The sequence below is a fragment of the Erythrolamprus reginae genome, chromosome 2, assembly GCF_031021105.1.
Source record: "Erythrolamprus reginae isolate rEryReg1 chromosome 2, rEryReg1.hap1, whole genome shotgun sequence".
Classification (NCBI taxonomy): domain Eukaryota; kingdom Metazoa; phylum Chordata; class Lepidosauria; order Squamata; family Dipsadidae; genus Erythrolamprus; species Erythrolamprus reginae.
Window position 1 is genome coordinate 123,805,394 of NC_091951.1, and position 144,179 is coordinate 123,949,572.

The 144,179-nt window shown below is 38.4% G+C and overlaps 1 protein-coding gene and 1 long non-coding RNA gene across 3 annotated transcripts; one reads left to right on the forward strand and one right to left on the reverse strand.

Moving 5' to 3' along the window:
- Positions 1-18,695: 18,695 nt before the first annotated feature.
- CPEB4 (cytoplasmic polyadenylation element binding protein 4) lies at positions 18,696-91,244 on the reverse strand. The gene is made up of 9 exons (XM_070739394.1): positions 90,759-91,244; positions 88,331-90,380; positions 75,078-75,159; positions 32,856-33,029; positions 31,137-31,226; positions 28,279-28,397; positions 26,854-26,968; positions 26,465-26,646; positions 18,696-23,214 (listed from the first exon to the last, which is right to left on the reverse strand). The coding sequence occupies exons 2-9, from the start codon at positions 89,450-89,452 to the stop codon at positions 22,987-22,989; spliced, it is 2,112 nt and encodes a 703-aa protein (XP_070595495.1). The 5' UTR covers positions 89,453-90,380; positions 90,759-91,244; the 3' UTR covers positions 18,696-22,986.
- LOC139160919 (uncharacterized) lies at positions 90,582-116,848 on the forward strand. 2 transcript variants are annotated; one of them, XR_011558037.1, is made up of 3 exons: positions 90,582-90,688; positions 102,198-102,270; positions 116,750-116,848. It is a non-coding gene; the product is annotated as an uncharacterized lncRNA (long non-coding RNA). The 2 variants fall into 2 exon arrangements; XR_011558036.1 differs by lacking the exon at positions 90,582-90,688 and adding an exon at positions 90,779-91,275.
- Positions 116,849-144,179: the final 27,331 nt, after the last annotated feature.

Consider the following 144,179-nt stretch of genomic DNA (forward strand, 5'->3'; position numbering starts at 1 on the left):
AGCAATGGATGGAAACTGAACAAAGAGAGAAGCTTCCTGAGAGTGAGAACCAATATAGGTGCAGAAATATTTGAGTCATAATTTCAGATATAAAATAGCCAGTCATGTAATATAACCTGCATATTGTTCAAAACAGTAATTAGTATTATGGCTGATGTTTGACAGCAAGCCTAAAACTCGAAGATCACGAGTGCTTCTTTTTCTGCATGCATACAAAATATCACATACCAGGAATAGCATATTAAGATGGGCTTATGCAACCTGATGTACAAAATAAACACACACATATTTATGCTCGGAACTATAGACATTGAATGCATGTAAATCCCTGAAAAATATGTGGTAACCCTGGGCAAAAGAAGGCAGTAAATTCACTCTAGGTGCAGGGACAGTATAAAATATTAACACATGATAAATAATAGAACAATAGCACAGAGTTCTCTCTCTCTCTCTCTCTCTCTCTCTCTCTCTCTGTGTGTGTGTGTGTGTGTGTGTGTGCCCATCCTCTTTCTTTCTCTTCTCTCTCTCCTTTCCTCTTTCTTTCTTTCTTTTCTCTCTCTTCTTTCCCCCTTTCTTTCTCTTCTTCTTTTCTCTCCCTCTCTCTGTCTTTCTTTTTCTTTCTTTCTCTCTCTTTCTTTTCTTTTTTTCTCATTCTAAGGTTTGATTAAAGCAGTCACAAACTTAGGGTGAATTAAGTCTTTCTCCAAAACTTAAATCAGGATTCCAACAAAAACCTCTAGGTCAGCATCAAACAAAGGATGGAAGGCAAGCCAGACTAGGTGGCATTAAAATAATTTCAGGCTCTCTTTGTAATTCTTCTTCTAGAGATTTAAGATTTAAGATTTAATTGGATTTGTATGCCGCCTAGCCTGGCTTGCCTTCCATCCTTTGTTTGATGCTGACCTAGAGGACTTGGGGCGGCTCACAGCATTAAAAAACAATACTTAAAATTCTGGTTTTAAAAACCCTATTATTTACAATTCATTCGACAATCATACTAAAAAACATTCATTGGTCTGGGGGGAAGATCTAAAAACCCCAGGCCTGGGAGCAAAGATGAGTTTTTAAACTCTTTCGGAAGGCGAAGAGGGTGGGGGCAGTGCGAATCTCCAGAGGGAGCTGATTCCAGAGGGCCGGGGCCTCCACAGAGAAGGCTCTTCCCAGCCAGAATTGTTTGGTCGATGGAACCCTAAGGAGACCAACTCTGTGGAACCTCACCAGATGCTGGGATTCGTGCAGCAGAAGGCAGTCTCAGAGGTAGTCTGGTCCTATGCCAGGTAGGGCTTTATAGGTCATAACCAACACGTTGAATTGTGTCCAGAAACAGATTGGCAGCCAATATAGTCTGTGGAGTGATGATGATATATGGGCATGTCTTGGAAGGCCCAATGCTGCTGGCGTGGCTGCATTTTGGACAATCTGAAGTTTCCGAACATTCTCAAAGGTAGCCCCATGTAGAGAGATATTTCTTGGTGGTAAATGGGTTAATGGGAAAATAGATATAGGATTAGATATATAAATAAGATCAATGTATATGACTGGTCTACAATAAATAAGTAAAAATAGTTGTGTAATAGGTTGTGAGCACAATAAGAATTGTAACACAGATTTACTACACAAATGTCCAATGTTTTTAAATGTCTTTGTTTTGTGTGTCATGTATACATATTTATAAACAAAACTTTAATTTAAAAAAAGAATAATTTCAGAAAAATTCAAGCCTCTATTAATATCTGTGTTCGCTCTCTCCTTTTCTTCCTCTTTCTCTTTCTTTCTCTTTCCCTCTCTCTCTCGCTCGTTCACTCGCTTTCTTTCTCCTTCTTTTTCTCCTTTCTCCCTTTTTCCCTTCCTGTGAAGGACCCCAGGTCTTTGGTAGGAGGAAGAAAATCCAGATACTTTGAAACTGAGAACATGCCCATTGATCATCTGGCATTTTTAGGGCTCCATTGTTGATTAGCTTTGCCTGAGCTAGCAGTGTTATCTTCTGAGAAGCTGGGAAGTTTTCACTCCGCTCTGACAAGGAAGTGGAGCAGGAAGATTCTGATTGGCTCCTTCCCAAAAGGGCTCCCTATTTAAACCCCTGCCAACAGGGGCTGATGTTTGCTCACCATAACCAATAAAGAGCTGAAATCTCACTGCCTCTTCAGTATCTGAACACAACAAACAGCACTTTCAATGGGCCCAACAAGCCTCCCCGCAGCCCCCTGGGAGCAAAAACAAGCTGCAGGGGACTCCTGGAAGGGGCGGGAGAAGGTAAGATTGTGAGCCTGGTGGGGATGGTGGGGGAGACGCAGCAAGCTTGGAGGGCTAGCACGACTTGCCTGTAGGCAGGAGGAGGCAGCTCAGTTGGGGCACAGGGCAGACAGCATGTGGGAAGGCAGTTTAGGCAGGCAAAGTGCCCATGAGGTGAGGAGGAAATAGAAGTGACTGGATAAGGCATTAGTACTTTTAAAAAGCTTCTGCACATGCATAAAAGCTAAAAACAAGATGGCAGCCCCTATGGCGCCACAGGGAGAACCTGCTCAGATTGTGGCAGGTTGGAGTCACTGCTGGTTCTAGTGACCTAGGCCACCAAGTTACTACTAGTTCTAGACAACTGTTCTGGACCAGGAGGAACCCACCTATGGCGTGAATCATACCAAGGCTCAAGTTAATGGTTGAAAGATTCCAGTCTAATTCTTTTTCCATTCCTTTGAATGAAATGTAGAGAATATAAACAAGAATCTCTTATCCAAAATAAAGCTTCATCTAACTTTCCTCTTCTCAGAGGGAACATGAAGGTATAAATTCTGAATTATGTTTCTGGCTCACTTAGAAATGTGCGTTTTACAAGGCTATCATTTCCTGTAATATAATAAAGATATTCTAGCCACATTTATTCTGGTCTCAATGGGAATCTGACAACTTGGCAATATATCCCTTAGTTTCTGAGAACTATTCAATCACCCATGTAATGATTAGAAAAATCTGAATCATCCATGGCTTATATTCTAGATGCTAGCAAGTGTCAATCAGCCTTGCTATATCAATAAGAAATTATAACATGTTTGTTTGAATTTTGTTTGTTTGTTTGTTAATGTTTGTTTGACTTCTATGCTGCCCAGTCCCATGGGACTCAGGGCAACTTACAATATAAAAACACAATATAATATAATAGAAGTCAATATTAATACTAAACATATTAAAATAATGACGATAAAATCCTATTAAACCCACAACAATCCAATCAACAAAACATACATACCTAACCTATCAACGCAATTCGGCCTTAACAGATGGTAGTATTCATGGCCCCCAGATCTGCAGGCAAAGTCAGGTCTTAACTGCCTTTCAAAAGGCCAGTAGGGTGGGAGCAGTACGGACATGCGGGGAGGAGTTGGTTCCATGGAGCCAGGGCAGCCACAGAGAAGGCCCTCCCCCATGGTCCTGCCAATCTTCATTGCTTAGTCGACGGGGCCTGGAGAAGGCCAACCCTGTGAGATCTTATTGGACTTATTGGGAGGTATGTGGCAGGAGATGGTTCTGGAGATCGTCTGGTCCTAAGCCATGTAGGGCTTTATATGTGTTAACCAACACCTTGAATTGTGACTGGAGACCAATTGGTAACTAGTGTAACTCGCAAAGCTTTGGTGTTATATGTGTACACCCATAATGTCTTGCGTGACTGCATTCTGGACTATCTGCATAACATAGATAGATCTCCTCATTTTACATTTAATTTGAAACAAAATTCTCCACCTATGCTATTTGACCCAACATCACTGTGCCAGGTTTCTCCCTTTAAGAAGCCAACTACCATATTTATTGGTTCTTTTAACTACCTTCAATCTGATACGTTCCATTTCAATTTCATACCACATTAAATATCTATTTACTATTTTCCTCCATTATTCATCGCGAAGCAACTGCCCAGCTTTTGGTATATCTCTAGTCCAGAGGTGGGTTCCTCCCAGTTTAGACCAGTCTTGAAATGTCTATCGAAATTCTTTAATATATATATATATATATATATATATATATATATATATATATATATAATTAATTTTTAACAAGTTTAATATACACACAACATAAAACAGTGCATAGTGAAATGTGCCCACCACCCCGACACACACACATACCCCACCACCAATCGGGGGTATTTCTTATATAATCCACTTTGACCCAAGAGCAATATATCTATTTACATATTATAAAGTGATTCCAATTTATTTCTTATAGCTTGGTCTCGGATTCTACTCATCATATATCATCTTACCTTGTCCCACCGTCCCATCAGCGAATGCTGGCTGGGGAATTCTGGGAGTTGAAGTCCAGATATCTTCAAGTTGCCAAGGTTGGGAAACATTGATCTAGGTCATAGCTCAGAGCTGAAGAAGCTTCTTGGATGAGAAGCAAAACGTCTTCAAACAAAAATCAGAAAGTCCAGCTGCCTCTTGAAAAAGCAGCTTTGGGTAGTCTTGAAATATTTCCTTGGGGTTATTTATTTATTTGCTTACTTTTATCCCACCTTAATTATTTTTGTAAATAAGCTCCTCCTACTTTGCTTCACAATAATAACCTTGTTGGGTGGATTGTGTTGAGAGAAAATAGCTGGTCTGAAGTGACCCAGCTGGCTTTTAAGCCTAAGGACAGTTTCCTGGTTTCTAGCCTGGAGTCTTGACCATCAGTTTTGCTGATGGTGAAAAGCACAAAGGTGAAAAAGACATCATGACTTATAGAATATGCCATGATGGGGGGAGGGGAACATTAGGATTAATGTCCATCAGGTCTGCTTTCAGAAAGAAAGAAAACAAGAAAATACCCCATAAGGTGAAATAAGGAACAAAACTGTCCTTCTCAGCTTCATACATTGTTTTGTGTTATTTCCAATTCCCTTAGAAATCAATATTTAATCAATATTCACATAGGAGAATATTTTCAGATTCCAAAATATGGGATTTAATCCTACCTTTAATATATGTCTGGAGAAAAAATATTTCATAGTGGAATTGTATAGTAAATCCAGCAGAGGGAGTATAATGCCATTAATTCCATATACTCAGAAGGGCTGGTTCCTTTTGAATATTTAAAAAAAACAGATTTTTTTTGAAAAATTCACATCTCCCCTTAAAAGCAACAACATTTTGATTATGCAGAGATCCATTATATCACATTGTGGAAATACATGATGAATGGTATTTCCTTAATCCATTTATATGCTGGGATTACTTAATGTCATTTTATGCCTTTAAAGGCAGCTGAATACACAGCCTCATCCCAGGCCCTCTTTTTCATAAAGACAAACTGAATTGGCTTATTTTTCTCTGAAGAAAAGAAGGCAATGTTTTCTGGTTGGCTCTCTTTTTCTGCGGCCATTATTTGTCTCAGATTTCCTGTAGGCAGGCAATGGGCCTTTGGGACTGTTGTCAGAGTTGGCTTTCAGGATGCTGAATAAAGAGCAGCTAAGGAATTGCTTCATAAGCATTTATTGGCCAGCAATTCCTTCTGAGCAATCTGGTCTAAAGCAATGAGAAGAGATACTATTTTGTGGAGATCTACTCCCATTTCACTTGGGAAAGGAGGTATCTGTGTGGGTATGAGTGTGTATGTTTGCACTGATATGGATGAGGAAAATCAAAGAAAATGGATGGTTTTCAAGTGCAGTAACAACTAGCACAAAATGGCATTTTAAAGGGGAAGGCTCCATTGGAGGGGAGGAGGAATACAAATAACCTAAAAGTTTAGCTAGTGCAGTATCCCTTGCAAATAATATTCACTGCATTTTCAGACACTTCCTCGTCAAAGCAGTAACCAAGGAATGCAGATATGTTAGCTCTCTAGATGTATTGAACTACACTTCCCAGCATTCCTTGCCAATGACCATGCCGATCTCTTATACCTGCACCAATCAGAGCAAGCCTATTTCAATTAAATATAATGACCACATCCACTACCTTGGGTGTATATCACAGAAATCATATCCATGTTTTGGACAATTTCCAAATAGCTGTCTACTTCATATTTGCATGTATTTGCATATTACAGCATTTACATAATGTCTTGTCTCTGATAAGTTCAGTTATAGAATGATTACTATGATTTTGAGGGTGGGTGGGAATAAAGAAGAAACCTTAAAAAGGGACAAATCTGAAAGAGGTTCATAGAAAAAAATGTGTTTAGCTTTGCTTTACAAAAGTAAATTTAACAACAAAACCAAGGTAAACTTTATAAAATAAATATTTTAATAATTACACACACACACACACACGCGTGTGTGTGTGTATGTGTGTGTAACTATAATCTATACTATTATTTGGTATGATTATAGTTACACACACACACATATATGTATGTGTGTGTAACTATAATCTATAATACATGTGTATGTATGTGTGTGTGTGTATATATATATACACATACACATACACATTATATACATACATGATAGATAGATAGATAGATAGATAGATAGATAGATAGATAGATAGATAGATAGATAGATAGATAGATAGATAGATAGATGTAGAGAGAGAGATATGGGTGGGTGGGTGGGTTGGGTATGTAGATAGATAGATAGATAGATAGATAGATAGAGAGAGAGAGAGAGAGAGAGAGAGAGAGAGATAGGAAGACCTTCTGAAATCAAGGAGTGCCCTTGCAGTAAAGGATGTATGATCACTGAAGTTGGGGTCTTTTATAGTTTGAGATAGATTTTAAGAGATGGATGAACCCAGATGATTGGGGGAATTTGTGAAGAATGTAGTCCTAATAAAAAGGGATAGCCTTAACCAGAGAGCCTGCTTGCATAGTTCAGATGCACACCACACTGTGAAACAGCTGCTGCAGATAATGGGAGCAACCCTATAACAAAACAGTGCTACAAAAATGGCACTACTATGACAAACAAATGTAACCTTTGGAGGGATGTTCAATTTGCTCAGAAGTGTATAAGTGATCAAAGATCTCACCATCTGAAATTCCTACTGTGAACTTAACTATATAAGTGTTACATTCAATTTGGACCCAAATGTAGTGCCAATTTGGCTTAAAATCCAGAGGCCTCCTCTCGCCCTCCAATCAAAAATAGATGTAGAATTGGACAAGCTAATTGTCCAAGGCATCCTAGACCCCATTGACCATGCACACTGGGAAACCCCTACAGTGATCCTGGTCAAGCTGGACAGGTCAATTCACCTCTGCTCTGACTATTAAGTGCACACTTAGTAAGGCACTTCAGCAGAGGGCCTATCCAGTTTCTGTACTCCAGCATCTACTGCACTTCCTGGGCCCAGAAAAGATTTTTGCAAAACTCGATCTTTCACAGGCCTGCCCGCAGCTGTCTGTAGATGGTACCACTGCAGAGGTCCAGATTATTGTGATGTTGTGAGGGGTGTGTTTAAATGTACATTGCTCCAATTCAGAGTTAGTGTAGCACCCAGACTAGTACAAAATCTTATGGAATGCCTGTTAGTAGGAATTCTGGGGGTAGTGCCATATTTTGATGATATTCTAATTTTGGCCAAAGACAAAAAAACAATTATTTCAAAGACTGAGTGCTGACCCAAATTCGTGACAATGGTCTGCGGCTTAAAAGGGAGAAATGCCAAATTGGACAAGGGTAGAGTTCCTAGGGTACACGATTGACAGCTCTGGGATCTACCCCACAAATTCAAAAATTAAGGCAATTCATGACGCCCCTACCCCTCGGAACCAGACTGAACTAAGAATGTTTCTTAGGTGCCTTACGTTCTATAGCATTTTCCTCAAATGGAAGGCTACGGTGACTGAGCTGCTCTACAAGTTGTTTAGGAGAAAGGTGAAATGGGCCTGGAGAAGGACTGAGGCAGCCACTTTCACAGCTGTCAAAAGCCTACTTTCTGTGGACAGCCTCCTGGTCCAGTATAATCAGACCTTGCCACTTGTGTTGACCTGTGACACTTCACCCTTTGGCTTTGGGGCTGTCTTCAGCCATCACCTATCCGATTGCACTGAGGAACCCATTGCTTTCTATTATAGGAATCTGTCCACCATGGAGCGCAATTACAGTCAGTTGGACAGAGAAGCAGTAGCTGCAGTGACTGAAGTCAAGTGCTTTCATGACTTTGTATAGGTTGCAATTTGACTTGATCACTGACCACAAGCCGCTTTTGGAACTTATCGCAGGCGACTGCCTCACGCCTGCCTCACTATCACCCAGGATGATTAGGTGGGTAATAGTCAAGGGGAGAGAATGGTGAGATCAACCAAAGAAGCCATTTCATGCATGGGCCCAGGCAATTAGCAAACCCGAATTGATAATTTTTTATTAGTGCAGCATATCACTCCTAGTGCCATCACTGGTAGTAGTCCTTCCAAACTTCTAAGGGATCACCAACCATGATCCCATCTAGATGGGCTACACCCTAACTACTTTGCCGAGGCCCCAGTAGACTCCCATTCTCAGATCCGGTACTTTAGCATAGGGGCTCAAGTATATACCCACAACTGTGTTGGGGGCCCTCTCTGGGTCTCTGCCACGGTCACAGAGCTCACCAGCCCTCACTCTTACTGAGTAGAGCTCGAGGACTGTAGAAGCTGGAGGCAGCATGCTGACCAATTCTGAGGCTGACTCAGACACTCCATTCTTAGACTACCAGAACTAACTTCTGAGCCAATACCTAACCAACAGAAGCAATCACTAACTCCAACAGAGAGAACTCAAGCCAACCAAGAAGACTTACCTAGTGACGGTCATGCAAGGGGGCAAGCTCCAAGCGAGCCAGTCTCTGAAGCTCCAGCCACGCCCCAGGCCAAAATCCAGGAACTTCTATTGGTCAAGGCTAGGAGCAACAGAAATCCAGGAACTTCTATTGGTCAAGGCTAGGAGCAACAGAAATCCAGGCATTTCTATTGGTCAAGGCTAGGAGTAACCTGACCGCTCACCCAGCTCCAACTGAGCTGCGTAGGTCTAAAAGACCAAGTAAACATCCTGCCTATCTGCATGACTACATCACACATTGGGTTAGCCCAACTAAGAGAAGAGGGGTGTTACATTCTCAGACTGAAGCCCATAGGCTTCAGTCAGGCCCTCCATTCTGGAGAGAAAATACTGATTGCTGATTGGCTAGACTGTCTGGCAGCTCTCTATAAAAGGGCTGACTGCCAGACAGAGCCTTTACTGGATTGTAAATAGTTGCCAAATAAAGAGCTGTTCTTTGGAAGCCACTTCTGTCTGTCTCTTCCATTCACCCTATTCAACAATAAGCTTGCTTACTGTAGTACGTTCACCTAAGAACATGAGTTAATGGGTCCTTGTATATACAGTATCTGACAAAGACTCTGTAGACCAGGGGTCCCCAAACTTGGGAACTTTAAGACCTGTGGACTTCAACTCCCAGAATTCTCTAGCCAGCCATACTGGCTGGAGAATTCTGGGAGTTGAAGTCCATAAGTCTTAACATTGCCAAGTTTGAAGACCTCTGCTGTAAGCTCTTAATAAGATTTTGGAGAGTTTTACATTTAAAATTAAATCTGAATCAGGACTGAGTAGAAGTACAGACTTGAACTTTCCGACCTTCCCAGAAGGAAGAGAAGGGTACACATATTCCAAATCTTAAAATGAGCTCCTGTCCTACACTTGAATCACTGTGTTGAAAGAATATATTTAATAAAGTTATAAAACAAGAACGAGCTGCAATGGATGTCTATGAAATTAATTTGAAGAGTGGTTTAAATGTAATACAAGTTTGTTTGATGGATGTCTTATTCCCTAAAGGAGATGAACAGATATTCAAACAGGAAACTGATTTGGATTTTTTCTTTTTCTGTATATACAAAAGAACTCTGCTAAAATTTGGAAGGGCTTTTTTTAGAAGTAATAAAGAAAAGGATTATTTTTATAATTGATAATAAAACACAAATAATTAACAAACTACAGTATCTCTGAGTCTGTTTTTTGAAGGGGCTAAATAATTATTTTAAAAAGTCAGAGAAAGTTTATTAAACTGGCTTCTTCAACCGGGGTAAAAGAAGAAAATAATTATATTTGGTTGCCTGGGCTTTTGCTAACAAAAATGGTTTGATGTAGCATTTGGATTTTGTTTTCTTTACCTAAGACAGGAGTTATGGAGAAAAAAGAGATTATGTTTTATTTAGAGATAGTAATAAACTGAACTTATTTTTAACCTTCTTGGATTGAAGGGGAAAATTACTTCTGTTTTCTTTTATTTCTTTTTTCCCACTCTCTCTTCCCACTACTCCCTTTTCTGCTTTTTTATTTTTCAATTGGTATTTTTTCTAGTTTGTACTGACTTTTATTCATTTCATTTAAAATTCTAAATAACAATATGTGGAAAAAAATGAATATATTTTAATTATTTATAAGCTGGTTAATTTTTTAAAATAAATCCTATATGTAGATATACCTATTTGACCATATCAGTTCACAGTAACCAAGGAGGAGATTTGTTAAAGAACTCTTTTGTTCAAACGTATTACAGCTAGTCTTCAACTTACAACTACAACTGAGCCCAAAATTTATGTTAAGTAAGATACAGTAGGTTTAAGTGAATTCCCTTTTTACTACCTTTCTTCCCACAGTTGTTAAGTGAATCACTGCAGTTGATGAGCTAGTAACCCATTTGTTAAGTGAATCTGGCTTCCCCATTGACTTTCCTTGTCAAAAGTTTGCAAAAGGTGATCACATGACCTTGGGACATAGCAATGGTCATAAATGTGAACCAGTTGCCAAGCATGTGCATTTTTATCACATGATCATGGGGTTGCTGCAAAGCATAACTGTGAAAACTGATCATAAGTCACATTTTTCAGTGCTGTTGTAACTTTGAACAGTCACTAAATTAACTGATGTAAGTTGAGGACAGAGCGAAGAAGCAATGAGATCAGATGAAAACACCTCTGTATTGTAACATCAGCTTTCCAGCTGAATTTTTTAAGGAAATTAAGCAACAACCTTGAGGTCTCTATTAAGTCTTAATAGAGGAATGTTAACACTTGAGGTAAACAAGCTCCACAAATTGATTATACCTTTAAACTACTAGTATTTTCAAAGAAAGCGTGAACTTTGGCCATGATCATTTTCCCCATATGGAAACATAGAAACATAGAAGTCTGACGGCAGAAAAAGACCTCATGGTCCATCTAGTCTGCCCTTATACTATTTTCTGTATTTTATCTTAGGATGGATATATGTTTATCCCAGGCATGTTTAAATTCAGTTACTGTGGATTTATCTACCACATCTGCTGGAAGTTTGTTCCAAGGATCTACTACTCTTTCAGTAAAATAATATTTTCTCATGTTGCTTTTGATCTTTCCCCCAACTAACTTCAGATTGTGTCCCCTTGTTCTTGTGTTCACTTTCCTATTAAAAACACTTCCCTCCTGGACCTTATTTAACCCTTTAATATATTTAAATGTTTCGATCATGTCCCCCCTTTTCCTTCTGTCCTCCAGACTATACAGATTGAGTTCATTAAGTCTTTCCTGATACGTTTTATGCTTAAGACCTTCCACCATTCTTGTAGCCCGTCTTTGGACCCGTTCAATTTTGTCAATATCTTTTTGTAGGTGAGGTCTCCAGAACTGAACACAGTATTCCAAATGTGGTCTCACCAGCATTCTATATAGTGGGATCATAATCTCCCTCTTCCTGCTTGTTATACCTCTAGCTATGCAGCCAAGCATCCTACTTGCTTTCCCTACCGCCTGACTGCACTGTTCACCCATTTTGAGACTGTCAGAAATCACTACCCCTAAATCCTTTTCTTTTGAAGTATTTGCCAACACTGAACTGCCAATACAATACTCAGATTGAGGATTCCTTTTCCCCAAGTGCATTATTTTACATTTGGAAACATTAAACTGCAGTTTCCATTGCTTAGACCATTTATCTAGTAAAGCTAAATCATTTACCATATTACAGACGCCTCCAGGAATATCAACCCTATTGCACACTTTAGAGTCATCGGCAAATAGGCAAACCTTCCCTACCAAACCTTCCCCTATGTCACTCACAATTATATTAAAAAGAATAGGACCCAGAACAGATCCTTGTGGCACACCGCTTGTAACCTGACTCTGCTCAGAATACTCGCCATTAACAATAACTCTCTGATGTCTATGCTTCAGCCAGCTGCAAATCCATTGAACTATCCAGGGATTAAGTCCAATCTTCACTAATTTATCTATCAGCTCTTTATGTGGAACCGTATCAAAGGCTTTGCTGAAGTCCAGGTAGGCAATATCCACGGCACCACCTTCATCCAACACCTTTGTGACATAGTCAAAGAAATCAATGAGATTAGTCTGACATGATTTGCCTTCAGTAAAGTCATGCTGATTTGGGTCTAATAAGTTATTGTTTTTTAGGTGCTGATTTATCCTCTTTTTGAGTAGAGTCTCCATCATTTTAACTACAACTGATGTCAAGCTAACTGGCCTGTAGTTACCAGCTTCTTCCCTACTGCCCTTCTTGTGAATAGGCACAACACTGGCCATTCTCCAATCCTCAGGAACTTCTCCTGTTAACAAGGATTGGTTAAACAAATCAGTCAGGGGGGTAGCAATGACAGATCTGAGTTCTTTAAGAACTCTGGGGTGGATGCCATCTGGACCCACTGCCTTATTTATCTTTAATCGTTCAAGTTCAAGTTCTATGTTTTATTATTGGAATATAGTAGCTGTGCTTTCAAAAATAACCAAGATTTTTTTATAGAGACATTACCAGAAAATTATCATATTAAATAAATGGTGTATACAAATTATGTGTTGCATATTTTAGATAGCATCTCTAGATAGGTTTCCAAAAGCCACTCTTGTTATAAAGTTTTCAAGAAAGTTAAAAGATTACCAGAGCATCTGTAATCTTTCTACCATGCATTTATTTAAAACCACCTTTAAAAAGAAATTCAGGGGGTGTATAGAGAAACCTGCAATTGCTTTTAGTTCAGCTTTGTTATTATTTCATTGTATAATAATAAGTTGTAATATTTGTTTATATTTTCTTAAGAAAAATTTATATAACTACTCAACTAACTCACATTGACTCTAGACAGCTTACAGAAAGATATAATTTGAAAACATCTATGTGCTTAATCAAAATATACCTAAACTCCAATGTGATAGCAAATAAAATATCAGTTAAAAAAACAAGAATAATCAAAATAGCAAATAAAAAACCCTACAGTGGTACCTCTACTTAAGAACACCTCTACATATGAACTTTTCTAAATAAGAACCAGGTGTTCAAGATTTTTTTGCCTCGTCTCAAGAACCATTTTCCACTTACAAACCCAAGCCTCTGAAACTGTAACTGGAAAAGACAGGGAGAAACCTCCGTGGGGCCTCTCTAGGAATCTCCTGGGGTGGGGAACAGGGCAAGAAAAGGTGTGGAGAAGCCTCCATGGGGCCTCTCTTGGAATCTCCTGGGAGGAAACAGGGCCTCCACCCTCCCTGTGGTTTCCCCAATCACACACATTATTTGCTTTTACATTGATTCCTATGGGAAAAATGGCTTCTTGCAAACTTTTCTACTTAAGAACCTGATCACAGAATGAATTAAGTTCGTAAGTAGAGGTACCACTGTAAATGGAAAAAGGTAAAACATTAGATGATAACCTGGCTTCCTATAGAGATATTGTTTTTGGTCTTTTGTCTCCAAGACTCTTTGTTTATACCACCAGTTGTATTTCCAAAGGCCTTAGAATGAATGTACGTAAAGATCTTGTCTGATATTTTAAGCCAGAGGTCTCCAAACCCCACATCATGGACCAGTAATGGTCCATAGCATACCATAAATTTGGCCATGCTAATGAGTGAAGCCCCCATCCACCTGTGTGTGGAATACCAGCAGCATGTGAAACCCCTCCAATCCATGGAAAAGTCTCTCTCCAGAGAACCGTTCCCTGACACTCAAAAGATTTGAACTTTAAGGCCAGCTTAAACTGGAAAAGCAGCCTTTCCCAGTGAGTCTTTTTTCTTATCTGCTGTAGCAAAAATTAGAAGACTGAGAAGAAAACCAGGAGAAATGTCAGTGCCTCATTCTTTTCCCCACATTAAAGACATGTCTGATATCCAGGTGGCAAGAATTACTTTTTGACTAAAATGTGAGATCTGGGTAATCGAGTAGACTGAATATCACAAGATGGCAACCTTTCAGTAAGTTGCTATGAGTCATTTTGTAGGAAGCTGAAAATTGTTGGTATTGTCTTCAGAGAGGGGTGGCATACAAATCTAATAAATAATGCTTGGCTGCATAGCTAGAGGTATAACAAGCAGGAAGAGGGAGATTGTGATCCCCTTATATAGAGCGCTGGTGAGACCACATTTGGAGTACTGTGTTCAGTTCTGGAGACCTCACCTACAAAAAGATATTGACAAAATTGAACGGGTCCAAAGATGGGCTACAAGAATGGTGGAAGGTCTTAAGCATAAAACGTATCAGGAAAGACTTAATGAACTCAATCTGTATAGTCTGGAGGACAGAAGAAAAAGGGGGGACATGATCGAAACATTTAAATATGTTAAAGGGTTAAATAAGGTTCAGGAGGGAAGTGTTTTTAATAGGAAAGTGAACACAAGAACAAGGGGACACAATCTGAAGTTAGTTGGGGGAATGATCAAAGGCAACATGAGAAAATATTATTTTACTGAAAGAGTAGTAGATCCTTGAAACAAACTTCCAGCAGACGTGGTTGGTAAATCCACAGTAACTGAATTTAAACATGCCTGGGATAAACATATATCCATTGTAAGATAAAATACAGGAAATAGTATAAGGGCAGACTAGATGGACCATGAGGTCTTTTTCTGCCGTCAGTCTTCTATGTTTCTATGTTAATAATAATAATAATAATAATAATAATAATAATAATAATAATAATAATAATAATAAATAAATAAATTATTATTATTATTATTATTATTATTATTATTATTATTATTATTATTATTGCAAAGTTTTGAAAGGTAAACAAAATGTCAAGTGTGTCCCAGCACTGCCTTTCATCTTAATTATATTTGCAGAATGGAAAGAGCGGGATATATCTTAAAAGAATAATGGGTTGCTATAATATCAAAATTGACCCCTTCATTTACAGAATAAAGGCCATGTTACTTTTATAGTTGTATGTAGATCTCATAGAAATGTAAAGTGCATATGCGAGGCAAATATTTATGTCATACTTAAGCTGTTATTTGGGAAAAGAGAGAGATGAAAAAACGAAGAGAGAAAATTTTGGTGCCCAATATGTTTGTATTATTTAAACTGTGTGTCTGCAGGTAAACTCCAAAACATTGATTGGATGGAATATTGTTACTGACAGAACAGTGATGAAATAGATCCCACTGAGTAGCTCAAGGCCTCAGCTGTGAGCATTCCATTCCCTTTTCCCCAGAGTGTTTTCCGAGGGTTACAACGATGGAGATATCCATAAGAATCCTGGTGTGGGCCTGGCAGGCCTGGCAAAGCCTTTACTCCACTGTGCCAAGCAGCTGTTTCCCAATGCTTTGCATTCTTTCCCCCTGGGTGCATTGCCATCTCAATAGACTTATTCGTTTCCCAACCTGCCATTATTTGAGCATCTTTCCCAACCTGCCATTGTTTAACCCCAAAGGTTTAAGCAGAAGAAGAACACTAAGTGGAAGCAGGTGACTGAACACTTGGCTCCTTGTTGTTGACCCAGTTGACATACTCAGGGCTGTACGTTTAAAAATAAATGCTAGGATGCTGAGCTTGCTGAATATTCATGCCAAAGTCACGAGATTCCAGCCAGAGACATCAATGTATATCTGAGTACCACATTTACAAAATATAAATAGCATTTGGCTCTCCTCCCCTCTTCAGTTGACATGTGAACAGACAGCTGAAGGCTTATCCTCAGTGCACTGATGTCTACTTTAGGACTTTCTCCTATTGTTGGGCCTGTGATATTAACCCTGATGTTACAAGGGTTCTGACATGAGTGAAGTTACTAGGGCTTAGGTACAAATTGATGTCTATCCCATGCAGGTTACAAGTCAGTCAAAGAGCCAGAGGCAAATGACTAAATATTATAGAATACAACAATGAAATGAACACATGGCACTGAAAAACTGGTGTTGTGTTGGTTTTTAACCAGCATTCCTAAAGAAGTCATAATCTTTAAACCCATTGACCAAACCAGACATCTTTTAGGTTTGGTCCTACTATTCATTCTTCCTATTTTTTTTAATATATCCAAAACTACAATCTTTTGTATGTCGGTATTCCAGTTTAAATGATTCTTGACAAATGTATCTTTTTCTTTTATGTACGCTGAGCATCTGCACCAAGACAAATTCCTTGTATGTCCAATCACACTTGGCCAATAAAATTCTATTCTATTCTATTCTATGCTATTCTATTCTAAATACATACACAGGAATTCCAACTCCATAAAATTCCTTCCCTCATTTTTTAGGATTTTTAAAGATAGCTCTAATGCACTGATCCTTTAAACCTAGCTAAGTTTTATTGGCATCAATCTTAGGAGAGGATTAATTAATTAGTATAATTTTTATTCATGTTGATTTATTTCTATTATTTCATTACCAGGCAACCTGTGATTTGTTGGATCACTCTTTCAGATATTTGCAAGCAGTTTTTGTGTGGTGACTGGAGATTTACCCGAGGAACTGGCAACCTTCCCTACAAAACAACCCAGAAAGGAAGTTGCGAGTCCAAATCTGCTATTGTGATCCCACCATCACCCAAGTGATCCGCATTGACTTTCTCCTGAAAGCTTCCCGAATGACTTGTGTGGAGGTGTTAGTAAACGCCTAGAGCAGTGATGGTGAACCTATGGCACGGGTGCCAGAAGTGGCACGCGGAGCCAAATCTCCCAGCACGCGAGCCGTTGCTCTATCTCAGCTCCGGCATACATGTGCATACCGGCCAGCTGATGTTTGGCTCGCACAGAAGTTCTGGGAGGACATTATTGGCTTCTGGAGGGTCCCCAGGCTCCAAGGAAGCCTCTGGAGCCTAGGGAAGGTGAAAAATGGGCCTATTGTGCCCACCTGGAATTGGAAAATGGGTTGTTTCAGGCAATTTTCACCCTCCCCAGGCTTTGAATTATGGATGTGGACACTCACACAGGTGAGACAGTGTGTGCGCACATGCTTTTGGCACCCAAAGGAAAAAAAGGTTTGCCTTCACTGGCCTAGTCACCCTAATCTGTGAAATTGATGGAATATAAATTTAATAATGTTGTAAATGAGGATCACGTGACCATGGCAGCATAGTGGTGACGTTGAACAGCAACCTCACAAGAGTATTGAAACAACTGCTTTTTCAACAATGAAGTGATTACAGCTGCCCACCCAACCCCAACTGAATGGCTCATGGGCTGCCCTGAAGCACAGCTCCCCAAGTCATCCTGAACACTGCTGCTGTATAGAGGATCTTGTGGACGATTCTAGGATTTTCCCCAACCCAGGAGTGTCAGATAAACTAAGGGAGCAGAGTTTCCTTGCTAATAAATTGGAACACCTTCAGTCCAGAGACAACTCCCTTTCATGGAGCTTTCCCCCAGACTGGTCTGTTGATCATCTTCACTCAAAACCCTCTGACTGGAAGCCCCCTCTTGTAACCAAGTTTTGGAATTGGGCAAGACATAGAAACCCTTATAAAAATAGTTGCTACTTAGTGCTACTCAGAAGCTAAGGGACATATCTAGTATGCCTCCTTCTATTTTTCCCTATGGCAACAATCCTGTGTGGTAGTTGAAAGTGTTAAGACCAAAGTTGCTCATGCATCTGCTGCAGCTCAGGTAAACTAGAATATATTTACACCTGCTCCCAATCCACCAGCTTAACTACCAGCTCACAGATATGAAGTAATTTCCATAACATATTATATATACTGTTGTACAGGTTTTATCAGTAACAGCAGTATTAAAAAGGTGAATCATACTGAGCAATGATTATAATCAAGTGTTACACTTAAGGGATGAACAGGGATTAAAATCTGAGAGTGCAATGCTTACGTACTTTAATTATTTCTCTTCCAACCTACCAAACATTGATAAACCATGAACCTGGGATCACGGACAGTGATGTAATATTACCAGAGGGTGTGGTGGTGGGGAAAGGTAAAATAGGTGCATTTTTTTCTCTTCTGGTGAGAAAAATCCTTCAGGGTATTTTCACTTTTTTAATGGTCTCTTTAACCTTTGCAAGCTTTTATTATTTATTTTATTTATTACTTAGATTTGTATGCCGCCCCTCTCCGAAGACTCGGGGCGGCTCACAACATGTAGAAACAAATCATAAGCAATCAGACAAATTTAAAATATTTAACTATTTAAAAACCCCGTATGCTAACAGACACACACACAGACATACCATGCATTTTGTCCAGTAATGTGTTTCACTTACCTTTGCTACCAGATTGGAGATGTGCGAATGTGTGTACTTGCTTTGCTTGTTTGCTGCTTCTATGCATGCACAGATCATCCATGATGATGTGCGGGTGGGTGGAGTCTCCTGCCGCTACCAGTTCTCCTGAACTGGTGCGAACTGGTAGCAACCCACCGATTTTGTCCCTTATCCTAATTAGCCTTTAAAAATGCCCCCCCTCCCGTAACAGTTTTTGTTTATACAATCTAGAAGCTATGGAGGGCATAAATGGAGTACCTAATTAGAGTACCAGTTATATTCTGACCCTGAAGAGTTCAAAATAAAAGACCAAGCAACTATTGAGTTAAAAGTTTTATTCATTCAACATCTCACATTACAAATATTTAAAAATTATATGCATACTGCTATAAATAGTCATTTGCAAACTATTTAATAACATTAATTTTCCACTAGCACTTCAACAAATGAACTCTCTTAAAAAAAGAAACTTGTGTTATAACTTAGAATAGAACATACAAAAATATGAACTTAAATTGTGAAAATGACTTTAATAAAAAATGAATTACCCTTATTTAAAATGCTATAATAAATACTACAACCTCCCCATACACAGTAAAAACTATATGGAAATTCAGCCAAGTAGTACAAGTAACTGACATACTTAAATAACTTTTCCTTCTGATAATATGAGCATTACATTGGGGAAAACATATTAGGGATTAGTAAAAACTAGACACCCACTTGCTAAAAGTTTCACTTCCAAAAAATATAACAAAAGAATCTGATGAAAATTATAAAAACTAATTATACTTTAAATTTTAAAAATATAAAAAATAAAACAGTTGAATACAATATTGTCCCAATTCTTACAATGCTATCAATCACAGTAGCTTTAAAATAAGATAATAAAATAAAGCAAATGACCAAAACCTCTTTTATTCCTTTTTTTAAAAAATAATCTCAAATTTACATTAGTAGAAAGATTGATTTCTGATTCTTTTCTTTAGAAACACCAGCAAGAAAGAGGATTTACTAGAACAGTAGAAAATGACATTTTTAAATGTCTGCAATTAAAAACAAAGAATTACACTGCAAAGATCTTCCAGAAGTCTGAAATAAGTATTGCACATAACTTGAAGTTAACTTGCCACAATTCATCACATTCAAGTTTTAAATCACCTTTTAAAACAGAAGGCTTTAACTCTTCAAGAAACAAAAAGGGGTGAATTATCAAGTCTTTCCAACAGCATCCTTATAAAACACTAAAGTCATTCACTGCAAGTTTTAGATTTGCGTTCTGCAGAGGTCTGTGTATGGAGAAGTAGATACTATATACCAAAAAAGCACGGGGCAGTGGGGTTCTTTTACATATAAAATAAATCAGAAACACTTTATTTTACATTGCAAAAATAACCATGTAATTACTCTGTAACTACATTGTAAGTACATGGCCAGTGCCATGCTTCTGAAAGAAAATGACATGCTTGTTTACACCCCTTTAAAATAAAGTGATACCCTAGGATTTTTAAACTAATTACATGTTAGTTATGCTTGGAGTGACATGGCAACTCCACTTTCCATGTAATCTGAAGGACATATTATATTAGCACTATTTCGAGTACAGAGTAATAGAGATAATCATTTATGCCCTGTAAATTGAAGTGTAACCAAATAATCTGTAAACACGCTTTTCACACAATCACCACAAGTGAATATTAGTAGAATAACATTTTTTTTTAATATTAGTCATGCATACTAACATTACATGCCCACCATTGGGCAGGCTTGAGTTTATTTCCTTAAATATGATTTAAAAGCGCAGACACATCTCTGCAAACACCTAACATCAATTTGTTAAGATTAAAAATGGCTAAACATTCACCAAAAACATCTGCATTTGTGTATTATTTTTAAAAATCTATTAAGAAGCAGTAGACAATTTGGGATGTTACTGTTAAACTTCTACTCTATGTTTATGCATTAAATTTCAAGAGTCTAAAGACAAACTCTCATTTGTCACTTTCATGCTTTTTAAAAATTTCTTTTTATGTCTGAACTTTACATATAAGTATTTCTTAAATTATATGTACACCAAATACCTGGTGCTGGGCTAAAGATGTTTAAGCAACATGCTTTCTTTTCTCTGCAAATTCTAAAATAGCATTGCCAGTGCACAACATCCATAATTCAAAATGTATGCAGAGCACTGAAATGTATAAAAAGCAGAATATAAGAAAATAAAATTTATTAAAATTATTTATATTAAAAAATGAAGTATATGAAGATCTCTCAGTAATAAAAGTACAAAAAGCTACTCTTTGCAATATGAAAAATTGAGGTATTGCATAAAGAGATATCCCGTCAGTGAAAAGTGTGCCTAAAAATGCTCACTGTTGGAAAAACAAGATATACAAAAGTAGTGCATAACAAATATACATTATGTGCATGACAAAATAAGTTAGCTACAAAAACACTGTACCGAAATTCAGCAGGTCATGTACAAAGGGAAAAAATTATTATTCAAAGCTACTTCTCAAACAGTGTTATTTCTTGTAATGGTAACCCATCTCACCTGTTCACTGGATAGGATCGGCACAATAAGACACCCCAAGCCACCTACAAGCATTTTTTTAAAAAAATTAAAAGGAATATTCCAACTATAATTATGTACTTCAGAGAAAAAGGTCCCTGACAGTCTACAAAAGAGCACTCTCCATTTGCATTTCCTGTTGTCAATATTTGCAGGGATTCATTAAAAGGAACTCCCTTTCTCTACTTGACAAGTAGACAGCAAATGTCTCCATTTTGACCTTTGGAAATTAACAAGGGTATGTATCATGTACTGAAAACCAAACTGCCTCTGATAGGTAACTGGCGATGGAGGAAAGGGGTGGGGAGGAAGAGAGCTTACAAAGGGGATGCTTTTTCTCTGTAGCTGTGCTTAAGCAAGTCTTTGGTTTAAGAGTCTATGGTGGTATCATGCCAGTTTCAGATTCCAACTGGCTTTTTCTACACACTGCTACAACCCCGTTACTGTGGTTAAGAGATGGATACATTCCCTCCTATCGATTTTCTCCAGATTTACAGAGCATCAAGTGTATTTCAATCTAATCAACACCACGCTGTGCCTTAGCTTTAACATATGTTCCCTACTTACATGTTTATAACACTTCATGCATTACTCAGCAAGTTGGAGTCCTGCGATGGTTTATGTTCTGTGCTAAGTCCCAAATATATCTATGTAATTTTGATCAGGATTCCTTTTACTCACTTGCCCTCTGTTGAAAGACAAGCACGTCCTTTGCAGACGGGCATGCCTATTCATTCAACCAACGTCCCTGGAAACAAACTTTACTTTGCCCTCTTATAAATTGCTAGGTTACAACTTGGTTAGGAGGTTAGAACTGATTTCACATCCCAGAGTAAGCCCAAGAAGCAGACAAAATTTGATGCGTACTGGAAGAGTGGATTAATAGAATGGGGGTGGGTGGGAATAGGGGTGGGGTGGGATTAAAATGTACTCTTGAGGTATATCTTTAGGTACTTGTATTTCATGTCAAAATGGAGAGCAAAGGCTGGCCTCTGATTTACATTAGTAAATTAGGATATAGAGTTCTATATAGCCATCAAAAATAAAATCTATACATTTGTTCTTCAGGAGAGGACATGCCAGTTCACTAGTTGTCATTACTTTAGCTTTGGTAGGATTTGTAGGGCTGTATTCTGATAATGAAATTTCTTTCAAAACAACAACAACAACCACAATAATAAAGAATAAGTGCACTCCCCGCCCACCCACCCCAGTTATAAACTGACCCAGGATTTACATTCGGGAACTTTAAAAATGTGATTGCTTGGATGAAGAACACAGATCTAAGCTCTGCCTACTCAATTGGTAAAAATTTGAATGTGGTGGGAAGTTGGAGGCACGGTGAGACACAATACTGTGCTAAAGATTTAGCTTCAGAACCCTTACATCAAACAAAAAGAAAAAAAAAGAAACTTAATGCTGCTTTAAACCTTGCTCATGCATTTTTGTTGCTTTAAACATGCTCTTTTCTGTTACTAATTTAACAGCTAACTGTTTCCTTTGCTATAAAATCATCGGTGGCAAGAAAACAGGCTTCCCAGAGGCTTGGCTAGGGAAGGGGGCAAGGAGAAGGAAAGGGCGGGTCGGTTGGACAAAGTGTCAGATAAGATTCATAGTGTTCCTATCTCATGGTTACTTTAATAAAAGTAGTCTATTGATTTTTGTTATTAGCAATAATTTAATTAAAAAACAAAATACTCTATTGTTTCATTTCTCTTAATATTGTTCTTTCTTCCTTCAAGAAAAGATAGCAGGAAAGCAGTGTCCTCTGGGGAACCAGGCAGGTAAGAGAACCTGGCTTCCATGCACTGTGTTATCCATAGGAAATAGTTCCCCATAAAGTTTAATGACAAGATTCTACAAAATACCTATAGGATTATAGGCCATCCTTTTGTTACACTATTTTTAAGTTACAGACTACAACAGCAGGACATGCTATCTTGAGTAAGAGGGAATAGGAAGGGAGGGCAAAGGAATCGGGAGAACAGAAGAGTGCACTTATTTTGAGGGCCTGCATATGAACACACTGCAGTAATCACTTAGTTCCAGCGGAATGAAATATGTCTTGGGCGATCTCCTCCCTCTTTCACCAGGGGCTTGTGGAATTCCCTGCCAGCGCGTGAATGGATAGCAGCCCAGCAATATTCACAGTAATACTGCAGACAGGTCACATTAGCACAGAAAAATGGAGCAAACTTTCCACCACAACGGGCCCCCTGACATTCATCACACAGCTGATCATCCAAGACATATGGCTTAACTTCCACCTGTGATGAAAGAAGGAGAGAAAATGTACACAGTTCTTAAGTTTGGCCTCGTTAGACAAAAGCATAGCCCAGGTGTGTGTGTTTTTTCTCTTCATATATTTCTACCATCCAACAACAGATACTACAGATATCTTAGTGAACACCCTCCTGCGCAGTAAAAAGACCCCCACCCCCCTAGGACTGACTGAATAAGGAAAGCAGTAGCTTTCCCCTGTTGTATGGTTTCCATCAAAAGATGTAGCAAATACTGCACTAAACCCTGACAGGCTGGCTTCACTTTTCAGGGGGGTCCACCTCACCTCACCCTTCAGCCATTGTCACTCAAATGTGAGAACAATAAAATTGGGGTCTGGACTCTATCTCATGTTCTGAATTTGTGTGGAGAATGCAAGAAATAAAAACCCCAGGTAATTATATTTCCTTTGGCGAGTTATATTGCATAAAGCTACCCTCTCTATGGATTTACCTAACCCTCTTTTAAAACCATCCCAGCTTGTGGCCATTACCACATTCTGTTTAAGATGGCATAATATCTACCTACAAAAGACACTTCCCCATTATTTAAGATGCCTATCAAATTAACTTCAGGCTTCACAATATATACTTTCTACTGAGGCAGGTGCTTATCTGATAAAACAGCTAAAGACCTTTCCCAAATGTGTTGGGTTTTACTCTGATTATGCCCATTATTTAAACACTTCACTGGGGGAATCTGATTAAATTAATAATTGTACTAAATGGACATTAGTTAAATTCCGATCACGTTGAATCACTCTGAAGTACAATGAGACATTCCCTGGGAATTAGAGATTTACAATGTTTTGGTGAAATTAAATATCTACCCCTATTCTTGATTTAAAATTCATCCATAGGAATTTTCTACATAAACAGCTTCACAATTTGGAGGATCTACAAATGGATGCCCTTGAATTTTTTAAAAAAAGATAAACACTGAGTTATCTAAGGATCTTAGCATTGTTTTGTAACTTTGGCAATGAGCAGATAGGGGGAATCAATTTCCAGAATTCTCCAACCATCATAACTATTGCTGAGAATTCCAGATATGAAAGTCGAAACACCTCGATATTGCCAAGGTTGGAAATATTGAATTATAGTGCAAAGGAGGTGGTCCGATCAATATGGAAATTATCTATCTATCTATCTATCTATCTATCTATCTATCTATCTATCTATCTATCTATCTATCTATCTATCTATCTTCTATCTCATTTGTCTATCACTTCTACAGAACAAAACATAAATTTACCATATTTGAAGATATCACAGTTCCAGAGGGACATGTGGACCACAGAATCACAAAAATGACCCAAATCAGAACAATTGAAAAGTGCAACTTATTCCTACCATTTCCACCATTAGAAGGTAGGAGACTTGAACCAAATTCATTTGCTATTTGAAATAAATTTCAAAAGACATACTGTATCAAATAATTAAAATTTAACTGCCAATGTAAAAATAAACCAATTAATTAATCCTGACTCCATTTACACACCATTTGAATAAATGCTTTGGCTATAAATGACAAGATTGTCTGTGACGGCCCCGACCATTGGGAACCAGTTCCCCCCGGAGATTAGGATTGCCCCCATCCTCCTTGCCTTTCATAAACTTCTTAAAACCCAGCTCTGCCATCAGGCATGGAGGAATTGAGACATCTCCCCTGGCCTATATATTTTATGCATGGTATGTTTGTGTGTATGTTTTATTTTTAAATAAGTTTTTTTTAGTTTTTTAATTATTACATTTGTTACTGTATGTATGAAAACATATGTATGTATGTATGTATGTATGTATGTATGTATATTTACTATTGCTGTGAGCCGCCCCGAGTCTACGGAAAGCGGCGGCATACAAATCTAATTAATAATAATAATAATAATAATAATAATAATAATAATAATAATAATAATAATTATTATTATTATTATTATTATTATTATAAATGTGATTTAACAACTGTGTATATATGTTTATTTATTTATTTATTCAATTTTTTTAATGCCGCCCTTCTCCTTAGACTCAGGGCGGCTTACAACATGGTAGCAGAGCCAGCATATTGTGTATATATGTATGTATATATAAAATATCTGTAATTGTTAAAGTATGGAAGTATGGAGGTACATTCTGAATTTTAAGAAGAAGCATTTAAGGAATCCTTGATCATATATCAAAATCTAAAATGCAGAAACAGGAGATAAATTTCTCTACATGTATATGTGCCAAACAAAGCTGCAATAGCTTTAACAATAGCAAGATTTCCCTACTGGTATGAATCAATTCACCTTACTAAAAGCTATGGCAGAAATATTTTAATTTCATGCTTAGATGTTTAGACTCTATTAGCATTAGTAACATATTACATATCCAGAGATAGAACATTACGTGCCTTCCAAAATGGGAGGACAAGCCACACAAATCAATATTCTTTTTATTTTATTCTATCTAAGAATGGCATCATTTTAAATTGCTGGGTTAGAATAATTTAGTTGCCAGAAAAACACTGTAGCAAAAATTGAAATGGTTCATAACTTCTTACACCAATTTTCCTTACCCTGAATATAACTTCCAGTCAGCTTTTAGCTTGGAATCCTGGGAGTTAAAAATCTCAGCACATATGGAGGGCATAAGGTTGGGGAAGGCTGTCTTATACAGTGTCAAAACAACATGTTTCTTTCCAGCATATATGTCAATATGATAAAGGAGAAATGAACTTATGTTGCAAAGACAGTCTTAGTGATGCTGACTTGGACTGTGAAAATATGCTGAACATTAATAGAGATGGATGCTTAAGTAATGGACTATTGTTGTTGTACAGATTATACTGAATTAAAATAGAATGTGTGCAAGGAAACTTACAAATCCAGCAGAAACATACTGGAGCTGCATAACTTTAGCATTGATAAAAGCAGCTGCCCCTTCTACTACAAAGCATTCGGGCAGGGTGAAAGAAAGGCTAATAGTAAGCAAGTCATGCAGATGTAAAAGGATAACACTAAAAGTACAGGCTTATTTTCTGTGCCGCTGGAAATGGCTCTAAAGGGAACAACTGGTTTTGGAGTCAAAAGGCAGTTTAAAAAAAAATCAATTATTTGATATTTTGGATGACTGGGAAGGGGAGCATTCCATTTAAACAGTTGTTTTTGTTGTTCCTGTCATGAACTGGCACTTATATGGACATAAGCCAACAAAAGAATGCTGTGTAATAAATAGAATATGCTCTAGTACTTACCCGTTTATCTATCTCTCCATGTTGCAGCTGAACAAAGCGGGCACTGATAGCAGCTATATAACTCTGTTGATTGGAAAATGCAACACGCCCAGCTCCTTTTGGGTACTTCAGTTCAGGGTCAGTATCAATTCCAGCATAGCAAACTCCTCCATACAGCCGATCCATTATCATTGCAAGCTCCACTAAAATATAGTAACAACAAATATGCATATGAATCCCCATTTTTTTCCTAGGCTCTGGGCAATGGAGTTTCTACTCTTCTATCTAAATGCTGTTCTTCTATATGACAATAATGAGAATGTCAGCAAAAGTTAGTTAGCAAATTTCCACATCAGAAATTCCCAACAGCAAGGTCACTTGGACAAAGTCAACAAACCATTTTTCCATACCTGCTCGCAAGGGTCGTGGGACTCCGCCTACAAAAATGGTTTTACGTGGATCCAGAGGTTGTGAGCCATCCATCACAAAATCACTGTCGCTAAGATTCCAAGGTCGGATCTGAACCTGCAAGTAGAAAACAAGATTTTATATACAGTTCCAATTAAGAGTCAGAATGGATTTTTTTCCATAGCACTAACGCATTATTATTTTCTGTCTGAGCATGTATACCAAGCAATGAACATACCTAATACATTACTCCTGCCTCCTATTTTCCCTGCAAAATCAACCCTGTGAAGTCACCCAGCTGGTTTACATGCCTAAGTGAGGCCTACAACCCATAGTAATACAGTCACATCCCAGAAATAAAGAGAACAGAGTAATTCCATATTCCTCTGCTGTTATTTAGCCATTTGCTTCAACTAACCCATTAACAGAAGTGTCATCTGTGCATGCACATGCTTGGTCAAATGATAGGAAATCCTCAAAGAGGCCTTGCCAGCTTCTAAGAGGGGATAGCACCTCAACTTTACAATCAAGGCATTCAGAGGGGACTTCAGTCGCTTCACAAAGCTTCCCTTTGAATGAATCCCAGACCTTATTAAATAACCATGAAGGTACTGAAAGGAACCGCTGAGAAGAGGAATTGATTTAAGGAGCTGTTCACAAGTCCTGGTCATGTTTCTATTGCATTATTTTTCCCTCAGATTTATTTATTTATTTATTATTTAGATTTGTATGCCGCCCCTCTCCGCGGACTCGGGGCGGCTCACAGCATTGAGGTGTGCTGAAGGGATTTATCTTTTAAGTTACTACAAAGTTGAAAAGCTGCTCAGATTAATGTCACACGGTACCAGTAGAACTGGAATGATAAAGTGGACTTGAAATATACTGCTTTAAAAAAAAAAAAAGATTCAAAGAGCTGCAGAGGCCTAGTATTTAGTCTGCAGGTTGGAGATGCCCAACACCTGCTTGACCATCAAAATAACCATGTAAGTATTCTACAAAGCCTCAACAGCTTCTAATAGATAGAATTAACATTCCCTCCCAAAAAGAATTCTCCCAAAATTCTTCCCTTTATGCTTCTCCCTTTCATTTGTCTAGTTTTTGGCTTGAAGTGAGCGCCAAATGTGCATGAAAGAATTTGAAAAATAATCCACACTGAGGGAGAGGGCAGGTTCTCATTTTGAGACCCAATGGTAAATTATAGTGCAGGGAGGAATTAGGACCTTGAACTTGCAGTTTGATAAGCAACAATTAGCCATTAGTTGTGTAATGCCTGAGACTCATTTGTTCAAGGAGAAAGAAAAGGCAAATTCTGTGCCTCCTAAGTGAAAAACCACTTGCGCATACATGCTTCTCTAGTATATGAATAAAATTTACACACATAATTTGTAGTTCATTTTGTAAACTTCATATATATCAAAGCCACATACTGGTTTATCTTTAATCGTGGGGCTGGAAACACACAGGTAGAGTTTTCCGTCCTCTTCAATACATGCATCAATCAAAGCCTGTACAGAACTTTCATCTTGGAACAACAAAAAGGCATATCCTAGACAGATAAGAAACATGATTTGTTTGCTATGCACTGTATATGATGTACTGAAATTTTGTGTGTACTTAGATGTGATAACCATGGGGGGGGGGTAGAGGGGAGGAAAATCATGGACCCATACTTTTTAAAAAAGGGAATCATTTTTTCAAAATAGGAGGAGTAGCTATAGGTCTACTATACTAAAATGCTATTATTAAAGAGATAAAAAATAAATTACAAAACTTCACCCGCTTCTTCTTTAGAATGAAATTTAATATGAATGTCACTGCTTTACTCTACAGAGAAAAAATAAAAGGGGGATTAAAGAAACTAAAAAATTACAGGGGGAAGAACAGAAAGGGAAGCATGTTGAACAGTAGATAAAAAGTTTAAAGTTTAAAAAAGGTAAAAAAAAAAAATAGACAAACAGTGCCAACTGGAAGATGAAAACTAAAATGAAGTCAAAACAGGAAAGACAAAATCCTTCCAATAAGAAAAAGGTGGACTAATGAACACTTCATGTTACTTTATGGTTAGCAGTAATATTGAAATATGATTTTGTGATTGTGGTATGTAATAGAAAATGTATTGAAGAAACAACATCCATGTTAAAATCTCAAATGATAAAATTCACTCCTTGAATCATAGAATTGCAAGGTTCATACTATCACATCCAATTCTATGTTCCATGCAAGAATCCAGACTTAAAGCATCTATGGCAGATGGCTATCCAGCCCCTATTTGAACAGATCCAATAATGAGCCCATTGCTCTTCCTATTAAAACCCTGCTGTTCTGTTCGGGTCGTATGCGACCCGAAGCCAAGTTTGAGTCCCTGTAAAAAATTTTCCCTGCATATCTGAAACTTGAAATTTCATGCTGGTTCATCATTTCAGGGGTTCTCTCTATGATAATTTTTTTGGGGGGGTGGGGGGCTTAGTTTTTGCTGAGCAAAAAAAGTTACAAATCTTATGTTCGGGTCACATACGACCCGGACCGAAAACACTTCATTTGAAGTGCTTATGTTTGGTCAATTTGAAAACTTTTTTCACTTGGAAAGTAGTCTGAACATTTCTGCACACAATGATATGAAAATTGAAATGAAAAAATTAATCCTTATTGGTTTATTTTGCACATAAATGTGCCCCCCCCCCGTTTTTGTGATTTTTTTTCAATTTATGGATAGTTTTGCTTGCAAAATCCATTCTATTTTACTGGAGTTGGTGTGGGATTGGTAGCTTGAACATTTCTGAATATAAGAAAAATATAAAGGAACTGAACAAAATGATTCTTACTGGTTTTTTAACATCAGAAATAAGGCCTCCCCTCCCCCCTCAGCTGCTTGCAACCATTTTCACTTTTTATTTTTTTATGCTCCAAATCCGAAATATTCTTTAAAATCTTAGGCATTCATTTACTCAATTTAACAATGCTGACCATCAAAAAAATATTTGTGGGGGTGGGGGAAAATTTTTTTTTCTGGGCAAAAAAAAAGTCACACTTAGTCTGTTCGGGTCATATAGACCCGGACCAAAATGATTTTTTTTAGGCACTTGAATTTGGTCTTTTTGAAAACCTTTTCAACTAGAAAACTAGTTTGAACATTTATGAACATAATGATATGAAAATTGAACTGGAAAAATTGAGACTTATATTTTTATTTTGATCAAAAAGCCCCTCCCCCCATCCTTTTTTAATTTTGTGTCAATTTCTATTTTTTAAGGCTACAAATCCCTAAGGAATTTTCCCCAAAAAGGTTTGATATACTAAATTGAACATTTCTGAATATAAGAAAAATATAAATGAACTGAACAAAATGGTTCTTATTGGTTTATTTTTGCCACAAAAGGGCCACCCCCCCTCGGCCTTGCTGTGTGCCATTATTGTCACTGTTTATACATATTTGTCTAGAAATATTTGGAATATCCTTTTGAAAATCAACCACATTGTAGCCAGAGAACTAATTTTATGAAACAAATCCATTTTACTAAAAAAAAGTATGTAAGTTTGAAATTAACAGCATAATTTTTATATAAATTGAAATAATTGAGGCATACTTTATGTGCAAAATAAACCAATATGCATCAATTTTTCCAGTTCAATTTTCATATCATTATGTTCAGAAATGTTCAAGCTACCAATCCCACACCAACTTTAGTAAAATAGAATGTATTTTGCTAGCAAAACTATCCATAAAGTGAAGACTATTTAAAAAAACGGGGGGGCGTGCATTTCATCAACAAAATAAACCAATATGCATCAATTTTTCCAGTTCAATTTTCATATCATTATGTTCAGAAATGTTCAAGCTACCAATCCCATACCAACTTTAGTAAAATAGAATGCATTTTGCAAGCAAAACTATCCATAAATTGAAAAAAATTTCACAAAAACAGGGGGGGCGTGCATTATATCCGCAAAATAAACCAATAAGATTTACTTTTTTCATTTCAATTTTCATATCATTGTGTGCAGAAATGTTCAGACTACTTTCCAAGTGAAAAAAGCTTTCAAAAAGACCAAACATAAGCACTGCAAATGAAGAGTTTTCGGTCCGGGTCAGGGTGACCCGGGAACATAAGATTTGTTACTTTTCTTAAACAGAACAGCAGGGTTAAGAAAATGTCCTCTACCACTAAGAAAATATTTTCATGAGGAGGGATAATACCATCTTTCAACTAACATAGCTTTTATAGAAATGGTTACTGTTCTGAATAATTTTAGAGAAGGACAGGATACACAAATTAACAAAAGTTACCTTTAGGAGGAAAATACGATTTACTTTCAGCTTTATGAGGCCAATCTACAATCAGTGGGCCAAAACGACGAAAGCTGGCTGTGATCTCATCTGCAAAACAAAGACGGAGGGAAAAAAATTACTTGTTTTAAAGGGGAAGTGTCTTAAATAAAACAGTTTAAGCAATTTGATGATAACACTCAGGTTATAACTAGGCAACCCAAATACGCAGAGATAGCAAGTATTTTCAAAAAGAAAAAAAATCTGTGAGTCCAAGTACCGTACATATTTAATAAAAAAGCAAACAGTTTAAATATCAAAGCTGTGGTTTTAAGGTTACAAATAAAGATTTGCAGCAGCCCACTTAAAGTAATTAAATGACTGAATTTGAGCAGTTTTTACTGCCAAGCTCCAGGCATTCTCCCACAGCTAACATGCAGAGTTTGCATCAAGAGCAAGTTGCTCAGCACAGACTTGCGAAAGATGGGGAGAAAGGGAAAATAATGTAGCAGAGCCTAGCCATGCCCACTGCTGACGTCATAGGCTTAAACTATCTGTGCACATCATCTGAGCTTGACCTCAGACTATCTTCGGCAGCACTTGCTGGAAGCGATTATGTAACTGCTGCAGAGACCAGAATGCAGATCTTGTTAGCAGAAAGAAAATGCTTCAAAGCCTTTCTTCAATTTCTAAATTCAACTCAGGTGATCTGCACACTACTTAATATTACCCACAAGGACAATTCTTTTTAAAATGCACCATGGAATTGTTTCACTCAGTTTAATTTCAAAATAAGCTGGGGATCTAAAGCTATTTCGGGAACAGACTGAAATGCTATTTATACACAACACAGAACCTGAAAAATTATTTGATCTGCCCTCCCATATGCATTTTCTATTTTACTTAAATTTTTCCCCAGACATTTGGGGGGAGGTGTTCTATAAGCTTGTGCCAGAGTTTATATCTTCATAATCTGATGTTTTTATCATGATGAAAATAACAAAAATATTTATCTTGGGGAAAAGGAAATGTCATAGATTTTTTTTAATGCATACAGCTAAAATTTATAGTTATTGCCAAAAATACAGGATTAAAAAATTGAGATAGAAATCCCTAAGTATTTATTTACATTTCTTTTCTTTTACATTTCTTTTCTTCAGTCTGTTATTTTAATTAGCCTAAAAATTAAAATAAAATAAGGAGATTCCCTTTGTCTAGTAGACTTTTAAATCAAGGCAAATATTGCCATCAGTTACAGTTAATGTTCATATGCCCAGCATGTTCCTTATGCTTAAATGGTTTTTTTTTCCAGCAGTAATTCATCCCTCTGGTGAAATATATGGTGATAGCAAAGAAATAATGCATTATATATTGTTCCCTTAAACAGATGAAGCACTGCACAGTATTTTAAATCAGATACTGACTAAAATGTGTGCCTATTATCATCTTCAAAATAAAAGACTTTCATAAAGAGTTTTATGATGTCATAATATCTAACTAAATGAAGCAAATGTATAAAACATCTCATAAACTGCAACCCACGCCTCCTTATCATTGCAATTCATAACCTAAAAGCTTGGATATTTGGCAGCTCATAGATTTATACAATGTATGCTGCCTGAAAAACTGCCCAAAGTTAGCTCCTGAGAATGCTACAATCTGGCACGATTATCCTCTTTTCCATAGGGCTGTACGTGGTCATGGATGTGCATTTTTGGCAAGATTAATATCCAAATATACCTTCGTCGATATCAGGTGGCAGACCACCCACAAACACCTTGCGGGAGTACCGTTCAACTCGCTCTCCATTCTGATGAGAGAAGCAGTGGGGTGATCCTAAGCCGCTATGGAGAGTCTGATCCCCACGTCCATCATCCAGAAACCCATCTTCCATTGGGAACAGGGAGGACTGACCTATAGTTGGAAAGACAAAATGTGTCTGTGTATGTGTATGCATAATATACATATATGTATGTCTCAAAACACACCAGCAGAATAATAGCTGCCTCTTTTCTTATTCCTACTCCTGTCACAAAGACCCATTATTAATTATACAGATATTACCTGAATGACATTGTACAGAAAAGCTGAATCTTGGTATCATTAAATGATGCACTATGCCAAACATGTCATAGAGAAATGTCAGTAGTTTTATTCCAAACACAGATAATATTCCTCCCCACCCCCCAAAGTATATGCTTCAGAAATTTTCTACATCAAGTAATTGTTGATCACACCCAATGATCTTGTGACATTGCAAGTACAAGATTTTAGTCACATCCATACTATCACACAGTTCAAGTAAAATATTCCACATCTATCTTATATTTAGATCTCACAATTCTTTGTCTTCATTGACAAAACAAGTAATAAAAAGGCAAAGAAAAATGTAGGAGAAAGACGGGATCCTCCTATCATTTTACCTATATTCTCACTGAGGTGGCATACTAATAGCGTCACCATACTTATATTCTCGAGAAGAATAAGAATGGCAGGTGTAATAAAACTGGACAATCAGTGCAAAAGAACAATTATTAGTGCTGAGGAAAACCAAGTTCCATCCCTCTTGGCCATGAAATTTGGTCACTATCCTCATATTGGTCTTGATTGATTGATTGATTGATTGATTGAATGAATGAATACTCTAAATTTTGTAGAAAATAGCTAGGAAAGAAATGTAATATATGTTCCAATGGTAAAGAAAGCAGTATTATAAGTCAGTTAATAGTTCCTAGTCCACAACTACCCGCAGATAAATTATTTATCAAAGTCTATTAAAACTGTCCTTTTTCAGGAGCTTATTAAATGTGATCAGAATACTGTGTGAATTTTTTTTTAAAGGAGAACAGGAATAGGTTCGCCTGGTGCACCAGTTGAGGCCCTATTTGGACAGGGAGTCATTGCTCACAGTCACTCATGCCCTTATCACCTCGAGGTTCGATTACTGCAACGCTCTCTACATGGGGCTACCTCTGAAAAGTGTTCGGAAACTCCAGATCGTGCAGAACGCAGCCGCGAGAGCCATCTTGGGGCTTCCCAGATTCGCCCACGTTTCTACAACACTCCGTGGCCTGCATTGGCTGCCGATCAGTTTCCGGTCACAATTCAAAGTGTTGGTCATGACCTTTAAAGCCCTACATGGCATTGGACCAGAATACCTCTGGAACCGCCTGCTACCGCACGAATCCCAGCGGCCGATAAGGTCCCACAGAGTTGGCCTTCTCCGGGTCCCATCGACTAAACAATGTCATCTGGCGAGCCCCAGGGGAAGAGCCTTCTCTGTGGCGGCCCCGGCCCTCTGGAATCAACTCCCCCCGGAGATTAGAACTGCTCCCACCCTCCTTGTCTTCCGTAAACTACTTAAGACCCATCTATACCGCCAGGCATAGGGGATTTGAGACACCTTTCCCCCAGGCTTATTATGATTTATGTTTGGTATGTATGTGCTGTTTGTTTTTTTAAAATTGATAGGGTTTTTAGTTTTTTCTTAATATTAGATTTGTGCCTGTACAATATTGTTTTATCGCTTGTTGTGAGCCGCCCCGAGTCTTCGGAGAGGGGCGGCATACAAATCTAATAAATTATTATTATTATTATTATTATTATTATTATTATTATTATTATTATTATTATTTTACAATTACAAGAGCATGCTCACAACTGAAACTCTGGCAGTTAAAAAAAAGTTTATAGTTAAGAATTCAAAAGTGGGGCAGTAGCTTCTTACTTTATAACCTGCCAAAACTATAAATAGGGCTTGAATACTGAAGACAGTTCTTTAAAAAGATGGTTCTAGTAAGAATCATATGTTACCACCAGGAGGTAGGCAGACCTTAATGACTTTTTTTCTTGGCAGATCAAAGCAGATTAGTTAGTGCCTCATCTAGGAACATTACAGCATTATTTTTGCTATTCGTTTTTTTACTATTATTGTTACTGTATTAGTGTTAAGTATTGATCCCACAACATATCTTAGAATAAAAGTGATTCCATTACAAGTGGTTTTGTGTTCCTCTCTAGTTTTCTAGTTCATATAGGATTAACATTTATATGAAATGTATACAGACATCCCTTCCTTTATCTTTTACCTCCCTGAAAGATGCCATGTTATTTAGTACGCAGTACATCATGTCTGTTGAAATTAGAACAATATAAAAGCGGTAGAAGTCATTATTTTGATATGCATTCTAAAATGCTAAACATACACCGCCGGTCAATAGTGAAATCCAGATGCACCAAATGGAATTGTGATGTTTCCATCTTCCAAACACCAGTGTGCATGCACACCAAGAGCATTGAACAAGTGCAGTGCAGGGAAAGTGACAGTCCCAGGCAACCAATCCTGGAGCCACTGTCCTTAGTTGAAGTACAAAGAAGTAAAAATCTCCATCTCCCTTCCCCATCTCTTAATGTCTTTGATAAAGTAGCCCTGACACTGGCTTCAGGAAAGGGTTGAGGCACAGAAACCATAGACATGCACACGGTGACAACATTTTGATCACTAATGAAGTCATAAGTTTACCAGTTTGCCATAACCTACCAAAACTGAAAAAAACAAACAAACAAGCTCTATTTAGAGAAAAAAGCACTGTGCCAATCAAGTTTTATGATCTGCATTCTTCTGAAAAACTGAATCCTCTCAAATGAATAATTTGAATTCAATAGTGCTGCAGAGCCTCTTTTTAGCATTAATTCTCCAACCGCTGACCCGTTTTGGGGAGAGATTTCTTACAGTGATTTACACATCAACAACTCAGTCCAGGCAGCACTGAGGAAGCTAACAAAGTGGCATCTTTCTAAGATTGTTAGGTCAGCATGCACGGTTCAAAGATGTAACTGTAGCACCATGGTTCTCATCCCACAGATTTTTGAAAAGCACCTATGTGACTTAATTGCCAGGCTTTCTTTTCACAAGTGATATAAAATCTCCCCAAACTGTATATTGTGGTCCTGCTAGTCCCTGCAAGCCAGTTATTTTGCTATTGAAGACCCCTCAAAACAAAGCCATAGCTCAGACCAGAGAATTTCAGTTTGATCACAGAGGTGAGATAAGAGAAAAGCAGCATGAAACTACCTCTATCACAGTGCTCAACATCTTGAGGGGCATGCAAATCATTACCTAAGTATTAAAAATGTTTGGAAAAATGCCAGTGCTAACAGCCACAATAAATTATGGTGACAATTAATGATGTCTGGGGAAGAGACCTGGAAATTCAAGTCATTTAGGTGCTTCCAGAAGTAAGAAACCCTCTTTTCCCACCAGCACCTAGCTGAAGTGATCATTTATGTGTATTTTAATTTCAGACGTTCTTGCTAAAAAATACTGTTAGATACCCGCTCACTCTGTATTTAATATATTATGTTACTTCTGCCTTGAGCATCATGTTCTGGGATATGCTACTTTCAGTAAGTAAAGTTACCACAGCATGCACATTGAAGAAGACTGCCCCTGCCCCATCCACCCAGCCCCTTTAAAAACTTCTGATCTTTCAGAAACAGCTGGTGCATTAGTGATGCCATAAGACATTTTAAACATCAGAAAATTAAAGAGGAATGTTGTTACCTCGCCTTCTCCCATATGTCCTTGCTGCATGTCAAATGAGAAGAAAAACAGCCTTTCAAACATTGTTAAATAAAAATGAAAGAGAGATAGAGAAAAAAGATATGCTATTTCACCTCCATATAATCTCAGTGGTTCTCAAGCATTAGTGCAGTGCAGACCACATAAAATATTTTTTTTTAATCTCAAACACATCAGAACTGCTAACAAAGAGATCTAATTTTAAAAATGCTACCTTTAGCTGCTTTGGGCTTACTAGAGCATCCAGTGGATTGCAATGTGATTAGCGTATCTGGTATTTCTAAGAGGCTGCAACCTTGGATTTTGATCAGTCTATCAGTTCCTTAACAATCATATTTTGTTTTCAGTGAGCCAATATCTTCAATTAAGGTTTACAAGGGAAGCAATTGACTATGTGATTACCATGAATCCAGAGTTAGGAATGTTAATGTCTGTGAAACATTAACATATTTATCCCACCCTTTAGCAAGCTGGTTTTAAAGAATGTTAGCCACTGGGCTAAATAACTGAAATGCTCTGTAGACTAGAAAACAAACATTACAATGGATTGCTTTCTATGGACAACATTGGGACTCCTTCTACAGTACTTGATTGTTCTTTAGCTTTCCTGTGTAAAAATAGTATCAATGCTTGAGGTCAGAGGTGGGAAAGGGTTTTTTTTCTTTAATTTAAGAACTGCACTGAACATTTGGGAGAAAGTAGCTGGGGCAATGATACAAAGTAGTCACAGAAATGTTATTTATGTATGTGGCCAAAGCCAAATAGAGCTAAAAAGGGGGAAAGGGGCTTGTGAAAAGTCTTCAGGTTTTAACTGTTAACTATGTTAAGCTTACTTTTAATGCTCCCACTGTTCTAGAGTTTCACAGCATGTCAGGGAACAACACAGCTGATTTTTTGATAACTAAAGCCTGAGATGCCTGGAGAGGGTGAGGTCAAAAAAATTAAGGGCGATGTACAACCTTACATTTTATGTTTCTCACCCCTATTCTAGTTTGCAATGCTTTACTACCAGCCATATCCTAATGATATTGAAAAGAAAAGAAAACAATTTTACAATCTGGTTATATCCGTCCAAGTATCAATTGATATATCATGCTAAAAATAACAATGAGTTGTCTTCAATGTATGAAATCCTCAGAGTTTTTCTTTTAAGTAATTTCCAGAATTCTCAAGGACCGAGATAGTCTATGCATCATAATGTCTTTAATAGAGTATCGAACTGTAGAAAATATACAGTGGTCCCTCGATTTTCACGGGTTCGAACTTCGTGAAATGGCTATACCACGGTTTTTCAAAAATACAGTATTAATTAAAAAATACTTCGCTGTTTTTTTCCCTATACCACGGTTTTTCCCGCCCAATGATGTCATACGTCCTCGCCAAACTTTCATCCGCCTTTAATAAATATTTTTTTTAATAAACTTTAATAAATAAACATGGTGAGTAATGATCTAAATGGTTGCTAAGGGAATGAGAAATAGCAGTTTAGGGGTTTAAAGTGTTAAGGGAAGGCTTGTGATACTGTTCATAGCCAAAAATAGTGTATTTACTTCCGCATCTCTACTTCGCGGAAATTCGACTTTCGCGGGCGGTCTCGGAACGCATCCCCCATGAAAATCGAGGGAACACTGTAATCCCAATCTGCTATTTAAGAATCGCTTGCATTAACTCTGAGAAGAGGAGGAAGAAGAGGAGAGAAAAAAATGACTCTTCGCAAACATCTGCTGACTTTCTTTTTAACATGCCCAGCTCATTTGTATTTATTGTCCCTCGCATTACTAAACTTGGCATCAGTTCTCTCTTTCTTTCATCTCCTAAAGTCTTTAGACAAACTAGAATACCCTTCAGAAAGAGTCAAAGCCCAATGAAAGAAAATTAACAGCTTGTTCAGAGAAGTGGAACTAAGAAAAACTGTTAACTGTTTAGGTGATAAAAGTTTAAATCTCAGTACTGACCTTTTTGGACAATTATTTCTGTTTCACATCAAGTATTCCATTGTTTACAGATGCAGAAAGGTCTAACTCTTAAAATAAAAACATAGCTACAATAGGCCACCTTGTGTGTGCTCAGAGAAGCTCAAGTGCCTTTGTAGTATTCTCTACCTAAAAAGCCATAAATTCATGTTTGTGGTCTATAGCTGAGCAACAAAACTAAATGTACAATACAGCTTTCCTTGCTTGATGCACTAACAGGCTGGTCAACATAGCTGCAATTCCTACTGAGTCCCACAACAGTGTTGTTAAAAATGCCAGACTATGTCACTTGTGTGCAATAAACACATTGTGACAGAAACCACACCCAAAAATCTAAGAGAGGGCTGGAAGAAATTTTGCTACTACAGATTCTAAAAATTCCTGAATCAAAACACAACTTAACATATTAATCATTTGCATCTATTTTTTTAAAATTTACTGATAAATCTACACTGTCCATACCTCTATCATCTATATGATTTTAGAAGCAATGTTTCCAAACATGTCTGTGATTAGACTAAACATGCTATTCCTATTAGAAATATTCCATAAATTTCTCCAACTAAAAATACTTTCACAAAAAAAAGTAGATATATCCAGATTTTAAAATAGAATTTTAGAATCTGGGTATACAATATAATTTGGGGACAAAAAGATGATCCTAGCAATATATATATTTTGGGGATTTCACTTTTAAATGTTCAGAGAAAAACAACAAGCGTAATATTCAGAACACTAGAAATGAAGTCCTACATAGAGATATTAAAAGAACTGAGAATGGTAAGCAATGAGGAAAAAAATACGGATGGATATTATGACAGCACTCTTCAAATTCCTGTTCTCCATTGACCCCAGAATGCAGGACATAACCATGGATTCCAACTGAATGTCAGGAAAAACTTGTGAGTGCATACATGTTGTTAAGCAATCTTAACACTGAAAAATATTTTTATACAATCCTGTTTTTCAAATAACTCTTCCAATCCATTGTTCAAAATACTGCATAAGCACATCCATAAATGCAAGCTAAGGTAGTTATTACTCCCAAAGAAAAATGTCTTATGCACACACAAACACACACACACACACACACAAGAAACTAGAATGATTGGATATAAATATGAAATCTAATTTAGAATCAATGCAGGAAGGCCATTCAAACGGCACTGAACTATCTATAATACGTAAGTTAAGGTATTGGCTGAAATAGAGCTTAAAGATTAATTAATTTTTATAGGACATATTATGATGATAATATCCAATTTATCTTGTAGTTTACCTACCTATTTAGGACCAACAATTACAGTATTTTTGGTGTATAAGACGCACCTTTTCCCTCCCTAAAAGAGGCTGATAATTAGGGTGCCTCTTATACTCTGAATGTAACTTCACCCTCCACCTCCCACTAACTAGGTGCTAACAATCTTCCCAGTTCTTACCTTGCAGGCTCTTTCATTGTTTCTCTCTGTGAAGAATGTTTTCCATGCCCTAAGTCTTTGCAGGGGTTTTTTCATTGCTCTAACTTGCTCCGAGTAAGTTTCTTTCCAACCCTAACCAGGGGCTAATGATGTTCCCAGCTTTTATCGGCTTGGAAGCTCTTTCATTGTTACCCTCTGCCAATAATGTTATCTAAACCCTGTCTTTGTAGGGGGTTTTTTCATTGCTTTACTTGCTCCTGAGGTTTCTTTCCAGCCCTAACCAGGTGCTATTAATGTTCCCAAGCTCTTTCATTGTTACTCTCTACAAAGAAGAATGTTTTCTAAGCCCTATGTCTTTGCAGATTTTTTCCATTGCTCTACTCGCTCCGACTGTTTCTTTCCACGTGCTAATGATATTCCCAGCTCTAACTGGTTTGCAAGCTCTTTCGTTTTTACTCTCTCAGAATAAAGGTTTTTTTAAGCCCTTAACCAGTGGATAACATAATGTGCCGAAGGTGACCAGACTAAGGACGCTAGACAGGTGAATACCTGGTAAGCAGATTCTTTTCCCTATTTTCCTCCCCAAAAACTAAGGTGCGTCTTATACTCCAAAAATACGGTATATATTATAGAAAGAAATGTTAGCAGGACTTATAGTTTGAATATTAATTAAAATAGGTACAGAAGAATTTAATTGATAACTAAATATAAATGAAGAAATGCCATGAGATAGTCAATATAAGAGAAATCATAATGGTTTCTCATAGAGTTTTTACAACAGAAATCTATATGGAAGAGAAGAGTTCTCGACTAGAACAGAGCATTGTACCAAACAACTGAAACACTTTCCTCTCAATACATTATGTAATACTGCAACTAGTTAAACCTTTGGGTAAATTGAAATATTTAACACCACCTTGTTTCCCAGGAATACCCCGTTATCTTTTTTGACAGCAACTCATAAATTGTGAATGATAGAAATGGATCATGAAATATCTTCTGCCAAAAAGATATACTTCTCAAACCTCTGCCAAAAAGGTTGAAATCAACTAGCTATTTACAATGCTACATATTTTGCTTGCTGAAATTTTCAAGTTTAGACCCAAGTATGCCCAATTAAAGAATCTCAGATAGCAGAGGTGCATGATTTTTTTTCTGGCCCTCAGGCAAGTGTTGTCATGGTGGTATGTATCAAAAAAGATTGATCAACAATTTGCATTAGTTTATTAGAAAGCATTTAAGTGCGTTTGTAAGTTATTTATAGCTTACATTTTTACTGTGGGAAACAGAGTCAATTCCATTAATAAACATGGCTGCCACATAGTAGGTGTAGCCATTTGGCTTGATAAGTTACTTAAGTACATACCTAAGAATTCAATCAACTGAATAGGCCACTATTCTTCCCATCCTGCACAAACACACACACACACACACATTCACAACATTCTATCAATCTTACACGGGAAAAGACCCAAATATGCCAAGACACACACACACACACACACACACACACACACATGTCTTGGCATATTTGGGTCTTTTCCCGTGTAAAATTGATAGAATCTTGGTGACATTTCGACGAGGTTCCACTAGTCATCTTCAGGCTGGTGCTTTTGGCTTCATACTAGGGTGAACTAGTATATATATATTTCTTTGTTTTCGTAGATTTTCACAAGTACAGGTATGAAGGTCTTGGCATATTTGGGTTTCTTCTCATGTACGTTTCAGAGATTCCTGATGACATTTCGACAAGGTCCCACTCGTCATCTTCAGGCTGGTGCTTTTGGCTTTGTGCTAGGGTGTTGTTCACCCTAGCACAAGGCCAAAAGTACCAGCCTGAAGATGCCTGTATATACTGTATACTGTATATATATTGTATATAATGTATATACTGTATATATGTACATATCTACTGTATTTTCTACAGGTTTTTGACTTAATGACATTGTTAATTTTCAGATTTACAAATTATTTGTAAACACCTCCTTTCTAAAACAGAAACTTGTGGAAGCAAACCTGTCCCAACGCATGTTAACTGGATAATGATATCTAACCAGAAATCCATCAAACCAAGACTATAGAAAATTCACAAAGAGGAGATGATGAAACAAGTGTGCACTCCCCAAATAAATGGCAATTAATTACATTAGATATAAGGTATTCTAACACTGAAGTTTGTAAAGTGTGGTGCTTGAGAGTTTGAATTGTGAATCAAGATGTCTGCAATGTATTATGCATTAACCAGGAACTCTGACTCCTTTCTCTTCTAACAAACCATAACCAAGTTCAACAAACTCCATTGGAAGAGGAGTCAGACAGATCAGTCAGCAAGCAAGAGTACACTGTTTGTTCACACAAAAGTGATATTAAATGCACTGAAATGATTACAAAACATAATGTTTACAATAAATGTATCTGATGTTTCTTCCATAGAAAATCAAGAGGAGAAACCAGAGGAGGGGAAAAAGAAGGAGGGGCTGCATCAGTATTAAATACAGGCATTTGTTGTCCAGTTTGGATCTTAGATTTAATCCAGGATTTATCTTTAGTCAGAGGATGGTACTCATCTATTTTATCAGATTATCTTTTTACTAAAACATGTATATTCTGCCAGATGATTCAAAAACATGGTAGACCGTAGATGACAGTTTAACTTTTTAAGGAGCGGTAAACAACAATACAACTTAAAAGAAATTTTAAAAATTTCAGAGGGCACAAAAAAGAAAAAAAAGAAAATTATTTCTCTAGCATGCACAATCTAGCAAACAGATGGAAGAGTGTGTTGCCATTTTTATCCTGCTTTTTTCAGATTACATTTCTGTGATCAGGAGCCAATCTTATAGAAAGATCTTAAAATACTGGAAGCATCTATTTCTTCAGTATTGAAGAAGGAAGCTATAAAAATATCCCAGATCCTGACAGTTTGGGTTTTTAATTTTTAACGCCAGCACTTTTAATTAGTTCTCAAAGCTACTGAAAATCCCTGTATCTTTAAAAACTGGCACTCTCTATTCCCTCTTACAGATTTTGTCTTTTTCTCACAGCATGGTATATTGAACTGACATTTTCAATAACCATCTATTGAAGAAAGCTCTTATTATCAGGGCATTCAACATAACCAACTTATTATTAGAATCTATTGCAAATACTGGGGGAAAACTGATTATTGTAAACTAAACCAGTATCTCAATTATTTTTGTAGTCTATTTGCAAAATATTTATTATTAAAGTTAATGAATATTAACTCCAGCAATGAGTTACATGTTGTTAGCACCATTGTTCTTTTCTCATCAATGTGTTAATTGTAAGAGAAACAAAGCACTGTCTTAAGAAACAGGAAGGATTCCAATTTTGCCTCGTCTAGAGCACACATTTGAAAATTTGAAAACATGTTGTAAATGCTCTTGCAGAATGACTGCTTTCGGAAGCTTTGCAAAATGGCTACCACAGAGAAGATTGCCAGTTATACCGCCAGTGCTGACCTGAATGTTCTGCCACCTTTACCTGCACCACTATTAACTCTTCTTATACTTTTCTTCCATTTTCTAAACTAGCGCTAAGCTGCTGTCATCCATTATTTTTATTTTTCAATATAGGTAAATAGATGGAGCTCTATCTGCAGCTCAAAAGTAATCCTGAAAGCTAACTCTGAGTCTGGAGGCTGATATTTTGCTTTGAAGCATTCCAGCTTTTTTTTGTTTGTTTGTTTGAAAATCAAAGAATGTTTTTAAAAATGTAAAAATTTGGGTGGGATAGAAAATCTTGCAAGTACTATGGCACCACACTGAGTCCCCAAACAATGAAGTATTTGCTCCAACTATAAATAACAGCTATAAAATCCGTACCTTACACACATACACATACACACACACACACACACAAACACACCTACTCCAATCTAGGAGTTATTACCAGAAACAGAATACAAGAAGAAAATTATATACATATTATAATTATAAACAAGGAATTATTTTTTCAGCGTAAAAAAGTAACCAAAGTAATTCGTTTAATATAATAGGTGATATTTTTATAGAGAAAACTATTTCTCTTTTAATCATGTCTTTCTGTCTTTCTACATATGAAAAGAGACCTTGTGAGCAGATATTGATAAGTCCCTCATAAAGCACACCGAGAATGCCAATCATAAGAACATAAGAACATAAGAAGAGTCATGCTGAATCAGGCCAAAGCCCATCGAGTCCAGCATTCTGAGTCACACAGTGGCCCACCAATTGTACATGGTGATCTTGAGAAGAAAGAAAAGACAAAACCCTCCCTTTTCCCCTGACCCTCAACAAATGGTACTCAAGGGAATCCTGCCGGCTTCAACCAACATAGAGGGGGGCATATGGACATCCATTTCAATGACCACCGATACACTTGGCATCCATGAATCTGTCTAATCCTGCCTTGAAGCTATCCAGGCTGACAGCTGTCACAACCTCTTCTGGAAGTGAATTCCATAAACCAATGACCCTCTGGGTGAAGAAATATTTCCCTTTATTTGTCCTCGCTTTCTTACCTATGAGCTTTAAGGAGTGCCCCCTCGTCCTAGTATTGTGTAATAGAGAAAATAATTTTTCTCTATTCACCTTTTCTATCCCATGCATGATTTTATACACTTTGATCAAGTCACCCCACAAACGCCGTCTTTCAAGGCTGAAGAGACCAAGGCGTTGCAACCTGGTTTCATAAGGGAGGTGGCTCCATTTCTTTGATCATACTTGTTGCCCTTTTTTGCACCTTTTCCAGTTCCATTATATCCTTCTTGAGGTGCAGTGACCAGAACTGTACACAGTACTCCAAGTGTGGTCTCACCATTGATTTGTACAGAGGCAATACAGCACTTACTGACTTATTTTCGATTCCCTTCCTAATCATGCCAAGCATGCAATTTGCTCTTTTTACTGCTGCTATGTGCATCTTCATTGAGCTGTACACCAAAACCCCAAGATCCCTTTCAGAAACTCTGGTCCCCATCAGTTGGTAGGTATAACTGGGGTTCTTTGCCCTGATATGCATAACTTTGCACTTGTTTAGGTTAAAATGCATTTGCCACTTTGTTGTCCACTCACTCAATTTCGAGAGATCCTTCTGGAGCTCCCGACAATCAGTTTCACTTTTCACTACCCGGAACAATTTAGTGTCATCATCAAACTTTGCTACCTCACTGTTTACTTCTACATCCAGATCATTAATGACTAAATTAAAAGGTAAAGGTCCCAAAACTGAACCTTGGGGTACACCACTTCTCACTTCTTTCCATCCAGAGAATTGTCCATTTATTGCCACCCTTTGCTTTTTACAATTTAGCCAGTTACCAATCCAGGACAAGACCTGTCCTCTAATTCCATGGCTGAAGAGCTTTTTTAGGAGCCTTTGGTGAGGGACTTTGTCAAAAGCCTTTTGAAAGTCAAGATATACAATATCAACTGGTCCCCTTTATCAATGTGTTTATTTACACCCTCAAAGAATTCTAACAAGTTGGGTGTTGTGGTTGGCTCTGGCCCAGCTCCTATCCCAAGGAATGTGGAGGTGGATGTGGGGAAAACATCCACATGCCACTGGCCTGTTTGTTCCGGATAGAATCTCCCGACGAAGGCTCCTCTGATGAAGAAAGCGTGAGTAGCAGGGAAGAGGGGAGTTTGGCAGACAACCCAGGAGGAGATCAATCATCCTTATCATCCCTGGATTCTGAACAAGAACGTATGACGGACCCCCGCATGCGTAGATTGATGCATAGGAGAGAACGACTGAAAGATTTTTTTTCTTGTGGGTGATTCGACTGTTAGAGGTGTTGATTTGGGACAGAGTAAGGACGTGGTGAAGGTGCTGAGGTGTCTCCCAGGGGCCACTGCCAGCAGGGACAGGAGGAGGATTACAAACATTGTCAAGGCTGTGAGTAAAGGTAATAACATTGATGTGGTGGTGCATCTTGGCACAAATGATTTGTCCCAGAGAAATGTCAATGTAGTAAAAAGAGATTTTCAATGTCTAAGTGTGGAGCTGGGTAAAATAGCAGATTCAGTGACTTTCTCAGAGGTGTTACCGGTTTGTGGCCAAGAGGATAAAACAACGTGTATCATAGAGTTTAATGTGTGGTTAAAGCAGTGGTGTAAAGCTGAAGGTTTTGGCTATGTAAGTCATGATGTCAGTAGGTGGTCTAATAGGGAGTTGTTTAAGAGGGATGGTTTGCATCCATCATACAGAGGTACCCAGGTACTCGGTGAGGAATTCAGAACTTTTTTGGACAGGCATTTAAACTAGGTAAAGGGGACAGAGATGTAACTGATGTGGGTGATTTCTGTCCCCGACCAATGAGGATAAAGCAGTTTTTGGAAGCTTATGAAAAGGGAGCTGCAAATAAAATAGATGTAGTTGTTGATGATAAGGGGCAAACTAATAATGAAAATAATGTTCTTCGTGTAATGTGCACGAATGCTCGAAGCTTGAGCAACAAGCTCTGTGAATTAATGGCCATAATATCTAGAGATAATTTGGACCTGGTTGCCATAACTGAGACATGGTTTAAGGATTCTAATGAATGGGAAATATCCATACCAGGATATACACTGTATAGGAAGGATAGAATAGAGAGAAGGGGAGGTGGAGTAGCCATTTATGTTAAAGAAACTCTAAAAACAACACTAATTCAAAATACATGTCAAGATCTAGAGACCCTCTGGATTTGCATGCAAAATAAAGACGGTTCTGTCATTAGAATTGGGGTGATCTATAGGCCTCCAGGGCAATCTGAGGAATATGACAACAAGATGGTGGATGAAATTACCCAAATGGCAGTAAAGGGAGATATTGTGGCTATGGGTGATTTCAACATGCCTGATGTTGACTGGAATATCCCCAGTGCCCTTACATGCAAAAGTAAGAATATAGTAGAGGCCTTTACAGGAGCAGCTCTGGCACAGCTGGGTAAGACACCAACTAGAGGGGAGAATATTCTAGATTTAGTTTTTACGAATGGGAATTGGGTTTCAGATGTCAAGGTGGGAGAAAATTTAGGTTGCAGTGACCATCTATGTTTGTGGTTTGATGTAAAAACTCATTGTGAGCAATCCTATAATGCAACCAAAGTATTGGATTTCAGAAAAACAAATTTTAATGCAATGGGGGAATATTTAGATAATGAATTAAAGGGGAGGGATAAAATGGCAGGAGCGAGCACCCAGTGGACTGTATTTAAAAAGGCCATCTTAAAAGCCACTGGACTGTATGTAAGACAAATAACTAAAGGTAAAAGGAAGAAGAAACCGCTATGGTTTAGCAATGATGTAAGGACTATAGTCAATGAAAAAAAGGCTGCCTATAGGAGGTATAAAGAGTCTGGAAGTATAGCTGATAGGGAGGTGTATAAAATGAGACAGAAGGAGGCGAAACAGATAATATATGCTGCTAAAGCCTCAAAAGAGGAAGAAATTGCCAAATCTCTAAAGAAGGGGGATAAAACCTTCTTCAGATATATTAGTGATAAGAAGAAGAAAAACTGCGGCATCACGAAGCTTAGTACCGGGAAAAATACATGCATTAATGGGAATAAGGAGATCGCTGACCATTTCAATAGCTACTTCTGTGCAGTTTTCTCAAAAGACACCTTACAAAATAATACTATAGAGGGATATAGCATTGCCTCCAACTGTACGGATTCAGCTCCAGTGATCTTAGAAGCCGATGTCTTAGAAGAACTTGAACGATTAAAGATAAATAAGGCAATGGGTCCAGATGGCATCCACCCCAGAGTTCTTAAAGAACTCAGATCTGTCATTGCTACCCCCCTGACTGATTTGTTTAACCAATCCTTGTTAACAGGAGATGTTCCTGAGGATTGGAGAATGGCAAGTGTTGTGCCTATCCACAAGAAGGGCAGTAGAGAAGAAGCTGGTAACTACAGGCCAGTTAGCTTGACATCAGTTGTCGTTAAAATGATGGAGACTCTACTGAAAAAGAGGATAAATCAGCACCTAAAAAACAATAAATTATTGGACCCAAATCAGCATGGCTTTACTGAAGGCAAATCATGTCAGACTAATCTCATTGATTTCTTTGACTATGTCACAAAGGTGTTGGATGAAGGTGGTGCCGTGGATATTGCCTACCTGGACTTCAGCAAAGCCTTTGATACGGTTCCACATAAAGAGCTGATAGATAAATTAGTGAAGATTGGACTTAATCCCTGGATAGTTCAATGGATTTGCAGCTGGCTGAAGCATAGACACCAGAGGGTTGTTGTGAATGGTGAGTATTCTGAGCAGAGTCAGGTTACAAGCGGTGTGCCACAAGGGTCTGTTCTGGGTCCTATTCTTTTTAATATGTTTGTGAGTGACATAGGGGAAGGTCTGGTAGGGAAGGTTTGCCTATTTGCCGATGACTCTAAAGTGTGCAATAGGGTTGATATTCCTGGAGGCGTCGGCAATATGGTAAATGATTTAGCTTTACTAGATAAATGGTCAAAGCAATGGAAACTGCAGTTTAATGTTTCCAAATGTAAAATAATGCACTTGGGGAAAAGGAATCCTCAATCTGACTATTGTATTGGCAGTTCTGTGTTAGCAAATACTTCAAAAGAAAAGGATTTAGGCGTAGTGATTTCTGACAGTCTCAAAATGGGTGAACAGTGCAGTCAGGCAGTAGGGAAAGCAAGTAGGATGCTTGGCTGCATAGCTAGAGGTATAACAAGCAGGAAGAGGGAGATTATGATCCCGCTATATAGAATGCTGGTGAGACCACATTTGGAATACTGTGTTCAGTTCAGTTCTGGAGACCTCACCTACAAAAAGATATTGACAAAATTGAACGGGTCCAAAGACGGGCTACAAGAATGGTGGAAGGTCTTAAGTATAAAACGTATCAGGAAAGACTTAATGAACTCAATCTGTATAGTCTGGAGGACAGAAGGAAAAGGGGGGACATGATCGAAACATTTAAATATATTAAAGGGTTAAATAAGGTCCAGGAGGGAAGTGTTTTTAATAGGAAAGTGAACACAAGAACAAGGGGACACAATCTGAGGTTAGTTGGGGGAAAGATCAAAAGCAACATGAGAAAATATTATTTTACTGAAAGAGTAGTAGATCCTTGGAACAAACTTCCAGCAGACGTGGTAGATAAATCCACAGTAACTGAATTTAAACATGCCTGGGATAAACATATATCCATCCTAAGATAAAATACAGAAAATAGTATAAGGGCAGACTAGATGGACCATGGGGTCTTTTTCTGCCGTCAGACTTCTATGTTTCTATGTTTCTATGTTTCTAAGATTATTACAGGAGATAAGTGAGGCCACCTGTGGTTGGGTGGGGCTGCTGTAATTAGTGCTACAGATAAAAAGAGAAACATGCTGGTTTAGCCTTGTGGAAGTTTATCTGATTCATAGTTTCGTCAAGATCGTGGTTTTGCTGTTTCCCTGTTCAAGACTATGTGTGGACTTTCTGGACTTGGAATTGGACTCAATTTCCCAGTTACTGGGTGAGAAATTGGGTTGCATTTAACCTGTGACTTGTGTGTACCAGAAAATCCCTTTGACATTTAAAAAGGGAGTTTTTTCTGCTTTTCTGTTGATAAAGACTTTTGGTTTTCCTTATATCATGTGGTGTGTGTCTTTTTGGACAAATTACCCTGTAATTACGAGCAGTTGGGACAAGCCGGCAGAACATTGGTAAGACATGATTTGCCTTTGCAGAAACCATCTTGATTTTCTTTCAGCAATGCCTGTTTTTTTATGTGCCCAGTAATTTTATCTTTAATAATGGTTTCCATCACTTTGCCTGGAACTGAGGTTAAACTGACTGGTCTATAGTTTCCTGGATCACCTCTGAATCCTTTCTTGAAGATCGGGGTTACATTTGCCTCCCTCCAATCCTCTGGTACAGTGCCTGATCTTAGAGAAAGTTTATATATTTTAGCTAGATGTTCAGCAATTTCACACTTGAGTTCCTTCAGAACTCTAGGGTGGATGCCATCTGGATCCGGCAATCAATAGGGAGATTCCTAATTTAAAGTAGTTGAGCCATTTTACTAAACACACCAATTCTGTGCCCTTAGAAAGCTGCGATATGCAACTTCCCTATTAGTATCGCAGCTTTCTAAGGGCACCATTTTGACATTACTAGTAGTAATGTTTGGATTAATAAAGGTTACCCAAGTTTTCTTTGGAAACTGTTTTAGCCTGCAACTAAATGAGCTGCCAAGTATGGTAGTCAATAATATTTTGACTATAGCAAGCAAGAAATTTTCTTTATCATATAAAGCTGAAGAGAAATGTAATAAATAAATGGTTAAATTAATTGGGCACCTTAGCTTTATGTATTTTGCTGCTTTTATCATTTGACTTGCACAAGCCCTTAATTAGCTGCCATATTACAGCAGTCGATAATATTTAGGGAAGACTTATGAGGTGAAGGTCACAAGATCTCTTGCAAAACTTTTAACAGGGCTGTCAGAGAGTTGTTTTCTTTCACCTGTGGGGAATGTTATAGGTCTGGTGGGGAACAGAGGTTTTTCAAATCTCTCATTGGTGCAGCTTGTTATTATGATTCAGTGTCACTCTTTTTAGTGAAACAGTTTCTTCCGTAAAGTTGGTTTGCTTCCCAGTATTCTCTGTCACTTTCAAAATCCAATCTTCAACCAAGTTCTGTCAACACAGGGAGGGGAGGATAGGCAAAGAATCAAAGACCTGGGAACGCCCTGCCAGTGCTGAAACAAAACCAAGAAGAATGTGGTACTGCAGCCGCCCCAATCCATGATCCTCAGAAGATCTGTTCCCTCCCAGTATTTTTCAATAGGCAAACTTCTACCACTCCATTTCATCAGGCCATGTGCTCTGTGAACTGATTTACCATGTGACATAAATCTCGTACCTGCATTTTATTTCTCCCAGCATCGCTATTCTGCAATCTTTTCCCATTTCCCATGCCGATTTTAAGCTGGTTTCTTTGTCACTTTGGCTTTATTGAATCACGATGTGATCAGACAAGCAATTTTCATACATTTGGAAGAACAGTGTGAAATGCTCCCTAAAAGAATCGTGTAACTTTTAAAATTGTGTTTGCATTTAAGAGCTATGTTTTTTTTTTAAAAGAAAAGCCTACCCACCTTATCATTAACCTTTGTATTATTTTTAATGTCTTATCAAATCATTTGTTTCATCTTTTAAGTCTCCAGGAAATGTCACAAATTAAAATCCATATGTTGTAAACCAATTATGGAAATAGGCTTTAATTCCCACTCAATGCAGTTTATATTACTAGCAAGTATTCATTTGCTCCATTTGTATAAAATTATCCTTTATACCAGAGCTGGCAAGTTTCAGAAGTAAAATAAATATATCTTCACTAACATGTGACTCATTTCGTAAATAACATGCCTCTTGGTTTAATTACAGGAACTAAGAGTTCTATGCTGATTTTGCAAATATTACCGAATAATTGCAAAATCTGTAACACTTTAAATAGGGTATCCTAAACTCTATTTCTGTTTTTTCTAAGTTCTCTAGAGATAGCTCTAGGAAAGACATCTGCACTTATTTTTTTTAAAAATTGGAACACTATTTTTTTTAAAAAATTGCAAAATAGGTTGAAAATGGTGTCCCATAATACATATTTTCATCTGCTGCTCTTTATCAATATAAACAGAGAAAATTCATATACATGTCTCCTTAAAAAGAAGATTCATCACTCTTCCAGTTAAGCATGTACAGTATATTACACTTTAAGAATGCAATGACATGGAATCAAAACTATGATAGCAATAGCACTTATATACTGCTTCATAGTGCTTTTACAGCCCTCTCTAAGTGGTTTACAGACTCTGCATATTGTCCCAACAATCTGGGTCCTGATATGTAAATACAAGCAGAACTCTTCCAAACTGTGTTGTATCCCTTTTCCACTACAGATACCCCCATGCTCCAACCCATCCTGGTTGAAGCAGAAGCAGGAGCAGGGATGGGCTATAGGCCAGAATGGTGGAAATGCCGTTCTGGTGGCGGCAATGGAGCGTGTAGGTTTGCTCCATAGCCGCCGGGTGTGCACGCAGCATGCATGCCCAACCGGCGCAATTCTAGTAAAAAATACAATTTTTTTGTTTCCACACATATGCAGAAGCAAGGAAACCAGCAATTTTTGCTGCCGGAAGGGCATCTGCGCATGAGATTTCAGCTGCTGCCTATGCACAGCAGCTGAATCTCACTGCGGCGCCTAGAGCAGCAGCTGGGCCCAGCGGCAAAAGAGGTCTGCCTGAGTGCTGGCCGCGTTGCCTGCTCTCTGCTCTCCTGTGGTGCAGGAGAGAGATGCCTGCGGCATGGGAGAGCACAGTAGAGGCCACATGGCTGGAGCTCGGGGCCACCTGGCCTGCTCCCCATGCCATGGCCCATCTTTTCCTTGCCCCTACAGAGGTCACGCACTGGAGCAAGGTAAGGGCCAGGCGGGGTGATAGAGCAGGCGGTGAGTGGACCGCTCATGGCAGAGCTGCCACTTGCGGTGGGACAAGCAGCAGGACAAGCGGTGGCAAGTGGGACGAGCATTGGCAAGTGGGGGGAGCAGCAGGGGCAGTGGGGTGAGCGTGAGCGAGCAGGGGGAGCAATGGGGGCAGTGGGGGGAGCGGCGGCAAGTGGGGCAAATAGGGGGAGCAGCAGGGGCAGCGGCAGTCACCTACCTTATTTTGGCCTATTTCCAGGTCTTTTTGCTTCTGCACATGTGCGGAAGCTAAAAAACCTAGAAATCCTGTGCTGGACGCGCACGCACACACTCCCAGCCTGTTCCGGTAGTGCTGGGAAAGGTGGCTCTCCACTGAGCAGAAGATATTGCAGCATGAAGATGCCAGTGTGGCAAAACCAGGCTGCATGAGCAGAGTTACATTTGCTTTTTCCTGGATCAAATCATTATGACTTTTTCTGAACTTTGCATGCCAGAGGCCAAAGGAATTGATAGATGGAATCTCAAAACCACTGACTGCTATCTTTGAGGACTTCTAGAATGGGCAGGGGGTAATGCAGAAGAGCTAACCTTGCTCTAATCTTTGTAAAAGGATTAAAAGTTCAAGTGGGAAATATCGAAAAAACATTTTAATTGGAATATTTGGGAAAATCCCAGAAAAGCCCACCAAGCAGCACTTTGCAACCCCTTAGAAACAAATAATATCATTACTATAAGCCAGCATCAGAAATTATTTTTTGGGAGAGGAGAGGGTCAAAGTGATTAGACCAGTGGATCAAAGGAATATTGCATCTCTAAAAGTTCAGCAAGGCTGAATATTTGTTGAGTGGTTGTATTTTGAAGAATTAAAGCAGGCCGTTAAGACGGCATTTCCTCCATAAAAAGATTTTTTTTAAAGTTCAGCAAGATTTTGATGCACATACAGTATAAAAAGTAGACAGCAGTTGACTCAGCAGTAATATTGTGAGAAAGGGATTGGTACACTGGTAGACAACAAATTAAGCAAGAACCAGTAGTATGTGCTGCTGCCAAAAAACCCAAAGCAATCTTGAACAGTAGACGAACAGCATAGCGATAGATGAACAGTATAGAGATTAGACGAAATGACAGCACCCATTTCATGCTGCACTGGGCACCTAGAATATTATGTCCAATTCTCCAACTCTGATCACAGTATTAAAAGGATGCAGATGAACCAGAAATAAGGCAGATAATACCAATAATGGCAATGAGGCTCTTGGAGACTAACTCTTATACTGAAAGTTTAAAATAATTGGATATACAGCGGTACCACTACTTACAAACTTAATTCGTTCCGTGACCAGGTTCTTAAGTAGAAATGTTTGTAAGAAGAAGCAATTTTTCCCATTGGAATCAATGCAAATGCAAATAATGCGTGCAATTGGAGTAACCACAGGGAGGGTGGAGGTCCTGTTTCCTCCCAGGAGATTCCTAGAGAAGCCCTACGGAGGCTTCTCCCTGCCTTTTCCAGTTACAGTTTCGGAGGCTCAGGTGTGTAAGTAGAAAATGGTTCTTCTGAAGAGGCAAAAAAATCTTGAACACCCGGTTCTTATTTACAAAAGTTCGTAACTAGAGGCATTCTTAGGTAGAGGTACCACTGTAATTATCCCAAAAAAAAGAAGCCGAGGGAGAGACACAATGTAATAGCAGTCTTCCAACATGTGAAGAGCTGTCACAGGAAAAAGATATAGATTTTTCCTCCATAGCATCTCAGCAACCAAGAGCAAGTTTAGGAAGGAAGTTTATCAGAAAGAAATCTGAAAAAATGAAGAATGTATTGGTCTGAAGATCTCCAATAACTTTTCCTTTTTGGGGGGAGGGGGAGATCTGCTGTGTTGTTGCCTGGTTCCTAGGGCTGAGAGAAAATGACTGGTCTAAGGTTATTCAATTAGCCCAGGGGTGGGGAGCAGCCGGAACTGGGTGGGGTGGGGTGGTTATGCCATTCCAATATCGGAAATGGATCTGTGTGTGTAGCTCCATTGCCACCGGCCATGCACACGCTGTGCACATGCGCAACCAGTGAGATTCTGGTGAAAATCACTAGTTTTTTGCTTCCGCGCATGCGCAGAAGCAAAGAAATAGGCGATTTTCACCGTAATCTCGCTGTGCGAGAGACATTCATGTGAGATTTTGGTTGCTGTCCAGTTCCGGTAGCATCGGGAAATGGTGGCCCATTGCTGAATTAGCCTCATGCATAAGGCAGGCCTAGAACTCACAGTCACCCATTTTCTAGCCTGATGTCTTAACCACTACGCCAAACCGATTATGCTTTTACAAAAACCCTCTTAAAAATGGGTAATATATTTTCTATCTAATCTCTTTTGAAAGTATCAATGGTACTTAATGTAAGCATAAGATATAAAGATTTACGTTTTTTAAAATGGAAATATTTGCAAGATTAATATCTACATTTCACAGGCCTATTCAAAGTCAAGGATTTCTTCTTCTTTAGGCCTAACCAAACTTATTTTTTCTCATTTTCTCTTTCTTAGGGTCTTAGTCTTAAATATACAGCACATATTGGAATCAAATTTACTGCTTATAATACATGTTGCTACAAGTTTGGAGCAGTTAATATTGAGCTTGAATCTGTTATGTGCTCTTGTGTTGTTGTGGTTGAAGCTGAAGTAGTCGTTGACAGGCAAGACATTGCAGCATATAATCTTGTGGGCAATACTTAGATCATGTTTAAGGCGTCTTAGTTCTAAGCTTTCTAGGCCCAGGATTGAAAGTCTAGTTTCATACAGTATTCTCAGGGATATTTTAAAATGAAAGATATTGCTACATTCATTTTTATTTCAAGGAGAACATTTCTTCAAACTTCTTTATTGATAAGACAACATACACCCGAATTATCATCAATCATTGGTGCTTACAGCATGTATGTCAAAATAGGCAGGACGGTAGACATGGCATCACAATACAAGTCTCAACACTTTTGTATATGCGCACAACATTATCACAAGCAGAAAGAGATGCAGCTTGCAATCTAATACCATGTCTGCTGTCTGGCCCATTTTTACCTCCCCTATAGAGGATTATGTCATTGTAATTATTAAAACATTACCCTGTTATTACTCTGGAGTTATCTGAGAGAAATGAATAGTAATTAACTACTACTCTTTCTACAGTATGGAATAAGGAATTAAGAAATAAAATGAAAATATATCACAATTAGAGATACAGAAAGATCAACATCAACACATTTATGATGGATATTTGACTATACCTAGGAAAGTGTTGTACTGCATGCTAAGACTTCCATATTTGACTTAAGGAGGCCCAGGCAGAAGCCGCTCCTCAAAAGACTAATGATACCCCTGTCCTTTTCCTTATGCAGAAAGAATGATGAAGGAAGAAGGAAGAAATTGCTCATTTCCTTCTGTGCATGGAAAAAGATAATTCCTTTCTGTTTATACTGGATATGATGGATAATACTCACTCTCCTAGTGGCAATGCTAAGAACAGATGTTAGAAAATGTTAAGGGATTCATTCATGGTGAGAAATTCTAAATGATGTTTAAAAATTAATTTTAACTTGTATTTGTGCCATAATTTAGGGAATCTTATTTATGTTGAATTAGAGCCTGTGTGGTACCTAATCATTCCACTGAGCTCAAATGGCTTCTAGTAGAGACTGCTTTCACCAAAAATTTAGCATACAGCAAAATGCTGGACCAATCAAGGGCTCTCAATATTATTAGTTGCTGTAGTGTGTATGGTAATTATATTTGTTACTTAAACTTTCCAATAAATTATTTTTTAATTTAAGGGGGCGGGATTCGGCCCACGGGGTTCTTAGATCTGGTCCGCAGGGCCAATCTGCCAAAAGTGAAGGAATGAGCCCGTGGTGTCTCTTCTGGCAAAAACTGACCATGTGCCCCCCCCCCAAGCTCCATTTTTATTGGCAAAGAGTTACAGGAGGCCATCATGGCGGAAAACGGAGCTCACAAAGACCACAGGCACCCCTGATATTAGTGATGTCAAGCTGGCCACACCCACCATGGCCATGCTCCCACCTCACTCCTGCAGGTCAAGCACAATCCTGATTTGGCCCTCAATGAAATTGAGTTTGACACCCCTGCCCTACGCTATCCATCTCTTTCTTTGTTCACCACTACACTGTTCTTCTACAGGTTAATTCACAAAGATTTTGACATAATAAGAACAATTGGTACCTCAACTGCGCTTGGGATCTTCAACTTTTAGAAAATGTTCAAAACTAGCAATTATCACTTTTACTAATCCAAAATCAGACTTTGATCAATTTATTGCTCAACGTTCGTGATGTATCTCATTTTCTAAGGTGCAATTTTTTAAAAAATAGTAAATTCAAGAGTATTCAAGTTATCCAAGATATTTTCTTTTATTTCAAACAATTGGATAACTATCATCAATATTCTAATTAAGCAGTTTGACAACTAGTAGAAATCACATAATAATTAGGCTTCTGATCAAAAAACCTATGTATTTTATATTTTTAACCGTTGAAAGAAAGTCAGGCTTCACTTTTTGTTTTCTTTTTTTTCCCTTTTCCCTTTTATCTTTTGCCCTTTGCCCTACACTATTTTTCTTTCTTTTTTTTCTTTTAAAATATTTTATTATTTTAGAAATGTAATAAAGTACAAATAAAAAAGAATCTACAGCAATAGGTAGTCATACAAGAAGTAGCATAACATGCTACAGCTTGCTATACATAGCACTTGATATCACCCAGCTAACCATATAGTCAGCATTTTACAATTTCAATTTCAGATACCCTGGAATTCTTACAAACTTCATTATCATACCACCATCAAAGCTGTTCTTCTCTATGTAGCAGAGAAAGGTTCCGAGAAACCAAGCACAGGCATCTCAATATGTTACTGTATGCTTCAAGGGAGATACCATGTCATTTAATGTACCATCAAAAGGCAGCAAATAGACCTAGTGTTCTTTCCTCCTACTACAGTATTTTCTTCCTAACAACAACCTGTAAGGTAAGAGAGACTGAAGGAGTGACTGGTCTAAAATCGCCAAGCTGGCTTTCATGCCCAAGGCAGGCCTAGAACTCACAGTCTTCTGATTTTCTAACTGCTATACCAAACTGGCTCCCCTATATAATACATTACTTACACCCCGAGTCTTCGGAGAGGGGCGGCATACAAATCTAATAAATTGAATTAAATTGAAAAATTGAATTAAGAGTTAAATATGGAGTAGGTGATAGGGCATGAATGATATTTTTACCAAGACTACCCCAGTTGTCTAAGCATCCACCTTTAAAATGATTTTTTTGCTACCCTATAAATGTTCTATTCCACAAAAAAGACAAACCAGGAGAGGGGCATGGCCAAGTGACGTGATGTCATGGACTTCCTTGTGCTCTGCTGGGGAACTCCAATATTAGTTTGATCAGAACCGGGTCAGAACCATCATGGAAGAGTGGTGAAGAAGGGAGACATCATCGAAGTTCTGGGAGGGGATGGCAAATGCCCCACCCCAGGAGCTGATAAAGAGCTCCTGACCACCAACACTGGAAAATTGCTGGCTACAAGCCATCCAAGGCCCAGCGGCCACAAACAGACTGATCAATTGGAATTTTGGACTGGAAGTCACCTGGAATGAAAGTTAAGAAAAGTGCTGCAGAGACGAGTTGGAGAGTGTAAGTTGAGCTGGTGAGTTACTCTGCCAAAGAGAAGATTTAGGACTTTATAAAAAAGTTAAAATGGGAATAAAAAGACTGCCCCCCCCCCCCCCCCCCAAAATGGAAGCAGCTATTTAGCACAGAGAGCAATAGAATTTTTTTTTATAAAGAACGCAGTAATTAAAGCCCACCCTTTGAGAACTCTTGGAAATATTGTTATATTAAATCAATTTTAAACTATTAAACTTAGAAATGTAGAATTAATATGAACTGATTTGAAATACTTTAGTATATTAACTAACAAGAAGAATGGACTTGGGGAGCCAGTGAGGAGTGCCATCTCTTTGCTGGAGGAATTATTATTCTCAAAAATTTTGGTGGATGTTTAGACTGCTGATAACCTTGGATTGGGAACACCAGGACTATTTTAGGCTCTGAGGCAGATAATTTCTGGCAGCTGGTAGTAAAGACTGATAAACAGTAATTTTTTGGAATATGGATGTTATTTTATTATTTTATTCATTGATTTTGTCCAATACACAATGAGGGTTTTAGTGGGTATACACATAGTAAAATACATAATGAAGGTTATAGAGGATATACTCATAGTAAAATATATCTAAGAAAGAATAGAAGAGAAGATATAGGAATAAAACATATCAATGAAAGAATAGAAGAAGAGAAATAGGAATAGAAGAAAGGTATAGGAGATATAGGAGAGCAATAGGACAGGGGATGGAAGGTACTCTAGTGCACTTGTACTCGCCCCGACTGACCTCTTAGGAATCTGGATAGATCAACCGTGGATAATCTAAGGGTAAAGTGTTGGGGGTTTGGGGATGACACTATGGGGTCCGGTAATGAGTTCCATGCTTCGACAACTCGGTTACTGAAGTCATATTTTTTACAGTCAAGTTTGGAGCGGTTAATATTAAGTTTAAGTCTGTTGTGTGCTCTTGTGTTGTTGTGGTTGAAGCTGAAGTAGTTGCCGACAGGCAGGACGTTGCAGCATATGATCTTGTGGGCAATACTTAGATCATGTTTAAGGTGTCTTAGTTCTAAGCTTTCTAGGCCCAGGATTGAAAGTCTAGTCTCGTAAGGTATTCTGTTTCGAGTGTTTCTGAAGAATATTTCTGAAGAAGAGGAACTTAAAACTTTTTTAAAGGACTACCTTGAAGATTTAAAGAGATGCTTCATGGAGTGTGGACAGATTTAAAGCAGCAATTGAGAAAGCTTTGGAGTGCAGTAAGGACTTTGATAACTTGATTGTAAGAAGTAAAAAACAAAGCAGCAATGTGAAAAACTTTTTTAGGAACAATCAGTTATGAGAAAATAGGTGTTAAGAAAAATGAATGATGAGTAAGGAAGTAAGGAAATGATCAAAGCACAATGGCTTAGATTTAATTAAGGAAGAGAGAACAACCAGCATAGGAAGCACGCAATAGCATTAAAATTTAATTGGAAAATGAAACTATCTGTGTAATCCAGTTGATGAAACTAGATAAAGGAGGCAGCATGAAATTAATAACATATACCGAGAGTAATGGATAAGAAATTAAGAAGTATCAATGATTATATTTAGTAGATGATACATGCTTATTAAGTTGTATTGAGGTATATGATAGGCTATGTATTTTTTAGTGGGGAGAAAACGAATATAAAAACTTTGTAATTAGAATTATCCACTCAGGGAAGGATTAAGAGGGTGTAGGAGGAAGTAGGAGAGAAAGGAGAGAGAATAGAATGGGAAGTAGAGAAGGAAGGAGGAGGGGATGGCAGATGGAAAGGGGAGAAGAAGAGAAAGGAGAAAGAATAGAAAGGAAGGTAGAGAAGGAGGTAGGAGGAGATGGTAGCAGGAAAGGGGAGACAAAGTGTAAGAAGGTAGGTATTAGAGGTGTAATATCCACCTGAGAAAGAAAGAGGGGAGTAGAGAGAGGGATGATTGGATAGACTAAATAATAAAAATAAAAATTGGAATATAATCTATGTTATATTATTGTCTTTAAGTGATATGTATATTGATTTGTATTGAATGTATTTGCAATGTTATGTATGGGGGTTTTTTTGTTGTGGAGAAAAAAAAACTTTTATGAAAAAAAGACAAAGCAACCACCAGGTATACGGTTAATCTAAAAGGAAATGTTAATATTCTGTTGTTTGACAGCATTAATCTGGATATTTTGTCATTTTAGAGACAATTTACATTATATAACTTTAATTTTGGTTGTGTTTAACCCTTCAAGATAATCCAGACAAGAAGCCCAAACACCATTATCTTTACTGTAAGGTTACATTAACAGAATCTTGCAACACTGTAAGCATTTATCCCCTGTTCTCTTTTTAACTCCCTCAAAACTAGGGCAGGTCCCTGATGAAGTGTTTCCCATGCTTCCCCCCCCCCCAACTGAACACTGAACTACTGTGGTTTTCCTTTTGTCTCCCAAGGTCACTCCCACATATTCATGATGGCAAACCTATGACACACGTGCCACAGGTGGCACACGGAACCATATCAAAGAGCATACAAGACTTTGCCATGTTTCAGCTCCACCATGTGCGCATTGGGCAGCTGATTTTGGGTCTTGGAAAAGGCCGTTTTGCCCTCCGGACACTTCAGGGAAACTTTCCTGAGGCAAAAAACCCCGCCCAACGGACAAACCGGAAGTTTGGAAAAATACACTTCTGGTTTACCGTTGTGCTGTTTTTGCACTCCGGAGGATTCAGGAAAGCTTCCCGAAGTTCTGGAGTACAAAAAACAGGACAAAGGGCAAACTGGAAGTGTCATTTTTTTAGAATTTCCAATTTGCCTGTTTTGCTGTTTTCAGGAAGCTTCCCTAAACCCTTCAGAGTACAAAAAACAGCACAATGGCAAAACAAAGTTTTCCCAAACTTCCAGTTTGCCTGTGCCATTGTGCATGGGACAGAGTGGGATGGGTGTATGGAGGAGAGGGGGAAAGGGGGAAAGGGAAGGGGTCTGGGCACATGCACGCATGCTAGCACACCCACACACACCTCTTTTAGCGCGCAAATCAAAAAAGGTTTGCCATCACAGCCATATGCCATTACCTCCTGCCTGTCAATATAAAAGATATGAAAGATTTCTAAAGCTGAAAGTTTAATCCCAAATGCAAAGCTACAATAAAGGATACTTGATTTGGATTGTTCAAATATGTATACTATAAATTCACTGCCATATGGTAGATCTGGCTATTAGCTTAGGTAACTTTAAAGTTTACATGACATAGAATCTTATTTTATTTGTTAGCAAGAATTATTTTTTTCTGGGGGGGGGGGGAGAGTCATGTTCCAAGGCAATGTGGCACCTAACATCAGTCAGAAAGGACAAACATAACATGTATACTGTATTGTCTTGTCTAAAGATTTTCTGGAGGAATATAAGTGGCCATCAAGGGAAACCTAGGATAATATAGACAAAATAAATTATTGATAGAAACTGATGACCTAACATTCCTATTATCTTAAGTTTCCCTTGATATTTCTTCTTAATTTTTTTACTCTATCATATCTTGCTCAAATTAATTCATTTTTTCCTTATATTCCATTCATACAACTAATTTCAAAGCCATTATATCAAGAACTTTGTTACACAGAAGCAAGAAAGCTAAGGTTGGTTTATCATGATGATAATGTTCAAATTGTCATGTTAAATAAGATGAATTTGGAGGAGGTAAAGCAGATCTCCCTGTCATGTTCAATTTTTGAAAGTCAAATATCTCATAAAGGAAATGCAATCAAGTTTCTAGAGGAAGATTCTGCACTCTTGTAGATATAAATACCCGCACTGAAAATGACAGCTGCTCAAGGCAAACATGAGACAGTAGTCAGAAAGATAATAAACAAAACTACAATTATAACAATTGGCAAGGGTTTATAGTCAATATTGGAAAACAGCAGTATTCAACAAAGTAGACCACATAATATATATTAAAAACCCAAGAAACTGGCTCATTTACAATACTCAGAATACTTAAAATTGTTTATACAATAAAAAAATTATCCTGAATTGAAATTTGTCCAGCAAGATCAACAGATTTCTGGCATTCTGAGTTTATGATATTAAAAATACTAGATCTTATATCATATGAGTATAAAACTGAAGGCCTTATTATTTTTTAAAAGCTACCATAAAATACAGCCTAGATTGAGCTCTTTCTTCTGCAAACTTCACTAATGAGTTTTCTATTTGGTTATGGGAGCATTTATTCCCAAGAGTTTCAGCTGCATCCACAGCCGTTCCATATGAGACTTTTTTCCTATTTTCTCCAACGTTTGATAAATCCACTGGAAATATTTGTATATTTGAAAAACCAGCTCAAAGAGAAAGCTTATACTGCATTTAAAAGACAGCATAAGAAAATCAACCATAAGAACTCATAGCATGAGTCTACATTTCTGATTAAAAATGAGATCAGAACAGGGCCTTGTGTTTCCTGTCAAACCCTCAATTTTATTTTTTCCATCCTTCAAGTCTGAGTTATTACCATTTTGTTACCATGATTACAGATTACGATCCCAAAATTTACTATCTTTAAAGCCAGTGCTAGAATAATATGCAAAAATTCAACACTATTCCATAATTTATGTAGTCCTTAGGGTAAGAATTAGAATATCATCATCTGTTCCCATCAATTTTTCATAAACAGCTGACAGGTAGCCACCCTGCTGATCACAAAATTCATCAATAAAGTCAACAGAAAGTAGCAGATATTTTAGAGGTATTTTCTACATCATTATTATATCACTACTACCGGTACTACCATCATTCACTTCCAGTCTGCAGGAATATAATAAACCCTGAATGAGTAAAGATTATTTGCCATTGAAAAATATCCCCCTTGAAGATTTCTTCTACCCTTCATCTAATTTTGACAACCAAATATGGCCATAGGACAAAACTGATAGTAATACCATCAATGTTTCTTTCAAACAAGTGGGAGAGTGTGCAATAATAATCATATTAGAACAAGCAATGTACTGATTTCATTTTTTCCCTTTTACTGTAATGTTATATGTAGTGTTGGGCGAACTGAACCTGCAAAGTTCGGGCTTGTGCCGAACTTTGCAGTGTTCAGCATGCCGCATCCAAACCCAAACCTTTAAAAAAAGTTCGGGTAAAGTTCGGGTTCAGGAGAACACCGCGAAACACCGCCACCCAAGGAGAGTGGGGAATCCCATCGTAGGGATGCACTTTTGCCAAGAAAGATGCAGATCTATACTCATGAAGTCATCAGTAGCCAGTAGCCAACCTTAATTTAAGTATATTTTAAGGTTATTTTTAACCTTTATCTGTCTTTGTGCAAGAAAAGGAATCACAATCCATTTCTCTGTACATGGTCTCTGCCTCTCTGAAATGAGGCAGAATAAAGGTACAGGTGAGAGGTGGGAGAGCTCTGGACATCTAATTTCATTCATCCATTGTTTACGTATATTTATTTAGTTGTTGTTTAATTCCTAATCATGTTACATTCTCTTTACACCCTAAAAGACAACAGCTATTATAAGAAAGCTAAAATAAATTAAGATGGTCATGCTTCTCTGTTGTCATCACAATCCATCAATATTTATTGTAGAATTTTTGATGGCCACCATATGTCAACCACGAAGAGTATTGTGAATATAATATGTAACAAGGTGCTCACAGATGCTAACTCTGGTATCTTTAGTTGCTATGCCAATTCTGTCTCATGATATTTAGAATGTTTTTGAGGTTTACATTATGACCTTCTTAAAATTCACAAACAATAAAGCTCTCATTAAGTTCACTGGCATTACTTTAAAGAGGGCATAACCACAAATACATTTTAATATGGTGGGGGGCAGTATTTATATTTCTGCTTGTCCTAATATAATTAATTAATAAATACTGGGCTACTTCCCTATATCTACACGGGATATTTTTTTCAAAACCATGTATCTCTAAATTGTAAAAATGTTTCAACATTTGCAATGGCCAAATAGCAAAAGGATAGCTAACTGTAATATACATTTCAAACTAAATACCTAACATACCAATTTGGTTAAGATCCTTTACAGCAATTACTTCTACCGAATTTGAACCATTAACTGAGATTCCTTGTTTATGGGAAGAAAAATGCTGGTTTTCTCCAGCTCTTACTTGAAACACCTAATCCAAAAGGCATAGCCAATTAGATCTACCAGCTAGATCCCTTCTGACTAATGAAAACAACCTCTGTTATTTATCTTCCCATCCCATATAAATATCCCTTAGGGAAGTCACTGTGACTTCCCCTTTTCTCAGTACCAGAATGGAAAATATCAGCAGTAAACCACCTCCCAGCCTTATTTGCTTCTTTTCGTGCACAGTAACAACAGCTTGGCTTGCCTTCATTTTCATTCTAGAGAGCAGTAGGTAAAAGCTTATATTTTCAATTTCATCTGAACCCTCTTCCTTGATCTCAGGATCTTTTCCTTTCCAGGATTTCAGCCCATTCAGGAATATATGCACATTGCTGCTTGTGTGAGGCCAATGCATGAACATGAATGAGGCTATAATATTTAAATATAGTTGCTTTATTATTACTGTGGATTTTATAAAACCTTGCTTACCACTAGTTAGTATAGCCCAATGCTTCTCAATTATTTTCTATTACGCCCCCTCCCCCCAAGAAGAAGTAAACATTTCACGCCCTCCCCAACTCTCCAATCTGGGCCCCAATGGAATTTTAGTGTTAATATTTATTATTTTACTTTTTATAAACTGCAAGCAAACTATTGACTGGAGAAGGCTGCGCTACCCATTTACCTGGGAGTAAGTCTCACAGAGCTCAGTGGAGCCTGTTTTCGGTTAGGGGAATCAATTGAGAGGGACCACGCATATTCCCTGGAGTCACACCTGCCCCACCTGGTACCACCCTCAGGGGGCCCACCCCACTATAGCCCTGCAACCTTGGCCACTTTAAGAGTTGTGGATTCAACTCCCAAAATTTCTCAGCCAGCAAAACCTGGGAGTTGAAGTCCACAAGTCTTAAAGTGGCCAAGGTTGGAGACCCTTGGTATAGTCGGTTTGTGTAAAAAATAAGCAAGTATTTTGTATTCCTTTCTCTTTCCATTGATACTTTCCTAAAATTCCAGCCTCAACTAATCATGGTTTCCCCCCACCCCATATTCCTTTCTCTTGTTCTACTGCTATCCCTAGATAGAATATCTACTTTAGTTTTATATCAATGTAAATATATGGATTAAACTCTGGTTTTGTTGTAATTAAAACTTGTTTGCCAAATGAATTATATCCATGAAGAATCATTTCTGAAACTTAAGGTTGATGAGAGAGCAGTACCTACAATAAGTAGGAAAATTGTAAAGAAAAAAAATCTACATTCAGTACAAATGTGTTTAGACTCCTCCATATTCAAAATTCACCAAGTAATCAGTCAGATTAATGTAAATTAAAGGTCTTTCTCCCTGAATCAACAAAATACAGACCATGAATGACAAAGGCATTACATCTAAATGTGATAAATTCCAGGGGGGATTTCAAGAAACCTTTTTTGAGATAAAGGTAATATAGACATAATTAAAATGTGTATTGTTCTTTTTTTTTTTCTTCTGCATTATTGTGCTCAGTAAATTAAGTTGGAGAAATTGCATGACTTGTACTATGACCTCTACAGTTCTTGGCAGTAAATTAGCTATGGCACCTTACATTTTCTATCTTTGTCATTGTGAATCAGCATTCTCAACGTAAGCCTTTCTGGTCATTTAACTATCTACAGAGATAACATATTAGAGAAGAACATCTAATATATCTGTACTTTAAAAGCGACTGAAGTTTTAAACTTGCTATTTTCTCAAAATATTTAGCAAAGATTGTAGAGATTCTCAATCATCTGGCTCATGGTTGTCCCAAAGGTGTTTTTTTCAGAAGGCAACTAGACTTTCTGGATTATTTATCAAAGAATATGATTAAATTTTAGAATGCAAAACCATAAAAGACTCCTGAAGAAATATTATGGTTCATAACTGATTTCAGAAATGAAAATCAGTTCTAACGTCTAACATGGGCATCAGTGTTTATTTTGATTACAACTAGACAATCTGAAAACACATTTTTATTGTGTATGTTTAATTCTTTTAAAATATGACTCTCATTTAGGACTGTGGAAAGCATTCAAAAGAAGTGATTTGCAAAAGACTTTCAGTATGAATGAAGCACACTTCATAAAGGATTACACATAAATCACACACATAAACATCACCAGGAAGAAACTTCATAGCAGTTGTCCAGCAGTGGATTCCTCCTGGTTCGGACTGGTTTGCCTGAACCGGTAGCAAGCCAGTGATGACATTACAGAACCGGTTCTGTTGGTACTGGTCTGTGGATACCGCCAACTTTTTTTTGGAATTTAAAAAGGTTGAGGATTTTTTTCCTTTTTTTTTTCTTCTGCACATGTGCAGAAGTATAGTTTCCGACATTGCGCATGTGTTGCCATTTTGTTTTCGGCTTTTGGGGGAGATTTTTTTCCCCATTTTTTAGCACTGCACATGCACATGTGCGAAGCGGCCACATTGTGTGGGAGGAAGCAAACCAGCAGCGAGGTAAGTTGGAACACACCCCAGAGTTGTTTATGCCTTTCAGGGGACACAACTGTTAGACTATTCCAAGGATGGAATCTTCACTTGCTCCAAGATGCTTTGGGGGTCTCTGTTTTCAAATGCTTCCCCGTAACCCTACTTTGTCCTTGTTTATACAACCTTGAATCTAGAATTATAATACATTTTTTCTGAACAGTTAAAAGTATTGATTCACTTTCCTGTTAACATTAAAAATGTCATGAATTTTCAATCAAGTGATAGAAAAACCTTTCACTATTGACATATCAATGGATGTTTTATGTTAGATGTTATTCTAATTGCCTTGTGTGTGTGTGTGTGTGAATTCCTAGAAGAGATGGCTTAACAGCTATGCTTGCATACCCTAAGAGTCCATTTACCAAGCCCCCACTCACCTATTGGCCTGGAATTCATTTCCTTTTATCCCACATACAAGCTGTAGATCCTCACTAGGTCATGTATAACCTAAGAAATACCATTCTCCAGAAAGATAGCACAAAAAATAGTTTTCCAGTAAACATTACAAAGGCGAATAAAATAATTTCCCTAAAGAAGTTGGATTCAGCATCAGAAATACCCAGATTAAATTAAACCACAACATGCCTAGTGCTCAAGCGATAAAAGTTGCCTAGTTACAAGACTTAGTAAATTAGATGTATGCTGAATTGAACCAGCTTTCAGACAAGACTAAGGGATTTCAATTCATTCTAGAAATAGTAATACAGGAAAGAGTATCAAAGGTCATGGATGACAAGGCCAACCAATCCTGGAACAGTTTTTTTCCCCTGTGGAAAGAAAAGGCCAGCTAATCAGGTCTTGCCAGATTCTCTTACTACCTGTTTTACTTGAATACTTGATTTCATATCTTAAACATTATATTGGCTTGGTGATACCAGTCATTACTTTTCACCTCCAGAAGTGTGTAGTATCTGCCAGTCAGTGTAGCATTTAGGACTCTTTGAGTCAAGAGTAACTTAAAAAACTTAATTCCATTAACAACAACTACTGTGAAAACAGAAAACATGTACTTTTAAGGAAGATCATAAATCTGCCAAAGCACTCCTCAAAAATAACCTACTAATTAGAGCACAAGCCCTGATAAACTAAGCAAATGCAGCATCAGACACATAGGCCCCAGAAACATATAAGTTAAGATTGCTGTTAAGCACTGACTCTATACCAAGCAAGTAACTGGCATACCATTCTGTTCTGACAGAACTTTACATTAACAACTTGCAGTTCAGTTTTTATTCAAGCCATTGTTGAATCAGAAATATAGAGTTATTTAAGAGGCCTCTTTTCTTACAGATGCTGTAAATTTTTAGACATATTCTTCACTCAGTTACACCTCAGTGAGAAGGATGGGATGGAAAAGAAGAGAAAAGAAGAGAAGAGAGGAGAGGAGGAGAGGAGAGGAGGGGGAGGAGAGGAGGGGAGGGGAGGGGGAGGAGATGAGATGAGAGGAGAGGAGGGGGAGGAGATGAGATGAGAGGAGAGGAGATGAGAGGAGGGGGAGGAGATGAGATGAGAGGAGATGAGATGAGAGGAGGGGGAGGAGATGAGATGAGAGGAGGGGGAGGAGATGAGAGGAGAGGAGGGGGAGGAGATGAGATGAGAGGAGAGGAGGGGGAGGAGAGGAGGGGAGGAGAGGAGAGGAGGAGAGGAGGGGAGAGGAGAGGAGGGGGAGGAGATGAGATGAGAGGAGGGGGAGGAGATGAGATGAGAGGAGAGGAGGGGGAGGAGATGAGATGAGAGGAGATGAGATGAGATGAGAGGAGGGGGAGGAGATGAGATGAGAGGAGGGGGAGGAGATGAGATGAGAGGAGAGGAGGGGGAGGAGATGAGATGAGAGGAGATGAGATGAGATGAGAGGAAGGAGATGAGATGAGAGGAGAGGAGGGGGAGGAGATGAGATGAGAGGAGAGGAGGGGGAGGAGATGAGATGAGAGGAGGGGGAGGAGATGAGATGAGAGGAGAGGAGGGGGAGGAGATGAGATGAGAGGAGAGGAGGGGGAGGAGAGGAGAGGAGGGGAGGAGAGGAGGAGAGGAGGGGAGAGGAGAGGAGGGGGAGGAGATGAGATGAGAGGAGGGGGAGGAGATGAGATGAGAGGAGAGGAGGGGGAGGAGATGAGATGAGAGGAGAGGAGGGGAGGAGAGGAGAGGAGGAGAGGAGGGGAGAGGAGAGGAGGGGGAGGAGATGAGATGAGAGGAGGGGGAGGAGATGAGATGAGAGGAGATGAGAGGAGAGGAGAGGAGAGGAGGAGAGGAGGGGGAGGAGATGAGATGAGATAAATCAGCATCTAAAAAACAATAACTTATTGGACCCAAATCAGCATGGCTTTACTGAAGGCAAATCGTGTCAGACTAATCTCATTGAGTTCTTTGACTATGTCACAAAGGTGTTGGATCAAGGTGGTGCCGTGGATATTGCCTATCTGGACTTCAGCAAAGCCTTTGATACGGTTCCACATAAAGAGCTGATAGATAAATTAGTGAAGATTGGACTTAATCCCTGGATAGTTCAGTGGATTTCAAGCTGGCTGAAGCATAGACATCAGAGAGTTATTGTTAATGGCGAGTATTCTGAGCAGAGACAGGTTACAAGCGGTGTGCCACAAGGGTCTGTTCTGGGTCCTATTCTTTTTAATATGTTTGTGAGTGACATAGGGGAAGGTTTGGTAGGGAAGGTTTGCCTATTTGCCGATGACTCTAAAGTGTGCAATAGGGTTGATATTCCTGGAGGGGTCTGTAATATGGTAAATGATTTAGCGTTACTAGATAAATGGTCAAAGCAATGGAAACTGCAGTTTAATGTTTCCAAATGTAAAATAATGCACTTGGGGAAAAGGAATCCTAAATCTGAGTATTGCATTGGCAGTTCTGTGTTAGCAAAAACTTCAGAAGAGAAGGATTTAGGGGTAGTGATTTCTGACAGTCTCAAAATGGGTGAGCAGTGTGGTCGGGCAGTAGGAAAAGCAAGTAGGATGCTTGGCTGCATAGCTAGAGGTATAACAAGCAGGAAGAGGGAGATTGTGATCCCCTTATATAGAGCGCTGGTGAGACCACATTTGGAGTACTGTGTTCAGTTCTGGAGACCTCACCTACAAAAAGATATTGACAAAATTGAACGGGTCCAAAGACGGGCTACAAGAATGGTGGAAGGTCTGAAGTATAAAACGTATCAGGAAAGACTTAATGAACTCAATCTGTATAGTCTGGAAGACAGAAGGAAAAGGGGGGACATGATCGAAACATTTAAATATGTTAAAGGGTTAAATAGGGTTCAGGAGGGAAGTGTTTTTAACAGGAAAGTGAACACAAGAACAAGGGGACACAATCTGAAGTTAGTTGGGGGAAAGATCAAAGGCAACATGAGAAAGTATTATTTTACTGAAAGAGTAGTAGATCCTTGGAACAAACTTCCAGCAGACGTGGTTGGTAAATCCACAGTAACCGAATTTAAACATGCCTGGGATAAACATATATCCATTGTAACATAAAATACAGGAAATAGTAAAAGGGCAGACTAGATGGACCATGGGGTCTTTTTCTGCCGTCAGTCTTCTATGTTTCTATGTTTCTATGAGATGAGAAGAGAGGAGATTCTTTATTGGCCAAGTGTAATTGGACACACAAGGAATTTGTCTCCAGTGCAGAAGCGTGCAGTGCCCATGAAAAGCAACAGAGCACCGGTAATAATAATCATAATAATGACACTAATAAGACAGAATAGTGGAAGAGATGAGAAGGATAGTAATAATATTACAGCCATACAACATGCGTGGAATATACTTAGACATAAGACAGTACTATGAGGATTAGGTGTTCAATAGAATGATGGCATGAGGGGGGGGGGACACCGTCCTTGTGTATCTAGTTGGTTTGGCATGTAATAATGCCCTATTGCAGCATCCTGGGACATGATCGAAACATTTAAATATATTAAAGGGTTAAATAAGGTCCAGGAGGGAAGTATTTTTAATAGGAAAGTGAACACAAGAACAAGGGGACACAATCTGAAGTTAGTTGGGGGAAAGATCAAAAGCAACATGAGAAAATATTATTTTACTGAAAGAGTAGTAGATTCTTGGAACAAACTTCCAGCAGAAGTGGTAGATAAATCCACAGTAACTGAATTTAAACATGCCTGGGATAAACATATATCCATCCTAAGATAAAATACAGAAAATAGTATAAGGGCAGACTAGATGGACCATGAGGTCTTTTTTTGCCGTCAGACTTCTATGTTTCTATGTTTCTATCCTAAGAGGAAGAATTGGAATAGTTAATGTCCTGGATATGAGGGGTCTGTAATTATTTTCCTTCTAACAGCATAGTATTAGTTATTCAAGTCTCAGGCCACTCAGAGATTTGGGTGCTGCCTGGAAGGGTTGGAGCATGTAACATAATCAGAGATGTAAAATTTCATAGGGAGATGTTAGTACAGTCACGTATTATAGCATGCAGGAACTACACTTCTCAAAATGCCAGCAGACATGGAAAACAAATGATTTTTTTAAAAGATGTGTGTTTTATGTATTTTCTATTCTATTTAGTGACAGATTCTGCATCATGTTGTACTTCAGATGACTACCAGTATAGAAAGAAGTCATAGTATGCAGTAATCAGCCTAAACATTGATCCAAGCCTTGACGTCTTAATTTTAGATTGTGATTATCTCTCTTTATTCACAGTTCACCTGCCAATCCTTAATTACTTTCCATAAAATCAAACAAATGTTGTTGCTTTCTCATAATAATTCTGTACTAGATGTGAGCAAATTGCCCAATACTATGTAATTATTATTGGGAAAAAATATGCCAACTGATACAATTTTCCATATCAAATTCAGTTTTAAATCTCTTGTGTTCACTGGAAATCCCAAACTTCATACTTGCATTTATTTCAAGGACGGCATTAAGAATAAACAAATGCTTAGCTTCCTCTTTAGGTAAATGGAGGAGGAAAAAACTGCAGTAAGAACAAACTATCAAATAAAAGGAAGAAGCAACTGTTTTAAAATTACATATCCTTATCCCATTAGTCCCTTTGAGATTAGTAGTATTATGCAAACTGCGGAAAAGAACTTAAAATATATGAGATAAGAAAGAGAAAACATAGCTAAATCTGGTTAACAGAGGCATCATTCACTACATATAATGACTCCATATCTTTCTATTATTACAAAACATCCTTGCTCCCACACATCCATGCATCTCTTCAAACATTGCTTTGTGCCTCTCTTTTCCTAGGATCATATCAACTCTCACATGTATAACCAGTAATCACATATCATGTAACTTAGGTTCATTTACTCCTACATATCAACTGTATATAATTCCCCCTTCTTTTACACGATCTCTCCCTTCTTTTTCCCCCAAGACAGACAAGAGTTCAAGAAAAGACTGGACAACTGTTTGTCTGTGGAAACCTGTTGCGCCAGTTGCGGCCCTATTTGGACCGGGAGTCATTGTTCACAGTCACTCACGCCCTCATCACCTTGAGGTTTGACTACTGTAATGCTCTCTACATGGGGCTACCTTTGAAGAGTGTTCGGAAACTTCAGATCATGCAAAATGCAGCTGTGAGAGCAATCATGGGCTTCCCTAGGTGTGCCCATGTCACTCCAACACTCCACAGTCTGCATTGGTTGCCGATCAGTTTCCGGTCACAATTCAAAGTGTTGGTTATGACCTATAAAGCCCTTCATGGCATCGGGCCAGAATATCTCCGGGACCGCCTTCTGCCACACGAATCCCAGTGACCGGTTAATTCCCACAGAGTTGGCCTTCTCTGGGTCCTGTCGACTAAACAATGCCGTCTGGCGGGACTCAGGGGAAGAGCCTTCTCTGCGGTGGCCCCGACCCTCTGGAATCAGCTCCCCCCAGAGATTAGGATTGCCCCCACCCTCCTTGTCTTTCGCAAACTCCTTAAAACCCACCTCTACCGTCAGGCATGGGTGAATTGAGATATCTCCCCCAGGCCTATATAGTTTTATGTATGCTATGCTTGTGTTGTATGTTCTTTTAAATAATGGGTTTTTAGATTTTTAAATATTAGATTTGTTCTCTGTACATTGTTTTATTATTGTTGTGAGCCGTCCTGAGTCTGCGGAGAGGGGCGGCATACAAATCTAATAAATAATAAATAATAATAATATAAGGACCCCTGCCTTGAGCAGGCGGATTGGACTAGAAGACCTTCAAGTTCCCTTCCAGTCTTATGTTTCTATATTCTATGTTCTAACTGCATCAAAGCATGGCTTTCTCAGTCTTCTCTCTTTCAACCATTCTTTAGCTATCCCTTTTGCAACTTGATCCACAGTCATTTTAATCAGACCACCTCAACAGACTAGTTTTGTACTGGCAATTTCCTTTTGGATTTTAATCCTTAGTCATTTATCATAAATTCATCCCTGGCGCTGTCGTTTTGGGTTTATCACATATAATGCCAAAGTATTGCATTTCCACTGCATTTAACTTACTTTTAGATTCCTTTCGCAGTTCCTTTGCACTCAACTTTCTTTTAAATTTCTCCTGAAATACCCAATGCTCATTTTCTTTACTTCTTTTCACAAATGTTTATTCTTCGCAACAAACCACATATTATTTACCATCCTTCTACTAGCCTCTTAATATCTTAACATTTCTCCAATCATTCCCCTATCTTTGCAAACTATTCTACCAAGTTATACAAAATTCATCTACATTCTCTAATCTTTGCCCACTTAGATAAAATCTGATATAATTCTCTCTATTTTCCCTCTCCAATAAAAGTACTTTTGTCTTTGATACCTTAATTTCCAGATGTGTATCCCTTCAAGCCTCATATGATATACCTATTCTATTATTTGTTGCAATTTATTTGGTTTTTTAGGCAGCATAACAGCATAAGATTTCCCACAAAATTAGGTCTCCAGCTAGCATCCCTTTAATACAGTCAGTATCTTTACACATTTATTCATAAATAAACAATCAAGGGGATATTACACATCTTATTTGACATCTTGCTTAATATTATACCATTTGTTAAGTATGAGATTTATTCATCTGCATTTTCCTTCCACTATAGACCATTTTTATCAGTGATCAATCTTCATCCCTACATTCTCACAAGACATCCCATTATTCAAACCTATTCACCATACTTGCTTTCTCTATACAAAAATATATATATTTGTCACCATCATGCCTTTCTCAATAACTGCTGAAAACCAAATATCTGATTTGTATAGTTCCAATCATAATATATAATATTATGATTGGAACTATACAAATCATAATATGTACAATACCTTTCAAATTGTGGTTTGTTAGTCACTTCTATCCTTTCAATCAAAGATCTACCAAGCAACTTCTAAGGAAGTCTTAACAAATTAGTCCCCTGTAAGGTTTTTTTCTTTTGTTACCTATCTTTTTATAGATGAGAACAATATCTATATTTTCTGAAACATTTCAAACAGATGAAACTTTTAAACTATTCAGTAAGTAATATTACTTACAGCCTCAATAATTATCCTAATATTTATATTAGGAAATGTGTTTTCATAATTTTTGGGCATTAACATTTATAGCATTAAATTCAATCCTACTCTTTGAGATAACTCTATAATGTCTATACAAAATTGTATCTCCTTTGTTTTAACCACATTCATGGCTCTGTTTTAGACTTTTTCACTTTGTCATTTCAGCAAGCATGCTTTTTCATACTTTCCCTTAGTTCCACACATTTTTATTGCACTGAAATTTAATAGTAGCTTCTATATTCTCGATGTCCGCTTCCTGTTTATTCATTTGAGAGATTAATTTATCTTCTAAACCTTTTGTGTGCAAGACTCATGCTTTCTCATGCTGCACTCATGCCACTTTTAGTCTTATTTCTTTCACTTTCATTTTTTCAATATTAATACCAATTAATGACCAGATCAACATTCAGAATAATCCTATAGAGAACATGAACGAACAGGTAGTTAAGAATGAGATGAGAGAGTACAGGAAAAGTGACCGGGCCCTTTGGGGACCCAACAGAGAATAAGAATAGTGACTGTATGGTAAGTGTATGGTTAGAAAAGGGTCTGTTTGAAACAAATGGTTTAAGCACAAGTCTATTCATGCACATACATGAAAAAGGAATTATTTCAATGGTAGCTTTGATTTAATTGCTTATGATGAAAGACAGATAATTGGTGAAGGACATATGGGTGGTAAATGCTTTAACTGTACTATAAATTGAAGAACTTTCTACCATGCACTACTATATTATTCTAATTATTTAATCCCCAAAAACAGTAATCCAAGGTTACCTTTCAGAGAATCACTTTCAGCTCTCATTATGTCGATTAATGAATTCTCCAGTGAATGCATGTCAAAAGTTCTTGTACGATCCTGTAAATAAACACAAAGAACAGTTTAGAGCGGGAGCTAAGCTAAGCTAAGAACATTTTCAATTATTTTTTTTCAATGTACTAATCACTTCTAAATATAAGAACTTGAAGCATAAATTAACTAGAAAGTTATTAATGGCTTAGTAAATGTCTAAAAATGCCACATGTTGCAGAATTTGGTAAAACTGTACATACACCTGAACAATCCTTTAGAACTCTGGCCCACCTTCCATGTCAAAAATTATTCAAAGTATCATACACAATTTCAACAAACTAAAATATAATTTCAAAACATAATAGCTTGCATGTTTCAAGTAATCCTGATTGCTTATTATACCCTATGACAATCATTAAGTTTTGTACCTCATGATTCTTGACAAATGTATTTTTATGTACACTGAGAGAATATGCACCAAAGGCAAATTCCTTGTGTCTCCAATCACACTTGGCCAATAAAGAATTCTATTCTATTCTATTCTTTCTATTCCAATTATTCATATATTACAAGAAACTCATCAGCCTACAATTTAGTCTGCCAACAACAAAGCCAAATCAAGTGAAATAAAAAGTGACCCTATATTGGAATATTAAACATTACTTCTGTTGACATGAACCTTGCTTACCCTTATTTGGTTTCTATTCAAAAGGATCCCATTCAATTGAGAAATAGACATTACAATTGTTTTTCTATGATTCTTTCCAGCAACACTTCCTTGGCTGAATCACAGAGTTTTAGATGCCAAGTGACAACTTAAAGTCGAAGATACAATTCGTACGTTTCAATAAGGATGGTTCTGTTGTCAACATATAGAATTCATAGCTATTCTGAGAGTTTTCTGCTCTATATTTCATTATACAAAGAGGCAAAGAGAAGGAACAGGGGTGACATGATAGCAGTCTTCCAATACTTGAGGGGCTGCCACAGAGAGGAGGGGGTCAGACTGTTTTTCAAAGCACCAGAAGGCCAGACAAGGATAATGGATGGAAATTGACCAAGGAGAGATTCAACCTGGAAATAAGGGGAAATTTCCTGACAATAAGAGTGATCAACCAGTGGAACAGCTTGCCCATAGAAATTGTGAGAGCTCCAATACTTCAAGAGGAGATTGGACAGCCAAATAGTGCAGGGACTCCCACTTGAGCGGGGTGGGGTGGGGGTTGGATTAGATTACCTACAAGGTCCCTTCCAACTCTAATAATAATTAAGTAAGTAAGTAAGTAAGTAAGTAAGTAAATAAATAAATAAATAAATAAATAAATACTGTTGCGATGCAAATAAAATTGGAAATGCAGATTGAAATGGCTTTATACTAAATGTAATCGGTTAAATTCTCTACAATTTAATTAAAAGCTATGGTCTTCAAACTTAAGTGAAAATAATTTTATAAAGAATTATAGTTAACACAATTATTAACATAGGAATATGTAATTAAAATTCATTCCCAAATCCTACCAGTAATAAACATCAATAGAATAGTAAAATATGTCAGGGTAAAAATCATTAAAAGGTCAAAAATATTTTTAAATATTACAACAAATAATCTGATGATAGTAAGTAAAAAAGTGTCCTTTAATATCCAAAGTTCCAAAAATGTATTATTTCTAAAATAAATGAATCGGTTGAGAAAGGGCAGCATAGAAATCTAATTAATTAATTAAATAATAAATAAATCCTAATCCTGTAAGATAGCACTACATGACATTTACTATGTACTTATAATTAAGTAATGTGCTGTACAATATCCTAAAATGGTAACTATCAATAATTTCAGGATACTTCACAAAAAAGTACAAAATGCTATTTCTTAGAAATATTCGAAATTGTGTGGTACAGTATTTCAGGCCACAAGATTACTAAGCATTTAGGATAGTTAGAATTATATTATAATTTACATCAACATTTCACTGAAATTTCACTAACTAACTAACCACCATCATATATTCTCTGTAAACCTGGAACATGTATATCCAATAATTCTCCAAAGTCCTATTTTAACAAAAGCTACAGTTCCGTCTAAGCCTACAGCTATGGAAAGCTCAAATTAATGCAAAATCATAAAGTTCAATAGATGGCTTTTATCCAGTCAAATATCTAATTATACCGTATTTCTCACTTGAGAGTAGGAAGAAGACTTCTGAAGGAAAAATGGAACATAAATTGATTAATTAATATTGCTCTCTTAATTAATATTAAGCTCTTGTATTGACCCACTTTTTGATTTTTAGCTTTACTTTGTTTCACTATATTTATTAATGCATAACACTACTAATAAAAACTAACTCAAAGTAGTGGTTAAGGCATCAAGCTAGAAAGAAACTAGGAAGTCATGAGTTCTAATCCTGCCTTAGGCCCAAGGCCAGCTCAGTGACCTTGGGCCAGTCTCTTTCTCTCTGCCTTAGGAAGGCGGCAATGGCAAACCATTTCTGACAAACCTTGTCAAGTCACTGTCCAAGTAGTCTCAAAGAATTGGACACAATTAAATGGAAACATTAAAAGGTCCATCAAAAAGAAAACACTGCTTAAAGCATCTTTGAAGCAGAAATCTATGGACTGTCAAAAATCAAAATAAACTTTGCTGTGTCACATTTGAATACTATGTGTCAGTTTCACAATTATTACAGTTCTGTGAAACAATACCAACAAAAACATGATCAAAAATGATTTTTGATTTAAACATTTAGTATACTGTAGTTTGGTAACTCTTCTATAACTAAAACATCAAAATTAAGTAACAGACATGTTCGAGATACCACTTTGTATTTCAAGTTCAAAGCCAGCTCCTCTTTCATACTCATTTCCAAAAGAATACAGAGTGGCAGGTAAAATTTAAATCTACAACAATCCTGTATGTTCTTTGAAAACTGAAATGTTGAAAAGAATTTACTATATTTACTAAATAATTCTCCTCATTTCAGTATCACTATTATTTGAAAAACTGTGTATACTTAACATCTACAATGAGAGAAAAAACAGAAAGTAAAATATAAAGCAAAATTTGAAGCAAAGCTTTTCTATCATTGAACATGTCTAAAGTATGTTTAAAGTTGAAATATCAATTTTAATACTCTAAATTAGGGGTGTCAAACTGGAGGCCCACAGGTCAGATGCGTCATGCACAGGCCACGCCCATCCCAGCTCCATGAAGGAGAAAAACATCACTTATACGTCACAGAATGGCAACGTAACTGAAGGAAATTCCAGTACTGAAAAAGAAATCCATAACTGGAAATAACTCAGTATTTTATTTCTTTTAGCTAAATTGATAGAATTGAATTGTGATCAATATACTCCAGATTAAAACGTGTTATTTCACTTTTAATCCCTCCTCCAAAATTTATAAATACTGTAGTTGTGTTAGAAATACAATGTGGTAACCTAATGTAACATGTACTTTTTATTGTGTAGTTATTTTTATTAAGAATTCATCTTATTCTTGGTAAGACATCATGCATTGGTGAACAATTTATATTAATCTAATATGGCATCAAAACTCATTCTGTCTATTACCAACAGATAGTACCATTCTCTTGCGCAGCAGTGCAAGGAAGCCAATTCTCTTCAGTCTTATATAAGTTTTTAAAAATCCATTTAATTTTGGATGTATCAGAACATTAAGGAAAAGCTTGAAACATTCCTGAGTTAGTCAGTCAGTCAGCATAATTACTGAGAGGCTGGCATCAAGTCAGTGGAGTATCAGATTTTTCACCTTGATATATTTTTTAACAATGTCTGTGAAAACCATTAATAAATATACCATGAATGTACCAACTGCCACTCAAGAGTTCCATACACGGTATCATGCATCAAGTATCACAGAAAAGACACAGTGATAGAAACAAATGAACAAACAAGAAAATACTCCTGAAAATAAGAATCAAATTTAGGAAGTCAGCCATTCTAATTTTATTGCCTTGTGGTGTAAACAAAATACATTTAGCTATAAAATGACCAACTAAATACCATTGGTACACACTAGAAATACAGATAAATAATAAAGGAATTAAATCAACATCTAAAATAAAAGTAGGTTTACTTTTTAGATAATGTGGTCTTGTGTTTATCATTTTCATAAAAACTAGCTATCCTCGAGTAGCATTTGGGTAGCTTAGTTAGTACATTACAGCATGTAGTAAAAACAGGCATAAAATTTTATTTTTTCTACTTTCATTCCCTGCCTTAATATTTAAAAAGGGAAATTGTTTTTTTCCCAATAAGACAAGACCAACAACACTATTTCACTCAGAGGACTCCTAATTCTGTTCATTTTAATTCACGTCTAAATTTAAAAAAATATTGTATAGCTCTAGATGAGATCTTGGAAGACATACAAAACAGTCTTGATGGCCTGTAGATTTAACTCAACATGAATTAGCTGCAAATGTTAAGTTCATTGTGGCGTGATAAGTACAAAAGTGCTATCTTACATGATGTCAGAATGTGTTTTGGCTCTCGCATCTTTTTATCAGAAAGCACAGAATGGTCTCTCACACACAAAGCTTTAACTTCTCCAAAAGCTGAAAGAATCTGTTTTAATCTGCTACGTTACAAGATGCTAGCTGTCTGATGTGGGTATCCCAAAAGAGGACAACAAATCGACTGCCTGTCACTCTATGAAGAATGTTTGCATATTTGTTCATGAGCTTCTCCGTAAAATTTGCAGCAGTGGGCTTTCTCTAAAAATACGTATGTACAAATCCCTTTTGACATGCAGTAAATTATATCTTTTGCCAACTCCCCCGCCCCTCCTGAACTCCCATGAGGCACAACAAGCTGAACAGACACTTCCATGGCCACACATTACCTACATGAGTAAATCAATCCAGTTTGATGACTATGCTTATATAAGAACTGTGACACAAGAAAGTACATCAGATTTACCACCGCATGGTATAACACAGTTTTTAGTTAAACAGGGGTTTTTTACAACTTGTACACAAGATCCTGAACTGTGAACTCTACAAAGAACACACAAATAATTGTGCTAATAACAGCCTGACTAATCAAGGTTACAGTACTAATTTAGTACTTTATTCCCTTGAAGATAGGAGAGTGTCAGCAAATGAGGAAATACGGTAACAGCTGTTCCTTAAAGAGCTATCAGGATCTTATATTATTTTCTTCATTTAATCAGAGTACAAAAAGCATACAAGATTTTAATTAAACCTTACAGTTGTGTGGGAAGACTTGGTAAAAACGGAGCCAAATGGTATTAATAAACATTTGCTTTCTATAAAGCAAAAACCATCAATGAATATTCTTTATTATCATAATTTGTTAAAAGAAAAAGAAAATTTGTTGGCTATTTTGCTTAAAAGGTATTTTAAAATAATTCAGAGATATGAAGGGGAATAAAATATAACTTGGCTGCAACTTGTTTTACATTCATGCTTTAATCATAATGTATCAATTTAAATAAAGATTTTACACTCATTGTGACATTCAAAATGGAAAGCCATAGCTCCAATTATGTCTAGAATTCCTTGAGAAAAATAAAAATAATCTCTGCGTACACTGCATTTACTACAATCCTTTTGAACTTACTACAAATAAACACAGCAAAATATGTTTTTGAAAGCCAATGTAAATACTGACTAAAACACTTAATTCTTTTTTCTGAAGTAGCCAAATCTCTTTATTTAACAATATCCTTCCCCCAAATTCAAAATATGGAGGAGAAAGATGGGAGGCAGGAGGGGAGCTCTTTTTATTACCTACCAATCATGTTCTGTAAAATTTTAAAATAATAGCAAAAATATTGGTACATAAGGCAGATAGTATGGAAACCTGCAATTCATGCATTAGTCCTATCTTCTGCTGTAAAAATACAGTAGATAATGAAGTTAATCAAGAATATTAGTACTGGATTTTGTAATTGGAAAAGCTTCAATACGATGCAAGAAGAACAAGAATACAAAATTAGGACATCAACTATTAGTGTAACCTCTTGCACCACAATACCACAATGAGTTCCCATCTTTGTGGTTTTATACCTAGTCTCTACTTAAGTAAAGCATGCATATAGTTTAAAGCATCAAGATATGAGTCAGTTTGTGTTGCTATCATCTGAACAGTAACTGATGAAAGTCCCATGTTTGCCAAGTTGAGGCAATCTTATCCGGAACACAGCAACAAACATTATAAAATAAAAACATGTTTGGGTGTGCCAAATTCGTTTGTAACAAAGGCCTGGGTTTTTAAATAGGTCCTTTTAAAGTGAGAAATCTTTGAAGATGAAGGACTTTGTAATATAACTAGTGATGATACGATTTATCTGGGCCTCTATTCAAGAGAAATATATCCACCGACCATATATTATTCACTCTATCACATGATATTTAGTATAAAGTCAAGCTCAAGTATAAAGTCAGCCATTGAGTCAAGCTCAATGGCTCAATGGCTGATGAATCCATGGACAAATGCATGTAGTTTTCAGGGTTGATCTCCACCTTCTTCTAGGATTTTTTTTTTTAAATTTACCAAGCCCTAGATGTTTTTAGTGATCTCTGTCCAAGTACTAACTAGATCCAAACCTGCATTTGATCCAGACACACCTTCCCCCTCTTCCAGTCCCCCTTCCCAGTCCTTCTAGATTTCAACTGTCAAAATTCCTAACCTGCTAACATTCCTGAAAGGCAAGTAAATTGGGTAAAATTGCTAACATCTCCAAATTAATACAGCTGGAAAAAAATACATATTATTTATTCTTGGAAAAATAAGATATTAATCTTAGTGATCCACTCCCTTTTTCAACTATTGTATTTGGTTAGAACATAACATAACCAGCAGTCTAAACATGCTTCAGATTCAAAGGGAATAATGTACTTAGGAGGGTAGTCACATAATCCTGGGAAAAAATGCAGCTGTCTTAAGGAGCTGTTGACAGATACTAAAATGATTACCTCCATATATCCCCCAAAACACCTTGTTGCCTTCAATACTGTAGTGTAAACACTAAGTTTCTATCTAAATGTCTTAATCTTCAGCAATATCAAGTGACAGCACTTGGCTAACCTTGGCTGGGTTTAAAACTAAACAGGGTTTGGCCTGGTTAATACTTGGAGGAATACCAGGGGTGAAAGCTAGACCCAAAAAAATCCAGAAGAAATCTTTTGTCAATTTTATTTTGTTTTATTCTCAAGAAAACAAAATGGACATGTCCATAAAATCACCTGGACTTGGTTGATTTGAGAGAATCTTCAATTACCATCAAGTGGCTCCCAGCCTTTTATCATTTTGAAGCTTAACCATTTGATTCTGTCCTACCTCAACTGGTCAACAGAGAAGACTGATACATGACTACAGTTTCTTTTTTTAGGAAGGCAACCTAGCATTAGAACTTGCACAAACATATGTAATTAGAGACCAAACAGTAAACTGAATACCGTGTTTAAAAGAAATGGTGTATCTTTATATGCATTTTCATTTTTTACCTTTACAAGGGCGGTGTGTGTGTGTGTGAAAACATACTGAAAGTGGTTCTAACTACAGGTTGTCAAGTTCACATTTCCCCATGGAAAATGCTACGGTGGGGAAAGACAGCCTAAAAATGCTTGCTTCATGTGCATCAAAATTGCCTCAGATGCTTTCTCAGTCATACATGTATGATCACCCTAGTCCATATTTCTTTCTTTCTTATGCAATTCCCAGGACAACATGACTATAAATAAAAGGTTCTGATGTACATTCCAGATTGTGGTTATGTAAAAAAAAAAAGGGTGGAGAAAAATGGGACAAGCGTATATTGCCTTATATGAAGAACAGCCACTGTGAACGTAACAATACAAAATGCCGGGCTGGAGCTACAGGTTCATACAATCATGATTCAACTTTAGCAACATTTGTCAGTTGTACAGGCATGCTTTCTTTAAAACACTGAATCCAATTTCAACCTTCTTGAGCAATAAGTAAAACAAATAACGTCAAAGGCAGGCCGAAGATCAGATAAACATTTTAAAACAGTCTCACTACTTTTAATCCAGAACATCGCATTATTATTATTATCACAGCTAATGTAGATGAAACTTTAAAGAAAATAGAACAGTCTGCTGCTCTTAGTATGCTGGTCTTCATAGCAATAAACCATTCCTTATAAATTATTTTTCTAGTTTCCTTACCGGTCTCATAATTCTTTGAACACATATTTACGACAAATAGAAACAGATTTAGCAAAAGATAAAGGTAGCATATCCAATTAAAATATAATTACTTAGTGTATGAGAATCATTACAATTTTTTCAAGCAATTTATTGGAGCCAAGAATATACCACTAACCTAATTAACATCTTGCTTGCTATCAAGAAGCAAGTTAGATTCACAAAACCTTGTTTGCTTCAATGAAGCTATAGATTTTTTAAAAGCATTAGTACGTTATTATTATTATTTTTCCTGGAAACATTTCTTTAACAGCCAAATGTGGGAGAATACTCAGTATGCAGCAGTTGCATGTTTCAACTTAATAAATTCCTTCAGGGCAAGTGAAATAAGCATACAGCTATTTATTTTAGAAACTGGACTTCTGCCTAGCAGCAAGGATAAGTTTTCCTGTTTCAACCTTAACTGTCTTTAGCGCAGAACATGTCCCTGTTCTACAAGGAAGTACCCTAGCAGGAAAGACATGTTTGCATACGTGAAAGCTCAGTTGAAATCTAACTGCTACCGATAGGCCTCTACATTGTTATGATTGCAGTGAAAAATAAAGCTATGAATGTTGTTTTAAAACAGGGCCAGTATAACTTTTACAGTAATACTGACATATTTGCTTCCAAATTGCACCATCATGATGAAGTATACATTTTCACTGTGAAAAATATGTGGGCTTCTTCTTCTCTGCATTCTCAGCAGAAGTTGCTGTCCCTGTTTAAAAGGAAAAATAAAGACTGCAAAGATCTTTTCCCCTGCAAAGAAAATATTTGAAGTAAATTACAGTACAGTGGTACCTCGAGATACGAGTTTAATTCGTTCCGGACCTGGGCTCTTAAGTCGAGCAGCTCTTATCTCGAACGACTTTTCCCCATAGGAATTAATGTAAATAATTTTAATTGGTTCCAGCCCTCAAAAAACTCACAAAGTTAGTCTAAATTATGCAGAAAGACATGTTTTTAATGAAGAAATGTACATGTACATATAAATGAATAATGAAGTTTCTTTCACTTAACTTGTAAACTTTCTTAAACTTTTAAATTTACATATGTTCAACTTCTCTGCCACCCAATCCTGTAGGACAGAGGTCCCCAACCCTTTTTGCACCAGGGACCAGCTTTAAGCGATCAAGAGAGGAATGGGTGAATGAATGGACGGAGGGTGGGAAGGAAGGAAGGAAAGAGGGAAGGGACAGGAACAGAGGAAGGAAGCAAGGAAACTTATGAAAGGGGAGAGTAAGAGAGGAATGAGTGAAGGGAGGGAGGGAGGGAAGAAGGTGGGAAGGAGAAAGAAAAGAAGAAATAGAGGAAGGGAAGGTAAAAGAGAGAAAGAAAAAGAGCAAGAAAGAAAGAAAGAAAGAAAGAAAGAAAGGGGGAAGGGACAGGAACAGAGGAAGGAAGGAAGGAAACTTATGAAAGGGGAGAGTAAGAGAGGAATGAGTGAAAGGAGGGAGGGAGGGAAGAAGGTGGGAAGGAGAAAGAAAAGAAGAAATAGAGGAAGGGAAGGTAAAAGAGAGAAAGAAAAAGAGCAAGAAAGAAAGCTGCAAGCACCCCCCCGAGCCCCCCAGGCCGGCTGCAACCTTTTAAAACACGCGCGCCGCTTCGCAGCTGTCTCCTGAAGCCGAACGCGGAAGTTAGCGTTTGGCTTCAGGAGACAGCTCCTTGGCACTTGTATCTCGAATTTGGGCTTGTAAGTAGAACAAAAATATCTCTCCCCTCCCAGCTCTTATCTCGAGTTGCTCTTAAGTAGAGCAGCTCTTATGTCGGGGTTCCACTGTATATTCTTATTTATAGCTCTTTCCCACTCCGCCCAGATTTAATCAGTGCATTCAAGTGTTCAGAGCACTCTGCAAAAAGCATTAATGCATCGATACCATGTACTGTAGTACACTTTGAGAATTTTAAGCAGGTTGTATTTTAAAATGCAAAAAGAACAGAAACAAAGCATCAATGTTTCAACAATAAGCAACCTATCCTCTGGCACTCCCAGATCGAAATGTTTGAACCTGTCACATTAGATATAGTACATGCACACGCTTGCATCTTAAAAGAGGACTGGCTCTTTAAATCAAAGAGAATATGAGCCACGTGCACAATTCCTTTACTTGTGTGGTTGTGTTCCTGGTTAGGAGCTGCACTGCAGTTTTTACTCCCTCTGCATGCAGTTAGTTTTCTCATGCTAAAGTATTAAAGGGAAAAGGTGACATAGGGACACAGACAAAGCTCATATTATACTGTATCCTATTTCCTGTCAGGGAACGCAAACTGGACAATTCAAATTGCCATACCTGTCTTTAAAGAGCTGCCACTTTGGCAAATAAGCAAGAAAAACCAACAAGCATTGTGTAATTGCTGTTTACCCTTTCTCTGTGCACTAGGGGGCAACTGCTACTGACTAGCGTTGCTGCAGCTACCATCGCTTCTCTCGTTATTAATGTAGCATTAAATCTATGGATATTATTGAACATCTTCGTTAGCAGAAAATATTTTGCTGATTTTAAAACTTCAAGGAGCCGAGAGTGCAAATAAATACAATAAATATTCAGCCCATTCTATTTTCTTCCTAACAACCCAGTAAAAGATCCCTCATGCAGCACTGCAACAACATCCCAACTGGGAAAAAACAAGGGCAACAATCACGATTAAAGGCAAAACTGAGTTCTAGCCTCAAGCCAATATCCATTTTCAAGTGTCTTCTATATCGTCATAACAAAACTAAGGCACTGGGCATAATAGAATTTTTTATTTCGCCTTCCATTAAATCAGGCCTAGGCACTTACAAGCTACTGGTTTGAATTTTAGTAAAGATGCATCTTAGCATCAAATTACAATGTTTTTTAAAAACAATCATCCCAGTTTGTGCATCGTACAACACGCTAAATATTTGCATGAAAATTAGGCGATGCTCTTTAAAAAGAAAGCCAGGTCAGCAAAGGCCTTTTTGCATCAGAGTTAATCTCCGAAGGATATTCATGTCTGTATTTCCCGTGGCACGAAGATAAGGCCAGCTCCTCTACTAGGGGAGTCTGTGATTATTACATTTGCATAAACATTGCAGAATTTACTGAATTTTCATTTACTAAAGAAAAGGCAATTTCTCTATATATTTAAGCTACTGTATCTGTGTCTGTGTGGAACAAATAACGTTGCTCGAAATTAATGGTATTGTATTTGTTACTTCTAGCAAGATACCACATAGCAGTAATACTAAATATAGCTGAAAGCTGGTCTTATAAATTAAATGTATCAGAGGCAGAATTGAATTGTAGGTACAGTATTTCAAGAGCTTAATCAATGTAGAGCTTTGTAAACATATTTTTGTCCGCATTTTCATTCGAAATAAATAGTTAACTTGCACAATCATTGGGGAAGGGGGGAGACAACCATTTCATGTGAAAAAGGAGGAAGGAAAAAAAGCACTATCTGCTTCATGCTGCAAAAAGTAAATGCCAAAGATTACTGGGGAATTTTCTAGATCTGCAATACTCAGCTGTTCTTTGAAGTCCTGCACTTGCCTTCTCAGCACTGAGGCACAGGCATTTCAAATTAAAATGTACTTCATTAAAATATATTCCTTTTGCTAGATACAAAGAGGCAGGATTTGGTCCTGATGTGGCCAGTTTGTTCTTCAGAAAAAAATCTGATCACAATATTTATATATAAATATAAATAATCAAAAGGATAAAAAACACCTAATAATATTCCAGTATTCCAGAACAAAACATTCCACTTGCATCATGCCCAGGTCCGAGGCCTCAATTCATGAAGAGAAAGACAATGCTTTATCCTACCGCACTGTAGTTTCTTTATATAATCACGATTTGCAAAATGAACTATTAAAACAATGAACCAAATTTGCTGCAGTGAGGCTCAACCATTACTTCTATATTCCAGCTGATTCATGGTATTAGTGGATTTATGAACACTCATATTGCTTCCTGATTTATTATTTCATTATTTCTATTTCAGATGCATGAACTAAAAAGAAAATACAAGACATGTCCTCTGGGTAATTCTAACCCAATTACAAAATAGTTTTCTATATTTAACAAAAGTATGTCTTTTGTCTATCTACCAGTTTTCCAATTACTGTACAGTACTACAAAACTGGGTCACCTCTGATTATATATACCATGTTGAGAAATAACAAATATTTTACAATTTTATTTTTTCATCAATATATTTTAAGGGTTTTTTTCATCAATATATTTTAAGGTTTTGTTATCTCAGTAAAACATTACAGAATATTCAACTGAACCACAGCTAATAATGAAATGCAATATATTGTCAAGATTTTCACTGCATTGTTTAAATGGCGATTTCTAGTGATAATTGTTTATAAGTGGAGAAATAGGTACCACTGAAATGCTCAGCCTATTTCCTTTTAGCAAATGGCTACCCTCCAATAGAAAATGCTGTCTGAAATAGTCCACATCTATTTTTAGTAATGACTTATAATCTACTACTAAAATATATTGCCCTTCCTAGCAGAGACCAGCTCAATGTTTTAAGATTTTATTTGGACTGCATTTAAAAACCCACGTATTCTAAATTAAATCAAAATGAAAATTATGCTTATTGTACAAAGCTGTAGAGGTATTTTCTATAGTTTTAGAAACCGGTAATAATTGCATAGAATTCTATTACATTTAAAAAGGAGCACAGTTTCAACAGTTCTTGTGCTTTAGGATTTTATTCAGTTATAAGAATAATTCAAATTATTGTCCTTGTAGTTGTTTTGTTGATCAGATAATACTGATTTAACAGCAAGCTAATAAATAATAGATTTTCTATTTTGTTTTGGATATTTTTGACAAACATTATATGGAGCATCCATGATTCAGACATGAGCAACCATGGCATGAAATGTCATGGGATGAACTACACATTTAGGTGCATTTTTAAGATCAATTTTATAACTGCATTTTTAATATTTGAAGCAATGCAAAAAAAGATAAAACATTACAATTCACACAGTCTTTCCTAGATCTCTTTATATAGCCTTCTGTCTAATATTAATAAAATGATCTCACCTGAAAGGGAAAGATATTGTCAGCTCTGTTCAAACTGTCTTCCATCCAAGATTTTGGAGCAAAAACGGAACTGGGTCGTGCATACTTCGGCAATTGGATATGATTATTTGGGAAATTCTTCTTCAGGGGTGAGATGGAATTCAGGGGTGTTATTCCTCCATTCAGTCCCCTGCGGTGGTCTCGCCCTTGGGACCCACCCCACCCACCACATCCACCACCAGGACTCCATGAGGAAGATGGTGTAGGTGATGGGCTTTGGTAGCTGCTCCATGGAGAGGGTGGTTTGTTAAGATTATTAGCAAGATGAGGCAGTTGATTAAAAGCAGCATTTCTATGTGTAAATGGAGGTGGATGAGGGCTTGCAGGAGACCTCCTCTGTTGTTGATGCTGATTGTGATGATGTTGAAAATGGGGGTGATGAGGGTGGTGCTGAGAGAGGGGTCCAATCTGAGGGGAAAAACTACCCCCAAAACCAGGACTGACATGATGTGGAAAATTCTGAAACAGCAGAGCACCATTATTTGCTGAAGCAGGAGGTACCCCTCCCTGGTGGAAGAAACTCGCATCTTCATTTATTATTGTTGAAGACGAAGGAGCTATAGCTGCTGCTGACCAATTACTGAAACCAGTCAGAGAAGATGCAGTAGATGTCAGGGGCTGGCTTGAAGTACCTAGCCCTGTAGCCTCTTGATAATCAAATCCTGTTAACACTGGCGATTCTATTCTTATTTTTTCCTTCCCATTGCCACTTTCAGAAGAATTATCCCCCTGGCTTTCTTCAGATTTAGCTTTCTCAGAATCAGGCAGCATGCCTGCTTCCTGACTTTGACTAGGGGAAAGCTGCTGTTTTTCTAGGGAGTCTTGTTTTTCCTGTTGTTGACTTTTCGATTTTTCTGACCCCAGAATCTCATCCTGAATATTATGGGCAGCTGGAGCAGGAAAGAGCCAAGCTGACCCAGCACTACTGCCATTGGCAGCTGTGTTATTTATAAAAGCAGCAGGATTGGGGGCTGCATTTTGGTGGTGATGTGGAGGCTGCAGATGTGGATGAAATCTGACTGGAAAAGCTGACTTATTCCCGGTGTTGTTCTGCACTAACACGCCAAACCCGTAATCCCCCATTTATTTTATTTTAGAATCTGAATTCCTCCTGGAAAGAGAAAAAAAATCTTTAAATGGTTTTCTTCTACTAAAGCAACAGAATAGAAAATATCTTATGACAAACTTTCTTCCTACCCCCTTGAGATATCTGATTTGGATATTTTTCCTGGATTCTTGTAAGTGAGATCACTTAAAATATTGACATGGGTCAATTTGTGTTCATTTCCTTCTAATAGCCAGAAGGAATGGAAAGTAAATCTTTGGTTAACAAAATAAGAGCTTTCCTTTTTTAAAAAGGAAATACACAAGAATGAAGTGGGGATGAAAGTAAGTTCCAGGGAATTTTTTTAAAAAAAGATATATATAGATATATATAGATATAATATATATTAACTTTCTCGTCTTACCAACTGCCTCAACCTGTTCACGTACACATTAATGAAAAAAAGATACCATGACATCTGGTACTCCTCACTCCTTCACAGCTCCAAAAATATATTTAAATCTGGAATCATTTAATAAATTCTATATAATCTAATATATATCTGTGTTCTACTCTAACAGTCTCTGCTGTGGAAAATGTAAAGGTTTTAGCTCAGGATCTCTTTAGGGAAGCAAATTCTATTAGAGAAACTTCCCTCCCCCACAACCTGTGCTGCTGCTACTGCCTTTGCCTGTAGGACTATGAAATAATATGACTTATGCGGATGCCCTTCTGACAAGGCCTTTCTATCTCGAGAGGAAGGGTGTGAGGATTTGTTCCTTTTTTCTGATCTCTAAATATTGGCATTCAGTGAGTGCTGGGTGTATGTGTACAGACTGAGTTGAGCAGGCGAAGGGTGGATTCTTGCTGCTGCTGCTGCTGGCGGCTGGGTGGGTTCCTGCTTTTTGAAGCTCGCCTTCTATTATGATCCGATATTTACGTGTCCTTCAGATGAATCCTGGCTGCCTGCAGAGGAAAATTTTCACCTCAGAAAAATCAGCAGTCAAGTGTCTGGAGGGGGAGGGAGGGGGGAGGAAAAATACCCGGACAGCATACATTAAGACATTTTTTTTAAAAAAAAGCCATCAGCAGAATAATTTATTGGACAAAAAAAATAAATAAAACGAGAGAAGGGGGCTTGGGCTCAAATCCGTATAGGGAGGATATCTAAGGCAAGGGAGGGGAAGGCTTCCTTCTGGTGAGATTTCTTCGAGGGGGAAGGAAGGAAATACAGGTCTGATGCCGCCCTTGCTCGCTCTCGCTCGCTCTCTGAGGTAGGAGCTGGCACCAAAATGGGGATTTTTTTTTCACCATTCACTACCCGCGCAGAGGGGAGGACTTTACCTCTGGAGGGGAGCAGTCTCCGCCGGGGAGGGGACGACGCTGGCGGGGAGCCGGACTCCTCTCTCCCCCATGGGAGCCGGTTTCTCAAGGGAGGAGGGTCACGAGGATCACTTAGTGGCGAAGGCGCAGGGAAGGGCCGAGTCGAGGCTGGCTCTTATGGTGGCGGTGGAGGAGGAGGAGGGTGAGGAAAAGAGGGAAGCGTTGGTGGCGGCGACGGTAGCGGTTCCCAGGGGTCCTGCCTTTCCTCCCACTGCCGATCCTCGGGGGCTGCGACTGCTTCTCCGCCTCGGCTCCTCCCGGCGTCGTTCTTTGCCCCTCATGTAAAAACAATCGTCGATCGGGAAGGGGGAGGGAGGCTCCTTTAAATTAAAACGCGGAGACGCTGGGCTATTTTCTGTCAAACAACGCCCGGTGCGTCAGCCCGGCCCGGCCGCCTCAGCCACCGCCGCCGTCTCCACAGGACCGAGCCTCCGATCGAAATGACAACCAGCTGGAGAGAGGCAGCGCGACACTTCCGGTAGGGAGAAGCTCCGCCCCTGCTCTCACCCCCCATCCTCCCTCCCTTCTCTGCATGAGCCACGCCTTTCCTCCCTTCAGTCGCCAGGACGCCCTTTTCTAGCCAGAAGAGGGACTGCGAGAGTCGGCCTCCCTTTTACATAAGGGCAAATGGGGCGGCGCTGCGTCCGCCATTCTTGCTTCGGGCAGTTTTCTGAGCGAAGAAGCTGAGCGTCCATGTTGGGTTAGGTAATGAAGCCACAGAGTCTGTTAAATGTATCGTTGGGTCTGATTGAAACAGCCATTTTTGAGTATGGCAGGCGTGAGCTTTTCATTGGCTAATGGTTTCTGGAAGTCAGTTTATTTGATGGGGTCAGTTTATTTTAAGCCTCCAGAGAAGATTCTGGATATATATAAAATGTTGTGATCTGGCAGATCTCAGACAACAACGACTTAGACGAATCCTTAATTTTTAAATAAATGCTTAACTGGACTATGACTATGTAGATTCGCAAGTCATCTAGGTCACAGCTGTTACCAGAAAATCCAGTTGCCTTTTCAAATAACATCTTTGGGTTGACTGGAATATGACATTTTCCTTTGTGGTTTTATAGACCCTCTAAATAGAGTTACAGCTCCGCTTAGGAACATAATATTCACAGCTTGTTGTTTTAACCATTCAGTCTTGTCCGACTCTTGGAGACTTTACAGGTACAAGCAGTGGCCTTAAAATCTGTGAAGTCGTATGCCAAATATTTCTAGTTGGTTCGCTTTCATCAAATTTCCCCAATCTGATATTCTCCAGATAGAGTATATCTTCATACCCATCGCTTCTCAATGAAATGGAAACTGAAGTCCCAACAGATTGAGAAGGCTTCACATTGCTTTTGATTATTGAACAAACCTTAAACAAACAAAAGATATTGCTTAATATCTTTAAAAGCACTGGATTTGTCACACCAGCATAAGGCTGGCAACCATGGCATTTCCATACTATGGACTAGCCTGTTTATGTGACATCACATATATTTATTTCCTCACCGAAACACATTGTCTGTTAAGATGCCAAAATGAAGAATCACCACAGTTAATTTAATAACCATTCTATAAATATTACTCTCCTCTTTTCAAGCCATTCTCTCTTGTTATTATTAATATCTGCACTGATCATACTTTCAGAATTAACAATCACATCTGTGAAGTCATTAATTTGGCTTTTGTAATGTGGTGTTGCTCAATATATGGCTTGGATGTTACATCTGCCGATGTTCATCACTTATATTTCAGCACAGGTTTTGCAGCATGTTTAGTTATCAGGTTACAAAAGTTTTAGATTTTATTATCATTATATATAATTGTGGTGTAGCACCTCTTGTTTACAGGAAGTATTAGGCCTTTTTTAGGACAAATTATATATAAATAACCAAGGTATGCTTTTAACAAGACATATCCCAAGACAGAAGTGTCATATTTGATATGAAAAAATAGGAAGGCTTTTGGGAACAAAGGAGCTTTTAGATAAATACCCTAGTGCTTCTAATCACTATACATAGTTTTTTCCACTTTTTCTTACCACCCTGTTGTGGATTTTATGGGGAAACATATGAAGATTACAAACAGAAGAAGACTATGACAGGATCACCAACACAATTTTATTATTTATTATTTATTTATTTATTCAATTTTTATGCCGCCCTTCTCCTTAGACTCAGGGCGGCTTACAACATGTTAGCAGTAGCACTTTTTTAACAGAGCTAGGCTATTGCCCCCACAATCCGGGTCCTCATTTTACCCACCTTGGAAGGATGGAAGGCTGAGTCAACCTTGAGCCGGTGATGAGATTTGAACCGCTGACCTTCAGATCTACAAGTCAGCTTCTGTGGCCTGCAGTACAGCACTCTACCTGCTGCGCCACCCCGGCTCAATTTTGCATTGTGATTACAGTGATCCCCTGCTCGTTGCGAGGGTTGCGTTCCAGGACCCCCCGCAACGAGCGGGTTTTCGCGAAGTAGCGCTGCGGAAGTAAAAACACCATCTGCGCATGTGCAGATGGTGTTTTTAACTTCCGCAGCGCTAGCGAGGAGCCGAAGATTGGGGGCGGCGCGGCTGTTTTAAAACGTCCCCGCCGACATGGGGGGCTCGCTAGCACCCCCCCGAACCCCCAACCCGGGTTTGGGGGTGTGCTAGCGAGCCCCCCATGTCGGCGGGGACGTTTTAAAACACCCACGCGGCTTTCCAATGAGTCCCGAAGACAAATGCGGAAGTTTGACGTTTGTCTTCGGGACTCATTGGAAAGCTCCGATCGTTTTAAAACAGTTGCACTGTTCTCCGCTGACTCCTAAAGCGGGGAAGTTTGCCAGGAGTCAGCGGAGAACGGCGCAACTGTTTTAAAACGATCGGAGCTTTCCAATGAGTCCCGAAGACAAACGTCAAACTTCCGTGTTTGTCTTCGGGACTCATTGGAAAGCCGCGTGGGTGTTTTAAAACGTCCCCACCGACATGGGGGGCTCGCTAGCACCCCCCCCGAACCCCCAACCCGGGTTTGGGGGGGTGCTAGCGAGCCCCCCATGTTGGCGGGGACGTTTTAAAACACCCGCGCACCTTCCCAACTGAGCCCTCAAGCCAAGCACCAAAGGCGAACTTCTGCACTTGGCTTGAGGGCTCAGCTGGGAAGCGGCCCGAGCGAACGGCGTGGGCGGGAGAAGGGCGCGCGAGCCGCGGGCGTGCGGGCAGGCAGGCTGCGGACAAGCCGTTCGCTCGGGCCGCTTCCCAGCTGAGTACTCAGCTGGGAAGCGGCCCAAGCGAAGCGGCAGCAGCGAGGAGTTTGCGTGGGCGGTGGTGGGGAAACTCCTCGCTGATGCCAGCCAAGAGGGGGCAGACCTAGGGAAGCCGCCCAGCAGCTGATCTGCCCGGCGCCATCTACGCATGCGTGCCCATAGAAAAAAAGGGCACGCATGCGCAGATGGTGTTCTGACTTCCGGGTTCAAAAATCGCAAATTACCCTGTTCGCAATGGTCGGGGAGGCAATAACCGGGGGATCACTGTATACCAAAAAAAATCCCACTTAGAAAAATACCTGGCATATTATTTTCCTCTTGGTACATGCGTATATGCATACATATATTACACACATGATGATACAAACTCTGTATGGAGAAGATTTTAAATGTAAATCCCTATTATATTAATGAATAAGAATAATAATAATGGGAAAGAGTTTCTGTACAGTCTTTTACTCAAAGTAACCTTTGGCAGCTTCCTACACAGTCATTAAGGATTCAATATCAAAGGACACATTCTTTAGCCTTTTCCACACAGTTCAGTTGAAGTGCCATTTTCCCAATTGCTCAGTAGAAAAAAAATATTGGTATAAAATCTGCTGCCCAATTGCTGATCCCTATCCTACCTTAATTATTTCTGTTCATATTGTCAGTCAACTAATTTCCCTCCAAGATAATAGACGAAAAATACCTAACAGATTGACAAAACTTGAAATTTCCCTTGAATGGTGTTGGAAGAAAATTCTACATTAACTTCAGTATAACCCAGAGTAAATAGCTTAAGCCTGTCACCCTTGTGGTCTGGGAATGAGAAAAGGGTAATCTTATACTGGAGGGGGGGGGGAGATTGCCAAGGCATCTTTGTGCTATGGTTCAGTGAAAGGGGAAAAAATCTTGCATCGAACCAAATGAAAAATGTTACTTCAGGTGGGGAAGGTTTATTAGACTCCTGGATTATTCCCAGAGGTGAATGATGTTACTGACTTAGATTCCACCCAAAAGTCATTTTATAATGACCGCCCAGTCCTTTGGGATTGGGCAGCATAGAAGTCTAAATAAATAAATAAACACACACACACATAATCAAATCACTGTGAACTTTCTTGTGCATGAAGATCTCAGAATTCTCCCCTTCTCCTTTGGAAGATCAGTCGGACTTAGGAGGACTGGAGTTTGCAGAGGGGCTCTTTAGCTAGGCCACAGGAAGCTAAATCAAGAACCTTATATCCTACATCAAGCCTTATACAGGAAGGAGTTTCCCTCAACTCTGCCATATGTTTTCAGTGAATTGTGAAGATTTAAATACCACATGCGTATAAAAGATCATACTGAACATTTGGTTTAAAGACAGTTCTGAAAAAGTCCTCCTTTTTAAAAAATTCAAATACCACATAGTCCTGACACCAAATGTCACAATTAACCTTAAGGCTATACTGGAACGCAAAGCTGTATTGATAAACAAAATGAACATTTGCTCAGGCTCAGCAGTTTATGGCATTGGTATTTTTAAAAAACCCAATAATGAGGTATTAGGAAAATGGGTATATAGTCAGATGCATTAAAATAGTAGCTTTATACATAAAGTAGTCAGACCAATGCCCGAAATTTCACCAGAAACAAACAATTATCCTAGTAGATAATTAAGTTTTAAACAATATATTATGTAGATTTTTTTTACGAAAACATAACAAAATAATTGAACACTCCTCTAATCCAATGAGACTGGGGCAACAATCATACTTTCTTCCCAAGAAACAGTTTTGCCTTACTATCCAGTGCATGCTTACTTGGGAGTTTCTGTTATTTACTTCCAAAAAAACATATAATTATGTGGGCTGGGCGTAATTGCCATCAATTATAGTTATCTGTAGTTGTCTTGCCTAAGTAACCCCTATACTTCACATAATAGTATATGAAAGATATTATATGAAAAATTCACAGAGACCATTTCTTTTATACATTTGAAATCTACCTTCCACTAAGCAGTGTTATTCTACTGATCCTAAAAAATATTACCACTTTTCCTGTTATAATTTATGCATAATTTATTACTCTTACATTTTCTTGGAGGCCTTAACTTGTATCGTAAGTACAGTATGCTCACTCAAAAAGTCTTCAAAGCAAATGCTTGTGACTGGTTTTTAAGTATTTCCCTAGATATAATGCTGGAAAACAAGATTATGGTTGGAATTTCCAATCTTCATGTATGCTGGCCTCGTTAAGCCATTTATTTTCAAAGTCACTGTCCTGTTAGTCTTTCACAGCAAAATTAAAACACGTGTTTTGTGGCACAGGATACCAGTACAGTATATCTTATCAGAGGACTGGGTTCTTGGAAAGCAAAGCAGTAATGAATCTGTTAGGTAACTCTTTACTATTACAGTTTTATTCCTAACAGTTTTCAGATGTCTTTATCTGCCAATCATATAAGAACATGATTGGCAGATAAATACGAATCCCAGTGGCCGATTAGGTCCCACAGAGTTGGCCTTCTCCAGGTCCTGTCGACTAAACAATGTCATCTAGCGCAGTGTTTTTCAACCGGTGTGCCGCGGCACACTAGTGTGCTGCAAGATATGGTCAGGTGTGCCGCGAGGCGGTTCGCCCCCCCGCTATTGCCCGCCGCCGTTGCCGCTATTGCCACCCTCCCACGGGAGGCCGGCAAAGGTTGCTTTGAAAGTCGGCCCCCTCGCGCCCATGGCTTCTCGTCGCTTCCCCAAAGCACCGTCACTTCCCCGAAAGTGCGCTCCTCATCTCCCTGCCAGCCCGCGGGGGGGCGGGGAGGCGCCGGCAGCAGAAGGGAAGGGAGCCGCGGCCGCCCCTGCCTCCCCACGGTGCCTCCGGCCCTCTCGGCCTTTCGGCGCTGCCCCCCGCCCGCCCCCTCTCCTCCTCCTCTGTCTCCTGCCTTTCGGCGTGGCTCCTCCCGCACCCGGAACGCAGGAGACAAAAAATGGCCCAACTCTCGTTCTCTCTCCGTTCTCAGCGGAGGCCAGCGAAGGTAATATTCAATGTCGGGAGCGCGCGGGCGGTTGCGCGCGCTCCCTACCCCCCTGCTAGCCGCTCGGAATATTCAAAATAAGAAAAACCTTCGCCGGTGAAGGCTTTTCTTATTTTGAATATTCCGAGCGGCTAGCAGGGGGGTAGGGAGCACGCGCAACCGCTCGCGCGCTCCCGACATTGAATATCACCTTCGCTGGCCTCCGCTGAGAAGAACGGAGAGAGAACGAGAGTGAGTGACAGCAACAGAAAGCAAGATAGAGAGAAAGTGAGAAAGAGAGAGAGAGAAAGGGGGGAGAGAAAGAGATAGCAAGAGAGAGAACAAGAGAGAGAAAGAGTGTGAGAAAGAAAACAAGAGAGAGAGAGAAAGCAAGAGAGAGAGAGAAAACAAGAGAGAAAGTGAGAAAAAGAGAGAAAGAGGGAGGGAGAGAGAAAGAGAGAGAGAGAAAGAAAATAAGAGAGAACAAGAGAGAGAGAGAGAGAAAATAAGAGAAAAAGAGATAGCAAGAGAGAGAGAAAGCAAGAGAGACAGATAGGGAGAGGAAAGGAGAGAGAAATGAGAACAAAAAGGGGAGAAAAAAGGAGAAATGATTGAGGCAGAGAATGAGAGGAGAGAGAAACAAAAGAGAGAGGGGGGGGGTGATTCTTGAAGCATATGGTAAAAAGCACCCAAATAATAAGAAATGCCCCCCAGCCCACACCTCTTTTTGAAAAGAATAAAAGAGAAAAAACCCCAGCCCTCAACTGGTTTTGGAAATGGTTCCAGTGTGTATACACACACACACATAAGGGGGGGAGAGAGACAGGGATGGAAAAAGAGGAGAAGTGAGAGGGAAAAGGAATGAGGGAAAAAGGGAGGAAGAGAGAGAAATGACAAACATGAGAGAGAAAAGGGGGAAAGACAGGAGAAGTACCCAGAAATGAGATATAAAGTTGAGTAGGGATGATTGATGATTGACAGTATTTATAAGGGGATGTTACATGGGATTGTATATACGAGGGGGTTATGTATGTATGTATGTATGTATGTATGTATGTATGTATGTATTTATTTATTTATTTATTTATTTAATTTGTGTCATTTTGGTTGGTGGTGTGCCCCAGGATTTTGTAAATGTAAAAAATGTGCCGCGGCTCAAAAAAGGTTGAAAATCACTGATCTAGCGGGACCTAGGGGAAGAGCCTTCTCTGGCAGCCCCAACCTTCTGGAATTAACTCCCCCCCAGAAATTTGAATTGCCCCCATCTTCTGCAAGATGTTAAAGACTCACCTATTCTGACTATAGCACTTGAGAATGGTATGACTGTGTCACATTGTTTTTATTATTAAGGGGTTTTAATTCTACTTTTATTAATTGGATTTGTATTATTGTTTACTATATTTATTGTTGTTGTGAGCCGCCCAGAGTCTTCGGTGAGGGGCGGCATACAAATCTAATAAATTAAATTAATTAAATTAACTATTTTATATCCATTTATAGAATTCAGGTTGATGAATTCCCCATTAAAGATCTGTATTTTAAGAAAAATAAAGAATCATTATTTTGATTTCTATCACTATTGGATGATTTCTTCATTGATTATGTGACATCATGTCAATGCTGACTCTTAATTTCTATCCAGGATTATCTGTTCCCAACCTGATCCTCTAATTCTTCCAACATTGTGATAATTTGAGTCTATTCACCTTGCTGATGGTTATTGTCTTATTCTCTTTCCTTCCCTTTCCCCCAGCATTTGAGACCATTCCAGAGAGCCAAATATTCATATAATGTGTCCAAAATATGATAATTTGAACCTCAACATTTATGTATAACTCTGAATTGATTTGTGTGGTGGTCAGTTAGTCTGTTTTCATGGTTATCTGTGGTATTCTCAGGAATCTTCTTCAGCACCAAAATGTAAAAGTGTCAATATTATTTTTAACCTACTTTTTCCAGTCCATGTTTTGCTTCCATAGAGTATCAAAGGGAAAAAAACCACTGCCTATTCAATTCTGATATTTGTAGGTGTGTGCACATCCGGGCATGTAAAACTTTTCCAGGCCTTCATTGATTCTCTAGCAAGTGCTAGTCTGCAGTGTATTTCTTAACTGTTGGTTCCTTCGATGTTCATTGTTGAGCCTAAAAGACAAACACTAGCCACCACTTTTGTATCTTCACTGACAGTTCTGAGGCTGGTTGTCTATAGTCTGTAGTAATCTTAATCCCATTTCTCCCCACTTTGTTCTATGACTTTTCTTATCAGGTCTTGCAGATTATTTATCTATTATTATCAAAATAGTTTCATCATTATAACAGGGGTATTGGTTGTTCCTCTAGTCTTTAAAGGCATGCTTAATTTCTTCTAGTGTCTCTTCGTCGGCATATAGATTGAATAAATAAAGAGGGAGTGTACGACCTTGTCTCACTCCTATGCCAACCTGGAGCCCGTCTGTTTCACTATGGTCTTTCTGGACTGTGGCTTCTTGACCTGTATAGGTTTTGCCAATAATATACAGTATTATGGGATTGCTTTTTCCCCCTGAACACTATGATTAAGAGTCAGCATTGACATGATGTCACATAATCAATGAAGCAATCCTCCAATAGTGATAGAAATCAAAATAATGATTCTTTATTTTTCTTAAAATACAGATCTTTAATGGGGAATTCATCAACCTGAATTCAATAAATGGATATATAAAAATATTTATCTAAATTAGGTGAAGAAGTAGATGTTTTGGGCAGAATCCCAGCGACCAGTTAGGTCCCACAGAGTTGGCCTTCTACGGGTCCTGTCGACTAAACAATGTCGTTTGGCGGGACCCAGGAGAAGAGCCTTCTCTGTGGCGGCCCCGACACTCTGGAACCAGCTCCCCCCAGATATCAGAGTTGCCCCCACCCTCCTTGCCTTTCGCAAGCTCCTTAAAACCCATCTCTGCCGTCAGGCATGGGGGAATTGAAATTTTCCCTTCCCCCTAGGCTTGTAGAATTTATACATGGTATGCTTGTATGTATGATTGATTCTTTAAATTGGGGTTTTTAAGATTATTTTTAATATTAGATTTGTTCACATTGTCTTTTTATTGTTGTTAGCCGCCCCGAGTCTTCGGAGAGGGGCGGCATAAAAATCTAATAAATACATAATACAAATACATTAGCTAAACTGAAGTACAAGCTTGGTGGCTGGTACAACAACTTTTCTCTGGAAACCTGATGCAAAGGCTATAATATGTGTCTTCTGTCAGAGTAATAGACTTTTATTTACATTTATGTTTGTACATATATAAAGTAAATAGCATTAGTATGCCATTTTATCATCCAAACTGCATTTTGCAAAGGAAAATAAACTTTGTAGTATTGCTTTTAGAACTGCTCCCAGTTAGAATATATGGACATGGACAACATTATGCAAAATTCCATATATTTAAACTGGAATATATTAGGTATATCTGTAGAAATGTGGGTGTGCTTGTTGCAGAGTTTGGGGTTGTTGTTTTTTTGCCAAAGTCCATAGTGATAAAAGCAAATATAAGTTTATAATGTGGCGATTTTTAAAGCAACCATTTAAAATAAATGCACAATTGATGAGTTTCATCATATTCCCTAAAGAACTAATAAGGAGTTATGGTCCCTATTCCTGGAGATAAATATCCATAATGACTAATAGCTACTGTTCCTGTAGTCATTCCATGGTAACTAGCTTTCCTAGCACATCATCATGTGAGGAATTTCCCTTGTGTCCTGAACACACGTTTCTCCACTCTCTGGGAGATTAATGGCATTCATTATTTCAACACCTTTGCATTCCTTCCTGATTTTATTCTCCATTGGAATTAAATTTTCAGTTATATAAATATGAAGATAGCTTCATGGTGAAAACCATGGTAAACATTTGTATAGAAGGATCATAAATTCAGTTCCTGTATGCAAAGCAAATTTTGGGATTCATAAATCTTAAACATTATTGGAACCTGGTATTGTCATTACACATAATGATTTGGTTGAGGAGTCATCTGTTTTTAAGTGTTTTAGCTTTTTATGATGCACAGTTTGACTATGTCATTCTGTACCAAAAGTTTGTCTGTCTCTGAGCTATGACTTCACATTGCAACTACTGGAAAGTTAACAAAGTCTCAAAGAATGAGAAAATTGTTTGCTTGCTCCATTATAAATATGTTTTATTCATACTCTATCTCCCTCTAAGAAACCTAGTGTTTCATTAAAAGACACACAGAGACACATATGCACACCACTTCATGAGACAGGATGTGTCACAAAAGTATAAACTGCCCAAAACTATTCAACAAGCTTAGCTGCATTTGAACCTAAACTTTACCAAATTCCATTAGCATCAAACATCTGCTAACATTCCTTCTCAGGTTAAATAATTGTTTGACAACTTGACTAGCCTAACCAGTTTTATATAATGTTGTTTTTGTAGATTTTTTTAAAAAGGGAAAATGGGGTGGAGGTGGGGAGAGAGATTCTGATTTTAAAAAATAGAAGGGCATATTCTGAATCTAAGGCATCATTAATCTGTTTCAAGTATGTTTTGTTGCTTAAGAATAAAAAAAACCAAGCAATGAAACAGATGAAAAGAAAGTATCTGGCTAATCAAAAAATTATCACCACTACTGTAGCTGTGAACATATTGATTGGTTAGCAAATAGCAGTTACAATTTATATTACAAATATGAAAAATTCTGGTTTAATCATGACTAAAAGGACTCTGAATTCTGCTTAGCTTTTGCATTCAAAACAAGTTTCTAACTTTGGAATCTTCCAAGTCAGAAACAAGGATGGGTGGCATGCAGATACTATTTAGATATGTTCCTTTCATAAACCCTGATTCTTGATTATACTGGCTGAAAAATTTAAAGTAATTTTTTATCATGTTTTCATAATTTGCTCTTAATTTTCTTAGATTTGTTTTTGACAGTTTATATTTTCTTTCTAAGCATGTAGTTAATATTTTTTCTTGCTACATAGTTTATTATATAACAGTTATATTGTCTATATTAGGTATCAGTTATTATTAATATATAATACCTTTTAAACAATTTAATTAATATTTAAATTTATTTTTGAAAAGAATTGAATTCCAAAATATTTGGCACTTTTGGATGCCAAAACCCATTGATTAATTTCAGGGTTTTAATAATATTTTTAATTTTTTTCCCCCAGCACATAAGAAGACTCCAATATTAAACTTAAAGTTGCTGGATTTTGTGGCATTGCTCATAATATTAGAAGACAGGTAACTAAATACACATGATTAACTTAAGGGGAAATGGGTCATTTATAATGTAAAAGTTGTTTAAATGCTACATTCATCATGCTTTATTATTCTGTAATACTGAGATACATTTTTTTTATAAACTGGTGATATAAAGAGATGACTACATGATTATTTAACTTAAAAGTACAAACTAGATGTAATAAGCCTTGTCTACCCATAGTTTTTTTCTGAGTTCATCTTTGTGTCTGTTCCCCTGTAGATCTTCCTCTGTTTTGAAAGGTTCTTCATTCACTTTTTTAGCATTATAATTTCTTAATGTATAACACCATTAGGCAGGTTTTGTAATTATATTCTATTGAAGTTTAATGTAGAAATTATTGAAAATTAATGGGTATCGCTGCAAAGCACATATCATCCTATCAAGAAGTTTTTGAGAGTAAAATGCTGTGTGCAAAGAGTGTGTGAAGACAACTTAGTGAATTATAGTACGTTATTGTACAAAGTGTCCATCAGAATAATGGGCACAATTACCAAAATCCATCTGGGATATATGTTGGCTTCCTAATGACCATTTTTCAAGGTGAATGGAGATTGTTTCCTAGAAGGTTACTTTTTTTGTGTCTGTCACAACTAGTGGCATATAATGTGTTCACAGCATCATCTAGCCTGGGTTGCAGTGTTATAGAAACCTCATAACTATTATTCTGGCACCAGTGATGGGATGAGACTAGACTACAGGGTTAAATTGTAGTGGGAAAATGATTTCCAACAGTCAGATTATTATTTGGCCCCAGGAAACCACGAATCCTCAGCTTTGTCAATCAATACAGCAGCATTTAAAACAATAACAACCCATGATTGCTGATAATGGAATGGGAGGGAAGAGAAAGAAATACAGTACCATGTTTGAGATACTGTCTTTTTAACATTGTTTCTTTTAACTGGTCTGACTTATCTACTTTTTATTATTATTTAATACTTTTTATTATTATTTAAAAATTGATATATATGTATATATATATATTGCCTTTGTGCTTTGATGTGCTTGAATACTAATCAAGACACAGCTGCTTTTTGAGTGACATTCATTTCAATGGGCCAGGCTGCTTAAGAATGCTGGAAGTTAAAATCTAACACTTCTATTATTAGGACTAGGTTGCAGAAGGCTGATGTGGAAAAATTTAAGAGTTACAATTTAACAAATAAATACCTAAAACTGAGATATCCCTGCATCACATGCTTTCTTCTGTGTTTTGTTTTTTTTTTGCTATGTAGCACATACTTAAGAGTCCCTAAAAATTAATCACAAGGGCAAAAATGGGGGAAAGGCAGCTATGGAACACAAGTCACCCAATACAGCATTAACCAGGGTCATGGGGCCAGCCATGCTCATTCCTGATATCTCCCAACATATGGGCAAGGATTTCCATATAGGATGAAGAAAACAAAACTAATAGGAAGAAATGTTCAATATATACTATCGATCCTTCTCAGCAGATTCTGTGCCAAAGTTATTTCCAGGGAACCAAGTAGAAGCTGATATAGAACAGACCAAATTTAGAGAAAGTCTTTGCTTCAAAAACTGCACAAGAGGTGTTTTACAGAGGAATCCTATGCATATTTATTCATGAACAAATCCCACTGCTTAAGTATAGGCAAGTATATAAAAGGTTATAGCAGATTAGATCCTAGGAACATGATGTCAGCTCCTTTACACACAGACAGCTTGTCTGAATCAAAATGCAACAGCAATTTGTTTTCCTGAATTTTCCTCCTCTGTTCAGTTACTGCAGTGACAATTATTTGTATAAACCATTTACACTGTTCACAGGTACATTTATTTGTGTTAAGGTCATTTAATAAAAATGCCTTTACTTTCTTTCTGCAATTGCATTAAGATATTAGATAGTTGCACACTCTGGTGTTAAATAAGCTTTTAATAAAATTCATTGCCTTGGAGTATGCTGTCTTCCCCTTCTTCCTTTTTTGCTCCCTTTTTTTCTTAAAGCTGCCAGCACCTAAAGAAGTATTTCAGATGTAGTACTGTAATTATGTAATATTAATGAATGGTATCACATGCAGTTCTATTTGCAAGTCTTTTAATGGATGGAAGAAATTCGTTGTACACAAAGTGCTTCTTGAGAATGACCTGACTTTGCAAAACTGCCCCAGGTTTAACAGCTCATGTAATATAAAAACAGATGCATAAATAATTGAGAATCAGAAATAGGCAATGTTTTAAGGATGATAATATTCATGCAGATACTTGTTTAAAAAATCTTCTGGTTAATTCTACGGAAGCTTCCCATTTTACCAGGAAGTGCGATGCACCAACCCTATAGTCTTCACTGTGCATATTAGTTCTGGGTACAGCACAATCTTGCATGGTTCCTCAGAAATAGGACTCAGTATCAGAATTAAATTTAATGTCTACTTGTTAGTCTTTTTAATGCCATGTCTTGCCAAATGACATTAAAATATTTCAGGTGTGCCTTGGAAAAAGACATACAACTGTATTGTTGCATATGATATGTGCATAATATAATGTGAACAACTATTCTTCAATGCACTTTGCAAGGACAAAATTTAAATTTTGGGATTCACATTACAGGGCTTACTTCAGGCAATAAAGCCTAGACTGAAAAGAGTTGTTGTATATTTAATGCTCCATCTCCCCCCCCCCCACTTCATTACAATGTGGGGGGGAAAGTTGTATAGTTTAGGCATCTGCTACCCTAATAGAAAGAGCACATGGCTTGTAGTTTTCCTCCATGTTAAGAAACCAGGTTTATCTCATTACTGATGACAGCACATATTGGTAGGTCATGGAGTAAAGGGACAGCCCTGCATGGAGCAGCTGGGGCCCAGAGCCAGCAATCTCATTAAAGTAAGCCACTGCTGTTGCTGCTGCTATTTTCAGCCAATAATAGATCTTTGCAGCTTGGTTATATTCAGTGAAAGCAGGTCATTACAAATGGTGCACTTTTTTGCATATTATCTAAATTGAAAAAGTATAATTTCTTCTTTCATGTGCTATATTGATAACTTCCAGTTCAAGAATGAAACATGTTGATTAGTTAATTAAAAGGTGTTGGTTTATGCATCCAACATTAACTCTTGCTTAGCTCAAACAAATGTTGTTTTGATAATAGGTTATTTCCTTTTCAATGGAACACACAATCATCAAAATGATCCCAAGGAATAAGTTGAAATGCCACGGGATTCTCCCTTACCCAGCATTTTTTAAACTATAAGATTAACTGTATTTGCTATTTTTAGAACTTAAATAGCAAATCTACATTGTATTTAAGTTCTTTATCCTTCATTCAATAGTATAATAATATGCAAATGAAATTCAATGCAAAGCAGAGGCGGGTTTCTGCTGATTTGGACCGATTCTATAGAACTGGAAGTAGGATTTTTTTTCCTGCTCACCAAACCAGCAGTGATGCCCAGCTGGACATGCCCCGCCCAAATTTGCGCTCCCAGCAGCAGCAAAGATGCCGCCATCTTGTTTTTTGGCTTCTGTGTACACGCAGAAGCTGTTTTTTGCTTCTGTGCATGTGCAGAAGCTAGGTTTATAGCACTGTGCATGTGTGGTGCATAAATCATGTAGCATGCCCACGTGGCACATGAGGAACTGGCAGTGAGGTAGGTCAGAACCTATCCCTGGTGCAAAAGTTCAAAATAGGGTATTACGGCAAGTAGAATCTCATAAAATATTTATTTATTTGTTTATTCAAGTTTTATGCCGCCCTCCTCCTTAGACTCAGGGCAACTTACAACATGTTAGCAATAGCACTTTATTAAACGGAGCCAGCACAATCCGGGTCCTCATTTTACCCACTTCGGAAGGATGGAAGGCTGAGTCAACCTTGAGCCGGTGATGAGATTTGAACCGCAGACCTGCAGATATACAGTCAGCTTTAGTGGCCTGCAGTACTGCACTCTACCTGGTGTGCCACCTCGGCTTTATATCTTTATACTAAACCGAATGTATAGCATTCTTTAGGTGGCAGACAATGTTTTTCTATACAGTAATTGCATCTTCCTTAATGAACAGATAAACAGCCAGATTTACAGCCTTATCCAGACTTGTTATGCTAGTTTCTTCACATTTAAACTAAGGCGTTCCTATTTTTGTATTAACTATTGCAAAATTTATTGTGCAAGCCATTTTTTTCGGATTGCTAGCCCCGGTACTGGTGAAGATTCAGAATTCTAGGGGCTTTCCCAGTAAGATGAATTCTTGAAAAGTGTTTTCAAACCTATAAAACTTCAGACTGGATAACTACAAAATACCCTGCTCTTGGTGTTTACCTAAGTGCCTTTCTAGTCACTGTGAGGCATTCTGAGATGCTAGATCCTCTTAATGAATTAACCAGAATAGACACTCATAATAAAAAAATATCTTAATTATCTTGTAGAATATTAATAGTTATACAGTATATGAAGTAAATTCAATATGGCTATCCTGTGCATAAAGAAATAAGAACCTTTTAAAAAAAAGGTTACATTGACATTCATTCACTCTCTAAGTGAAAAAAAAATAAGCTGCTCATATGGCTATGTTTATAATTTATTTATTTTATTTATTTATTAATCAAATTTGTATGCAGACTTGGGGCGGCTAACAACAGTAATAAAACAATATAAACAAATCTAATATTTAAGTCAATTTTAAAAAGAAACCCCAATTTAAGAGACCAATCATACATACAGACATACCATGCATACATTTTTTATAACCCTAGGGGAAGGGAATATCTCAATTCCCCCATGCCTGACGACAGAGGTGGGTTTTAAGGAGCTTACGAAAGGCAAGGAGGGTGGGGGCAACTCCGATATCTGGGGGGAGTTGGTTCCAGAGGGCCGGGGCCACCACAGAGAAAGCTCTTCCCATGGGTCCCGCCAAACGGCATTGTTTAGTTGATGGGACCCAGAGAAGGCCAATTCTGTGGGACCTAACTGGTCGCTGGGATTCGTGCGACAGAAGGCGGTCCCGGAGGTATAATATTCAAGTGTCTTCTGATTCTAGTTAGTGGCTGAAAAACTGATGGTTTGTATTTATCTAATAGAAGTGGCCACTCCTTCATTCGTCACCCTGAAATATTTTCAAAGCCTCCACTGAGAAAGAAACCAGGTTTAAAACATTTATGTAAGTCTCAGAAGTCATTAAGACTTAAATATATGCTTAAAGTCCACTTTGTGTTTGCAATGTGACATTAAAATTATGCTTTCCTAAAGCCTCACCCTGTGTATGTTTACTCTAACCTAATTCTCACTAAGTGTAGTGGAACTGACAATTATTTTCCTCTCTGCAATCTTAAACACACAATAAGTCCCATTGCACATAATGGTTTTTATTTCCAAGGAAAAATGCTTAGCAATGTGCCATTAATTAGTTATATGGCAGTCTTCACTGCCAGTTTGTCCCCAGAGCAAGGCTGCATACTGTTGCCATAAAAAATAACTTTATGTAATGATTATTGGTAATTTCAGTTCTTTTATATATTGCAAGGTGAGAATACACAAGATAAAGAAAACTGGAAAGCCAGAGATGTTTTTGTGATAAGGAAAGATAAACTGTAATATGCAAGTATAGATGAGTTCTACCTAGTTTCCACTAATAACCTTCTGGACCATCACTGGGCTTCCTTAGTCACAGTCTCCCAATATTTATTCCTAGTAAGTTTTGTTTTGTTTTTAAGTTGTGATAGATTGACCTGCAGTCCTTGAAATGTTTTCGACCTTTTCCTCCCCTTAGCTTCAGCTAACAAAGTATACAGGAATTATTGACTATTCCTTTTTAAACTGTTGAACGTATGCAATCAGACCTGCCTTCTGGCATCAATATTAGTACAAAGCTCCTATCATCACAGAATAGATAGGAGCTATGTGAATAGAATAGACATGTGAATAGAATTAGCTTAGGAAATAGTTACTGGGGTTACTGAAATATGACAGTGTGGCCCTACCTAGATCCTTTGGTTTGGAATAAAAACACCCAGTACACCCATGTCGTTGTCTTCATCATCATCAAGTTATCAAGTTTATTTATTTATTTATTTGTTTGTTGGTTTATTTATTTATTTATTCAATTTTTATGCCGCCCTTCTCCTTAGACTCAGGGCAGCTTGCAACATGTTAGCAATAACACTTTTTAACAGAGCCAGCATATTGCCCCCACAATCCGGGTCCTCATTCTACCCAGCTTGGAAGGATGGAAGGCTGAGTCAACCTTCAAGTTATCAAAGCTTCAGTCACCCTCACTAAAAAGTTTGGGTAAAGAGCCAGGTCTTCAGGGCCCTTCAAAACAATGGTAGGTTGGGAGCTATTTGAATCTCAGAAGAATCATTCCGGAGTACCGGCATTGCTACAGAGAAGGCACGCTTCCAAATTTTTTTAATTTATTTATTTTATTTTTTTATTTTATTTATTTTATTTTTTATTTATTTAGTTTTTATTTTTTTATTCTTTGTCCAATACACAATACATATGGAAGAGAATAGACATTGGGTAGTATATATAAAGATAATATGTAATATAGAAGAGAAAGTATATGAGAGGAAGAAAATATGTATGATATATGACATAAAGGAAAGACAATTGGACAGGGGACGTTAGGCACACCAGTGCACTTATGTACGCCCCTTACTGGCCTCTTAGGAACTTGGAGAGGTTAATTGTGGATAGCCTAAGGGAGAAATGTTGGGGGTTGGGGGTTGACACGATTGAGTCCGGTAAAGAGTTCCACGCTTCGACAACTCGATTGTTAAAGTCATGTTTTTTACAGTCAAGTTTAGAGCGGTTAATATTAAGTTTGAATCCCAGCTGATGGTATTGCTTTATTGAAGGAACTGGATCAGATCAGAATAGGCAGATATTTTTGCTAGAGAAAGTATGCAACATGTATATAATAATGAACAAGAACCAAAGGAATGTGAAAATCATAATGAAAAGCTGATTTCTCAGAAGTTAAAATTTTGCTGAAATGTAGTTGTTCGCCATCGCTATATTGTATTTCCACCTGCAGTAATGGTGACTTCCAAAATATATTTAAAAGCCTTAGACCTTGATGTTTTGCTGTTCTTTTATCTCAGTTTTCTTTCATATTGTTCATTTAAAAATTAGAGGTCAGTGCATTGATCTGTTAGTTCAAAATTGTTTGTGATGATTGGCAGCAGTTCTGTAATTCTCAAACAGCAGGTTTTTTATAAAAAATAAATCAATCCTACCTAGAGATATTGGGGATTAAGCTTGAAACATTGTATGACCTTTTCTACTAAAGTACAGTGCTTCGGTTATCTATCTCATCTCCCTCCTCACTCCCTCTGTGTGTGTGCATGTATAAGAGAGAATGAGATACAATGTGTCTTTAAATAAAGAAATAGAGCTACAGTATATTAAAATAAAATTCTGCTTGATTATCCTGCCCAAATTTGGTAAATAAGGTATCAGGTCTTAAGCAAATTGAAAAGTGTTGAGTTTGAAAAACTCAATGTGTACTTCATTAGGAAATCAGTATGTTATTGTCAAACATTCAATAACTATACGAAATAACTTTGTTTAAAGCGTATGTAGTACACAGGTCAAATGTGGGAAGAAATCACCAGACCAGATGTACTTGAAATGCAACATTATTTGTTACCACAGCTTTGTTGCCAGAAGCGAGAAACTAGTTTAGATCCTGTTTTATTACTGAAGTCAAGTGTAGTTGTTTTATAATTCCCATTATGCTCCTCCTACGTCCCTTATTCCAGCTTTCCAATCAACCATGCACAATATTATAATGCACTTCTTGCCTTGTAAGGAATAAAATATGTGTGGCATGTGCTTATGTGGCATATATAGAACTTGCTCTGATATTCATTTGCTGCATTTCATTTATCAGAAGGCCAAATAAACACTGTGTCATATCCATCCAACAAGTTTGTATTATAACTCAGCTCAGGAAAGAACAGGACACAGACATTTTCTTCCTCATTTTTATAAAATTCAGCACATATAAATAGAAATATTTTGAGCATTTGACTCAATTAGGTTTGCCTATCTGCTACATCAGAATTAAGCTTTAGATTTAGATTTAATTGGATTTGTATGCCGCCCCTCTCCGATGACTCAGGGCGGCTCATAGCATATACAAAAAAAAGAAAATAGTAATAAACAATCCAATTAAGAAAACATTAAAACAATCCTTAAAATTTTAATTTTAAAAAAGCTATCATTACCATTCATGCACAACCCCAGGCCTGGTGGCAAAGATGAGTTTTTAAACTTTTTCAGAAGGCAAGGAGGGTGGGGGCAGTACGAATCTCTGGGGGGAGCTGATTCCACAGGGCCGGGGCCCCCACAGAGAAGGCTCTTCCCCTAGGTCCCGCCAGCCGACATTGTTTGGTCGATGGGACCCTAAGGAGACCAACTCTGTGGGACCTCACAGGACGCTGGGATTCATGCGGCAGAAGGCAGTCTCGGAGGTAGTCTGGTCCGATGCCATGTAGGGCATGGCAACACTTTGAATTGTGTATGGAAACAGATCAGCAGCCAATGCAGCTTTACTTGCCTTGTGCAATTACAGTGATCCCTCGATTTTCGCGATCTCGATCTTTGCGAAACGCTATATCGCGATTTTTCCCACCCGATGACGTCACTCTCTTCCTTCCTTTCTCATCTTTCTTTCTCTCTCTCTTTCTCTATCTTGCTTCTTCCTCTCTCACACTCTCTTCCTCCCTCTCTCATCTCTTTCTTTCCTTCTCTCTCTTTCTCTATCTCTCCCCCTCTTGCTGGTGGGCGGCGGGCGGGCGGGCGAGCGGGGGCATCAGCGAGGAGCCGGGGTTTCCCCTTTGCGTGGGCGGCGGGGAAACCCCGATCTTCGTCTGCTCGCTGCTGCTGCGCTGCCGAGCAGATCAGCTGCTGGGCGGCCGCAGCAGCAGCGAGCAGACGAAGATGGGGTTTCCCCGCCACCCACGCAAACTCCACCATCTGCGCATGCGCGGCCATGGAAAAAGGGCGCGCATGCGCAGATGGTGTTTTTACTTCCGCAACCCTACATCGCGAAAAATCGATTATCGCGAGGGGTCTTGGAACGGAACCCTCGCGATAATCGAGGGATCACTGTATTAAGAAAATGTGTATGTGTCCATGGGTACGAGCAGTCCATCTACAATGTGAAAATAAAACGACTAGGTGCTAACTTCTCTTTGAACATATTGTCTAGCTCTTCAAGTTGCCATAATGTTCTGACTCTGCCTATGTTTTGCAAACTGCGTGTCTTCAAAATCTCTGGTGGAACAGATTTCATTTGTTGGGCTATAATTGCCCATTTGTCAGGTTGCCAGGCCCAACAAGGTTCTGCGTTTGCTCAAATGACTATGAAGATATTATGTACTCTCTGTTTGTTATGAAGCATAATAAAGAAAAAATGCTAGGAACGTTGCTGGGCAAACATTGTGATGTCAGCAGAGAAGGTTATAAAATGGTATATAAAAAGTTTCTTCCAGTGTTTCCCCTCTAGATGACTTAAAGGTCAGGGTTTAGGTTGCTCTATTATAGACCGGGTTATTTGTCAGGTTGCTGTATGTTTAGCTCTGTGGGGAGAAAATGAAATAGGAAAGCATTTCAAACTGTATGCCTTTTAGTGCACAAATGTGTATGCGTGTCTTTTGAAGTTGTAATCCTTCCCAAGCTTCATACACTTCAAATATCTTGACATTAAACTGTCTGTAAATTCCCATTCTATCTTTATGCCTGAAGAATTTGGAAATTCTGGTCTCAACTCATTCAGAGGTAGCAGATTGAAGACAGATTCTGTGCATGCTTCCCATTTTGTGGAGACACTACATGGTTTGTGATCTTATTCCTGATTGCCATATAACATATATAACTCAACATTGTTGCCTAAGAAGTCAAACTTGGGGTGGGGGATAGAAGAAAGGAGAGGAATAATATAGAAGTTAGCAGTGTGTCAAAAACTGTGCTTATATTATTGGAATACATTTTTGTCACTTTTTAAAATATAAATGGTGTTTTAATATTGATATTCTAATTTTTAATATATTTTTTACACTTTTATATTAACTTATTACTCTAATTAATCTATTTTAAATTAACTGGGGGGGGGTTAAATTGATGTATAACTGGGGTGGGTGCAACAATGTGTATGGGAGGAGTGATTGGTATGAGTGGGATGATTGGAGTGGGTGGGGTTATGGGATAAATGGGAATAGTATGAATGATTTATTTGGCCCACCTGACGCTGGAGAGGCGGGAGGGAAGGGGGCATCGATCTCTGGGGTGGCAGAGGGTCGGAATATCCCGGTGTTGCTGGGGAGAGGTAGATATGGCGGGAGCCACGGAGTTAGCCGTTCCAGGGGAACGAGGGATCGCTGTTTAATAACTATTCCTTGTTCCGGCTCCGTGAGCTCAACCCAGGGCACTGGTGATGAGTGTAACTCTGGCCCTGGGCTCAGGTTGCTGCTGCTCAATGCCAGGTCGGTGGTAAATAAAGCTCTCCTCATCCGGGATTTAATCCTGGATGAGGAGGCCGACCTGGCATGTGTAACTGAAACCTGGCTGGGCCCGGAGGGAGGAGTTCCTCTCTCGGAAATCTGCCCAGCTGGGTTTCAGATATGGCATCAACCTCGACCCCAGGGAAGGGGGGGAGGAGTGGCTATTGTAGCCAGGGAGAGCCTTGGCCTGCGTGGGCTCGTTGCTCCGGAGATTGCGGGTTGCGAGTCCCTCCTTGTGAAGTTGGACTTAGGGGTTCAGGTGGGCTTGTTTCTCACGTACCTGCCTCCCAGCTGCGTGTCAAAAGCCCTGCCTGTGCTACTCGAGGAGGTAGCCGGGTTGGCGGTGGAGTTCCCCGGACTTATTGTCCTGGGGGACTTCAATCTGCCGTCACTCGGCGAAACCTCTGGGTTGGCACAGGAGTTCATGGCCACCATGACAGCCATGGACCTGACTCAAGTAGTTCAGGGTCCGACTCACGAGGGAGGGCACGCACCTGACATGGTATTCCTCTCTGAGCAACTGAGTAATGGTCTGAGACTAAGGGGCTTAGATGCGCTGCCTTTGTCATGGTCAGACCATTTCCTACTACGGCTTGACTTCCTGGCTCCAATCCTTCCCCGCAGGGAGGCGGAACCAATTAAGATGTTCCGCCCCAGACGCCTGATGGACCCTGAGGGCTTTCAGACGGCGCTTGGGGTTATACCAGAGGCACTTGTCCACAGTCCGGCAGAGTCTCTTGCGGAAGCCTGGAACAAGGCCGCAGCGGAGGCTCTTGACCGGATTGCGCCTTTGCGACCTCTCCGAGGTGCTAGACCCCGTAGAGCTCCATGGTTCAACGAGGAGCTCTGGGAGTTGAAACGCCAGAAGAGACGTCTAGAGAAGCGATGGAGGAAGAGTAGGTCTGAATCTGACCGAACACTTGTAAGAGCTTTTATTAAGACTTACAAAGTGGCGCTCAAGGCGGCAAGATGCGCGTACCATGCCGCCTTGATTGCATCAGCGGAATCCCGTCCGGCCACTCTGTTTAGGGTGACCCGCTCCCTTCTTAACCAGGGGGGAGTTGGGGAGCCCTTACAGAGTAGTGCCGAGGACTTTAACACGTTTTTCGCTGATAAAGTCGCTCGGATCCGAGCCGACCTCGACTCCAATTGTAAAACAGAGTCGACTGACAACGAGTCAGTCGAGGTGACTGGGGCACGTACTTGTCCACCTGTCTGGGAAGAGTTTGATCTGGTGACACCTGATGAAGTGGACAAGGCCATCGGAGCTGTGAGTTCCGCCACCTGTTTACTGGATCCGTGTCCCTCCTGGTTGGTTTCGGCCAGCAGGGAGGTGACACGGAGCTGGGCCCAGGAGATTACCAACGCTTCCTTGGGGAGGGGAGTTTTTCCATCACTCTATAAAGAAGCGCTTGTGCGCCCCCTCCTCAAGAAGCCCTCCCTGGACCCAGCCGTACTTAACAACTACCGTCCAGTCTCCAACCTTCCCTTTATGGGGAAGGTTGTCGAGAAGGTGGTGGCACTCCAGCTCCAGCGGTCCTTGGAAGAAGCCGATTATCTAGGTCCCCAGCAGTCGGGTTTCAGGGCCGGTTACAGCACGGAAACCGCTTTGGTCGCGTTGATGGATGATCTCTGGCGGGCCCAGGACAGGGGTTTATCCTCTGTCCTGGTGCTCCTTGACCTCTCAGCGGCTTTCGATACCATCGACCATGGTATCCTTCTGCACCGGCTGGAGGGGCTGGGAGTGGGAGGCACTGTCCTTCAGTGGTTCTCCTCCTACCTCTCTGGCCGGTCGCAGTCGGTGTTAGTGGGGGGCCAGAGGTCGACTCCAAGGTTTCTCCCTTGTGGGGTGCCTCAGGGGTCGGTCCTCTCCCCCCTACTATTCAACATCTACATGAAACCGCTGGGCGAGATCATCCAAGGACATGGGGTGAGGTATCATCAATATGCGGATGATACCCAGCTTTACATCTCCACCCCATGCCCAGTCAACGAAGCAGTGGAAGTGATGTGCCGGTGCCTGGAGGCTGTTGGGGCCTGGATGGGTGTCAACAGACTCAAGCTCAACCCGGATAAGACGGAGTGGCTGTGGGTTCTGCCTCCCAAGGACAATCCCATCTGTCCGTCCATCACCCTGGGGGGGGATTATTGACCCCCTCAGAGAGGGTCCGCAACTTGGGCGTCCTCCTCGATCCACAGCTCACATTAGAACAACATCTTTCAGCTGTGGCGAGGGGGGCGTTTGCCCAGGTTCGCCTGGTGCACCAGTTGCGGCCCTATCTGGACCGGGACTCATTGCTCACAGTCACTCATGCCCTCATCACCTCGAGGTTCGACTACTGTAATGCTCTCTACATGGGGCTACCTTTGAAAAGTGTTCGGAAACTTCAGATCGTGCAAAATGCAGCTGCGAGAGCAGTCATGGGCCTACCTAGGTATGCCCATGTTTCACCATCACTCCGCAGTCTGCATTGGTTGCCGATCAATTTCCGGTCACAATTCAAAGTGTTGGTTATGACCTTTAAAGCCCTTCATGGCATCGGACCAGAATATCTCCGAGACCGCCTCCTGCCGCACGAATCCCAGCGACCGATTAGGTCCCACAGAGTGGGCCTTCTCCGGGTCCCGTCAACTAAACAATGTCGGTTGGCGGGCCCCAGGGGAAGAGCCTTCTCTGTGGCGGCCCCGGCCCTCTGGAACCAACTCCCCCCAGAGATTAGAACTGCCCCTACTCTTCCTGCCTTCCGTAAACTCCTTAAAACCCACCTTTGCCGTCAGGCATGGGGGAACTGAAACATCTCCCCCTGGGCACGTTTAATTTATGCATGGTATGTCTGTGTGTGTGACTGTTAGCATATGGGGTTTTTTAAATATTAAATATTTTAAATTTGTCTGATTGCTTATGATTTGTTTTTACATGTTGTGAGCCGCCCCGAGTCTTTGGAGAGGGGCGGCATACAAATCTAAGTAATAAATAAATAAAATAAATAAATAAATACAGTGATACCTCGTCTTATGAACCACTCTTCATAAGAACTTTTTGTGATATGAACCCAGTGTTTAAGACTTTTTTGCCTCTTCTTCCAAACTATTTTCACCTTACGAACCCGAGCCGCCGCTGCTGGGATGCCCCGAAGCGCCCCGTTCTTGCATTGCTGGGATTTCCCTGAGGCTCCCCTCACTGAGATTCCCTTCATTTTTGCCAGCGCTGCTTTGAATCCCAGCGACAAATTCCCCCTTCCAAACTGCATGGGGGAAATGAGTACAGTGGGGTGGACAAAAATGGGAGGCAAAAACTCATGGAGCTCAAGAGAGGAAAAAGGTGTGGGGGAGATGAGCAGAGGGGGGGGGAAACGGGAGGCAGGGACTTGCGGAGCTCAGGAGAGGCTCTTTTCGCCTTGCTTTGTTGCAACTGCCACCTCTTGCCACCTCTATCTGTCCCTCCCCTACTCCATTCGCCTCAGCTTCGTCTGCCCGCCGTTTAAAAAAAAAAAGCCTTAATGTTTTGGATTTCCCTAATGGGCTTGCACCCATTATTGGCTTGTCCATTGATTCCTATGGGAAACATTGTTTCATCTTACAAACTTTTCACCATACGAACCTTGTCCCAGAATCAATTAAGTTCGTAAGACAAGGTTTTACTGTACTTAAATACAGCTGCTGTTGCCTTCAAAACCAAGGAAACTATATGGTTTGGGAAGGACAATAGAGGTTTTAGCCAGTAATGTTGCAAAAATGTAGCGTTTATTCATGAGTTAAATTTATAGCATTTTTATGTATCCCAAACATACAAGTCCAGATGTCCATCCAATGAACTGTAATATTTTTGCAACTCAATGTAAGCTTGATTGTACATTCATTTATACTTTCTGCACTTGTGCAGTTCATCTGCTGTAATTGCGCATGACCTACTGCTGAAATTCATAAGAAGAAAGTGCTTTTGCACATATGTGGATGCAATTAATTTTAACCCTTGTGTTACTCTTTAGGAAAAGAACAAATAATGTGACAATGCTATCAGAAGGAACTTATGGGAACTGTTTCTGCCTTGACATCATCAGCAACCATAAGGAGCCTTGCAATAAATAGGAAAGTTTTGGTTATGCAGTACTATTTCTGCTCATTCTGTTCCACTGCCACCATTTATTTTACTGGTTTTATATATTGATCTGCTAAAATGTGTAAAATGACAGTCACTCAAAGTATCATCATGTATGGCAGTGGTTCTTAACCTGGGGGTCAGGATCCCTTTGGAGGTCGAATGAACTTTTCACAGGGGTCACCTAACACCATGGGAAAAGACAAATTTCCCTTGATATTAGGAACTAAAGCTTCTATTTTGGTGCTTTAGAACATATTTTTACAATCCAACCAATCATGTGTTTACAGTGGGGGTTTCCCTCTGACCTTCCTGCCAATCAGTTTAAAGCTCTGTTGGGAGAATTGGTGCTCGACTTATGGTTGGGGGTCACCATAACATGAGGAACTGTATTAAGGGGTCACGGCATTAGAAAGGTTGAGAACCACTGATGTATGGTATGACGATGCAGTAGCATCTAACCTATGCTTATGCTATCAGGATACTTTGATGTGCATTCTCTGAAATTATAAATTACATACAGGTAGTTCTCATTTAGCAACCATTGAAAAAGTAACTTTGCAACCAATGACTGCTTTTCTGACCTTCACAATTCTATAAAACAAAGGAAAGCTCAGGTATATTCATAAGCCCAGTCATAGTTTCACTCAGCAATGCCTTCACTTAACAACTAAATTGCCAATCCTCACTGGGGTCGCTAAACAAGGATTGCTCGCAAGGTCATTTTGAATCTGGGTTTCTGCATCCACTTTGCTTGTCAAAACCTCGCAAAAGGTGTTCCTGGGTCACTGCACTTCATCATAAATGCAAGTCAGTTTTTCAAGCATCCGCATGTATATTATATGACCATGGGGATGCTGCAACCGTCATAAGTGTGAAAATGGTTACAACTCACTTTTTCCAGTGATGTAACTTTTGAATGATTACTGAGTGAACCATTGTAAGTTGAGGACTATATGTACCACATTTTTCAGAATATAAGATTCACCAGAATATAAGATGCACCTTAGTTTTTAGGGAGGAAAATAGGAGGAAAAAAAATCTACCTACCAGGTATTCTTCTGACTAGCATCCTTAGTCTGTTCAGCTTCAGCACATCATTTTTTAAAATATTTTTTTATTGAATTGTATTAAAAAGTATAGCCAAAAACATATATACATTTGTACATTTGCAATATTTTCAATACACAAGAAAGGGTCCAAAGACGGGCTACAAGAATGGTGGAAGGTCTTCAGCATAAAACGTATCAGGAAAAACTTAATGAACTCAATCTGTACAGTCTGGAGGACAGAAGGGAAAGGGGGGACATGATCGAAACATTTAAATATGTTAAAGGGTTAAATAAGGTTCAGGAGGGAAGGGTTTTTAATAGGAAAGTGAACACAAGAACAAGGGGACACAATCTGAAGTTAGTTGGGGGAAAGATCAAAAGCAACGTGAGAAAATATTATTTCACTGAAAGAGTAGTAGATCCTTGGAACAAACTTCCAGCAGACATGGTTGGTAAATCCACAGTAACTGAATTTAAACATGCCTGGGATAAACATATATCCATTGTAAGATAAAATACAGGAAATAGTATAAGGGCAGACTAGATGGACCATGAGGTCTTTTTCTGCCATCAGTCTTCTATGTTTCTATGTTTCTAAAGGAAAAGAAAAAAATACAAACTAAAACAGACAAAAACAACACATCATTTTATCCCCCGATTAGGAATGAAATAAAACATTTTTCAGAGGGAATAGCAATGAAAACAAGCCTGCAAGCCGGGAATCTTGTTAGCTCCTTGTTAAGTGTGAAAACCTTTTTCAGAGCGAGTAACAAACATGCAAACCTGGAAGAGCCAGGAAGATCATTAGCACCTTATTAGTACTGGGGGGGAACGCTTCAAAAAAGCTACATTCAGAGTGTAAGACGCACCCAAATTTTCAGCCTCTCTTGAGGGGGGGGGGAGGTCCGTCTTATATTCTGAAAAATATGGTATTTGTAACTCATATGATACAGTTCCACTAACATGCCATCCCCACGGAATATTCTTTTTTCTTTCATTATTAAAAGTGTAGCACAACAATCATTCAATTGTTTAAAAATTCCAACACATCTGAGCAGCACCAGACTAAGGATTAGAACTTTGTCCTACTTTATTTCTTAACTGGGTAAGGAACTTAACATGAAATGTTCAGATGAAAGTTCTCTATGGTAAACAGTTTCATGTATTGCCACATTTCAGGAACTGCACATTAAATAAATCCTGATAACATGGCAGGGATTAGATGCTATTTCATCGGTACTTTCACATGACTAATTCTTACTTATATATTTAACCTTATTTTTACCGCATTCTTAAGGCTAGTTTGTTTGCCTTTGTTTTTCGGTAAAACAAAGATAAAATCAAGCATGTTAGGTTTTTTAAAAAGTATGTTTTATTTAAATTTTTTTCAAAGGCTTGCATTTACAGTAAACACACAATCCATCCTTGTCCCCAACCATGCAAAACAAAAAGCCCTATCAAATTTGCCTTCTCCCAGTTTTATATTCTCCCAGTTACCAGAATATGCAAACAGTAATGCACATCTGTAATGAATACCATATGCAATTATCTGCAACACCACCTCCCTAAATGCCAGAAGTGGCTCTTTTAACACTCCTCTAAATTTGCCATTTTCTGTTGCATTTATTAAGCTGTCCTTTTGTGCATATCAAGTAAGGTTTTCAACACAAACTGATATTTTTGTGCTTTGTTGGTCTACAGGTGGGATTATTTCAATCCATTTGCTGCTTGTGCTATAGGATTATTTATTGTCCCAAACAAACAAATAAACTAATAAAGCTCCCACAATGAGATTTTTGCTAAGTAATACATTTATAGAGTTCAGAGCTAAAGGAAAAAGGGTTGCCGGTATGTTCTTTGTTCAGGACTGTAATTTAATTCAAGAATGTTTCCATATACAGTATAAAGTTAACACTGTGTCTACTTAAAAGACAATTTCAATGAGGTGGACTACAAAGTAAGCAGGAGGATTGGAAGCATTTGCGCCTTCAGTTTTCAGAATTAACTAACCCCATCCAGCATAGACACTGACACAGAATATGATAATTGCAATTCAGAAAGATGTGGAGGGCCCTTATTCCCACCCCACCCAAGCACTCAAGATAGATGATTTCAGCTTCATTTACCCGAAGTTGCCTTGATCATGAGATTATCTGAAGCAATAATATCATAATGTGAAAGAATTTAATATAAGAACTAATGTTTGTTCCAAATCCAACACATTTAATAATTCTATCAGTAGACGCGCTTTGCAGTAGTGAAGTGTAGTGGTGACTAATTAAATATTAAATGAGTCTGTGTGGTTAGATTTTTGATGATCCTTGCAATTTACAAGCTGGCAAAAATTTGCTGAATAATACCAGAAGAAAGGCAAAAGGACACAAACTACTAGCCATGAATTTTATGTTTGTGTAAAATCATAGATTGTGAAAGGATTTAAGCAACATTATAACATTGAAAGCAACACTAAAAACAGTATAGCTGGATGCACATATCAAACTAAACCATTGTGTGATTTGCTTGATCTTGGGCTTAACTCTCATTACTCTGTCATCTAGTTCAGTATAACTTGTAAAAGAAACAATGGCTTAAGCAAAGGAATCCATAAACCTTTTGGAAGAGTAAGCACAAGTTTAAGAACGTATACGGGCATACTCACAAAATGGTTGTTGAAGTAGTACCCAGTTACTGGAAAGCAAAGAAAACACTAAGTTGTAGCTATGTATTGTTTTATTTTCTTCTGGGTTTCAAATGTGATTTTAAAATATTGCTGGAAATACAGCTATGCTTGAAGTTAGTGATACGCTTTGCAGAATATCAGATTATTATTATTATTTATTAGATTTGTATGCCGCCTCTCTCTGGAGACTCAGAGCAGCTCACAACAATAAAACAGTACAAATCAAATAGTTAAAGCAGTTTAAAACCCTTAATATAAAAAGCAATCATACATCTCATACAAACCATACATAAAACGAAACAGCCTGATGACAAAGGTGGGTTTTAAGGAGTTTTCAAAAGGCAAGGAGGGTGGGGGCAATCCTAATCTCCGTGGGGAGTTGATTCCAGAGGATAGGGGCAGCCACAGAGAAGGCTCTTCCCCTGGGTCCCGCCAGATGACATTGTTTCGTTGACGGGACCCGGAGAAGGCCAACTCTGTGGGACCTAACCGGTCACTGGGATTCGTGCGGCAGAAAGCGGTCTCAGAGATATTCTGGTCCAATACCATGAAGGCCTTTATAGGTCATAACCAACACTTTGAATTGTGACCGGAAACTGATCGGCAACCAATGCAGACTGCGGAGTATTGGTGTAACATGGGCATACCTAGGGAAGCCCATGATTGCTCTCACAGCTGCATTCTGCACGATCTGAAGTTTTATTGTTTTATTATCGTTGTTTTAATTAAAAGAACCGAATATTAGGTTGGAAAGTTTAATGGGCACCAAGGGGCATTAGAGTGGCACATCTTTGCTCAGACATTACTTTGAGGACCAGCAAAGATCTGGGTACAGTTTGAAAAATGTATTGTTGTCCAACATGTGCAGAATCTTACTACAATTTTCAGGTATCCCTAACAAGACTGAACATCAGTACTCCTGACTTTTTCAATCATGAGAAAAGCCATCCCTTTTTGAAATGTTTTCTGGCCTTCCTTATTAGACCACATTTTAAATTGGAGGGTGAGGAGGTGGTCAAGTCTAAGATCAACATTTTTTATAGAAAAGAAATGCAGCTCCATGGCAGAAAATTCCATAGATCAATTTCATACTGGCTGCAAGGCTGGGCAAAATTCTGCCAGTGTTCACTGCACGATCTCCACACTATCAGTGGGAAAAATGCTTTATACCAAGAGTCAGCAGAATTAAAATCACAGCCTTAAGTACATGGGCCTGCAGCACAGAGTAATAGATGCATAAAGATCCAGGCTTTCCTGGAACGCCATCATATCGGTGCTATGATCATGCCTTTACTTGGGCTCCAGTATCTCTTTTCCTGGAAAAGCATTTCAATTATTAATCAGGGTTTTACTGCTGTCACCAGTGGACAATGGGGAGCTTTGACTTCCTTTTGTTTACTCCTCTTATTCAGCAAATTTGTCTCTTTCCCTTTTTCCCCCCCTTACAACACAGCAGATTCATCGGTGCAGATGTATCAGCTGATAACGCAACACATAGACCACAAAGAGATACAAAGGCAACAGTGCCGTGTTCTCCAAAATACTGAAGATAATGGCTGTTCTGTAAAGTGTTCCATTTTAATCCTAGCATATACAGCCTTCCCTGTACATGCTAGGCAGATTTTAAGGTTTTTCCATGAACAAGACTCTGCAATTCAATTTGCTAGTTGGTGAACAATATGCTCTTGTTCTAGCAAATTCCTCTGTGTCCCAAACCAATTAAATGAAGGGTGGCTCCTATAGGAGGTTGACAGTGGTTGACCTCCTGAGCTAAACTTCAGGTGACACAAGCCCCTAGCTAGAGTCAAACAAGGAGAGGAATGTGTGTATTAGTACTTGTTTACCATTCAAATTGCAAAATGAAAAAGTTTCTCTCTGGGCCATTGAACTATTCTATAGCTCTGTCAATAGAAGGTTGACGTTACCATAGGGAGTCATAAGGGCACATGGTATTCACAGTGATCCTTGTGTTGTGCCCGGAAAATAGCAACCCCATCATGCTTTCACTTGTCTTTTTGATAATTAGCAGCAAGCAAATACAAATCATGTTGGCCCTTAGCGTTTTCAGACATTTGGAAAAAGCAATATATTTGCTATGTCCTTAACATGCAACTGTTCAGAAAGTAAAGCAGCATATGGTATGACAAGCCAGGCTTCTTTGGCCTCTTTCACATTAAGGGCAATTTAGTAGCAAATTCCCCCAGCCCCGTTGGTTCACTCTAAAATTGTGGGTCCATTGTGCATTTACTTAGTGGCAGTTGCGCATCCATTCCCAAACTAGCTTAATCTCTCACCATATCCATTCTCCCAAGTTTACACATACCTTTCATTCAGACCTTTCCTTCAGTTATCTCAAAAAAGCACATACCATGATTCTTGGCATTTTTCTTTGCAACAAAATTTAAAACACTCTAAAGCTACAAAGAATAACCAGACTCCAGGATCATTTAATATGATCAACGGTTGAGAGAGATCTCTGTTACCTTAGTCCAATACTCCTTTTCAAGACCATTTTTCAACTGAATTTCATCTTCTAGCCACTACTCCTAGATCCTGAAATATTTCCTGTTTCCCACCAGTTACTGGATCCAGGTCAGACTGCCCTGATGTTAAAACAACAACCATTTGCATGATTATTAGACAGTTCAAACCCATTTTAATGCAGTAGCATTAAACACACATTGACACACATGAGGCCAAGCTAGTTCAGATTTTAGTCTGTTGTCTTTTGTATGCTGTTTTCCAGGGCTGCATGTCTCACTTTTGCCCTAAAATTCTTCAGCAAAAGCAAAAATAAAGAGAATCAAAGAAAAAGAAGCACAAAAACATACATTTGACAGGTAAAACTAGTTTTGCATATATTTTCACCTCTTGTATACAATTGCATTAATAAGGTTTAAGTCAGGTTTATTAACAATAGGAGAGACTATGTGCTGTATACATTTCTAGATAGTCTTCCAATGGGAACACTTTCTATTGTGTCTATGCTCCTTTTTGTAGAAACCTATAAACTTCTCAGGTGCCCCAACAAATATCTTGAACTGGGTGCCTTTTCCACATTTTGGGATAGCCGATCATTTTCTTTTTCTCCTCCTCCTTGTCATATCTTTGTTAACCAGTTCCTCTCTTTCTGGCATTTAAGCTACTTCTGTTATCAGACTCTGTCATGCTCAGCTTAGCTGTCTGGAGGATGATCTTTAATTGATGATGCCACTCTCTAGTGTCTCTGCATCCTTGAATCTTGAGCAATATCTTCACAAATAATCTCCTGGTATAATCAATGTGTCATCTTCATCACTTGTGTTCCATTTCTTGTCCTGATTGTCTTTTCAAATTCTACCCATAACTCATAGTTTGGCTATTCTCACCATGTACTAGTGGTCGTGAGTAGTAAGTGAGGACTGCTAGCAGGTCTGGTTTGAATGTCCCCCGTTATGCCCATGTCTCATCAACACTACGTGGCCTGCACTGGCTGCCGATCAATTTCTGTCACAATTCAAAGTGTTGATTATGACCTATAAAGCCCTACATGGCATCGGACCAGAATACCTCCAAGACCGCCTTCTACCGCATGAATCCCAGCGGCCGATTAGGTCCCACAGAGTTGGCCTTCTCCGGGTCCTGTTGACTAAACAATGTCATCTGGCGGGACCCAGGGGAAGAGCCTTATCTGTGGCGGCCCCGGTCCTCTGGAACCAACTCCCCCCAGAAATTAGGACTGCCCCCACCCTCCTCGCCTTTTGTAAGTTATTAAAAACTCATCTTTGCCGCCACACACACCCAATTGTCAAGGTTGGTGTATGGTTTGATTGGATTGTGTGATTATTTTATTATAAGGGTTTTAAATTATATTTTTTACAATTGGATTTGAACACTGTTTATGTTGTTGTGAGCCACCCCGAGTCTTCGGAGAGGGGCAGCATACAAATCTAATATATTATTATTATTATTATTATTATTATTATTATTATTATTATTATTATTATTACTACTACTACTACTACTACTACTACACTACTACTACTACTACTACTACTACTACTACTACTATTACTACTAAGGAGAAGAGAAAATAAACAGAGTGGGAAGGGCATTATCCACATCCCAGTAGCCAAAGCATGAAGATCAGGGAATGAATGGTACAACTGAACTGGGACCTCTACTATCTAAGCCCAACACCCTATGTATGCTATATCAACCTTCTCAAGTTTTGCAATTTCTACATGGAGTTTCCCTATTTCTACTCTCCTGTTTCTCCTGTCTCTCACTACTATCACTGCCAGATCCTCTCTGCTTGATCTCCGGGTGTTAGAGATGAACAGAAAATAATTGAAATCAGTCATTATGTGGAATGATCATATTGGATGTGATAGCACACTCCTAAGTTGAAAATTTAAAAAACAGAGAGGAGATTGACTTTTAAAAGCAGACAGGTATGAGAACTGCTAAGCTCTTCACCTGTATCTAGCCCTTGTGTTGGAGGTCAGGCTGAAGAAAATAGAATGTGTGGGCAAAAAGGTTTGGCATTCCCTTTCTGCCATTTCTTTTAATGACACAAATGGAGTGCCCTCCTGTTTCTGATATGACAAGGATAAGTCTGAACAAATGATATGGAATTGCTTAACAGATTACATGTACTATTCTGTATGTACCGTTATATGTATAGTCCTCTATACATGTATAGTCCTCTAAGCTCTCAAAGCAAAGAAATATAGTACATCATTATAGCACATAAAGTAAATCATTATTATTATTATATTTTATGCTACCTTTTTTGTATAATTTGCTCCATATATGCAATTTTGGATGGTATTCACACATACAACATCCGTATGACCAAAAGTAAATTTCTCTTATTTTTACACTGTTCTGTTTTCAGTTTCATTGACCAATTTCATCCTTATAGGAACTCCTCAGACAAGGGTCGCCAGTTGTTATCCCATGAGATTAAAATCTTGTACTGAAAATGTAATGTCTGGATCTTCCTATTGTAGATGACTGTACAGGATATACAAAGTGGTTAGATTTAGGAGCTATACAGACACTGTGGTCCAGTGCTTTCTGGAAGAGATATCTATAACCTATCAGAATGGTATACCATATATAGTCTATACCAGTGTTGGTGAACCTTTATTTCCTCAAGTGCCAAAAGAGCATGTGCGTGCACTACTGCAATGCCTCAGTGCCCACACCCATAATTCAATGCCTGGGGAGGGTGAAAACACCTTCTCCCGCCCCGCGGAAGCCCTCTGGAGGCTGGAAATTGCCTGTTTCCCAACTTCTGGTGGGCTCTCTAGAAGCCAAAAACACCCTCTGCAAGCCAAAAATCAGCTGGCCGGCACACACATGCACATTGGAGCTGAGCTAGGGCAATGACTCGCGTGCTAGCAGATATGGCTCTGCATGCCACCTATGGCACCTGTGCTTTAGGTTCGCCATCACTGGTCTATACTCTGTAGGTTATTTGCAATAAAGACAAAATACAGGGTGTTTTTTTTTAAAGTAGGGGAACCTCATGTAAAAAACCCATACATGAGAGCCTTGTGTAATATACCATCTATATCGCTCTTCTCTGAGAGCTCAATAAAGGATGCATTGTATTGTTCCTAACATAACTATATGAATGTGCCCATGAAGTCACCCAGAGTTATGTAACCATTCAGTTTACTGCTCTCTGACCATGTAATTTAAAAAAAATGGGAGTTCAAGAACGCTTCACTTTTGCAGTCATGCTCCAAATATTATTTTAACGCCTATCTCCGCAATCACTGTTAAGTGCTACAAGTGCTATTTATCCAAACAGTGAGCCTGTGGTGGATGTATCCTTCTTGGTAATAATGGTGTGGGAAACTATTACAGGCCAATCATAGGCTTAAATATGTAGCTGAACATGCTTAGCATTCTTCAGTGTTAGCCATGAAGCTGGGGCTTCTGGGACTTTTGGTTACACTTAAGTGTTACCTTTACTAACACGATAAGCATGTTCCTATCCTGAATGTTTAAGACTGTGGTTCCAAGCTCCATTGTAAAAAGTTGTTCTTGCTGTAGAAATTTAAATGACAGGAAAAAGTGTTCTATCTCATCAACTTATACATTCAGATAGAATTTTTGATTGAAAAGTTATTGTATCTTTGGTCATGCAATTGTAATCTGAAGTAGTATAATCCAGATTTACTCTAAGGTGCTCATCCATCAACATTTATAAACATATTAGCATGGTAATTTGCCCTCTCTGGTCTAAAGTGCTGTATACATAGTGGTTTTATATATATATATGATTCCAAGCATCTTATTATGAGAGAAGGCTCTCATTACAATAGTGAATCCATCTACGAAAAGAGCACAAGTATAACAATGCACTTATTGTTCTACACTGATTGACACAGAATGAAGAATCTTTAATTCATCAGGGAGCTCTTTTAAAGTGCTGGGTCAGAATGACCTAATTAAAGGCTTCAAATACTTAATATCCAATATTTTACCTCTCTTGAACCTGCCAATTATGCAATGGACACTTTTTGTTCCTTGAGTAGGCCATTTATCCTCCTGTTTCCCTGAGAGCAAATAGCCCATTCTGTTACTCCTATTGCCACCACGAAAAGTATAACTGGGGGGGGGGGGGAAGAGATTAATGTGGGTATGGACAGTCTACTTTCCCAGTCTTATAAGATGAGTTTGCTCTGAATTTTATTATCTGAAATTTAGCTTGCTGACTGGAAGTTATGGAGACCCTCATCATTTCCCGAGGGCATCTAGTTTGGAAAGTGTGCTGAATTGCAATACAGGCTAAGGCAATTATTTTTATAGATGCTCATCAGAATTATATTTTTAAAAATGCATGGAAGCAAGCAAACTATTTTTTAAACCATTTACATTCACAATAAAAATCAGCCAAAGTGAGAAGATGGTTGCAGTAGAATTCTTCCGGCTTAGGGCGACTAAATTACAGAGTGCTACTTTAGACATAATTATGTGAAGTCATAACAACACTGCCTCCATTTCAAGAAAATACTGATTACCCTCCAAAAAGGACCAGAATAGCCATCTGAATAAATGGAGATCTTTTCAGTATAAGCAAATCATGGATTTTTGTTTCTTATTTTGCAGGTCTTTATAGACATCGGGGTATTATTTCCTACATTTGATACTGCGTCAATATAGTGGCATGTCTTCATGAACTTTGTTATCTCAATCAGAGCCAAGAGTAGTCATATGATCAGTAAACAGAAATAGGCATTTATTCCATGATTGGATGCAGGTGGGATAAAATCAGTATAATTATTGCCTACTCTGAAAGTTTCATTCCTTTTGCTCAAGCAACCACTGAGGATTTTAAATGTGTCATTGTTCTTAGCTAGTATTATTGGATTTACATATCTATGTAAGGCTTGCCATTTTTTTTTATGGTCTAGTGGAATTATGTGTGATTGAGTCAATGTCAACTCTTAAACATTCTCCAGGATGAGCTATCTCCCAGGGGTGAAATGTTTCTGGTTCACTCATGCTTGTCAGTCATTGGAGAGCTGGTCGCGAAGGGAGCATGAGGTTCCGTCCACCCACCTAGATGCTGCCATTTGGGGTTTTTTTATCCTCAGAATGCTTTGTGCATGCACAGAGGGTAAAAGAACCACAAAGGAGGCATCCTGGCAGGTGGGTAGAGTCTCGCGCTCCCTTCACAACCAGCTCTCTGACAACTGACAGCCACGAGCGAACTGGAAGCATTTCACCCGTGCTATCTCCTACCTTGACTCTTCAGATTTCTCAAGGGTGCATCTACACCCCTGACATACCCCTAGCTACTATGGTTTATGTCTGGTCTGTTAGGTTGTGTGATTGTTTTTGTTTTATAATAAGGGTTTTAAACTGTTTTAACATTAGATTTGTACATGATGTATTGTTGTGAGCCGCTCCGAGTCCTTGGAGAGGGGTGACATATAAATCTAATAAATTATTACTATTATTATTATTATTATTATATTTCCTTCCAATTTTCTCAGCAAATATGGGCTTCTCAAGAGATCTGAATCTTCACATAAAGTTTCCAAAATCGTTATTTTATTATTAAGCTGAATTTATAAGTGGCTCAACTCCCAGCAACTCTGGGCACTTTACCAATTGGTAAAAATGTATATTTTTAAAGAAAATCATATAAAATAAAGGTGGCGGAGATAGCAAACCCAAATGGAGAAAGAGGGAGAAAGAATAAAAGGGCTGTTTCAATCACACCCACCAAGGTCTGAGCAAAGAGCCATGACTTCACAGCCCTTTGAAATGTCAGAAGGATGGGAGTTATTCAAATTCTGGGGGGAAACCACATTCCAAATAGTAGGCGAATATTATAATTATGTATGGTTATTTTTCCCTTGTGTAGCAATTTTGGATTGATCTGTTCTATGATCAACTCGTTTGCTTTCTTGGCTATCCAAAGCATCCCTAAGAGTCTTCTACCAGTTGAAATTCAAAAGCATCAATATTATTTTCATCCAGCTTCTTCAAAGTCAAACTTTCACTTCTATAAACTGTCCCAAAGGCACTGCAGCATTTTGATATTTCCAGGTATAGGCACATCATAGCAATTGATTATCTTTTCTCAGGCCTTCATATTGCCATCTATCAAGTGTTACTTCTTTTACTGCTGACTCGAAACAGGACTACCCACCTGTTCAATGAATCCCTGGTCAGAAATATTGTGGATTATAACCCCAACATATCCTCCCCAAAATTAGAAGAGGCACTGAGGCAGACCTATGTCTCAGCAATGTTATGACTATCTGAGACCTCGGTGAAGGGTAACAAACTGCAGCTTACAGCACAGCTGTAGTGGGGCAGATTTGGAACAGGCTTACATTTATAATGCAGGGCTGTCCTTTAACTCGAGGAACTTCATACAGAAAGAGGCACACAAAGGCTGCTTTGTAAACAGTGAGCTTGACCAGCAGCAAGCATAAAATCTCCCCGCGCTTGTTAATATTTTTTTGTGGCACGTTATTCTTTGCACAGGCTTTTGTTACATTGAATGAATCTTTCCACCGCCTCCCCCTACACCCAGTAGCTGCAGATTTATTATTATAAAGACATAATTGAAGGAAAGCTGGAGTTGCCTCACCATGCAGAGCCTATGCATCATTTAGGCAAAGCAGACATTTAAGCTGAGTCATCGTAGCATGGCTGACAGCAGATGCTAAGCAATAAAACTCCAGGTAAGCTAGTTCATTAATGACAGGACTCTCCATTTCTTCCACCTATCATTTCCACGATGAATCCAAAGTACCTTGTTTGCTACTGAGGGGATGTGAAAAAGGGAAGCTTAAGATAATTCTGCCTTCTTTCCATTTTGTCTTCAGAGTATGATGGTTAGGGGGTGCATCCGTTGGTAAATAGGTTTTGATTTAACAATTTGATGCTCATATTGGTCACTGTATGGCAGAAACGGGGCGGAAAGGGTATCAGTAGCAACTGTGTGTTCTCCTTTGGGCATCTTTTGTAAGATGATTGGCACCCCCGTTGCACAAGTCATGCTTCCTCACCAGACAGAGGGGTGTGAAGGGGGTGCCCTTGGGGCTCACCCACGTCACTTCCGGTTCTGGGTCATGCAGGGAGAGCCCTCCCACATGCTGGGCATGGCTTTACGGGCTGGGTGTAGGCAGGGTATGCCTCACCCTGATCAGGCATGGAGTTATGCCCATTAGTTGCCCATGTATGTTATGTTCAGAAAATTCCACCCCCATTTAGCGACCCCTGCAGGTCTCTCTGTTAATATTTAATAAAGTGACCCTTTTATTCCCAGCTCGGTGTCCGAGTGTTCATTTCCCGTCCGATGCAAAAGTTCTCAACCTATTTAAATACATTAACAGTCTAAAAATTGTGGATTTTTTTAAACATCTGAAAGGCAACGTACAACTGTGGATAAACCAACGCACCCATCTGCAGTTCTCATCACTTAGTGTATCAACCTGTTCACTGGTTGACACTCCATGTATTTGGGAACTGGGCATAGATCTGTCCAGGGCAGAGAAGAATGTAACGGTTATTTCTTTTTTTTTTTTTTTTAATTTTTAAAATTTTTTATTACAAATATATATACACATTTACATACAATGTATGTTTTATATTAATACAAGGCTAAATCAGCGCGTAACAAATAAACGAACAAACAAACATGACAAACAAACAAACAAAAATATTCTTAAAAAAAGATCTAATTGCTTATTTAAGTACATTAATAACAATACCTATTCACTTAGCATATTTTATAATATTTGTACTTGTATTCCCTTCTGGAGGTAAGTTTGAATGATTTTTGATTTTAAATTATTTTCTGGTGAAGCATTGTTATTTCCTCAGCGTATACCATTTTCTCTTGTAGGTTGTCACTGTTTTTTTTTTAAATCTTTTATTTCTTTCTTATCCGCCTTCTTTTATTCATATTCAATTTCTTTAATGTCATACAGATCTTTTTTTTATAAAAAAGTTTTTTGTATATATGTCTTTTGTATTTTTTTTTTCTATGTAATGAAAAGGATATAAAGTATTGTTAATTTGATTTTTTCTTTTGAATTTTATTTCTTTTCTTAAACCAGTTATAAAGATGTATCCAGGTTTTATCGTGTTCGGAATCTTCTTTATTTTTTAATTTAATTGTTAGTGCGTCAAATTCAGCGCAGTCTAATATTTTTTTGATTATCAAATCGTCTTCAGGTGGTTCGGGTTGCTTCCAATTTTGAGCTATCGTTATTCTAATTGCTGTCAATATATGAATTAATAAGTAATGTTTGTTTTTTTCAATTTTTTGATCTATAATTCCCAGGAGAAAGGCTTCAGGTTTTTTATTTATCTTTATTTGTAAGATCTCTTCTATCCAATTCTGCATTTTGTTCCAGAATTTTTTCATTTTTGGGCAGGTCCACCAAATGTGGTAGTATGTCCCCATTTTTTTGCACCTCCAACATTTTGGGCTTGTTCCTTTATACATTTTGGCTAATGTTGCCGGTGGAAGGTGCCACCTATAATACATTTTGTATATGTTTTCCTTATAGGCTGTAGATTTTGTTAATTTATAGTTCTTGGTCCAAATTGATTCCCACTTATCTAAATTTATGCTATAACCAAAATTTTTGCCCCAACTATGTATACTGTTTTTAACGATGTGTTCTTCCATTTTATAGTGTAGCATATATTTATATATTTTGGAAATCATTTTTTTTTCTTGGCCTAAAATTATCTTATCTAATTCTATCTCTTTTATTTGTATTTCCTTCTTTTTCCCTTCTTGATATTTTGATTTAATTACATTATACGCCCACCAGTCGATTTTGATTCCAATTTCTTCTAATTGTTCCCTAGTTTTTAATTCCCCATTTTTTTCTAATGTTTGATAATAATTTAACATTTTGTTTAGTTCTCTTGAGTTTGGATATACCGTCGCCTCTAAGCTTGAGTACCATTTGGGAGTTTGGTGATAGTACATTTTTTTGATTTTTTTCCAAGTTGTGTATAACGAGTTTCTTATTATATGTTGTTTGAAGTAACTATGTGTTTGTTCTTTATTTTCCCACAGAATAGCATGCCACCCTATTCTCATATCGTGTCCTTCCAGTATTAGAAGTCTTTTATTTTCCAATTTAAACCAATCTTTCAACCAATCCATAATTGCTGCATTATAATATAGTTCGAAATCTGGTAGTGCAAATCCTCCTTGTTTGATATTATCTTGTAGATATTGTATTCTAATTCTAGGTTTTTTTCCGGCCCAGACGAATTTTGTAATCATTCTATTGAATTTTTGAAAAAAGTCTTTTCTTAATATAATTGGAATCGTCCTAAATAGATATAGAATCTTGGGTAAGATAGACATTTTTATTGTTGAGATTCTACCTATGAGCGAAATAGGCAATTTGTTCCATTTTTCTAATTTCTTTTTTATTTCTTTTATTAAAACCGTGTAATTATCTTCCTTTATTGTGATCGCTTTTGCTGTTAATTTTATTCCCAAATACTTAACTGTTTTTACTATTTGTAAGCCTAATCTGTCTTCTAATATTTTCTTCTCTGTATTTGTTAAATTTTTAGTCAGTATTTTGGTTTTTTGTTTATTAATTTTAAGTCCTGCTACTTTTCCGAATTCAGTAATCTCCTTTAATAAAACTTCCCCTGATTCAATTGGATCTTCTATATTGAATACTAGATCATCGGCAAATGCCTGAATTTTGTATTCTTGTCCTTTCAAATTTAATCCTTTAACATTTTTATTTAACCTTATCTGATTTAATAAGGTTTCTATGGCCAAAATAAATATTAATGGGGAAAGGGGGCATCCTTGCCGTACTCCCTTTTCTATTTTTATATTTTGCGTTAATTGGTCGTTTATTATAACTTTTGCCGATTGTGTAGAGTATATCGTCTTGATTGCTTTTATAAATTTTTCTTTAAATTTCATTTTGGTCAGTTGTTTAATAAAGAAGTTCCAATTCAAATTATCGAATGCTTTTTCCGCATCTAAAAATATTAGTGCCAAATTCTTTCCTGGATTTACCTCATAGTATTCTAAAATATTTATAATGTTTCTCAAATTATTTTTTATATTTCTGTTTGGTAAAAAGCCGTTCTGGTCCGGATGTATAATTTCATTAATTATCCCTTTAAACCTTTCTGCTAATATTGTTGTAAAGATTTTGTAATCTGAGTTTAGTAATGCAATTGGTCTGTATTGTTTTATTAAATATCTTTGTTCCAAATCTTTTGGTATTAGTGTTATTAACCCTTCCTTCCAGGATTCAGGCATTGCTCCTTTATCTAACACCTCGTTCAACATCTGTAGTAATAATTTTTTGACTGGTTCATATATTTCTTTATAATATTCGGCTGGTATTCCATCTACTCCTGGGGTTTTGTTATTGTTTTGTTTTTTAATTGCTAGCTCTAATTCTGTCATAGTTATGGTTTTATCCATTCTATCAATGTTAGTCTCCGATATTTGGGGTAATTCAATCTCGTTCAAATATTGATCTATTTCTTCCTCTTTTATCTCATCATTCCTATATAGCTGTTCAAAATAGTTTTGTATTATCTTTTTTTTTTCTTCTATATCAATTTGTTTTTTTCCCTTTTCATCTTCCAATTGTTGGATATATTTCTTCTCTTTCTGTTTTTTAATTTTATAGGCAAGCCACCTTCCCGGTTTGTTTGCATGTTCGAAGTAATTTTGTTTTACACTTTTGATTTTTTGGGCTATTTCTTCCTGTGCTATCAAGTTTATCTTATGTTTAATTACATCTCTTTTTTCTTTTAGTTCGATTTTTTTTGGATCTTTTATCCATTCGGCTTCTATTTGTTCTAATTCTTTTTGATTTTCTCTCATCTCCCTATTTTTATCCTTATTTTTTTTACTAGTGTATGCAATGGTTATCCCCCTTATATAGGCTTTAGTTGTGTCCCATATATTTTGTATGGTTGTGTCTTCATTCCAATTTTTTTCTAGAAAGATATCTAATTCTTTTTTTGAAAATTCTTTGTATTTATTTTCTTGTATAATTTTTGTATTCATTGTCCATCTATTTTTTTTGGTTTGGTTTCCTCTAATTATAATACTTACTGGGTTGTGGTCTGCCCAAAAGTTGGGTTCTATTTCTGCTGATATTATCTCTTGTTGTAATTCTATGTTTGTCCATATCATGTCCAATCTGGACCATGAGTCATGTGGGTGTGAATAATAAGTATACTTACATTCATCTCTGTGTCTTTCCCTCCACGTGTCTTTTAGTTTAAATTCCTCTATAATATCTTTGAGTTTTTCTGGTATTGTTTTCCTTTTACTCTTTTCTTTACCTTTATAGTCTTTGTCGTAGTCTATTATTATATTGAAGTCCCCAATCACACAGATGTTTCCTTTTTCAATTTTTATTATCTTTTGGTACAACATTTTATAAAAAGATTTTTGGTCTTTGTTGGGAACGGTTATTTCTTATAATTTAGGCAAAATACTCCTTCTATTACAACCCAGGATAATGTTTACTTTTTTAGTATCTGTATCACATTTCTGTCTCTTGTTTACCTTGTGTTCATTTTCATATATGCTCTGCCATCTGGTGTCTTGCACCCTATATGTGTATCTTACATTTTTCCTATCCAGGTCTCCTTCCTATACATTTCAGCCCATGCACACACATTTGAAATTTCTCTTCCTCCTGTAACACATAAACTGCTATTACCAGCTTTGTGTTATTTGCAGACTTGATAAATATTCCTTCAATACCTTAGATTCTTAATTTTAAACTAAACCTTCAGTTTTGGCCCTGAGCACCTATGGTGCATGTTGTGGTTAGCTCTGTCCCAACTCCTGCCCCAAGGAATGTGCAGGTGGATGTGGGGTAAACATCCACATGCTGCAGGCCTGTTTTGCTCCTGATGGAATCTGCCGAAGAAGCCTCCTCTACCAAGGAAGCGTGAGTGACAGGGAAGAGGGGAGTTTGGCAGACAGCCCAGGAGGAGATCAATCATCTGTATCATCCCTGGATTCTGAACAAGAATTAATGATACATCCACATATGCATAGAGTGATGCATATGAGACAACAACTGAAGGATTATTACAAGAGAAAATGAGGCTACCTGTGGTTGGGTGGGGCTGCTGTAATTAGTGCTACAGATAAAAGTGCAGGCTGGTGTTTTAGCCTCATGGCAGTTTATCTGATTCATTGTTTCATCAAGATCGTGGTTTTTGTGCTGTTCAAGATTGTGTGTGTGGACTCTCTGGACTTTAGAATTGGACTCAATTTCCCAGTTATTGGGTAACCAATTGGATTGCATTTCACCTGTGCCTTGTGTGTACCAGAAAATCCCTTTGACATTTAAAAAGGAAGCTATTTCTGTTTTTCTGTTTATAAAACCTTTTGGGTTTTCCTCTTATCATGTGGTGTGTGTCTTCCTGGACTAATTACCCTGTAATTACGGGTGGTTGAAACACGCCGGCCGAACAGTGCAGAGTAAGCCACTCCAATGGAGTGCATCTACAGATATGAAACAAGATGACATTGCTGTCAATGAAGCAGCATGCATAGTGACAAAATGCCTTAAACCCACATCAATTGAGAAAATGTATCCTCTTGTTGGTATTGTTCCACCTAGGATTAGGACAGAAGTAGCAGCAGATGCCAAGAGGACCAAAGGAAAGAATGATTCCTGGCATCAGCTGAACGAATACATGCCCCAAATTTGTTGACTTAGATCTAGGAAGAGTTTTATGGCAAGAACAAATATTCTTGAAGGTGCGCAGGAGTAAAAACGAGTTAGAAGATGAAGGAGAAAATTTACGGAACACGGATCAGATCTCCCCTGTGTTACTTGGACGACATTGAATAGGTTGAAGGTGGGAGTGCCTAAGGGTAAGACCAATATGCCAAAGTGGGTGTTGCCGGCAGATAATACACAATGCAAATGTGGAGAGATGCAGAGTCCACCCCATTTGTTGGTCTGTCGATTACTATCAGTAGAATGCACTGAAAGTGATTTGGTTTTGGTCAATGACAAAGCCAAAAAGGTGGCTTCATTAGGGCTATTTAATAAGGTTCGATCTGAACATGAAAGAAAGAAAATCTAAGTCCAAATTAATAGCCATTACCATGTCTGATGGTACTGATTCCGACAATGTAACTGGCGCAGCAGTGAAAAAATCCGAAACCCTTCCCTTTTGTAGACATTTGCACTGAACATGCACATATCTGCAAGAAAACTGATGACATTAGAACCACATCAGTGGCTAAGGATGGTGGATATTTAAAGAGGGTTTATAAAAAGAGAACAGTTTCCTGAGGATCAATTCCTAGGGTTTTTTGGGGGGGGGTGTTGTTTATTTTATGGTTCATATTTTATAATTATTGATTGCATTGTTGTGAGCTATCCAGAGTTGCATTTAAGATGAGTGGCCATACAAATCTTTTAAATAAATAATAATATAATAATAATAATAATAATAATAATAATAATAATAATAATAATAATCCAGCACACAAAAATCTTGTCTCTGTCTTTTTGCTACTATTTTTTTCTGCTCACTTCTAAATTCCATATTTAATTCCCACCCATAAAGTTAATCCCTCATCAGCTGACAATAGTGTGGTAAATTGGGGAAACATTTTTTTTTAAATCCTCCACATAATTCTTCAATCAAGCAACAATATGGGTAAATAGAGTTGCATATAAAAGGATAATTGTATGCAATAGTATCATATCCTATGTAATTTTATATGGTGTACAACAGGAAGACGGCAGTCCCTGCATTTTAGAATGTTTCCCCCTAATTCTGTCTCAGAATACATAGTACTCACAGTTCCCAACTGTGGAAATCAAAACATTCAGTGTTTGAATAAGGCTGGAGATGAGCTGGGCCCAAGGATGGAGAACTGAAAGGAGAAATGGCTATGTGGATTCTTAGTTGCCCCAAAAGCTGCTTTTTCAAGAGGCAACTGGGCTTTCTGGGTTTTATTTAAAGACATTTCACTTCTCATCCAAGAAGCTTCTTCAGCTCTGACTGGATGTTGGGGAATTGAAGGATTTATACTCCTTGCAGACAGCTGATCATTTACATTCTTCTTGTGAGTCGTTGAGGGAAGGGAGGAATTAAAACATTAAGAGGGAGTTGTAAATAAGAGCTACCTAATCAACTAAGATACCTAATAAATAACTATTAAAATAGCCTGCCCTATTGTTTCCCTGGTGTATCTTTTAATTAAAAAAAAACCCCACCCACATTTATTTGTGGGAGTTTTTCCCTTTTTTTCTGGTTGGCAACTATAATCACAAGGAAAAAATGACGTCTGTCTGGTCAGCTGCCTCGTTGTGTTTTGCACTAGGAAGCTATATTTGTATTCTCTTTTTATTTCCAGTAATCATTATGATCCAGTTGTCTTCTCTTGTGTTAGAGTTCAGATATATTCCAGTTTGTGAATGGTTTTAATCAGGGAGAGATTATGTCTTGATGCAAAAGTAATCATTATTGTCCAAAGAATTTCTTCAGTGGAGTAATAATGTTATGATTGTTTGCTGCCAATTATACTTGTAGGCTGAAGTAAATCAGTGGATTTTATTCAAATTGCACCACAATATGTTAGAACACATTGCAACATGTTCCACAACACATATATGCTCAAAGTTATTTATTTAGTTATTTATTTGTTTGTAGGATGAACATGGCTGTCTGGACCATGATGGTGAACCTATATCACATATGCCACAGATGGCATCCGGAGCCATATCTGAGGGCACACAAGACATTGCCCTATGTCAGTTCGAGCTCCAGTATGCATACGTGCATTGGCCAGCTGTTTTTCAGCCTTCCAGATGACAGAGGGAAGTCATTTTCACCTTCCCCAGGCTTTAGAAAAGCCTCCAGAGCCTGTGGATGGTGAAAAACAGCCTTCCGGTAGGGCTATTGGCCATTTTTCACCCTCCCCAGGCTTTGGGAGGCTTTCCTGAAGCCTGGGGAGGGTGAAAAACAGCACAACCACCCAACAGGAAGTTCACAAATGAACTTCCTGTTGGCCATCTGATCTGTTTTTTTGCCATCCAAAGGCTGTGGAGGCTTTCCTGAAGCCTGGAGTAGGTGAAAATGACCTCCCCCCACCCTCCGGAAAACCAAAAATCAGCTGGAATCCATTTATTGCCATCCACAGGCACTGGAGATTTCAGCAAGTCCTGCATGCATACACAGGGGCAGCCAGAGGGGGTTGTGCATACTTGCATGGGGGGAGGGAATTGCATTATGGTTGTGAGCAGTGAAGGGCTACCAAATTTTTTACTATCTCACTGTGCATAAGTCACACCCTGCATTTTCTTTCAACATCTTTCAGTGCAAATTGGATGCTCTGGGGTGGAACTCCATTTTCACTATCCCACTGTGTTCCCCACCCCCATCCGGGCAGTAGCCCACCCCTGGTTGTGAACATGTGCATGTGTGCTATTGCGCACCCTTTTGGCACCCAAGCAAAAAAGGATTTGTCATCACTGTCCCAGGAGGTTCACCACAAGCCACAAAACATGGTTAAAAACAAAGATACTTTTCTCACCAGGCATCAATCCAAACATCAACTGGCATCATAGCCAAATGTTTTTACAAAGAGCCAAGTCTTCATAGCACTTCAGGAGGCTAAAAGAATAGGAATCCTCTGGTTTTAGATAGGAGGCTGTTCCAAAATGTTGGGGTGACTTCTGAAGACTCATTAGATGACAACATTTCAGGCAGGCACATGGAATGCACAACCCTATTTAAGCTGAGATCCAGTTTATATAGTGATTAATATTCCAGTCTAGAAGCCCGGAGATCATGAGTTTGACTTCTTCATTAGGCATGAAAACCAACTGGGTGACATTGAGCCAGTCACTCTCTCTCAAACCAGCTCACATCACAAAGTTGTCATTGTATAGGAAGGAAAAGTATCATTATAATATAAACCCCCCCCCCAAAAAAAATATCCTGAAACCTGTTCAGAAGAATAGGTCAGTTTGGTCTAGTGGTTAAGGCACCAGGCTAGAAAGCAACAGTAAATTTAAGTCCTGTCTTAGCCATGAAATTCTCTTTCAGTCCAACCCATCTCAGAAGGTTTTATGGTGGGGACAATAGGAGGAGGGAGGAGTATTAGATAGATTTGCTGTTTTGAGTTAGTTTTAAATAATAACTATATTATAATATCTAAATAATACAGGCAGGATAAAAATAAATGAATAGCCTGATAGGGCAGGCAGATACCTTGAGGAGAGGCATCCTATATGTACTCAGATCCTGTGCTATGTAGGACTTTGAAGATTATAACCAATGGAAAGCACCCGGAAAGCACGATTGTTAATTATATTTTGATAGTTTGTGGTACCCCAATCTCAGCTGAACCATGGAGAGATTTCAATGGCATACATGGCATAAGTGATGGGCTACCAAAATTATTACTACCACACTGTGGGCATGGTTTATGCATTTTATTTCAACATCTTTCAGTGCAAATTGGGTGCTCTGGGGTGGAGCTACAAATTTTGCTACCGGAACTGTGTTCCTGACCGTTCCGGTAGGAGCCCATCACTGAATACACGTATAAAAAGGGAGAGCTAGCAGCAAGAGGTCATTTGTTCCCCACCCCCTTGTCCCCTTCCCATAAACACCTTGGGACAAACAAGCACACACTTTTATTGCCAACATCATAAAATAGTTTCCTGCCTTGATCAAAATTTAATCCAATAATAAAGACACAACAAGAATACACACATTTCTTTCAATAGAGACTTCTGACCTGTCACTTAAAGAAGCAGATCAACCTAATTAGAACTTCTCATTAGGATAAAGTGAACTTTGTTTTGAAGGACAAAAGAAAGAAAGAGACTGAAAGCCTGACCTGAATTACAAAATGCTCCTGGTTAGTTCTATTATCCTATACCCTAGATCACAAAGAGGTTTCCAAAACTGGAAATGCTGCCATTTACTATTAGGGTTGTGTGTGTTTTTTAAAAGCCTCACTGCATTCTTGTTCAGTTCTATCATCGCTCCCAAAATTTCACAAAGGGCGGCATCCACAACTCAGCAAGCAGTTTATGGAAGAACTGAAAACATAACCAATAATCTGACACAGTCTCTGCTAATTTTTTTTTAATAAACTGTGTGCTTCTTTTATTGCTCAGGTAGGTGCTACTAAATAAGCACTCTATTTTTAAAAAAATTGGAATGTAATTATGGTTAGGGCTAAATCTGCAAGATTTTCATAACACTAAGTCTAATATACTATATATTATGTTTTGCTCTCCCATAACAGGTATGTAGAACATGCGCTGATTATTACATATGTGTATCAGCAGTCATTTAATTCAGGGAATGGCAAGCTTTATAGTTTTTCAACAGTGAAAGGAGAAATCATTTGCAATTCTATAAAATGCCCAGATCTTTCTTACCTATATGTGTTTAGAGCTACGAATTTGTATTCCAGAGATGACACTGCTAAAGTTATAATATGCTATCCCACATATTTTAATGCAGTGAAGCATGCAGGGTTCCAAGTACCTGGGAACAGGTGGAAGCCTAGAGACTCTTAAAAATTCTATGCTTCTATTATTTATGTTTAGTGACTTGGTATGCACATATGCAATTTAAAATGTCAAGTACTTCAAAGTTTTAAGAGTTCCCCACCTGTTTATGGGCACTAGAAATCAAAACATCAAAATGCCACAAGAACTTTTCCATTTCCTTCTTCAGGTGCTCATTTACATGCCAGATTAGTCACAAAAAAAACACACCAAAAAAACAGATAAGCTTTCCTCATCCAATACATTACTTTTCCTACTGAGATGGCGTTTGGAAGCTGCAAAATGAGACTATAACAGGAAATAAAGGAAATAAAAAGACAAAAGCGGTAACAAAACCATATGAAATACACATTTAAGCCAAATAACAACAACAAAAATAATCCAATAGATCAAAATAAAAAGGATTAATGTGGAAAAGCAATTCAGTTTTTGAACAAAAAATCCAGCCTTACATGGCATTGTATTAATTAATCTTTGTTGAAAGAGAGAGAATTTAAAAGCTGAGAGTAAAAAGATCCATTCGATTTGATTTTTAAATATATAAATTGTTGCTCTAATATAAAGAAAGAGGGAAAAAGCAAATATAGGGGATCAGAATTAAGCCTTTCTTCGCCCAACATGATAGATTTGCCTCTCCTGCACCCCTTCATATAAACTGTGATCAGACTTCTTAGACTTTCTGGTGAACATGAACATTGGCTGGAAAAGGCTTGTTATGGAATTACCATAAGATGCACTGATGGCCACAATCCTAGTAGGTGACTTTTAAAGGATTGTTATTAGGTTAGGTTAGGTTTATTGGATTTATATGCCGCCCCTCTCCGCAAACTCGGGGCGGCTCACAACAATAATAAAAAACAGTACAGTATTGTTTAGACATTCAGTCTTTTCTGTGACCCAATGGATATTGTTTTTCAAATAGTTCTTTAAATCATTATGTGATGGTGAACTTATTTACTTATTTATTTACTTACTTACTTACTTACTTACTTACTTACTTACTTACTTACTTACTTACTTACTTATTGGATTTGTATGCCGCCCCTCTCTGTAGACTCGGGGCGGCTAACAACAATGATAAAAACAGCATGTAACAATCCAATACTAAAACAACTAAAAACCCTTGTTATAAAACCAAACATACACACAAACATGCCATGCATAAATTGTAAAGGCCTAGGGGGAAGGAATATCTCAGTTCCCCCATGCCTGACGGCAGAGGTGGGTTTTAAGGAGCTTACGAAAGGCGAGGAGGGTGGGGGCAATTCTAATGTCTGGAGGGAGCTGGTTCCAGAGGGCCGGGGCCGCCACAGAGAAGGCTGTTCCCCTGGGTCCCGCCAAATGACATTGTTTAGTTGACGGGACCCGGAAAAGACCCACTCTGTGGGACCTAACTGGTTGCTGGGATTTGTGTGGCAGAAGGCGGTCCCGGAGATAATCTGGTCCGGTGCCATGAAGGGCTTTATAGGTCACAACCAACACTTTGAATTGTGACCGGAAACTGATCGGCAACCAATGCAGACTGCGGAGTGTTGGTGTGACATGGGCATATTTGGAAAAGCCCATGATTGCTCTCGCAGCTGCATTCTGCACGATCTGAAGTTTCCGAACACTTTTCAAAGGCAGCCCCATGTAGAAATGTTGCGCGGTCATGCACTCATTAAGGGCCGTGCTCCAGAAAAGCTGAACTTCCGGGTTCTAGCGCACATGCCTGCCCTACAATCAGCTGGCCAGTGCACATGTGCAGGCCAGTTTTTGGTACTGCCGTGTACATGAGTGGATCATGCTCCAGAAAAGCCAAACCTTTGAGTTCTAGTGCACATGTGCACTTGACAATCTGCTGGCCAGCATGCATGTGGACACTGGTTTTTGACACTGTCATGCATGTGAAGGACAGCTGATTGTCGTGCGCATGCACACCAGAAACCCGGAAGACAAACCGACAAGCCCGTATGTTCTGGGTGACATGGCTTTGTGTGCCACTTTGGGCACGCCTGCCATAGGTTCGCCATCACGGCCTTATAAGCTGCTGCGATCTGTGATAATATTTAGCTAGCTATCATGTGTCAGCCTCTGTTTTCATTGCCTTCCATTTTTCCTAGCATCAGGAACTTCTTCAACACCTCTTGCTTTTGCATTTAGGGTCTGAAAGGACTAAAACTGTAGTAACGGACGCCATGACAACAGAGTGTTAGTTATGATGATAGCTAAATAGTATCTGCAGCTCAAAGCAGCTTTATATACCGGTTGGTGAGTGTCAGGCGGGCGAGGGCTCTCACTTCCATGCTCAGTTGATGAGATTCCCAGAATAGATGTTTAGCTGTTGCTGGGAAAATGCAGGAATGCTAAATTAGATTGCCTCTTCATCTAATCTCTGGGGTTCTCTTGGAGGATAAGCTTACCAATAACGAAAGCGATGACAGCTATATATACCCTTCAGAATCAGAAGCAGCATTTATCTCACTATCAGCTCCAAGTAAATCCAAGCAGAAACTGTTCTTTCATTTAAATCTTTCCTGTTAATTTTCCAGAATCACATGTCTGGTCATTATAACAACAAAATGCTCTACTACAGAGGTGTCATCACAACGGCATCACATGATATATCAGGTCTTTTGCCCCCCTTCACTAAATGGCATAGGTTTGGCCAGTGCATGATGCATCCGGCCTAGGGGTCACAAGTTTGACAGCCCGGCTCTACTAGATGAATCTTTGGTCTGATTCTGATCTGGAAAGGCCTGGTATGTAAGCTTTTTACATGCACACATGTATGTTTTGTGAAATTAATCATTGTCTACTCTGATGGTTAAATGCCTGCTACATTTTTTTCTTTCCTGATGTTAAGAAAGTGTAAAATTCCATGAATTTAAAGAATGAAAAGAGCTAGTTTTTAGTATTGGATTATTGTTATACGCTGTCTTATTATTGCTGTTAGCCGCCCCGAGTCTCCGGAGAGGGGTGGCATACAAATCCAGTAAATAAGTAAGTAAGTAAGTAAGTAAGTAAGTAAGTAAGTAAGTAAGTAAGTAAGTAAGTAAGTAAGTAAGTAAATAAATAGTTTATCTTGTTTTAATCTTAATGTATTATACATTTCCCACATACTTAATGACAAATATACATCATATACGTCAATATACGACAAATATACTATGTCATACATCAATATATGACAAATATACTACAAGGTAGTAGTGGGTTCCTACCGGAATGCCTAATTGCACTCTGGTGCACGAGCGTGCATTAGAGCAAAATTTTGCTTCCGGCACCTTTTGCGCAGAAGCAAAAAACCTCATCGAAACACACACACACATGCATCGCTGTGTGAGATTTTGCTACCTGCACAGGTGCAGGAAGCGAAATTTTGCTCAAACGTGCACTCGGCATCAGAGCCATGGAGCTGTGCACAATTAGACATACTAGTAGGAACCCATTACTGCTACAAGGTTACGCATCTTAAAAATAGATTTTCTTAAAAAAAACCAAAGCCCTAAGGATTTTTACTACATGGAGCCATAGAACCAGTAAAAAAAAGGC

Excerpts from the sequence above, each read along its gene's own strand:
- CPEB4 (XM_070739394.1), bottom strand. The coding sequence starts at position 89,452 with ATGGGGGATTACGGGTTTGGCGTGTTAGTGCAGAACAACACCGGGAAT. Across the intron at positions 33,030-75,077 it reads TGAAAGTGATTCTCTGAAAG|GTCAGTCCTCCCTGTTCCCA; the intron begins GTAACCTTGGAT and ends TTCCAACTATAG. Across the intron at positions 28,398-31,136 it reads ATCGTATTTTCCTCCTAAAG|GATATGCCTTTTTGTTGTTC; the intron begins GTAACTTTTGTT and ends TTATCTGTCTAG.